Source organism: Genypterus blacodes, unplaced genomic scaffold (genome assembly GCF_046128005.1).
Source record: "Genypterus blacodes isolate CSIRO-AG114 ecotype Tasmania unplaced genomic scaffold, CSIRO-AGI_Gbla_v1 ptg000240l_1, whole genome shotgun sequence".
Taxonomy (NCBI): Eukaryota; Metazoa; Chordata; class Actinopteri; order Ophidiiformes; family Ophidiidae; genus Genypterus; species Genypterus blacodes.
In genome coordinates, this window is record NW_027467038.1 from 1,563,442 (window position 1) to 1,692,500 (window position 129,059).

Sequence of the window (129,059 nt, forward strand, 5' to 3'; positions counted from 1 at the left end):
TGAGACTTTTTTCAGGCGTTGTCATGTCGACTACCGTGGATGAGATATTTTTCAAAACCTAAGCAGAGTTTTGTATGTAGCCAAGTCTCAACCACATTGATCCCAGCCAGATAAATGACTCCAGATATTTACTCACACTATGCTTTCACAGACACACAAGCTCTCCACGCATGAGAATGTATATGTATGTGGATGACGCGGTTTGCATATCAAGGCAGCGCATCAGAAGCTGGCGAGGTCACCGCGGCTCCTCCTGCACGGCCTGTCGTAATTTACGTCATACAAGAAACCTTCTGATCACTCACGCAGTTTATGTATTGACAGGGAGGCGCACACACACACAAACCCACCCTCCTGCTGTCCCTGAACTCATTTTCACACATATTGTCATGCTTATCCTTGCAGGTTCACCCTCTCACCTGCTCTCTCACTTCCGCTCACACACATGCGTACATGCATACGTAGCAGCCTAAACCAATGGCTGAGGTGTGTATGCTTAGTGATGTATGATTCAGTGCGTGTGTGTGTGAGTATAACCTCTCTTCCTTTTCTCATCCAACTCACACTGCCAACCTAGAGCAGCTTTATGTGATGATACGCCTCCATACGCAAGCAAGCAGGCTCAAAATAACATCCTGCCACCCTGCATCTCCCTCCATGGGACCTATCTTCCCTTAAATCCCGCTCACAAGGGCTTGTGGGAGGTTGCAAAGCAGTGGTGGTAATGGTAATGGCCTGCTCCAAGAGAGGCTGAGCCAACAAAGCTGCCTTCCTCCCAGCTGGAGACAACTGTCGCTGTGGGTGACTCATCCAGACGCCTGAGGGAGAGAGAGAAGGTGTCAGGGCAGGTAGCCACCGTTGCCAAACACAAGGAAGCAAGGAAGGCATTGGTGTGTGTGTGTGTGTGTGTGTGTGTGTGTGTGTGTGTGTGTGTGTGTGTGTGTGTGTGTGTGTGTGTGTGTGTGTGTGTGTCTGTCTGTCTGTCTGTCTGTCTTTTGGCTTTACGCACATTGACTACATGCTCCACTGTTTGAGCACAGTCACGATTATGATGTAACATAATGTTGTGCATTACAACACCTGGAAAATGTTTTTGTTTGTTTGTTAGTCTGGAGATGAGACGTGCAGACTCATCTGACGTGTTTGGAGAGTGACACCATGACAGCATCAGGAAAACATTTAGTAATGAACAGAAGAAATTCTTCTGTGTCAGTTCTGTCACTATACAGAATCAATATTTGAGATATTTAAGATATTATTGTTGAATTACAATAATAGTAACAGTAATAATAATAATAATAATAATAATAATAATAATAATAATAATAATAATAATGATAATGTTTTCTACTTTTGATGCAAGTAACAAAGTTTTAAATATTTCTCAGTTAATGTGTCCCTGTGTCAAAACTGTGCTCTAGAGCACCTCTTGTGGTCATAAACTAAATTACTGATTCTTAGTTGGATGTAAACTGTAAATGGTTCATGTAAATAATGTGACTTACTTGTTGACATTTCAGTCACAAGACCGTCCTGAGAACAGTTTGAACAAACAGCTCTCACACCATGTCAAGCAAATATCATGTGACACAAAGGCAACGAACGGAATTCACCTGAGCACACACACACACACACACACACACACACACACACACACACACACACACACACACACACACACACACTGATGATCACCCCACCTGCACACAAGCAACCAAAGGGCGTGTCCACGTAAGAATCTCATGAACTTGACTCATGGGTCTGTGTGTATGGACACCCACGGCACATGTCCATCACGTGTTATTTGATGCTTGTGTACTTTGGTAAAGCTAATGTGTGTGTGTGTCAAATTAAATATAAAGTGTTGGAGCTGTTTGCTCAGGAATGTCTTGTGACTGAAATGTCAACAACAGAGTCTCATTCAAGGCCTCCTCAGGTGTCAAAGTCTCCTTGTAATATTTATAAGAATGTGAGTGTGTTTATGGGGCTAGAGAGTGGAATTGCTGAGGAAATATAAATTAATTAACAGCAAATAAATAATTGAAAATGATTCAACTTCAGATGTTTGCTGAACACGTTTCCCCCCCGAGCTGCCGAGCCCAGCATCACAAACTCACATTGGAAGAGCTGAAACTGAACACTGACACTTTGAATGGCTTGAGTGAAGTAGCTTCCTCCTCGTTTCCTCTCACAGGTGTGGTGGCGGCTGAGGTCGGGTGAAAAACACGGCCCCTCAAAGTCTGGCTCACGTGATGAAACGTTGTTGTGTCAGGTGCACAGGCTGGAGGTGCAGGTACTTCCCGCTGAGGTATCACTGTGGGACTCACTGCTGGTTTCTGGTTACGCCTGTCTGAATGTAACTCTTCATAAGTTCTAATGTATCATCTAAAGCTCAGTGCAGAGGATCTCATCACACCCACAGTAGAACCACATCCTCTGCTGTCAGCTGCTCAACACCACAACTGGAGAGGAACTTACTGCTTTCCTCTACAATTTTGACATACTTTTATATATTTATTTATTTTGTGCTGCTGTCGCTGTTTAATCAGTTACATTTCAAGGCCAATAGTGTTACATGACCTGTTTTCATAATAACACATAAATTGTGGTAGTTGTCAGGTAAAGAACTTTTATCTCAGCCATGTTTGACCTCAAACACAAAGACTCTCATGTAGAGGAGCAAGTAGTCAAAGAAAGAAGAAGATTTAGACATTTTTGGGGGGAATGACAGTGTAGCTCCAGTTATGTAGATCTAAATCATTTAATTAATGATTCAATGATTTACTCTGTGGGGAGTAATAATGTAAAACCTGTAAAAGTGGAGCTTCATCAGGGCCTCAGCCCAAAGCAAACCCTGATCAGCACTTTTCCCCAGATGGATCCACTTGCTGCTGTACACCAGCCTCCTCACCGTCATCCCACACACATGACACTACAGTCACCATCACTTCGCCTTCTCAGATCTTCGCCTGGCTGGGCGGCCAGGCTGTGGTCCAGTGGCTCTGTGTGACGCTCGGTGAGCTCTTGGCTCTGCACCACGGCCTGTTGGGAGGAAGCAGACGCAAGAGGAGCAGAGGAACAGATTGGGCAAGATTACTCAGTGTTGTCAGACTCTGAGGCAGAGTTGTTTCTGCAGGATGTTGCCGGGTAAACAAGGGGAAATGTCGATCCAGAGTCCTGGGCCACCCCCCCTCTCCCCTTCTGTTTCTTCCCCACAGGCCTTATGATGATGAGGAGCGTGCATGCATCAAGTGGAAAAGAAGAAATGGTGAATATCACAACTATAGTGACAACGTGTAAGCAGATCTGTGTTTAGTCTCCATGTGCTGTGGCATTTAGCACTACCTGTGTTATTCATTGTGACTCAGGTTCTGCTGTGGCAGATATGTTGGTGATACTTCCTCATGATTTAAAGTAGTTCAGCTCCTGCCAAGCTACTCTGTTACAAGCTCCTGAGAGGGAGTAGTTAACTATAATAAAGCTATTTGCTCTGATCACTGAATAACTGACTGACATAAACAGTTAGTGGTGGCTCCACAATGGAAGCATTTCTCTGTTTCAGGACAAACAAAGATCATTAGCACGCTTGTATGTGTGCATGTGATGCCTCATGTTTGCTTCAAACTGCGTGACTGATTCAGAACAATCACATAGCACCGTGTGACTTTCATTCACCGTTGCAATTTACATATTAAAATGATTTTAACTGATTTGACTAAGCACACAATAGGAAGTTACACATACTTCGCACGAAAGAGGATCCTGATGAAAGATCAACAATGAAGTGTTTGTCTTTCACCAAAACATCATTCGATTATGGGCACCAGTCATACAAAAGAGGACACACACACACACACACACACACACACACACACACACACACACACACACACACACACACACACACACACTCAGATGTGTGTGAGCAGTATGACAGGACGGGCTTTTGTTGCCTCAGTTTCGGTCTTGTTATGATCGATGCACTTCCCTCCGTTCACGCTGGCGGGCAAGAGCTTCTCACTCTGACTCACACACACTCTGTGGTGGGGGGATAGCGATGCATCACACCCTGACCACATCCACTCACACACATCCTCTGTGTCGTTTGGACTCTTTATCTCTTCACCTTACATGAAAGCACTTTGTCTATAGGATTCATTCACATTATTATTCTTTTTCTGATAATTTACTTTGCACACTATTGTGTGAAGGTATAAGGAGCATGTGGAGACACAGAGCTTTAAAGAAACTTCTAACACTGAGGTCACAGTTAGCTTATACTTTTTGCTCCATAAAAGAGCACCAAGTTCACATTCATTATAACACTTTCTCTTTTACACTACCTAATGTTCTATTCTCATATTTCCAAACTGTTTCTTACGAGCTGTTATCCGCACACAAATCTGTAAATATCTTTATTTTTCTGTCCTAAACTCAGGTGAACCTCTTGAATCCATTTTCTACATGTGCTCATCCTGTCCAGTTCACCAACCTGGCACCTGTTTGGACTCCAGGCAGAAGCTGGAGCACCAGGATGGTTTGGTCTTTTTGTGTGATCTGTTTGGGACTGACAGCTCATTTTAAGAACAGAAACGCTTTGATGACTTGTTTGGTTTGATCTTGTGACTGCATAATTATTCTTTAAACTATCAGTCACATGCGATACATTACAATGATTCACAATGGAGGCGTTAACGTGTCCGGCCTGTGTGTGTGTGTGTATGATCACGGCCCCTGTGTTTACTGCAGTGAAGTTTGTTTGTGCTGGGTGTCTCCCTGGTGAGAATCTTTGTAAACCAATGAAACGGCAGTAAAATCTCTTCCCTGGATTAAATAAAGGAGAACACAGTGAAGTCTTGCATATTTTAGTTTAGCAGTTGATTGTTTGTAAAGTTCAGCAGCCAGCCTCAAACCTCCAGACAAACATTGGCCAATTTCCTGTTGTACAGGAAATGCACGGGTGGTTTTCTTTCAGCGGGAACAGGAAGAGAATGCTGGCTAACAGGAAACTGCTCCTGTTGGCATGCTGATCATTGCCCCAAGCAATGTTTGGACGAACTTCCTTCATCCGTGCTGAATCCACAGTTTCTTGTCAAACATAAAGCAGTAACATAGCTCAATAAACACAGCAGAACGGCCTTCATCACCCAGCCGAACATGCGGTGCCCCAGCAATCAGCTGGAAGGCTATAAGAGGAAACAGGAAGTAGTCTCTTCTTCCATGACAATGAGAAACACTGCAACAATGTAATGTTAATAGATATATCAAAGGGTTTACCTGACTGTTATGAGGGGCTGCAGTGTGAGGCCAGCAACTCTGGGATCTGAAGAAAACTGCCACAAGGTAACTTCACCTGAAATGGCTGCTTTGAAAACTGTTTGACTGGAGTGTTTGTCTGCTAATCAGGCTAAACTAGCACCCTTACGATGTGTAATCTGCCTTGTTTGGTCCTTTCATTACCATACGTGTCCTTCTTACATGTTTGAGATGCTCTTGTGTGTCTTGCGGTGAGTTAAGGCACAGATTGTGCTCACAGATGGCAGCAGAAGTCTCAGCAGACTCAAATTTAATGGAGATGCGCAACTTAGCTTCGTCTCCTCAAAGAGGACAGAATCAATGTATGTGTTTTTGTTCACTAAATTACTGCTCTACAACCTCAAGCTCCTTTAATCAGCATGCTGGTCCGCACCACTCTGTTATATTTTGTGTTGTTGTAATGTCAGCATGTGAAAGTGACTGTAGAGTGTTTGTACAATGACATCACAGGGTTCACGTAACATCAGCGTTGAAGTCTTGTGGAACTTTTGAGCACATTCAACCCCCGTAGTTCCTCATAACTAATTTGATTTGAATCTTTAAATGTGTGACTTCCTGTCTACGACCGCAGCGACACAGACGGCTTCCAAGTGGCTCTGATCATTTTTCATCATCGTATTCTGAGATGTAAACTGCATCACTAAAAACTCCCAAAAAGGAAAGGTCACAACCTCGGCTGTGGCCCAACACCCTCTCACTCCGAGGGTCACGTCAAGGTCATTCACTCTGCTGTGGCTTGACGTTTCAGTTAGCGTAGCATGAGAGCTTTGTCTCCGGGGGGAATTAAGCTTCAAAGGAGGAACGAGTGGCTCATTTAGAGACGGAAACCATAGAGAGCTGAAGCACAGAAAGCAAACCAGGTGCTTTTCTGTTTTTAATGCATTCTAGCCGCACATTTACATATAAATAAGGACATTATTGAGTCGTGTGCTGAATGTGGAATGATCATAAACAGGTTTTCGTTTGCTTCTGTTGGCCTTGGATGCCATAACAATGAGCATTTTTCTTTTGAAACATAGAAAAGAAAAACAGTTATGATAATTAGTAATATGTCCTTGTACTCGTATACCCTTTGTCAGTTCTAGTGACATCATTGTGACCCTGCTAGCCTAGATGGCATCACTGTTGTTTGTTAGCTATCGTAACTGTAAGTTTGCAAGAAGACGTAATTCACCATTGAAGAGTATTTGAATTAAGAACATTATACATAAGGGGAATCCCTCCTCCCCAACCAAGGGAAACAACAAATGCAGCAAAACGCAGCATGTATGCAACAAACAAAAGAATGAAGAGAAAAAATAAGTTTTCTTGCCCCTGTCCCTGAAGTGTCCTGCAGGTTGTTTTTGATTTGTCCTTTCCTTCATGACATCACTATGTAACATATTTGAACATGTGTGCGTGTGGCATTTGGCCTTTCTCTTAGCTTCACAGTCTGTCGGTGTTGCCAGCTGAGGCCTGAGAGGCTTGTTGTGAAAAACCGTTAAAGCGACAGTACACACAATCCCCCTGTTTTCACTCACTGTGCCCAGTAGTGCCACAGCAAATAAGAGTTTTCGGCGTCTTAACAGTGTCATCACGTTCACACACGGACCTTCCCAGTGGGCACAGAAATCCCACTGCAAACAAGCAATCAGCTCAGTGGCATCTGGACGTGACCTCAGGCCGTCATCGCCGCTGACGGCACCAGCGTCATTAGCGCGCTGACGACGACAGCTGCTAATAAGAGTGTGAACGCAGGCGTGTGGCGGCGGCGGCATTGCTGTGACTCATCCATTGATGCTTGACCCCCACAATCAGACAAAACGGAAGAGGACTAAAGAAGAAGCCGGTTGTGCAGGGAGGGAGGCGCAGTGGGAGACGCTCAGCCAATTAACTCCAGCGCTTTTGATGTGAGGTAGAATTGGCAGACCGGAATGATAAGGAGCCCTCGGCAGGTGAAGCTGACTTTGGAGGAATGAGGAAGGATGAGAGGAGGAGGAGGAGGATGTCACATATGAAAGTGAAGGAAATTTGAGATGACATTTATCAGGTTCTCAGCATGAAAGAAAGTTAGGAGGATGAGTCAAGACAAAAGGTAATTGGCATCAAATGGGATAAAATAAGCTCCGGAGGCATCAGCTGTTCTTGAGCAGGAGTGTTAGAGAGGAGGTGTGTGTGTTTGTGGGGGGGCTCATCTGTGACTCACTCATTTGTTTTTAAAGACCTTTCAGTCATGCTCTTCCTGCTGCACGCCTCACTCTGCTCATGCTGTTAGAGGCCTCTGGTGTGTTTGAGGTGTTTATTCTGTTCATGTGTACGGCATGTACAGTATAACTGCCTTATAGAGCTGCATTCAGGCACTAAGTGGGAGGTGGGAAATACCAGATGGTAAAGTGGTATTTACCACTTCCAGTGTTCAGTGTGTTTGATTGTTTCTCTGAAAAAACAACAACAAAACATGTAAATATAAACATGGAAGTGCAGAAAATCCTAATGTTCTCTCTGTTGTTTCATCTCTGTCTTTTCTGTGCTAACACAAATACAGAGTTGTTTTTTTCAGCTTTAATGGCTCAGGTGCTATTTTCCTTCCAGTCCAAAAGGTTCAAAGGTCAACTTAAATGTCACAACTGGTAAACCGGTGTTGCATCTAGCATTCTGAGTTTACAACTTGTAAATACGTCTTGGGTGGCCGTTGGTTTGCAGTTTCCCACACAGCCTGAACGCAGCATTTCTGGCATGTTTTGCCTTCATGGCTGCAGGGACAAATGATGGGAGCAGTGAGTGCATGTACACACAGGGACTTTCAGGCCTGAGGAGCCTCACACACTGCTCACTGTGCTACACTGGGAAATGAGGGAAACAAACAAATAGATTCTTTGTCTGTTTTTGTCTTAATTTGCTTCAATATTCTTTGATTTTAAAGATGTGTTTGTGATCATTTGACTTTATTTAATGTATGAGAAGTTCCTGTGCAGGAGTTCACACACTGATTCATATCTATAGTCTACATGTTTATCTGATTGTTCAGTCATTTACTCCACAGATTATAAATGTGATAAAGTAACAATGCAGATATCGACTCTATGATGCATTTTGGTGCCGATCAGATTTAATCTCAGATCATGTCAGACTCTATTTTTGCAGCACTTCCTTCATGTTCAAAGCACTGTGGGATGCTGTCGACCCTTCGCTTGCTTCCTGTTCCTGCAGACCCTTTCTAGGAAACCCACTGCGGGGGAGGGGGGAGGGGGGGGGGGGGGGGATACCTCCCTAACATCCCGCCCCACCCGTCTCCTCTGGGCTGAGAGACGTCTGCCTGCCTCGTCCCCTTTCATCAGGGCCAGAGGTCCTTCGTGATAACAGGCTTTAGCTCTGCCGCTGATTGAATTCAGGTAGAAAGGCTCATTTCCAGAGCATTGATCGCTTCCTTAATGAACAGACACGACGGAGCCCTTTGGTATCAAGACCCAGTTTACATTTCTAGCAGTAAAAGTCAGACAATCGGAGATAACCTGGCTTAGAGTACATCTGCCTGCACTTCTATCAACCGAGGCATCACAGAAACATGCTCCATCAGAAGCAGAGGTAGATTAAATGGCCATTAGAGGACGTCGATTGCTTGACATTCAAGAGGCAGGAAATGGCCCTTTGATCTTTAGCGTTGCCCCTCTTACCAAACAACAACAAGGAAACAAACAGGATGATGGTTTGGTGGTAAATGGCAGAAAATCTAATTATCCAAGTTTCAGTCTGCCAGCCGTGCGTGGAGGCCGCCTGAGACGTCCTGATACATGACTCACCATGTTCCCTCGTGTGCCTTATTTACTTACTTTCTTACATTTGACATCATTCTAAAATGTGTCAGAGGGAGGAAAAGTCAGAGTAGAAGGAGAAAATTGGGGAAGTAGAAAGTTCATTCTCAGGACATGAATGAATGGAGATGTGAGGGCGGGAGGAAGTGATGTTCCCATGTGGTTGAAGGAAGGAATCACCCTCGGACGCTGTCAGACGTCATCAATCTGTCATCTCAAGGGTCTTCCGGAAGAGAATTGCCGCCTCTGTTTTCAGACACGCTTGTTTGTCTCACAGGGCCGGGCTAATTTCTTACCAATCAGAAGATCAATCAATGGGACCAAATCTAGAGACGCTGTTTTTATCCAACAGCTCATAAACTATTGATGGAGGTGGTTTCAGTAGGAGGAGGTCAGGGAGCCATCTGGGGTTGATGTTTCTATTTATAACACCAAGGAGACCAGATAGATCCATCATGCAATCTGTTGGTTTGCCAGCGGGGGAGGGGATGTGATCCCCCTCTCATCAATAACCTGTTTAACAGCCATAATTGGAGGACTTGTTGGGCTTTGCCTCATCCACTCCTGATCCCATCCTAGATTTCCCAGGGTTGCTTTCACGTGACAGGAGAGGAAGTGCAGGCGGAGAGAGAAACGACTTCCTCCTCCATCTTCAGAAACCTTGCATCCTTTCACTGAACAAACGCAGGGAAGCGGAGTGTGTGGGCTAACAATGAGCTCGTATCGAACAATGTCAAGCATGTAAACGTTCTAGCTTGCAGCAGCTGTATGTAGTGAAGTCATTGATCTTCAGGAACACAATGATCAGGCGCAGCATCCTCACTTAGCTCACCAGTCATCGCCTGTGCCACATGCAGCTATTCTCTCGTGGGCGTTGGCTGAGGTGAATCAGGTTCAGCTTTGACCACAGCAGCAAAGTGACAAATCTGAGGAGAGCTCAGACTCAAGGGGACGGCATTTTGTTTTGTCTTTTTTTGCTCCATTTGTTTTTGTTTTTTTATGTTAGTTGATTTCTCTACTTGATATTTGGAGAGTGAGTAGCAGACCTGGATAAAGTTTCCTTCCTGAGTCTTTGCTCTTGGACACCAGAACTGAAACATACACAACATCAGCATATCTGTTTCATAGCAGTGCCAGGGTGTGTTTGGGTGGACGTTCCAAGCCGTGTGTGTGTGGGTCGCTTATGGCAACAGAACTGACAGTCTGCTTCGATATGACTTTACAGCTGCCTGCCCACTGTCCATCTGTGTGTGTGTGTGTGTGTGTGTGTGTGTGTGTGTGTGTGTGTGTGTGTGTGTGTGTGTGTGTGTGTGTGTGTGTGTGTGTGTGTGTGTGTGTGTGTGTGTGTGTGTATATCATCCACAGCTCTGTATCAGGCTTTTATTGCTCATGGTTTCTTCAGGGAAATGGAAAAGAATGTCATTCTTCACTAGATTGAGTCATGGTGGTGTTTTGATGGCTTGGAGTTGAAAGAGATCCTTCTTGTCTCTCTGTCACTGTCTTCACTCTTTGTTTTTGTTTTTGGTTCAGTCTCTCAGCCTCCCACGCACATTCATCAAATCATCTCGTTAACCCAAAGACGTGTTTGAGTTTGGAGAATTTAGGCTCCATTCAGATTCATTCAGAACTGTCACTCACAATGAGCAGCGATGCAATAATACTTCATCACACTGCTCAAGTAGTTTTATACTGAGCCATTTACTGCTTCCTTTCCCTTTAATGTGGCCTCATCAGTTTCTTTTATAGCCACATGATTGCATTGTATTCTTATATTTTGCTGTAGGAACTCAACTTCTGAGCAAGATAGACAAAGTTACATTTCAGTGATTGGTCTGCTTCTCATCTCAACCTGAACATGCAGCGTGTTGGCTGAGAACACATTCTTTAGTGCAGCTTTGAAGTCGCTGGTTTCACATGTAACCACACAGCTGATCCATCCAGGAGGTGTTTCCACGACGATGGGGATAAGTGGCATTGATTCGTCAGTCAGCAGATCAGTTGATGAATTGACAAAATGACCGAAAGGACGATGATGAGTGGATGTGGACCGACTTGAGTCTATATTTAATGTATGGATTGTAATCTAACACACAAATGCTTTAACTTCACATGTTCCTTTTCTACCCCCCGCAAGATTCTTGAGGATTAAACACACACACACACACACACACACACACACACACACACACACACACACACACACATTTCTATACTCACTCAGCCCGCTTCTAAAGAACAATCCATGACTCACCAGCTGGCCTGAGTACATGAGCACAGATTGACTCTGCTAAGTCAGAAAGGGACAGAAAATAATACATTAACTCATCAATACGACCAGAATATCTGCTGGGATTGATCATCATGATGACTAATGTCCGTGACTCAACACTTCAATATGTTCAAAACTGTCTTTCCAAACTTTGCTCTTTTGGAATAAGCCCCCTCTTGTACACACACACACACACACACACACATTTGAGGACACTCCCAACTTGTGCTATTACTAAACCGAGTGTGTGTGTCATTGAGGAAAGCAGGTATGAACCTCTCACCATCCAACGCCCACAGCGCCTGTCAGGGCAGAATCGGGTCAGAATCAGACGGATCAGCACGCATCAGGTTAGGACTGGACCTTCCCCCGGTCCTAATGCAAACTCATCCAATCCTTGCATGTGTACGACTGACTTCTGTCTTAATTGCAGTATAGACATCAATCAGAGTATTAAATGCATGTATAGTATAGTGAACATTATTGGCAAGCACACACACACATTTAAATTTGAATCTGCGCCCATATCAGATGGCATAAATACGGCCTTTAATTAACACACACACACACACACACACACACACACACACACACACACACACACACACACACACACACACACACACACACATCCATCCCGGCTCTCCCCTCTGCCCACTGACTAGCAGCTCTATCAAGAATCAGCAGCTCCTCATAATCAAGGCAGTGGGTTAGCCGGATAAAATTAGCCTCTGACTGTGCCCGACAGCAGTGTGGAGAGGAAGGAAGGAAGGAAGGAAGGAAGGGGTGAGGGGGAGGAAGGAAGTATGAGCCGGGTCCAGGGGATAAACGCCTCTAGCAAAAGGAGATATGCATCCTTCGCTTCCTCTCAAACAAACCAGCTGTACTCCTTCTTCAAGCCGAGCTGGACGCCTGATGAAAAAAAGAAGACGAGGAAGAAGAACCCCCCCCCCCCCCCCACTCACACACACACCTCTCAGTCTTCCCCCCCGGTCTCCCACCCTTTGTTAATTGGAGGGCGAGAGATGGAGACGAGAGTGAGTGAGTCAGCGGCCCGGCCCCTGCCTCGGGGCCTTTAGAGGGATTGTTAAAGAAACGTCTAAACCCAGCTGTCTGTCTGCGTGATGAGCTGCATCACTCAAACACCGCCGCCGCCATCACTGAGAGAGAGAGAAATCACCTGGGCCAATACAAGTGTGTGCATAGATGCATTCCACCGTGATGACGGCACTGCACGGCGCTCACACACACCCACTGATGATCTGCCATTGTACCTTATGCAATATGGAACACTGATGGGAGATGAAGCTCGCTGCTGGGCTGTGATCGTCCGGTCTACTTGTTAAGATTGGTTGAGCTTTTCACCGCTCTGTTTGATTCTAAACAACTTTAAATCATCTGGATTCTATGACTCATGGTTGAAAGGTTAGAGGTCAAAGTGTATAAGAAGTGAATCGCCTGCCTGCCCGAACTCATGAAAATCAGCCTGTGTGTGTGTGTGTGTGTGTGTGTGTGTGTGTGTGTGTGTGTGTATGTGTATGTGTGTGTGTGTGTATGTGTATGTGTATGTGTATGTGTGTGTGTGTGTGTGTGTGTGTGTGTGTGTGTGTGTGTGTGTGGGCAACCCATTCCTACTTCCTGTGACGTAGGCGGTCCCAAACCACCTATCACTTACATCTTACCCTCCCCGCCTCTGTGTTTCCACAGAAGTGGGGAGTATCTGTGTCAGTGTGAGATTGTACATGTTTATGTGGGTGTGTGTGTGGGACTCTGTGTGTGTGTGTGTGTGTGTGTGTGTGTGTGTGTGTGTGTGTGTGTGTGTGTGTGTGTGTGTGTGTGTGTGTGTGTGTGTGTGTGAGATCAAAGAGCTGCAGTGTAATCTGTAAGGTCCTGGTGAGTTTAATTCCAGCTGAGTGGATTTGGCTTTGTGCCTCCCACACAGGTGATGAGAGGGGGAGGAAGCAGGCCGGACAACAGGGGATGAGAGAAGAGGGTGGAGGTGTAATACGGGGGGGAGAGGGAGAGAGGGAGAGAGAGAGAGAGAGAGAGAGAGAGAGAGAGAGAGACCGACAGGGAGACGGAAGGGGTTGTACTAGTGACTCCTAATTTCCGGTGTTTAATAAAAAATCCCTTATCTCAGTGTATGGGGGAGGATATCTGTCATGACTTCCCATGAAGGTCGCACTCTGTTTGTTTCCATGATGAGCTGCGGCCTTTTCACTGCCTCCATTGTGTTAAATTGTGTGCTTGGTTTACAGGGAAGTGGCGATTGTGAGGTAGAAACCCGAGCTGATTTCCCAGAGGAATAAAGTCTGTGTTTGTGAAAAATGAACACGCGCTCGTGAGTCCCGTCACATCTGCGTCTTCATCCATTTGATGATGAGCTGTCGTTATCTTCAGCCTGTTCTCTTTGTTGTATGATCGTTGCTAGATTCGGTTCATTCTTTTCTTCTTGATGCCATCTTCTCCCTGCAATGACTCAGAGTTCCCAGTGGGATAATTAAAGGTTTGTTTAATGTCATTGTGTGAAGTTTTTGTAGACTCATTTTTTATTAAACTATTCAGATGTTGAGTCATAGAACCGGTTTGAAAGGGGACCTACTGTATTACACTGATATCCACCCTCTTAGTTGGAATTATGACTCTATTTCAAACCTTTTCAATGCTTTAATGTGCAACAAAACCATATTGCCTGACCTTTGCTGCAGCATTGCTGTGCACATGGAGGGAAAGGTCTCAGAATGACTCTTCCATAGGAATCGATAGAAAGTAAGATGCAGTGGGGAACAGAATGTGTAACTTTCTGATGTGTTTGCTTCACACAGCTGCTGGCCGTGGGTGATGAGGTGTGAAAGTCAGTGGAAGGTTTTCCTTCCTCATTTCTCAAGGTTCTTCTCTTCTCTTCTCTTCTGCGTCTGTCCAGAACAAAGTGAAACTGAAACTGTGCTCCTATATCTCCATTTGTAATTGCGTGATGATAACAAAGACATGTAGAAGATGTGTGTCCTCTCCTAAAGTGAACGTGTCTGTGTGTGTACATGATTAACATTACACACACATTAAACCACACCCTGCTTGATCAAATGCTTGCTTGTTACATAGTGATGTCATCATTTGACTGAAGCAATGTTCCGATCAAACATGAGACTTTCATTGCAGTTCAGGATGTGTGGCTTTGTCTGAACTGGTCTGACTGGATTTGTTTTGCCGTTAATGTCAATAATGTAAAACAGGTACTCACTTTTATATTACATTATAAAAAAATCTAACAATAATAACACGTTTGCCTTTATATTCCCTGAGAAATAATTAATTAAATCTCTGGAATTTACTGTAAACTCCATCCAGCTGTCGGCAGTCTGTGCTGATTCAAAAGCTTATAGTATGTTGTTGTTTTGTTAGGCAGTAGCCTTTGCTGCTTGAACACTTTCACCTTTGAAAAACAGACACACACAGGTGCAAACACAAGCGTCCGATTGTTTGGAGGTATGTTTTGGAGCTTGCAGAGGAACGTACTTCCTGCAACAACAAAAGGCACGTGTGCCCCCAAACAGGAAACTCTCATGTGGAAGTTGAAGGCTGTTTGGCCTATATTTTATGACTGTGGCTATTTTTAAGTGACGACAGAAAGAGGAAAATAATACACACAAACAGCCTTTGAGTCTAACCTTATGGCTCGTTGGAAGCTTTCAGAATCACCATGATAAATGTTCTAATCCTCCCCTTCCAACGATGTCTTTGCTTTCCCCTTATCCTCTACAAGCAGACACCACAACAGCTTATCTCATCATTTCATGCATGAGTAAAGGCAAAGTCAGGTTTGCCACCCCTGTGAATGGGATGAGTTCTCCACAGAGACCACGTTCCCAATCACGCCCCTCCAGCCTCTTTGCATTCATGCAACTGGGATTCTTCTTGTTTTTGCCGATGATGCATGTGATGTTTTGGGGGGATTTATTCTGCAAGGCTCTGATGTTGATGAACCAAAGTCTGACTCACTGCCAAAAGGCTTAAAGTGATATTTATGACCTCCTCAGAGTGACACTAACACCCTGAGAGAGACACAAACGCATAACCACTCAGTTCTCTAATGTTTATTTCTATTCTGGCTTCCTTCTTCTTTTTCTTCTGCGAGCGACTCTACACAAAGGAAATGAAGATGGATAAACATTACACAGAGATCATATATACCCATGTTTGTCAGGGAGATTTGTTTTATTATATTGCTGTGGATATTGCAGAGCAGGCGGACGGCAGCGTGATTTGTACCAATAGCCGTCAGCTCGGCTCCTCCGGTTGATTAACGACCGAGGCCCTCCGACTCGGCTGCGGTGGCGTTTCTGCTCAGATGTTCTGTGTGAATTTCACCAACATCCTGCTGAAACAGGAAGAGGCCGTGTGAACTGAATTAGCACAGAAAATGATGACTTCTGTAGTGCCGTGATGTCTGCGTGATGTCTGCCAGAACACAGACATGAAATACACACAACACATCTTTGTTTGTTTGTTTGTTCAAATTTTAGAAAGGTGTGTGAGAGAAACATTTACTTCCTATTAACCTCTTGAATATTTAAGGTCACATTTATTTCCCTTCCTCTTCCACGCACTTCTTCAAATTTAGACCGACTCATGATTAAGTTGTTTGTTAGCTTGTGCCAGTTTAGAGCCTGCGTGCTAATGGCACTGAGTCCATGAAATGAAATGGCTCTTTGTCATTTCATGGACCAAATGCATCATGGTGTGACTGGGTTGAGTCATGTGTTACACTTCACCGCCCACATGTCACTGCCTGTTATCACTAGTCTGTCTTTCCAAATTCTCCTCTGGTTTTTTGGACAAACACATCTCATCTAGTGGCATTTTTTTTGTTAAAGCAACCAGCGTGAATGGTTGTGGTGATGTGCAGGCAGACAAAGCTGCTTACTGCTTTGTCTCAAGTCCCAAGTCAAGTTCCAAATGTAGACATAAGCAAGTTGCAAGACTAGATTGACTGTTCCAAGTGCTACACTCAGACTTTTAAGTCCTGAACAAATAGTAGTACAAAATTTGATTCAAAATTAAATGAGTAAATCACAAAACATGGATCCTTTTTCAAATTGATATTTGATGCTGTCCAGATTCATTAGGACATATCATTCTTAGGATCAGGGATAGTGGGAGAGTATCACGTCTTTCTGAGTCAAAAAATGTTAATTTGTGTGTTGAGTCTAAGCTTTATGACCCGAGTCCACACACCCAATGTCAGCAATCCCATGATGCCAATGAGCTGACACAGGTGGAAGTGTGGTCAGTGTTTCTGTATGTGTAGCCTAGAAATCCCCAAACAAAGAAGGCGACTCTTAAAGAATAGAAAGGCCTCTGGCTTCATACCAACGATGAATGCTAGAATCTCTGTCCTTTGAAATCTCTTCTCTTTCTCGATACATTTGGAGCAGAAATGAGGCATCGTTTGGCATTTAAAGAGCTTCTTAACCTTTGTAACCCTGGTCTGAAATGGAGCACAGTGTGACAACAGGGTGACCCGCACTGCAAGGCATGTCAGCTGCAAAGGGCCAAACAGCCTCATCCTGCAGCCACAACAGGAAATGGCTGCAATAGTTTACATGATGATGTAATCCCCCTCTCTCTCTGGTCTCTGCTGGAACTCTGAGGTCATTAACGAGTTTACTCATTTGTGGGTATGTTGTCGGCCTTGTAAATCAAGATGAATAGTGTCTCAACTGGAGAAATAAAGGTTAGAATGTGATAAAGGTGCACAGATTGTTAATGCAGGGCGTCTGAGTGACTCTGATGGGAAACCGCAGAAGAATTTGGTTACAATAAGCCGCTTCCAGATATGGATGTGTGGAGGTGTGAACGTGAAGCAGATGAGGTGTGAGGAGTCATACCATCCTGGATTATCAGCTGTCGCTCATGACACATTTCACAGTTCCACACGGTTGCTCCTGATATCAAAATAGATTTCTGTGGGCTTTTCTGCGTAAATCGCTCATATTCAACAACCAGAGACTTAGAGCTCTTGCCTGTTCTACCCTTCATGAGATGAAGATTTGGAGGTCCCCCATGGGTGCAAGGCCATGCGCAGGTGTCAGACCTCTGAGCTCAAGATCAAGCAGATAGCGTGGTAGTTGGACATCCTGTAGGAACCAAGATGTTGCCTGTTTGAGAAGCATCCAACGCTCTCTAAGGCTGAGTAGAGACGGAGAGCGTTTCTGTGCATTCTATTTTACGTCATATGGCTGAGGGACAATGCCAAAGCTCCAACAGAGGTCTGACCCCTGCGGAGAAAGAGGACAGACCAAATTTATCTCCGCTGAAATTGGAATTTCACCCAGAGACCCAGAGCGACTTTTCTGTTACATAACAACAGAGGGCAGTGGATAGGTCGACTCAACATCAGTGTTCATTACCCTGTGTGTGTGTAGCTTGTGTGTGTAGCTCGTGTGTGTGTGTGTGTGTGTGTGTGTGTGTGTGTGTGTGTGTGTGTGTGTGTGTGTGTGTGTGTGTGTGTGTGTGTGTGTGTGAGTGTGTGTTGGCCTGCCTGGAAGAGTTATGACATGATAAAACAAGAGTAAGCAGTATGTACAATCACGGATGAGTCAAAGAGCGCGTGTGTGTGTGTGTGTTCATGTTCATCATGTGTCATCTGGAGCATCATATCCTGACTTGAACACAGAAATACCAAGCATTCCTAATGCTTGTTGAACGTGTGGGCCACAGTTTGACAGGCGTCTCAAACGTGAGATGATTTGTTTGTTTGTTCTGCCGCAGCGCTGACGCTTCTTGTTGTTGTCATGACTCATAAACTGCACAAACCAGTACATCTGTGTGACATCGCACCATCTATGGCGACACTGACACTGATAGTGGTGTTGTGAAACCTCACATGGTCAACAGCGCTCACCTCCTACTGATCAGCGGCAAGATCAGATGGAAAGATATTTCCTACATTTCGGTGCTTTGGAGTCGATGTGTTTGTCTTTCTGTCCCACATGATGCACATGACGTCATTTACTGCTTTCTGACAACAGCAACAGGAACAGGGATGGAAAGTAACCAAGTACATTCACTGAAGCACTGCACAGTTTACCTGATGTTTGTAACTCTACAGCCAACAACATAGCATTAATATCTTTTTCCTTATTTTCTTTCCTCTCACCTTTATTCTGTGTCATTCTTATTGGTTCCTTTCTTCTTTCCTCCGCTTGTTTCCTCCTCCTCCTTCTGTCCGTCCTTTTCCACTCCTTCTTTCCTTTGTTGTTCATTTCCTGTCCCTTCCTTGCCTTTGATTTTCCTAGATGATTCCTGTCATGTTAAGAAAACTGAATGAGTCTTTTATGTTAGAATAAATAATACAACTCTGACAGGAGTGATTCGTCACAAAGAACACTTTGTACACCTCTAAAATAGGATGGACACAAAGATACTGTGGCCTCTCCTCTAGCGACCACTTATCACAGAGAATAGCTTTGTGTGTGTTCAGTTGTACCTGTGATTCTGTTCGCTTAGCCAGACAGAGTGATGTGGTGTGAAACATAAGTATTGTTGTTGGTGAATACACCCGGCACACTCATTTATAACAGGCATGAAATGATATCAAAGGTGTCCTGTTATACAACCATTAAAAGAGCCTGTCAGCCAATCAGAGCTGAGCGTTTCCTATGCAGTGAAACAGAACAAAGCCACAATCAGAGCTCATGTACTTGAGTTGATGTTACTCATGATTTGTCACGATTCTTTTTCGTTTCTGTCTCTGATGTCACTTCTAGTTACGACAACTACGACAAATACCACCGAAGAAGGAAACTGTGACAAATGTTCATAGGTGTTTTATGCAGAACTGAGAGTTAGCGTCTGCTTCTTTGGGGGATGAAGTGGGAAGCCAACCTGCTGCCCCCGGGGTCAGCTGAGGTGATGAGATGAGTAATGTGGGCCTTATTGGGAAACGGCGTCGTGCTGCAGGCATCTGGCTTGTGGTCGCTCCGTCAGTAAACCAGGAAGCACCTGTGTAGCCGGGGGGTGGGGGCGGTGGCGTCGGGGGGGTTGTGGGGGTGCACATCCCAGTGAAGGCGGCCTATTGTGTTTGGGTTCTTTTTTTAAGTCTCATGGGAAAAGGGACATTCTGGACAGGAAGTCACTTGACATACTTGCATACCGTACTGATGCGGTCTGGATCACACTTAGTGTCTGGTGTAAGAGTTTCATGCAGCATAAAAAGAAATCACTATTAACTCAAACATAAACTGTAAACAACCCGAGTTATGCTAATTAACTGCTCATTCTCTATTTTGTTGTGCAAACGTAATGTATCCATCTGCATTCATTTTGGAGCAACACACTCCAGGGAAGAAGCTGGAGGATCTTCTACTCTCGCAAGGTGACCCAAGTACGAGCATATGTGTAAGATTCCAAACTACCTTGTTCAGTCTCTACACCATACTCATTTCACAGGCAGAAGGAAAACTATTCAATCCAACCTGTTACACTTCTGACCCAGTTGCTGCGTCACAGTGGGTCGCACATCTGACGCGCTCTGTGGGAATGTTCGGCACAACAGATAATCATTATCTGACTAGCACTGGAAGGGGGAAGCCATACGTGAGGGGAGGGAAACAGAGACAAACAGAGAAAGAAGATGGAGGGGGAAGATAAGAGGAAGAGCCAGAGAGACAAGCCAACCCAATACACATCTTGTTTATCTGGCTTGTCTGGGTCCCACCGCTGTTATTTACGTCTGACGCTAACAAACCCCATAATGAAATGAAGACTCGGAAGTGGATAGTCGGGCCTCCCGGCTCATCAGCCGTGATGTCACAAGCCCAGATTAGACTGGACCATATGGCATTCAGCCTGCTGTCCCTTTAATCCTCCGCCACCATCCCAGGCATCACTCCACCCATCCTTCACCTACCCCATCAGCTATTTCAACCTACGCCCATACGTACGTCAAACCACATATCTGCCTCCATACAAAACCTGCCTCAGCCTTTCATCCTCCGTCTACCACTGTCAGCTGAATGGGACGTTTGTACACCTCCAGACGCTACACGATGTAATGCATGTCGGACGTGTTTATCCAAAGCAGCTTTTGAAACGCTCACACACGCCGTGTTCCTTTTAACTGTCGCTCCGGGAAGTGTTGGCGACCTGCTCTGTCCCATTTAAGTACTATAGGACAGCCGTACATGTCCGGTTAAAGAGGTCAGCGACCCCACTGCCACAGCGGCCGCTATAACCCAGGTCTTCTTCAATTCATGTGAGGACTTCAGAAATAGAGTTAGGAAATTAGCTGAGTGATTTTTTCTATTTATATACATTTGGATTGGTATTTATTGATGCGAGTTCATTTCGTTTGGTGCATTGCAGGCATTGTGTGTGTGTGTGTGTGTGTGTGTGTGTGATACTTAATTTGTGCTCATCCTTTTCTTTCTAATGTGCTTCTGTTTGGTTGAGGATGTATGAGATGCTGAGTTAGGGTCTTGTTGATTTGCTATCCAAACTATGACAGGCTCGGCTTGTCGTCAGAGGTCTCTGATTGGCCGATGTAACGCAGAAGCAGCCGAGTTAAGGTCTCACAGCAATCAGTACCTCTTTTTGTTTTCACACATTACAACACGTCACAGTCCACACATGCACTCCCTTTTCTGTTACTAATTCTGCCAGCAGCAGTGTGTGCCTGTTTCCTGTTTCCAACCCAAACATCACCCTGAGCCGCGGTAGGAGTGATGGTATTTCATGTTAGTGGACGCTGTGTGACGTTTAAACCTGTTTACCCATTTGGGGGATTACGCTTACATGCCAAAGGATCCCTGACAAGTTCACTGGGCCACATGAGAGACCAAACAGGAGTGAGTGTTTTGCTTTAGGTGGCTCCAGTACTCCAAAAGTTTCTCCAATATGTGAGACAAAGTACTTTATAGCATTTTCCAGCAGCTATTCTGTGTACATGTGTGTTCGTACATACACACACACACACGTGTATATACAGGTTATAATTGCTGTGTGTGTGCTCAGCAATAGTGAGTTATGTTGACCTAATCTAATGTCCTTTGACCTTTACTGCTTACTTACAACCACAATAACAATTGTCCATGAGAAAGTCATATCATAACATTATTTTTTATTTTGTCTGTTACCTCAGGATTAGACATGTAGGCTGTTAGAGTGTGTTTATAAATGATATAAGCATGCATCTGTTTACGTTTTAACCTCATACTTGTGATGACCTCAACCCAAAGACAAATGTCAGGCTTTTTACAGAAGAGCTGTTTTGAATTTGTAAATTGAAACTGGTGTTGTCAAATAGCTTTAGAAGAAGAAGAAGAAGCAGAACCTGAAAGGCTGAAACTGCAGACAGGTGTAGGTGCAAACACGAGCTCGGGGAGGAGGGGTGAGTAATTGTTGATTCAGTATGTGTATGTGTATGTAGCCCTGGCGTGGGCGGAGTCACGGCCCAGTCAGCGCTCCGTGGGCGTGTCTCGCCGCGATCACACCTCGTCGGTGTCCATATATGGTTCTTGACGTCACTCGCCGGAGGTTCCATTCACATAAAACTGCCGAGCCGGAATCCCCTTGCAGGAAATGTGGACGCGGACACACACAGGGAACTACGCTCTCACGGAGTAGAAACTCGATTCTTAACGCAATAAAAATAACTCCGAGCCGTCAAAATGAAAGTGTCCAGCATCGACGGACGGCGTCTGCGGAAAATCATCAGGAAGGAGTGCGGGAGCTGCCTTATTGTGGATTGTCGTCCCTTTTTCTCCTTCACAAACTCAAACATCAAAGGCTCCGTCAATGTCAACCTGAACTCGGTGGTGGTCCGGAGGTCCCGGGGAGGACCGGTGCCTCTGCAGTTTGTCATCCCGGACGAGAGCGCTCTGTTTCGGCTTCGGGAGGGGAGCATATCGGCGATCGTGGCTCTGGATGACCGGACGTCCCACTGGCAAAAACTGAAAAAGGACAGTGTAGCACAAATAGTAATAAACACCCTCTCACATCTGGCGAGCGGGGCCAACATCTGTTTCCTGAAAGGTGAGAGCTTTAGGAAAGTGGACAATGTGAAGTGTTTCAGTGCAACATGGCTTATGTTCGCTTGATTACATTCGCTCAAGCTTATTTTAAGATTTAACAAGAAAAATACGAGGATCTACATTTAATAGGCAGAAACATCGCATTCGTTATACCGTGGTTGAAATGACGTTTGAGTGTGTGAGTGTGTGTTAGAAGCGTTTTGGAATTAAATCGAAGTTACTTTAGGTCTGGATTTCTTTTTCTCCATTAAGTACCAGAAAGAACGACTTCTCATTATAGGAAGTATATGATATTAATGTAAATACGTTGTTACTTCTAATTTTAAATGTAACAAAAAACCTTTCATTCATTTCTGCGTCTGGCTTTTGTCAGAACATTCATCATCTTTGTGTTTCGCTAATGCCGGCCCGTTTTCTGAGCCTTTATTTTCCGCATTATAAATACATTTTTACTCTTAAATACTCTCGTCATCCTCGTCCATTTCCTTCTCACACTTCTAGCAGAGATAAATGTCCTGCGTGAGTCAAACGGAGCGGATGAGTCAGTGCGGCACAAACTGCTGGTGCGGTGACTTTCATTGATTGGAAGAAGGGGAAAATAAATTGAATTTCCCCTCTAACAATTTCTTTCATCCAAAATAAATCCCTCGAGGTTGTGTTAATGTGTCGAAAGACTTAATTTCCGTTCGCCACCTCCGTGTCCCCCGGATGTTGGCCTAAAAGGATTACCGGTCCTCCAACTGTGGGGCTTCTGTAATTAATTACGCGCTCACAATCAGGTTATGAAGTTTATAATCCAGTGCTTAATCTGTTTCATAAACTGTGGTATTTTTCAGGATGTGTGTGTGTGTGTGTGTGTGTGTGTTTGTGTGTGTTTCTGGGTGCTGGGAGGTAGATTTATTCTGAGTTTATTTCTGACATTTCTGTTTGTTTTCTCTTTTTCTGTCAGGAGGATATGAGAACTTCCACTCTCAATACCCTGAACTTTGCACTGAGGTGAAAACCAGCGACCAGAGCGGAACTGAAAGCGAGAAAAGAGCCAGCAGCCACAGCGAGAAACTCTGTCACCGCAAACCAGATTACGATCAGGTATGGAAACAGAAACACCCAGGCAGTCCCCTTCGTGTCTGCACCTCTTCTTCCTCACACCACCCACATACGCTTCCACTCATATCCAAAAACAAACAGCACATCCTCCCGGCCTAACGGACATTACTGTGGCAGCATCCCTCAACATACAGATGATATTCTCTGACCTTCCCTGCTCACCGGTCAGCTCATATAATAGCAGAGGGAGAGGCCACTCAAAGCCACCCAGCTGACATCGGTTACCCTGCAGAGAAACACACTCTTTCATCTTTGACCTTTCCTCTCTCCTCCGCTGCCCAACTTGAAAGCATATACTTCCTTCACTATTCTCTGTTCTTGGCTCCTTATTAGTTGAGTGGAAACCTGTGCCTTGTAGCTGCAGGCGTCCTTGCGTTCTGTGTGCACAGGAACATAATGTACTGTTACGTGGGGCCGACAGGTGTCTGGATGTTGTGGCTCGGGGTGCATTTTCTCAGGGATTATAGGTCAGGTGGCTGTAAAGGTTTAGGGGCCCATTGTTATGTCTTATGAGAAGGCTGTGAATGTGCTCTGTGTTAAATGTTGTATTCCTTATCTACTTGACTCACACCACTCTCTTCTCTCTTTCAGGGTAAACCTGTAGAGATCCTGCCTTTCCTCTACCTCGGTAGTGCCTACCATGCCTCTAGACAGGACTATCTCAGCGACCTTCACATCACGGCCTTGCTCAACGTGTCACGCAGGGACATGCGGCCGGCCAAGGGCCACTATGACTACAAGTGGATCCCAGTGGAAGACAGCCACATGGCCGACATCAGCTCCCACTTCCAGGAGGCCATTGAATTCATCGGTGAGTCTTTGACTTTGTCAGCTGATGGGAATGTGTCTGTTTATGGGGAACAACCGTTTGAATCAGAAGTATGTATCTGTAGCCAAATGATTGAGTTTTCCATTTCCTCGCAAAGAAGATGATTCGTGATTCAACCCTCTCCAGTTCACTCGCCCAAACTAACTTAGGAAAGAGATAAATATATCCCAACTAAGAAGGAGTCTTTTCTTGGAAAAGCGGAGCTGCATTAAGAAAGTGATGGCGACAGAGACACCTATACATAGACCTGTTTATTTTTGAAATGCCTCACCATCTTCAAATAGCAGCCTCTCCCCTTTTATTAATGCCTATCGCCCGCTGTCATTCACAAATAGAGAGGGCTAAAAGCAAGCCAACAGTAATCAGTTTAACTTGATTCCTGCCTTAAATCCCCCTCCGCTCACCCAGCCCGTCATTCAGCTTTTCCCTCTTCTCACTTCCTCCTTACCCTCCTGACCTTCCCACCTCCCACTTCATGGATTGGAAGAAAAAAAATCTCCCATGCCGTCATCGCCTTTAAGGCCTAATCTCGGCATCTTATTCTGCAGGGTGTGGCTAGTCAGTGTGACAAGTGGGTGAGCTGTCCCTGTTTAGTAATGGCTGGGTGGAGGAGGGTAGAGAGTGGATTGAGTGCTGTGCACACAAGAGCATGCGTGGTTGTGTAGGTTGTTTGGGTGGAGGATAAAAGCTTGCTGCGTGACACACAAAGAAAAGGCACAGTGGTTGGTTGTCTGGTTGCAAGTGGGATTCATTGATGGAGCTGAGGGCAGCGGGACAGTGACTCTGTTACGGAGGAGGAGAGTCAGTGGGAGAGGAGAGAGGTGCTGGATAATAGCAGCAGCAAAAATGTACACAGTGTGCTTGGTGGCTATTTATAGCCAGGTATAACCAAGCTCAAAGCTCCCCCACCAGCAGATTGGCTGACCTGTATTGAGTGGCTGCTATTGTTGGTAGTGCGCATTGTTTGGGGCTGCAGCCCACATTCAGGATGTCTTTGTGTTAGCCAGTGGATTGCATAAGGCAGATAAATTGGAGAAGGTTTACCCTCCATTCCTCACCGTGTGATTTGCATGCAAGTCAGATCCAGGCAAGCCGTGGTCCTCAGAAGAAAATCCATCTCCATTTATAAACCAGAAACAAATTGACCTTGTGTGTGATGTACTGTACATCTGAGGAACACACGTATTTATCAACCTCCCGGATGAAAACATCCTCTGAGGGCTGCTGTGCCATCTCCAGCCAATCAGGGAGCATCACTCCATGACTTTAGGATGGTCATTAAGACGCCCACAGATGCTGTCATTCCTCCTTGTCAAACCCCCCATCTCTCTCTCATTATTTCCTCCACTCCAGATGGGAAGTTCATGATTCATTCATGTGGCTTTTAGGATCCGAGCTGTCAGAATTCAAGTCGTTTCCTCTGCAGTGTTTTCCCGGGGCCGACTAGAAGTGGTCCTCAATGGTGAGAAAGATAGATATAGCTACCGTGTGTAGGTGGCCGTGGTAGTTTGACGATTTAAATATGGTCTTGCCTTCTGTCGTTCAAAGATGATTATACAGGTGGCAGAGACAGGATTTGTGTGTAGGCATTTGAACGTACAGACAAGTGTGTAGGAGCGCCGCAGCTCTAAATAGTAACACACGTCTAAGTGTCTGAGACGAGACGTGCAGCATCCAGTGCCCCCACAGCAGTGAAGGAGAAAGAAACTCTTGCGTAGAGCTGTGACTGCCAGGTGTGACACAAGCGAGGGCTCTGCTTGTGTGTCAAAGCGAGAGCGGCTGAGGAACTGGGAAGGATGTGAATGCTGTCGGTGTGTGCGCAGGCATTAATTAGTGTGCGGGGGTGTGCAGTAGGCAATGATTACACGCTTTAAATGTGATTTTCCATTTGTTGACGACCACCGTTTTAACTCCTGCCTAAGGATTCATTAACCTCGTCTCAACCACCCTTTGTTTAAAAACATCAATGTCTCACTCAGAATAAAAGCAACACAAAAGGCGGTGATATTAAAATAATTGCATAACAATGTGTTTTCAATGTCAAAAGGTCCAGTGTTTTAATTTATTTTATATGACTTAATTTATGCAATATTGGCCTCACTTTTGTTCCTGTCTTTTCACCACAGATGATTAACCTTGTCCTATTCTTCTTCTCCTTCCAGATCATGTGAAGCAATCAGGGGGAAAAGTCTTGGTCCATTGCGAGGCAGGCATCTCGCGCTCCCCCACCATCTGCATGGCCTACATCATGAGAACCCAGCAGCTGCAACTGGACGCCGCTTTTGACATCATCAAGCAACGCCGGGCAGTGGTATCGCCCAATTTCAGCTTCATGGGCCAGCTGCTGCAGTTCGAGTCAGAGGTCCTCACCACAGCCCCAGCTCACACCGCCACCCCCGAACCGGCCACACCTTGTGCCCCAGAATCTGCCTCCTTTTTTTCAAGCGACTTCACCTTCAACACCAAAAACTTTGAGCCATCTGTGTTCTCGCTCCCTACCTCTTGTCTCCAATCCCCAGTCCTCCACCAATTCAACCTGAGCCCAATAACTGCTCTGCCTTAATATGAACTGTGACTGCTCGGCACAGTGGAAAAACTGCAATATACATGCCTTAGGTTGATATTGTGATGTTTGTTTTGCCTCTTCAGAAGCCCAGTCAGGCATTTCAATCTAATTTATTTGAAAATTACTGTCTGTATGTCTTTTTCAATAAATGTGTATGTCAGTAAGTGTTTAATAAATGTTTTCACCACTCAAATGAAGTTGTTGTGTACCTGTAATCAATTATTGAAGTACGAATGAAGATGAAGAAATCATGGAATCAAGTGTAAATAGTGTAAATGGCAATGCTTGTGCCTATATAAAACAGGCAACACTGACACCTGCAGTGTCCTCGACGTCACGTTTAAAAGAGAACTAAAGGGTTAGGTAGCTAAGTGCTTAACCACACTGACAAGTACAGTTTAGGAAGTTACATTGAGTATGAAATGTGTGACCTTAAATCAATATTGAATCAGATTAGAACTATAATGACACTTTGTTGTGAAATACTGGATGAAGTGCCTCAAATATACGGTATATTTTAAATGGAACTTAATTGAACACGTCATGACCAAAACAATAATAATATACTGTATAAAACAAAACCTGGCTGCGTGAGAGAAGAAATTGCAAATATAAGGACAAAGTAAGAAATAAGAGAACATAGATTACTTAAAAAGCACGTAACCATCACACGAGAATCTATTTAGTTCAGGTTTCGGGACTGCCGTAAAGAGAGTCGCAAAACGACTCCCTGGGTCTTTGGCGCCTAGAAGACAGAATTCCGGACTGTACCAACTTTACTAATGTAAGAATAAATCACACGATAATGTCTGAAGAGTGACATTTGTCCATTGACGTGCTAAAAGATAATTCTGAATTTCACAATATATGTTTTTTGTTATTGTTGTGTAGCATATGTGATCCTAAACCACAACTTCACACTTTATTTCTATCACCCCCTTTTTTCCCATAATAGAACGCTCCATTTCATCCCGCCCCCGCCGCCATTTTCTGTATTATTTTGTTTTTCCACTCTATCAATTTGGAATGCTATAATATCTGTTTATTTGCAAATTTTGGATAACCATATTCCCATCTGCTCCGGTTTAGTGGAGGGGGGGATTTATCTCCATATTCAGCCGAGGAGACGCCCTGCTTAGGCAGTCATGTACATCAAGCAGGTAAGCTAATGCTAACGGCATCATGCGTGTTGCCGAGTGTAATGTTATCGCTGAGCTTATTCAGTACAATTGACAGATTCATCGAATTATTGTGGTCAGAATAACACAATTAGTTAACGCACGACAACTAATAGAAGTTTAATTGCAAAATTAGACAGTTTGCTTGAATTTAACTGCCCGTCCCCCTCCTGCAGGTTACGCTAACGTTACCGGGCTAACGTTGGCTACATCTCTTCACACAACTCGTTTTAGCCAAATAAAGCCGGTGGTTTCTACTATTCGGTGAACTTAACAGAGCTTCGTCTCCTTAAATAAACAAACATACTTTTGTGCGCCTTTTAAAGCAGCTCACTGACGGTGGCTGCTTTCAATAGTGGCCCGTCAATAGTGGCCCGTCTTCGATCGCTTCCATTCTGCGGTGTATCGTCTGTTACACCTTAGTAGAACCAAGCTACACACTTACTTTATTTATATCAAGTCTGTTTAATAGAATTAGTCAATAGTTTGCACCATCAACGACAATTGGAGCACTCTTGAATGTTATAAAGTCAGATTTCCAGGGGATGCTTAAATTGTACACATCGTGTCGCAGGTCATCATCCAGGGGTTCCGAAGTTACAGGGACCAAACAGTGGTGGATCCCTTCAGTCCAAAGCACAATGTCATCGGTGAGTTTGTGTTCGTCACATACTGCATTTGCTCCAAACACTGTGTGAGTTGTGGTCTCATGGAGGATTTTGTCTCTGTGTGACAGATTGACAGATCAGACTGTATGTTTGATTTCCAGCAAAAGTAAATAAACAATTTGAATATATGGTCTTTCAGCAATCTCTGTTTTATGTTTTTTGTCTGGTACAGTTGGACGAAATGGGTCAGGAAAAAGTAACTTTTTCTACGGTAAGTGAGTCAAAAAGTTAATTTTACAGGAAGCAAACATTTTTATCTCTGTATTTTGTTATGTTCATATAAATGACGTGTTCTTTCCATGTCCTTAGCCATCCAGTTTGTGCTCAGTGATGAGTTCAGCCACCTTCGACCTGAACAACGTCTGGCCTTGCTCCATGTAAATACAAACAAATGAAACAACACCAATACATTTCAGCTGTTATTTTGAATCTTTTATAATTAGATTAGTATGTATCTCCTTGTTAGTGGAGGGTTAAGCATGTCAACAGCAGCGGATACAGAATTTATTTTTTTGTATGTTTCACAACACTATGTCAATCATTATTTTATGTCAGTATATTAGTAATTGTAAATAGCTGATGTGTAGTTGTTGCGCTAACCGATGCATGTATTTCCTGCTGTTGTAGGAAGGAACTGGTCCTCGTGTCATCTCGGCTTTTGTGGAGATTATATTTGACAATTCTGACAACCGACTGCCGGTAAGAATGTCCCACCTCCATATTTACTGTATCTGCATCCTATCAATATAATTGCAGACAAATCGATCAGTTCGTTCTTAGCAATCATAAATCATTAAAGGTTTGTTTTGTTAGATATGAAGTTGCCTGTGTCAAAATATGGCCCACATGTGTAAGTGGTCAGAAAAGCTCTCCTGTACAATTTTTAGGCTTTTAACATTCAGCTTTTGTTATCACGTCCTGTCTTTTGTCATGTTTGGTTCTGATGTTAGTGTTGTGTTACATTGCATTAGGATGAGTGTATTTTGAATGTTGTTGAGTAAATATCCTTGGACATGCAGTAATTCTTTTAGCGAACAAAAGCTAGTGGAAGACATACAATACAATTACAATATTACCTTGATATTAAGTTTATTTTTTGAATCGTTTCCTTCATATGCAGTAGATGTCTGTAGCTCTGATGGTTTTGATGATTGCAATCGAGTGTCCTCTCAAACCACACAGTGCTTTATTCAACTGAAAAAAGGCAGGGTGTTCAGAGACTTATTACCTGGTTGCGAAACTGTAATTGCACATCCTGGTAATACTGTTGTGTAACCAGCCAACTCTGCTGCTTCTCTTGACCGGTGACGAATGTCTCCCCTTTTAGATTGACAAAGAGGAAGTCTCCCTGCGGCGTGTCATTGGCGCTAAGAAGGACCAGTACTTCTTAGATAAGAAGATGGTGACGTAAGTATGGCTGTGTAATACACTGCCTATGCTCCTGTAACCACAGGAAATATCTACTCTGTGTTTGTGTCCATGTCAGCACTGACTTGATGGTGTCTGTGATTGTTACAGCAAAAATGATGTCATGAACCTCCTGGAGAGTGCTGGCTTCTCTCGCAGTAACCCCTACTACATTGTCAAGCAGGGAAAGGTGAGAAAAGAGTCGGCACCATACCTCGCACTTGTGCAACACACAACACTGAAGTTAATTCTTTTTCAGTGCTATGAAATGCACTGCAGCACGCAGGACTGTAAACAGGAGCTCAGACTATCTTTGCCTCTGTGTGGTCTTCCTATCATGTTCATTCAAATCATAAACATTAGATGCTCGGCCGATTACAGGCTGAAATAATTTGTGAAATAGAAATGAAGACATCTGCTTAATCAAAAACTCTAAAATGTAGTTTGGGATTAATGAAAGTCTATCCATCTATCTATCTAACACAGATCAACCAAATGGCCACTGCACCAGACTCCCAGCGTCTGAAGCTCCTGAGAGAGGTGGCAGGGACCCGTGTGTATGATGAGCGCAAAGAGGAGAGTATTTCTCTCATGAAGGAGACGGGTAAGGGTTCTTTCACTGCTGTTTCTAGGGCTGTATTTAGCAATTTTGATTGATGAGTTGGCATTCGATTAGCTTTGATTAGATTTTTTTTTTTCTCATCTTGTTTACAATGTTAAGTTGACTACTGAAACACTGCTAAATACTGAACAGGGTGCACAATGGCAAAAACAAGTGATGTTTAATTTCAAAAATCAAGTTGTAGTGTTTAAGTATTGTCTTTATCCTCTTCACTACGTTTTCAAATGGTTTGATCATTTCAGAATGAAATGTGGTGTAGCAATATTCCTTCCATTATTATTTACCAAGGACCGTTCAATATGCGATGATAATTTAGAAATGTGGTGATATGACACATAAATGTACAGCTCCTGTTCTAATGTAGCATATTAGCTTTTAATTCATCACTGGCAAGTGTGCACAGCATTTAGCACTGCAATTTTCAAGCAGCTTCATGACTTTGTCTCCCAGAGGGGAAGCGAGAGAAGATCAACGAGCTTCTTAAGTACATTGAGGAGCGACTGCACACCCTGGAGGATGAGAAGGAGGAGCTGGCTCAGTACCAGAAATGGGACAAGATGAGGAGAGCCCTGGAGTACACCATCTACAACCAGGAGCTGAACGAAACTCGTGCCAAACTGGATGAGGTAACATGAGGAGAAAAGGAAATGAAAGTCATTTGTAACAAATGTGTCTTCATGATATTGAATAAATTGCATGTTTTTGCTTGTAATAAATAAGCAAGAGGTGACAATCATACACTAAATGAAAGTATGGCTACGGCTGCTGTCATGCTGATATCTTGGTTGTTCGTCTAATGGTTGATGCATTTTATTTAGAAGTGTTGCAGCCCCTCTGTTCTGTAGCCAGGCTCTTGTGCCATTGTGCACGGCCTTTATGTGAAGCTTCCTGTGTGTGGTTTTTCAGTTGTCTTCCAAGAGGGAGACCTGTGGAGACAAATCAAGACAGCTGCGTGATGCCCAGCAGGATGCCAGAGACAAAGTAGAGGTAAGATTCTCCACCACACAGACCAATACATCTAGGATTCATGTGGGGGACAAACAACACAAATTACACATCACCACATTGTTATTATATAAAGGTCTGGATATTTATTGGTGTTCAAAAATAAAATGTCAAGTTTGTGAATGTCAGATTGAAGCAAATCGTTTTGATTTGATCAATGATGTTGCACTGTGACACATGGTAGGGTAGAATTTACTTATTGAGACATTAACGATGGAGAATGTTGTCAGAGCTTTTATGGAGAGAGGATGAATGGTACCGCTGCATTATTACTCACTTTGTGTCAGCCATATCCAGAATAGAAGAGTTCATTATAATTTGTCTCATAAGGTCATTTTAAATCTGTGCTCACATTTAATAAAATTTCATTCAAATATCAGTATGTGATCTCTTACTGAACGCTTTGAAAGAAGCTTTGAGAGAACAATCATTGACGTTGCTGAGAGCCAAACGTAGTCTCCTGACTGACATTGTGCAGCTGTGTTAGGTAAATGGATAATGGAGGAACCACCGTGTTGTGCTTGCTCTCCTTTGCACATAATCCTCAATCCCGATTCCGCTCCCTGTTCTTCAGGAGACGGAGCGTGTCGTGCGTGAGCTGAAGTCCAAGATCTCCGCTATGAAGGAAGAGAGGGAGCAGCTTTCGGCCGAGCGGCAGGAGCAGATCAAGCAGAGGACCAAGCTGGAGCTGAAGGCCAAGGACCTGCAGGACGAGCTGGCAGGCAACAGTGAACAGAGGGTACGGAAGCCTCCCGTCTGCGTCACTCTGCACACGTGATCGTGCACAAGACCCCACTTCACTCACCGTCACTGAATTAAAGTCTTCTCTATCTTTTTACCCACTTATTGCTTTACTACAAATGCTTCGATTTAGTCTGTAAATATGAATTAGGAACCAAAGAGGTGCACAATTTACAATCAAATGAAATGGAACACCAGCATTGTCCAATAATGACCCTAATACTGAATTGATTGGCAATGTGGTCATAGATACATTTTCTGTCTTAACAAATATAAAACAAAGGATTTGGTTCAGAAGTATTTAAATCTCATTCCCTCTAGAAGAACACTTATTACACAAAGTGAACAGTTCAAAGTTCATATTTTTAGTACTGCGTCTGATGGTAAAGTCCAGTCAAGTCGTCAATTTCATTTGTATAGTCCAATATCCCATAGAATGTCTGTAGTAGTATTGCTTTCTGGGGAAAACACTCCTCTACATATGAGACTCATGCCATCGGTGTTATTCTGCATTATTCCTGGCAGGAGGTTCTTCTGTATGTGCAGCGCTGGCATTGATCATCTTCCATATGGCTGCGTGTTCCGTGTGTGTTTTGACTGATTTCAGTGAAGAAGCGAATCATACTTAACAGCTTTATTGGCTGAGTCTGTTGGTGAACCATGATGAGTCGCAGGCATGCTGGCTGCTGGTTGGATGAAACCCACCTGGCTCATGGTTGCGCAGCAATGGTCAGGATTTACAAAAGCAGGGGAAACAGAACTGCGTCACAAGCTTTTTTCCACTGCAGATGAACATGATGTGTCTGTTGTAGGTTGGTGCTGCCATTGGAGATGTGTCACAATTGTGTTCACAATGTTTTGTGAATGTGGAACGCATCTAAAGTAAATTTATCCCCATGTCTTGAGTTGTGGCAGTGGCTTGTAAGGACAAAATTGGAGGGTTGGTGTGTAGATTCCCTGCTAATTGATTAGCAGGTGGGCAGCTTGAATGGCAGCTCTACTGCCTCTTAGTTTGTGTCTCTATACAAGTACATGCCTTTTTGCCTCTTCTTCTGTTTCACAGTAGTTTTTTCTGCCCACTCTTTGCTCTACATTTCTTCTCTTCCACATCATGCCTCTTGTTCTTTACTTTTGGACTTGTTGTCAGACGGCATGTTGTTGCTCTTTCAGAAACGTTTGCTGAAGGAGCGTCAAAAGCTGCTGGAGAAAATTGAGGAGAAGCAAAAGGAGCTGCAGGAGACGGAGCCCAAATTTAACATGGTGAAGGAAAAAGAGGAGCGGGGCATTTCCAGGTAGGGATGACTCACAAAGGGCTCTTTCCCCTGGAGCACCAGGTCACCAGCCATAACTGGGATAATGTTTATGTTATGAGAGTTTATGTTTAGGTTCTGAAACAGTTTGTTTGCATGTGATCTTTATTTTTATCACCGGGAGTGTCACATAAATCAAATCAATCGATCAAACAAAACTAAATTCTCTCTCCTCTCTGTGGCTTTGATCCCATCCAGACTCGCCCAGGCCACACAGGAGAGGACAGACCTTTACGCTAAGCAGGGCCGTGGCAGCCAGTTCACTTCAAAGGAGGAGAGAGACAAGTGGATCAAGAAAGAGCTCAAGTCCTTGGACCAGGCCATCAATGACAAAAAGAGACAGATCGCAGCCATCCACAAAGACCTCGAGGACACAGAGACTAACAAGGAGAAGAACCTGGAGCAGTACAGTGTAAGAGGAGCAGTTGATACTCTTTGATAAGCTTACTGTGCTGGCAATGATAATTCATGTATATCTGCAGTAAAAGTTCTAACTGTTCCATTAAAAGTGGAGTGCATCTGACCCGCTTTTGATTTGGCTCTTTAGAAACTGGATCAGGATCTAAATGAGGTGAAGACTCGTGTTGAGGAGCTGGACAAGAAGTACTATGAAGTGAAGAACAGAAAGGATGAGCTGCAGAGTGAAAGAAAGTAAGACACATTCCTCTCTCCTGCCTTTGCCTCAATTGAATGCAAATGTTTCGTCGTCATGGTGTCCTTGTCTTACCACACACAGCACTCTAGCATCAGTTGGTTGAATGTGTCTAGATGACTCATGTACTCTTATTGTTCACTGTCCCTTTAAGCCAGTATGCTGGTTTGGCCCTGCAGCCTTTGTTGGTATTTTCTCCAGTGAATGTCACCAAGCCACCTAAATGATGAGCTTTATTTATATCACTTACTCTGCTGCCAGACACTTTTATTGCTATAATTTCTTATTGGGATCAATTATGAATAATTAAAGAGTATTCCAAAACCATTCAACCCCTATGCTTGGAAATGAGGATGAACAGAAGAGTTTAAACATCTAAAAATGCTTATAAAAGCTTCAATGCTGAGTGGCCTCAGTTGTGTTTTGGTGCTTCTGGTGGCATAAGTCTAACAGTGTGTGACTTGCTGTGTGTGTCCAGCTACCTGTGGCGTGAGGAGAACGCAGAGCAGCAGGCGCTGGCAGCCAAACGTGAGGACCTGGAGAAGAAACAACAGCTACTTCGAGCTGCCACTGGCAAGGTCTGTGTCTATAAGTGCCGGATTGTGTAAATACTGAATTGCATAACTGAGCTACATGACGTTCAAATGCATGTTTAAGAGACAGAAAGGCAGAGAGAAAAAGAGCAGACGAACTGGATGTCAACACAAATCTATCATGTCCTACCTGTCATTTCTCTGCACCTCGTCTACACACCTGATCAGTACATCAGTAAACATGTGCCACCAATCCATCAAACATTCACACACGCTATCATTTCTTCCAGTATCAAGAGAGGAGAAATGGAAAAACAGGCCCAGCTGAATACTGTAACTGACTCACTTTGAGACCCTGAGCCGTTTGTCAGGATTAGTAGATCAAACAGAATCATTCATGTGCTTTGTTACTGCCAGCTACATCTACATGTGACTCACACCTCTCGGCTCGGCCCCCAAACCGCCGCTTGTCTCTTCCGGGCGGATACATCAGTCAGATATCACTTCAGAATAATGTCTGCTGAGATCAAAGGGACAAATGGGTTTCATCATGATCCAAGCTCCATCATTCTGTCTTCGGCCTTGAGTTGACTCTAATATCCATTTTATTATTATTTTACTCCATTTTGTCAATTTATTAACACTAGAATATGGTCTTGACATTTGCACTTGATTTCCACATTAGTTATGTTTTGTCAAAAGATAGATTCCATTCACAGTACTTGTCAAAGGGCCCAGACGGTGCTTCACGCCTTCTTGTCACACAACTTTATTGTTGTCATCATGTGATATGTTGAAAATCCAAAGCCGTACATCGCCTTTTGAAATGGCGTTCAGATCCAGTTACAGTTTAGTTTTCATAGCTCCGTATTCTCCTCTCCATCCTGTGGTTCCTCAGGCTATTCTGAATGGCATTGACAGCATCAACAAAGTCCTTGAGCATTTCCGTCGGAAGGGCATCAACCAGCATGTCATCAACGGTTACCACGGCATTGTCATGAACAACTTTGAGTGTGAGCCCGCCTTTTACACCTGTGTGGAGGTGACTGCTGGTACCAGGTGGGGAAAACTACATCTATTACTAAATAATCTTAGCTCTGATTAAAGGAGTGCCTGTTGCATCTTGAATCCGACACAGGTCTTATTTTACTCACCACTGACGATGACCGCTTACTACGTGCTCACTTTTTTCTTCTTCTTCTTCATTGTACTTGTGTGCCTCCTCTCACTTCCCCCCAGATTGTTCTACCACATTGTGGAGACTGACGAAGTGAGCACCAAGATCCTGATGGAGTTCAACAAAATGAACCTCCCAGGGGAAGTCACCTTCCTGCCCCTCACCAAGCTGGATGTCAGAGATACTGCATACCCAGAGACCAATGTAAGCTCTTAGTTACACCTCAGCAGTTCAAATCATGAGAGAGTTTTCAAGCATTGTTTTAAAATGAGCGGAATTAAGCTGACAGCTAAAGGCTAAAAAGGGAAACCAGGCAGTGTCAGCAATGTGCAAAACATTTACCAATAATTGAGCCTTGGCCCGTAGTAATTTTGGACATAGACATTTAAGGCCTGTACTTACTACATATTAACATATATTGATAAACGCTGTTGTTACTCTGATGCATGTAAAGTCTTTGTTTGTGGCACTGCACTGTGATTGATGCTGACCTGTGTTTGCCCTCCTCCTCTCCCAAAGGACGCCATCCCTATGATCAGCAAGCTGCGATACAGCCAGACCTTCGACAAGGCCTTCAAGCATGTGTTCGGGAAGACCCTGATCTGTCGCAGCATGGAGGTTTCCACCCAGTTGGCCAGAGCTTTCACCATGGACTGTATTACACTAGAGGGTAAGCTGGCCTGCTGCACTGCCACAGTGCCACTGAGCAGATTTAAGGAGCGATGGCAGCTCTCCTTGTTAAAACCATGTGCCACCACAAAACATTATAAGATTGTTATGTTAACCTACTGGTGGTCTTACATGATGCATATGAACCTCTTAGGTGACCAGGTGAGCCACCGTGGAGCCCTGACGGGAGGCTACTACGATACCAGAAAGTCTCGTCTGGAGCTGCAGAAAGACATGAGGAAAGCTGAGGAAGAACTCGGTGAACTTGAGGCGAAGCTCAATGAGAACCTGCGCAGGAACATTGAACATATCCTTTCTACTTCAAATGTTCAGTAAAACAATGCAGCTAATGCTATTTCACTGCTGTCCGTGGAGAAATGTTCTTCCATAAGAACTTTTAGCAGAACAAAGTAAGAGCGCTTCTACATTTGCAACAGTTTTATTGGATGATGAACAAAAGTTACATCTGCGTCTAAGAAGTGTTTAAAGTTCTATCTTCTTTTGACATGATGACTGAGTTCGTATACAGGTGTCTGCTAAAGTGCAGTGTGCAGCAGCAGTGTCTTCTCTGTCCGGGATCACTAAGGAGAAGAATTCTAACCCTCTTAAGTGCTGCCCTCACTCAATTACAGGGTGATGTCACACGGCTGAGTCTGTGTTTCCAAGGCGGATTAAAGCTGGCCGGGTTGTGTTGCTGCTTCAAAGCCTACGGGAGGCTGACTGGGATGTTACGAGACGGTCTTAGCAGTTCAAGAAGGATTAGAGGATATAAGGGTCACATTGGCCAGAGCCATGACTCACCGGTGTGTTGGACAAACGGAGATGTCACCTGAGAGTTCTGTTTACCTGTAGGTGGTGTTTGTATGTATGCTCACTTCCGCTCAGGCCTACTTATCTGTGTATTTGCACTCCTGTGTCATTGTGTAGCTCCTCACACACACACACACACACACACACACACACACACACACACACACACAACTCTTCATGTGTACATGGGGTTAATGTGTGTACCTGAGTGAGTGGGCAGGAGCCATGGCTAACCGAGCTGATGACATGCGCTCCCCTGTGTCCTTTCCTCCTGCAGCGGTGAGTCAGAGAGCAGATCAATTATTTAAAAGCCCTCTGTTGTTCACCCTCCACCTCTGCCCTTCAGATAAGCATGGGATTATTCTGATGCATCCCTCCCTTCTATTTTAAGTTGTCATATTCATTCTGCCACTAGCTCAGTATTGGTTGCGTTGAGGTCGTGCCTGCGTTATGATCGCTCAGAGCTGCTGCAGCTGGATTGACTTGGTTATGTGGAATGCAGCTGTTATATTTCTAAAAGATTAGAAATGAGTAAAGATGTCAAAGGTGAAAGGTCGTCATCACAGATTCACTTTGTTTTTGTGTTAAATCAGCAGAATTAGTTTCCTGCTGTCAGCTGTTTCAATTCAAGGAAATCTTTAGATGGTCTATTTTCCCCAGGCAGCACAGGGGAGGGAAGTCCTGGCTGTGACTTTCAGCAGCCCTTTCTAAATCAATTAAACCACTGGCAGATTGATTGGTGTCGGCGCATATTGAGTCCTTTTAAATCTCAGTGTAGTGTTGCAGTCCCTCAAGTCCTGGAGGATCAATAGGAAGTTTGTTAGCTTAGTGTAATGATGCGTGCACGCACCCTCTCTTAATCTTCTGCCTTGATGTCAGTGATGACATGAACTTCCTTTGGGAACCCAATCACATTATCGGAGCACTTGCACCTCCATTAAAGGTTCTGTGCATCTTGTTAGTTTGCAGTAGGGAACAAGGGTTTGCTCCATTTCAGCATTCAGAAATGCAGCATGCTCTCATACACGAGCCAGTAGAAAGTCATAACCATGTTGCCTAGAGACATCCAACCAGTGGATTCCTCTCAGATGTTCTCTTGACCTGCTTAGCTGCTGGCTTTATGCTTCTTTAACGGCCACTTTTACGCATCAACAATGAGATCGACCAGCTGATGAACCAGATGCAGCAGATTGAAACGCAGCAGAGGAAGTTTAAGGCGTCCAGAGACAGCATTCTGTCAGAGATGAAGATGCTGAAAGAAAAGCGGCAACAGTCAGAGAAGACATTCATGCCCAAGGTAATGAGTCATCATCTGAAGTTTCACAATGACAACGTTAAACCCACTCAGTTCTTAGGAGTTTGGCAAATGTATTGACTGAGCTTTCGTCTTTTAACCTCATTAGCAACGCAGTCTTCAGAGTCTGGAGGCCAGCCTCCACGCCATGGAGTCCACCAGGGAATCACTGAAAGCCGAACTGGGCACTGATCTACTCTCTCAGCTCAGCCTGGAGGACCAGAGGCGCGTCGATGACCTCAACGATGAGATCCGCCAGCTCCAGCAGGTCAGAGATATTGACTTGTACTACAGGATTTGTAGCTGAGTCAGCTTAGAGCTCGTCATCTCCACTTGGAAATGAAGAAACACTTTTAATCAGGGTGTTTCCTACTAGGACTCCACCGGCTAGCCACCAGAGTTTTACTCCAAATCTACATGAATACATTATTGAGGATTTTATATGTCACACCAAGCAGATATTGCTTAATCAGCACTCTGCCTCTGTCTCTTACATCACTGATGGGATCAGAGACAGTGAGGCTTTACACCTCTTTCCTCCAACGTGCTCAGACATTTGTTACTGCAGTGGCCTACATCATCATAGGTAGATGATGAAGAGGCTTCTTGCCCACGTCTCTGCAGCATAGTTTGTGCAATTCAACAGCACCTTTTCTCTCCATTAAGTTAACTCTTCCCTTGCTCCCTCCTGCTCTGCCTCCTGCTCGGGTGAGGTGAGGTTAGCAAAGCAGCAGCTGTGTGTGGGCTGTTCTTGTGATCTGGAGTTGCTCCCTTTTGCCTCCTCACTGCCAGCTGCTCTCAGCTCTCTGCTCTTACCTCAATGAACCCTCAACCATTCCGGCGGCCATTGTGTGCCACTTGTAGCCTTTCATGTCTGGTTGGTCAAGGCAGTGACTGTTGAATTGTCTTGCTGGCACCAAATCAATTGGTTTTGCATTCATGAGTTATTGTTAATATGGTGTTTATCTGCATATGAATCAACCTGAACACACACACACATAGACACACACACACACACACACACACACACACACACGCAGAGGGGTTTCTGGCTTATCGGGGCGGTCCAGATGAGTTCTCCAAAGTCGAAACTTGATTCAAATTAGCCTAATTTGCCATAATTGTTTCTGCAACCACTGCTTTCCTCCCCACCATGTGACACAGAGAGGGAGATACTGTTAGTGCTGTAACGTTGTGTGTGAATCTAACGTGCTTTATGATTTTGTTCCTCTGCCTGCTTGTAGGACAACAGACAGCTGCTGAATGAGAGAATCAAGCTGGAGGGCATCATGACCCGAGTAGAGACCTACCTCAATGAGAACTTAAGGAAGCGTCTGGACCAAGTGGAGCAGGTACAGCCTGCTTTAAGTCCGCAGCATAGATAAGAGCTCATTCTCTTCATAGCCCAGCTGTTTGTATGAGAAGATAAGGAAATGTTATAGCAAGGCTTTGCCTCCATCATTCTTCTTTCTTCTTCCAGGATATGTACATCTTTTCATTGATTATGCAGACTTATTTATGTCAAAATGATGTATTGTTGTTAATGGAGGCTTTTGTCTATAGTGGATAAAGCATAGAGTTCCTATTAGGTTGGGTCTGAATGTACATATACATCCTTTTCCCTCATGTGGCCTGTATTGCATCGTCATAGGAGCTAAATGAGCTGCGAGAGACTGAGGGAGGCACAGTGCTCACAGCCACAACCTCTGAGCTGGATGGCATCAACAAACGTGTTAAAGACACCTTGTCCCGATCAGAAGGTAAGCAAAGGAGTAAAGAGACAACAGAGGATACCGCTAGTATCAAATTTAGCTTGTGACTTTTCAGATAAATGCTTTTGAATTCTAATTGGGCGGTGTCTTGTGGAGGATGGTCAATCAGTCCAATCACAGAGCAGCACAGTTGTGTGAATGTTCTGGCTGCGCTCTGACTCAGATCAGGTGGTGAGAAACAGTTTGAATAATTATTTAATCACACTTCAAAACTTACTTATTTATAGCTTGACCTTCTTCTTGAGCCGTTTTTGACCAACTTCATTTGTTGCAAAGGTCTCGGCCTGACAACTCTACAGTTTTCCTTTTGGCCCTCTCCTTCTTCCATTAAGATGAAAAGAGTCTTTCAGAGTGGTAGTGCACGCTGCTGATGGAGGCTGAATGAACCAAAGCAGTGCTCCTGTCTGCTCAGTGAAGATGAAAGTCCTGTATTTCTAAGGAGTTCATGCTGTTTTCTTTTTCTATCTGACCGCCCAGAACCTAATCTAGCTTTTGTAGTCTGCTTTTTAAAAGTTTATTTATATTATCATTTTCTATACGAGATCCTTTAGGTCCTGACAGTGTTACCACATGTAAGCAATGATCTCATCTATCTTCCCAGATCTGGACTCCTTTATTGACACGACAGAGGGTGAGATCAAGGACCACATAAAGAGTATGGAGCGCTGGAAGAACATTGAAAAAGAGCAGAACGACGCTATCAACCACGACACCAAGGAGCTGGAGAAGATGACCAACAGACAGGGCATGCTGCTGAAGAAGAAGGAGGAATGCATGAAGAAGATCAGAGAGTTGGGCTCGTTGCCTCAGGAGGCCTTTGAGAAGTACCAGACCCTCACACTCAAACAGGTATGGACAGAGAGGAAAGAGCCGCTGCTGCTGGAAGTGAAGCTCATTGTAACGAGAACAACAAATAAACTATAACAAATCGTACAAAAACTCAGGCTGAGCCACAACAACGTGTGGAGCTGACTGATGTCTAAATGCAGCTTGAAGTATCATGTGACACCACTCTCCACTGATCATTTGCAGTAGATAATTACAGGTGAAAGGAGTAAACCTCTTGGATTCTGAGTGATTCTTTTGCACAAGGAAATACAGAATTGCGACAGAGCCGGATTCACCACAGCAGCCTGTTCTCAAAGCACTTTATCCTATCGACACAATGAACAAAGTAGCAGTAAACACGAAATAGAGATAATTTCTTCCATGCATTCGGTCTTATTGCTTCAGTAATGCTTTTTGTGGAAATGCATTCACACACACACACACACACACACCTCACTCTCCTAAGGAATAAAGCCGGCGGCCATCACATCCCACCCACTCACCAGTGACTCAGACTGTTTTGTGCTCTCTCTCTATCTGGAGCTCAGTCTGTGTGTTGAGTGCAGGCGTGTGTCTTCGCCCCTTCTCCACAAGGCTAGCTAATCCTTCTCCTCCTGCTCAGGGGCAAAAATTGGTGCCATTGATTGCAGAAGTGGTTGAGGGGGCTGGATAACAATGGCATTAACCCACGCTTCCTTAGACAATACTAATGCAGGAGGAAGAATGTGGCGTTCAAGAGTTCCAAGAATGTAGGTCAGATATGAGCCAGTCCAGTCCTTAATCAGGTCGTACCATCTTCAGATATGAGTGGAGTATGTCAAAGTTCTCACTCAGGAATTCAGTGCACAACTTATACATGCATACATACGTAACACTTCTGATCCAATGAACGCTCCATTGTTGCAAAGAAATGGTCAAATCTATTTATACAAGAATGGAACACAAAACGAGGACTCATGAATACTTTTTCATTTCTTTCCTCCCCCGCTTTCCGTCTGGCAGTTGTTCCGTAAACTGGAGCAGTGCAACACGGAGCTGAAGAAGTACAGTCACGTCAACAAGAAAGCCCTGGACCAGTTTGTCAACTTCTCCGAGCAGAAGGAGAAGCTCATCAAGCGGCAAGACGAGCTGGACCGTGGCTACAAATCCATCATGGAGCTGATGAACGTCCTGGAGCTGCGCAAGTACGAGGCCATCCAGCTCACCTTCAAGCAGGTACAGTTCACCCCAGAGGAGCCACAGTCCTGCTGACACTATTCTATCCATCATTAAAGACAATATGGACACATGTGTAGTCAATAAGTGCTTTTTGTAATGATAATGTCAATGAGAATATCACTTCCCTTCTTCTCCCTTTCAGGTGTCAAAGAACTTCAGCGAGGTTTTCCAGAAACTGGTCCCAGGAGGCAAAGCCACACTGGTGATGAAGAAGGGCGACGCCGAAGGCAGCCAGTCGCAGGACGAAGGCGAGGGCGGCGAGGGCAGTGAGAGAGGGTCGGGCTCGCAGAGCAGCGTCCCCTCTGTAGACCAGTTCACCGGAGTCGGCATCAGAGTGAGTGTCCCGCCGTCTCAGGCTGACGACAAAACAATCGACTGAAAGGAAATATAGAAAGTGAGGCAAATATCACAGAAGTGTTGGTTGACAGATGAAGCTAATGAACAAACCGAGTGAAGCCACGGGAGGAGTAATGCTCATTTATTCACCAACGTATTAGTGGTTCAGAACCTCACTGAATCTTTCTGCCGTTGTTCGCTGGTCTGTCAGATTCTGTTAAACTCGTGTCTCCATCTGCGTCTCTCTAACACGCCTCCTGGCCGCGCCCTGTAGGTGTCCTTCACAGGGAAGCAGGGGGAGATGAGGGAGATGCAGCAGCTCTCTGGAGGTCAGAAGTCCCTGGTGGCTCTGGCTCTCATATTTGCCATCCAGAAATGCGACCCCGCTCCTTTCTACCTGTTTGATGAGATCGACCAGGCCCTCGACGCCCAACACAGGAAGGCCGTCTCAGGTAAGATGCCAGGACGCCGTTGGTCGTTTTGGATGTGATAAATTGGATATTGATGAAAGTGTCGGTAACGATTTGTCGTCTTTGTGCTGCGTTTCCCTCTCAGACATGATTGTGGAGCTGGCCGGCCACGCTCAGTTCATCACCACCACTTTCAGGCCCGAGCTTCTCGAGTCGGCCGACAAGTTCTACGGTGTCAAATTCAGAAACAAGGTGACTTTCCTTCCTTTTCATATTCCCACTCGCTGTCAGGGCCAGGATGTGGCGGCGACCCTGCAGGGATCATTAAAGATTCATGTTGTCCTCAGGTGGTTTCCTCACACAGCCATGCTCTGACCTTCACCAAACACCCAGAGCAGGATTCTTTTCTCAGTAGATGTAGATTCCATGTTGTTGAAGCAAAACAAACTGGTGAAAGGCAGAGAACACAAGGAGAAAAGGACAAGAGGAACGGTGTTAACTACCCTCACACCAATCTCTGCATAGCTCAAGAGAGACTTGCTCTCTTTCAAAGGACGGCCCTGTACAGATTGACTTTACTAATTTTCTTATTAGTCGTTATGCATTCAGTAATTCTTTAAATCCTAGGTCAGATCTATAATAAGAGAAGGTGTGCATGCTCAGATCAGACCTCACAGACGTGTTTGCCTGGAGGTGGAGCCTTCGTCCTCTGCGTTTACGTCTCTGCGAAGTAAATGCTGTAAATATGAATCGTTTCTTTTATAAATGCCACCGGACCATGAACAAAGCATCTCCCTGCACTCATTCCACCTCTGCTGGGTCACAAATGCATTTTGTCACTGAGTCATTTTCCCCTCAGCCCTCTTCTCCATGGGGGTCTGAAGGCATTGCATAACTGTCATCATCGCTTTGTTATCAAAGCATCTTGGCAGGACACACACACACACACACACACACACACACACACACACACACACACACACACACACTGACTGACTGGTGTTCAGTTCCCTTGTTGCTTTTTGTGATTCTGCTTTTCACTCCAACCTTCCACTGAAGTCTCTGCATTTTAGACCTTTCTCCTTTTGAGAAATGAAAAGAAAGAAGTCCTGGGTTTTAACAGTTTGTGTGTGTCTGTGTGTGTGTGTGTGTGTGTTTTCAGGTGAGTCACATCGATGTGATCACAGCAGAACAGGCCAAAGACTTTGTGGAGGATGACACCACCCATGGGTAACGGTCTTCTGGGCTCCATCCTCCCCCTCTTCCTCCTCGCCCCCCCACAGTGCACTGTGTCGCTGTAAGCCGTCTACACCCGGGCCCAAACACTGAAATCTCTCCAACTCTAGCAGCTCTTTATGTCACTCTGTAGTAGATAATAGTCCAGGAAGTCTAAGCCTCCGATACTTTCAGACACGTTGATGGTTTAGTTAAACTGTTTAGATGCACAGGGACAAACTCCGCCCACACTGGTTCACACTCTAACTGGGAGAGATGTCTTCAAGCAGGGGTTAGATCTTAAATCCATCCTCTGCTCGCATCTCTGTCCTGCTTCCTCCCAACTCTCTTTGTATCGTCAGCATTGGGTCTGAAATGGAAGTGTTGACCTTTCACACTGAAGCGCCTCTTTGCTCTGTCTGACGTCATCGTTTGTTCCTGAGACTTTCCAACTAAAACGTTGAGAGTTTGAGCGGTTTGAAATAGTTTGAGGGCATTTTCAGAAAGACACAAATCCTCTCTGCAGTTGAGAATTCTTTGAACGAGGTTTAGATTAAAGTAATAAACACAAAGCTGAGTGGGGACAAGAGAATTGTTTTTTATAAGCTTCTCCACTCTTGAAAAGATGCTAACTCCAGTTTGTACTCGTACTTTGCTAACTTGTGTTCATCATAATCACACACAGGTTTTGTTCTTTTTATGGTTGTTACTAGATTGTTTTAAGTTTTGTGAATAGATGAAAGGTTTGCTTTCAAAACCAAATATCCATGGAAATTTGCTCAGTACTCAAGTTTGATGAGTGCATATTCAAAAAAGAGAAAAGAGTCGAGAGATGGATTATTCTTTTATTTCCAGTCGATGGTGTTGAATTAAACTTTTCATCTGTTGTAGTCGCTGTAAAATCTTCACTGCCTTTGAATGTTTTTGTTCCTTTTTTATGTAATTAAAAATAAAAACAAATAAAAACAACACCAAATGTTTCTGAGTGTTAAATGCAGTTGTGTTAGTCCACTAGGTGGTGCTGTGACACTAGAGCCCAACGGCCAAAGGCAAGAAGTTACCTCTCCAATGCAAGTGTGTCCTGTTCCCAAACATAACGTGTACCATGGGAAAAAGAGTTGTTGATGTTCGGAAATGCATTTTTTTGATAGAAAGTTCTGATTTGTATTCCTACTTGACTGTAACCTTGTACTTAATGTCTATTTGTGTAACACACAGATCATTCAGAGTTATTCCTTGCCCTCTTCCTGTTCTCTTGTTAAACAAACATATATTACAATTAAAATGCTTAGCAACAAATGTAAACAAGTCCCAATTATTGTGTAATTGTATTTAATGAATATTCTCTTGCTTGTATTTTCTCCTAATTGCTTAACCCGTGAGGATGAAGTTTGTTCTTGTTTCTTCTCTCTGTAGAAAATAAATCCCTTAAAACGGTTTTAGGTTTGGTCCCAGGCGCACAGTGGACTTAACACAAGGTCAGCAGCTGTCCCACTGTGAGGTCAATCTGGCACACATCACACACACACGCACACAGCCCTCACACCTGTGTTGCATTTAGTTTTTCATATCCGTGATCCAGTTGAGCTATAGTCATCGGGGCGAGAGGCAGCGTGGCGGTCATTCCGGTGTAACGCCACCTTGTTCTGATGGGACATCTGAAATGTCCTGACCTCCCCAGATCAACGCAGACATCGCTGTTACAATGCAGGACTGCAGAGCATCTCCGCCCACGGGGTTTATGAGGTTCCTCATCAGAGGTTTGGATGTCCCTCAGCTGGATCGTCTTCATGTATGGGACTCCTCATGCTGACACCATTTCTGTTTTCAGACATGACTTAAAGCAGAGTCTCCCTCCCTACATGCAAACCATGTAGAGGGAGATAGATGGCAGACTCTGCTTTGAGAGAGTTTTAAGATGTTGACATGAAACTTAAGTTTTACATCAGATTTTACACAGTTGTAAGAAAAGGTTTGTCCACTCCATTTCTTTATTCATAATTCATAAAATGCCCGACCGCCTTCCAAAATACCAACATTGTGGTAGAACCTGGAGCAGACTTTACTATAAGGCAAACATCAGCCTGTGCCTGGGGCCCTGAGCTAACAGGGCCCAAAGTCACTAAATGGAATCAGCCCTGAATCAGCCCACGACTAAATATAATATAATAATGCAGTGTAAAAGTATAAAAGCTTTTATTGTGGCGGGCACAAGTTGTATCCTTGCACTATTGAAGAAAGAGCAGCCTATGGGCCCGTAGTGCTCCATTCAAAGGTCGCACAATCAGCAGCATACCGACCCTCACCAGGATGAGGTTCTGGTGTTGGCCTGCATAGGAGCTAGAGGCCCGTCTGCAGTCCGTCTCCTGCTTGTGACCCTTGACCTTGGTTTGTTGTTTACGCATGTCGGTATGCACTGTTAAACAGACGAGGCACAAACTCCCAGCCGATGCCTCTCTGGTTCTGTGGGTACATGTGAACTAAACTGACCTGGGCGCCGGGTGGAACAGGTGCCAAAGTGTCAGTGAGCCCGGCGTGACAGTGACGGCACACTTCATCCTCCCGCTCCCTGGACGGCCTCCAGGCTGGGGATCTGTGGCTCGGCCCGCCAGATATTAGCAACCCTGCGTGCTATCTGTCCTCAAGTCAGCTGACAGATGAGCGGGATCCAAGACCTCCTCTTCACATCGCTGCGTATCATCTCTCACATGTTTCAACTCTCTCTCTCACATCTCTATATCCAACCGCGCCTCAGGTCCAGCAGTCTGAAGCAGTCAAACCAGGAACAGAAGATATCTCACAGCAGGTAAATATTGGGAATCAAAGTTCTCTAAAGAATCCCAGCTAAGGAAGATGTGTCGAAAGGTGTCGTGAGACTTTAAAGATGCCGTATTGTCATTTCACAACACACAAGTTTTGCTGACAGAAATACTGTAGTTGCTTTTCCACTGCGTTAGCTTAGCAACATAGCTGCTACGTAAACAACAGCAGCAGAGGTGAAGTTTCTAGCTGGCTTCATTGTAGCAGCGTGTTTGGAGTTAAAGTTGAATTTCTAAAATGCGTCAAGGAATGTTGCCACTCGGTCTCTTCATTTAGAAGACCTGATGCATCCTCCTGTCTTTCTTTCTCTGTACTTTCATTTTGTCTGCATGCTCTTTCTTCCTCTCCCTAATCTGCCCCTCGTCCCCTCCTTGCCTCCTTGCCTCCTCTCCTGGCACCCCCCCTGTTCTCTTAACCCTCAGACAATTAACACCGTATCTATTCCACCGCCCAGCGGCCCTCTGCCGGCTAGAGTCGGCAAACAGGGCACGGCGATGAACAGATAATACCGCCTCCCATAATCAAGCTCCTTATCATAAAAAGTGAACATAAAGCTGTCTCCATTCTCCCAGGCCAGTTAATTTGTTGTCTAACAGGTGCTTGTTCAGAGGAGGAGGAGGAGGAGGAAGAGGAAGAACAGGCTGCTTCTGTCCTTGCACTTCATGGTGGCCCATCTGCCATCTTTGCCCTGACTGACTGTTTCTCAGAAGTCGTCTCCATATCAGTCTGTTTATCTGCCTGATGCTCGATCTGGCCAATCTGCTGGTCTGCGTTTCGTCTGCTCGTCTCTCTCGCTTTCCCCCTGTCGGCCGTTTGTGACTCTGGTGTGTGTTAGAGGTCTTACACAAACACATCGCTGCCTCAAGGCCTGAGATCCACACACACGCACGCACACACGCACGCACGCACACACACACACACACACACACACACACACACACACACACACACACACACACACACACACAGGCTCAGGGTGGTGCAGTGTGAGACTCTGAGCTGGGTCTGGGTCAACAACACAGTTTGTTGTGAGTTGTCATATTGTGGAGCTCTTACAGGTCCACAGGCCTTTCAAAGGACATCCAGCATGTAATGCAGATAGCTGGACTGGCTTAAGTGCTTCATCTACCCAGCAGGTGCACTCTGACCCCTCAGAGTCTCTGGAGTTAGAGGTCGCCACCAGCAAAACCACCTGAGTCGGGGTTTTCTCTTGGGCTCACGTTCTTTCACGGTGGCTTCTCTGGTGTTTTCTGTCGCCCATCACAGAGATCGATTCCCAGCTGTCTGGTCTCAGTAGGCGGCGCTCTTCTGAGTTTCTGTTTGGCCGAGGTGACGGATGGACGCCCCGACCCGTTACAGAGAAGGAGCCGGATGATGAGAATGTTGGCCCTCAAGTGACAATTTGTCTGCATATCAAAGCTCTATGTTGCTAATTCACAGTTAAATCTATTCAGTACAATTGCCAGGAGAGTTTGTGCAGATGTTAGTTTGCCGCTCTCCCTGTTTACAAGCCTCTCAGCGCTGTGTGAGTTATTTACTAGTCCACACTTGGGTCTATAAACCAGGAGCGTGTTAAACTCTCTCCCTCACCAGGCTGCTGAGAGCCTGGTGGGCGTGAGGTCCTGACACCAGCAGGCTCTCCTCCTCCTGCTCCTCCTGCTCAGGGACACACTACTTTCTTCAGTTGTCCACATTTGATCATAATTCAATGTTTTCTCTCCACTTTAGCTTTATCAGGAAGGCGGCGGCGCTCGTGTGAACGGCGGCGCGTCGCTGTGTTATTTTAGTTCCGACTTATAAAAATGCAACTGCTGCTCCGTTGTGAACAATGGAATTTACAGGCTGTTGTTGTGGGTGATCGCCGGTGCCCCATTCCTTTTTTAAGCTGCTTTTATGAGGTCATGTGTTCCCTGAGTCCTCGGCCAAATGCTAACGGCTGGTCACGACTTCAACAGGGACACCGACATCCACGCTGCAAATAGCCGCCCCAGTCTGCTCCTGCTGACTGCATGTTGACTTTAGGTTTAAAGCTTTGGCTGCATGTTTTCATCCACGCCTGCCTGAACGTCCTGAGAGCCAGCAGATCTGTCCGTCGGCCAAAATATCAGGATGAAAATAAAAATGGCCGACGTCCAGCAGCGCGGCTAAGAGCCTGTGACGTAGAAGCTAAGCTACGGTTTTCGTCAACGAGCTCCGGGGGTGTGAGTCTGTAAAAGCTGCAATGAAATCTTTATGAGCTGACAACCGACTTTGGCCTTTTCACAGCAGAAGATCAAAGGGAGTTTTCAGCGGCCGTAAGATTGTGTGATGTTTAAGAGGCTTTGACACTTCTAGCCCCGGACATTTAAAGGCCCCAAAAAATTGCTTGTAAAACGAATCGGTACGGGTTAAAGTGATTAAAGCAGCGATCTTTAGGGCCCAGAAGAAGACACCTGAGACACGGGAGGGGGCGGAGCTCTCCATCCATCCCCTGTGATTTAGGGATCATAGACAATACTGTGTGTGTGTGTGTGTGTGTGTGTGTGTGTGTGTGCATTCGTGGAAGCATTTAAACAACAACAGAGGCCTGTGGAAATGGATACCCTCTTCTCATGCAATGGCTATAACCACATCTGACCTTCAGTGTGTGCGTGTGTGTGCATGCGTGCGTGCGTGGATTTGTGATCTTTGGCTCATCACACGGCATTGTGGGTTCTCAGCACAGAGGTCTCGGCATAATGAGGCTAAAGGTAGAATATTAGAATGGTTTTAATCAACATGCTAAGCCTGCTTAATGGCTTCACACATGTCGGCTTAAATCCTCTGCAAAACAAACATTCCTCTCTCCATGGGAATGCTGGGCTCCATTGGGCAGCATTCTCAGCTGCAGCGGGAGCGTTTTCTGGAAAATTGATCGCCTGGAAAGGGGAGGTTCTCCTCACTTAACGCGGCCTTATGCTGGCATTTGGCATAGGGGCGACTCAGACTGGATTGTTATGGTTGTCTGCGTTGGGCTGAATTATTGTGTCACCAAACACGTCTGCCATGCCGACCCAAAGCCCGGCCTGTGCCCAGGAACAGCATCATCCATGTCTAACTTCACACTCACATTCCTTCATTCCCCAATATTTACTACATCACATAGACCGGCTTACACACACACACACACACACGACTTTAACCCTAATGTCATTAAAGACACCATGAAATGAGAAAAATGCAGTGTCTTCTTTGTCAGAATCCGTCAGTACAGAATGTTTCTATGGGTGTTTGTATATGAAACACCTGCTGGATGATGTCTGTAAGCGTCCCAAACAAACGTCCAGTGAGTTACAGTCTTACATTTCAGCGTAGCAACAGATGGAGATTTGAAAACGGTATCCTTCTCCTTGAGCTTCACGTTCTTCTTCTTTCCTCTTCTTGGTTCTCTTGACTCCATGAGAAGGTCCAGATACAAAGTAAAGAGGAGCCCAGCACCCCCCCTAGTGGTGTGTGTGTGTGTGTGTGTGTGTGTGTCTGTGTGTGTGTGTGTGTGTGTGTGTGTGTGTGTGTGTCCATAACGCTCAATCTAATCTCATCATTGACAACTCCCACTGTACAGTATGTTTACATGCACTCGATACGCAGAGTTTGTCCTTCCTGCGATGTTAAAGGTCGTATACTGTGAATGCACGCCACCAACAGTAAAGGGAAGCTTGAGTCTGGGCCTCTAATCGAACATTAAGATATTTTTCATCCCCGAATAAATGAATTTACACTCCTGAATCCAGTTTGTTACACACGTGAGCTTACTTTCATTTTGGCCATCTGAATTTTACAATGTTCAAAAAACCCAATTTATTGCTTCAATCATAGTAGTATCAAAGTTGTAGACTGTGTGTGAACGTACTGACTGTGTGTGTGTGTGCAGATGTAGTGGTTCAGCTTGCAGGATGATACTGACGGCTGAACAGATATAAAGGTTTCACACATTAACATTCGTATTCCTAATAAGACCTCGCCGCTTCCTGTTTAATGGCGACAGATCTAAAGACGATCTCAACCTCTGATCCCTGTTTGTTTTCTTTGTAAATGACAGAGAGGTGAGCACACGGATACGGAGCGTCTGTGGTGGCGAGCGTCGTGCCGTGAACTTTCCACTCGGGCGGTTTAAGAGCTCCACTGAACAAACAGTTTAATTGTAATTCATCTGTGTTACTGCCTTGCTTTAACACTGAGTCATGCAGGCACGCACCATTATAGAAACCACTTCATGCTACAGAGGGATCTGCTTTCTCACAGAGACCAAAATAAACGCGGGCAGGAGGGGGAGGGGGAGGGGGAGGATTGTTATGTGGCGTTGTCACACCTACGCATGCGCCTGTGCCAGAGTTTCTTTGTCTCTGTCGTACGCTTGTAGGAGTTCATCACTAAAACGATGTGGAGATGGAGGGAATGAGGGAGGACGTCAGGGTCGATCATTCATTTAGCGGGAGGACCGACGACGACGGGGCTTCATGCAGAGATGAAAGCAGACCCGGGCGCTGTCATCACGTATTTACTTTCTTCTGCCCCAGTTAGTGGAATGTTACTGAGCACACACACACGCACACGCTCACGCACACACACACACACACACACACACACACACACACACACACACACACACACACACACACACACACACACACACACACTTTACCAGTGAGCTACGCCTACTTGACCTCATGTTTGAATGTGCGCCTTCACGATGTCACACAGTCGGGAATGCACAACTGCTTTAAATTGAAGATATATGACCGCCCAAAAATATTCAGCATGTGTGAAAGTGTGACTGATTGGACTTTCCTCAACATTTCTTCCACTTTTTCATCTCAAAAACAAACACGGATTGCCAGCTTGTGTATGACAGCTGCTATTGATCCCAAATGCATATATCCAAGCTTGTGACCACCGTTTGAACATTTCTCACACACACACACACACACACACACACACACACACACACACACACACACACACACACACACACACACACACTGAACTCTGAAACACACCACTACTCTACCTGAACAAATCCCAGCATGCATCATCCTCCTCCTCCTCCTCTTCTTCACTGTATGCTGTGTGTGTTTGCATCTGTGGAGGAGGAATGACAAATCTGTACCAGGTCTGTCTTCAGTGTATCGATGGTAAACGTTTGAATCTGTTTCTATAGAATCTGAGCATCTTCAGCTTGGTCACATTAAAGTGTGGCCCCCTCTGCTGCAGCTCAGGCTCAGCTCAGGCTCAGCTCAGGCTCAGCTCAGGCTCAGCTCAGGCTCAGCTCAGGCTCAGCTCAGGCTCAGCTCCTGCTCCTCCCTCCTGGGGTCGTGTAAACTCTCAGAGACTTGCTGATGTGCTCTCACTCAGTACTGTTCTCCGCCCTGATGGTGATTTATGGCGGGACACGCCCTACCTTTTGGTTAACAGATGTGAAACCTCAGACAGCCGGGCCACCATAAAATGTGAATCATCTGACACTGTGTTCCAGCGAGCGGAGACCCGAGCCCTCCAATGATTCAGCAGCTAAATTGATCCCGACACCTACTGAGTGACTGATGGCATTCCCAGAGCCCCGGTGTATCCCGCTCATTGGCCAGACGGGGTGTGTGTCTTTGCCTGTGTTTGTGTGTGTGTGAGTGAGTGGAGGTGATAATCAGCAGTGGCCAGAGGGACTCTCTTGTCCCTGTTGTTGTGCTGTGTGGATCCGTCCCAGGCAGGGACTCCCAGTTGGTCTCTTTTATCTCACCCCCCCACGCTCGCCCTCTGCCCCTCCGCCCCTCCGCCCCGTCCCCTGAGCCCACCTCTTCAGTTGTTCCATCCAAACCTTCACTCAGTGCTGCTGTTCCCCCGGCTCTGCTCTGGATTCCCATCCGTTGACCCAGGAGAGAAGAAGGGAAGTCTTGGAAGTGTGTGTGTGTAGACTATTTCACGGTGCCAGAGAGCCGCAGAGCCGAGGCTAAAAGGGGCTTTGCTGCCTTTGCTGCTGTCGATCAGCGGCAGCAGGGAGGAAGAGCCCCCGCTGACGGGCTCTGAAGCCGGCAGCTCCCTTATCCACCCTGTCACCCGTCCATCGCCGAGAAAGGAGGGAGAGTGGGCGAGGGAAAGTTGCTTCATCAGGATTTGCTGTATTTGGATCGGGCTAGTTACTTTTGAGGGGTGTGTTTGGGGGAGGTTAGGGGTGTTAAGGCTCCAGGTGGTGCTGTAGAGAGTTCCCTCTGCCATGCAGCAGGCCTGGGATCGTTCCAGCGGCTTCGATAGCACCAAGAAGGGCCAAACCAAAATGTCGATGAAGGGACACGGTGGCGGATACGGCGCCGAGACGTCCGCGGAGCTCCTGCAGAGGTAAGACCACATTAACGTGCACACACACACACAGGAGACGGGAAGATTCACACAGCGCAGGCACATGTCTGCTGCCCTGTGGGTGGATGAGAAATCCATTAGTTCACGGGGGATTAGGGTGGCGTTCACAGATGTATGCGCTGTGTCTTTGCACGAGGAGTGTCTGTGGAGGATGAATCATCTCCGGGTGGAATGTCCGCCTGCGGTGCGTCGGCTCAGACTTTCGCGGAAGCTCATCTGCTTTTTCTCTCTATAACGCTATACTGACGATTTCCCATGAAGGTATTTCGCCAGAGTTTAAAAGTCAAATAAAAGAGGAACCAAACCTCAGCAGCTTCAAGTTTGAATGGTGTTAACTTATTTTAACTGCATGTACAATGGGTCCATAATTAACCCTTTAAAACCCAGAGATTACAGGGCTGAAATTAAAAACCTGTTCATGTAATATTTATCTAAATTAGTTTAATAATGACAAAAGAAAAAAATTACATAAAGTGTCAGAAAACGTAAGATAAAAAAAGAAAGACTGGAGTCGTTATTATTTCAGATTAAAAGTGAAAAAAAGATGGAGACAATAAATGATTCTGATTTAAAACATCAAAACATTTACTGCAGATATTAAACACACAAAATAACAATAGAGTTTATATTTAGTACATATAAACTAGCACCAATCAAAACACGTTGTTATTCTTTTTCTTTGTGTGGAATAGCAGCGTTGCAAAGAACGCATTTAGAAATTAAAAGTATCAAAGTCTTACAAAACATTTTCACATCTTATATGAACAATTGTTTAAAGAAAGGTAATTATGTAAATTAAATTAAATTTAGCCTCACAAACATGTTTAAATATTATAGATAAACAGTTTAAATGATGTTAACTGATGTAATGATTGGGAGGAAATGTTTTGTATCCTCAAAGCTTTTTTTCTTATCAATATTTTGATACGATTAAAATATTTTCCATAAAAGCAGCAGAACAAAATTCTTCTTTTCTAACTTCAAAGAGCTTCTAAATTATTCAAGTGAAACTAAAGCAAACTTAGCTCTGTAGTCTTAGATGATTAAAATGATTGTTGTGTTAAAATAAAGAGCTAAATATTGGAAAGTGTTCCCAGTGTGTGGACGTGATATAAAGCGTAGAGATGAGATGATCCATGCTGAAGGCCTGAAGTGTCCCTCTGGGTCTGACATCCGCTGAGTGACAGGCTTAGCTTCATTAGGCCTCGGACTTTAACTGCTATAATTATTATCTACCAATCATTCCACACCCATACATCTGTGTATGATACTTTCCTATATGTGATGACATCATTGTGTTTTATATGAGACCCGAGCGTTTCGTTCTCCTCTTGAATCAGACTTTATGGAGCAGCGAGTGTGTGAGCGTCAGTGTGTTGTGCGTGTGTGTTCTGCTGGTTTTACTGTAGGATTAGCGCTGACTTTACCAGTCAAACAGCTGCACAGGACGTGAACGGGACAATGAATGAAAGGCGGAAGGAGAATCTGTGAATGTGTGCGTTTGGCCGTGGCAATGAGCGAGAAAGTGAAATGTTAGAGGCGTCCATATAAGGCTCTGCTGGCTGCTGCTGCTATTTTAGATCCTCATTAAAATTTGCATTTATTTCAACACTTGATGTCAATTTTTGTGTTGGATCTCTGTTTTGTTTCAGAGTAATCGATGCGTGTTAAGAGATCCGACCAGAAGTGTGTGTAGTGTACATGAGGCACCACATTTATATCACCCTTATTAAAAATACTGCAGAATCTAGTTGTAGTTGTTGTGGTGCAACGGTTAAAATAATACTACAGTTGCTTTACAATTACTATAAGAAGCTCCGAGTATCAGTTTTACCTTGACTGTACTTATTGTACTCACACATCATGCAAATTCAGCCGGGCAAACAAAACAATTGAGCTGGTTACCATGGTAAACCAGTTGGTACAATTAAATGTCTTGCAATACAATAATTTAAATTTAAGACGTCGTCGTTGGCAACTTTGTGTGAACAAAAGGTCAAATGGTCCATGTGTGGAGCTCGGAGTTTGATTTCAAATAAACTGCTGTTCACTGCAGAGAGACGGGTTAGGATCAAATGAGAATATAAAAAAATACCAATTACAAAACATGAACTTATTGAACCTGTTGATTGATGAAAGAGTTCTTTTAGATGGAGGTTACTCTCATATTTTAGCTCCCTCAGATAGTTTGGTTGACTAAGACTTTTGATTTCTTTGTATTAGTTTATTTATGTGCTGTAACTTCAACTGTAACTGCTTCAATGTGTAGCACGTACAAGAACATAACAACACACTTTAATTCATTTATTTCTTTTACTGTCGCCTGTAAACTTTATTGTGTAGCTGTAAAATGTCTACGGGCCACAAACGTTTTATAACCAAATTTGAGGGATTCACGCCAAACAGGTTGTTTATGTGCTCAAATCTGTAATGGCTGACAAATGGTTAACAGCTTTGTTTCCTGAGCATGGAACTAGCTCTGATATCTCATAGGTATACTAACTATACAAAGGCAGCTCTGTCGTAGTGAAAGTGCGTCTTGGTTGTTGAAGGCGTTTGTTTCGTCAGAGGTCTGATGTAAGTGCGTTTGTCATGTCCGTGTCAGTGTGTTAGAGGGCGCGGCCCGAGCCTCCTCAGCCTGCTGTAAGATGCTGCTCTCTGCATCAGGAACCTTCAAACACCTAAACCAAGCACTTGTTTGGGTTCATGTTGACTCAGAGTCCAAGGACACGCTGACAGTAAAGGCCAAAGCCGGACGGAACAGTTTCCCTGTTTGAACGGATAAAGTATTTGTTGCATCAAGCTGGTCACTCTCTGCTCCTTGCTGAGGCTTTGGCTCACCTGCCTGACACCTAAACCAAAGATAAACCATGCAAATCATTCACAAAGCCTCAGTGCCTAATTCTGATGCTGCTAAACGGCTTAATGAACTTAAAAAAAAAGGTAAGTATTGGCGCAGATGAGGAAGAAACAATGGTTCAAGCTGGTGATCATGATTTTATGATATTTAATTGTGGAGAAGAAGGAGTAAAGCGCTCGCTGCAGTGTGTGTGTGTGTGTGTATGTGTGTGTGTGTGTGTGTGTGTGTGTGTGTGTGTGTGTGTGTGTGTGTGGGTGTGGGTGGGGCATGATTGCTGCCTTGTCATTAATATGTGGACAGATTGGAAGTGTATCAGATTTTATGACGCGTAGGTCAGAATAGCAAGGCATTTCCGAGCTGTGTGCAGATATCAGATACGTATCAGCCACTTGGAAGGAATGTGGCCCAAAACAGATATTGGAACGTCTGAGTCCATGCGCTTTTTTTACCGTTAACACCTTCATAATGCACATTGCACGGCTTCATGCAGCTGAAACACACTCCTAACACTCCAAAAATCATTTCAAAAGATCCAACAGTTTCCTTTCCCTCTCCCTGGTGATTGACTCCACTTGGCCTGTGTGTGTGTGTGTGTGTGTGTGTGTGTGTGTGTGTGTGTGTGTGTACCTGTGTAAAACAAAAAGCTCCGCTGGCCTCAGTGACTCTCAGTTTCTGGGCTTTATTTGGATGTGACGACTAAACCATGGGACAGAGACACACAGATGCACGCGTCTGAAGCTGCTGAGTGGCTTGTGATCGATGGAGACGGTTTGTGTCGGCAGGGATTAGCGAAGTTTGGTAAACGCGTTTGGCCCAGCCGCGTTTTCACCTTCGCCATCGCCCCCCTCTCTGTTTTTAGCTGGTTTTCCTCATCTTCTCCCCCTGTCCCAGCTGCTGCCCTTATATCACTCTGGCAGCTTGTCAGGGGAGGGGAAGTTGCCTCTGACCTCTTCCAAGGCTCCAACCAAACCAAGGCCTCACTTCTTACACACACACACACACACACACACACACACACACACACACACACACACACACACACACACACACACACACACGCACACACACACACACACACACACACACATATATACACACACACACACACGCTTCTTTTCAACTCTTCCCTGTGAAGCAGGAACGGCACTGAGATGTCACATATGACTTTTATATTATTTGTAATTATCTGTGATTCTGGCCCAAATGTAAAGTGTATAAATGCATGTGGAGTTAGTTTATACAGATTATTAACGTTTACATTCCTCTATTAATCCACTCACAGTCACATACATTAAGTGTTATGTAATTGAAATATTAACAACCCTGAAAGATTACAACCTCAGTGTGGAGGAGTTTGAGTAACAGAAGTTAAAAAGTCCATAAGTGCTTTAAAACTCTCTCTCTCTCTCTCTCTCTCTCTCTCTCTCTCTCTCTCTCTCTCTCTCTCCAGTTAATCTTTCCGGCTCTCCCACACCTCCATTGCCTCTGGCCTGTATGTTTGTCTGGACTTATCTTTGTCTATTGATGATGGAGCAGCTTTACAGCTCCTTTGATATCCCTGTCATTTGTTTGAATGAGGCTCAGTAAAGCAAACAGCTCCAGTGGGTCGTTGTGTTGTTTCAGAGGGAGCACAGGTGGGTTTTTAATCCAGCCTGCTTGCAGTTTGGGCACAGTGTTGTTGATGAAATGGCAGGCGGTCTAAAAACAATGCTCCATGCGCCTGTCGCCTCTTAAAAAATGTATTCTTAAATACCGTTAGGAAGATATTTGAACATTAACATAATGTGCTAACTGTCTCCTCCTCACCATTAGTGTGTGTGCACAGCGTCCGTCTCTACACTTTTTCTCTGTCTTTGCGTACAGAAGTTGTATATTTATTGTGTCACCTCCTGTTCTTTCTCTCCTGCGTCGCCGCCCCTCCACCGCTCTAAGCATGTGTTCATTGCTGTGTTGACACGTAGCAGCAACTGTGGCTAATCTGGATGTTAAATGGCTGACAGCTCCATGGCACCAGGCGAGGGGCCTGACGCTTCGAGGTGACCGTCCACTTTCCCGCTGACACAACTCCAGACATAAACTCAGCCCGCAGCTGAAATGATGGAACGGGCACACTGTTACCATGTGAAAACACAGACCCACCATAACGTCGGTTCCCCATTTCAGCGGCATGTAGTACTTGTTTTCGCTAAATCAGCAAGGTTTAGGAATATTGACGAAGGCTCATTTTGGCTTTGACCGATGCCACAAACAAGTTAGCACCAAGTAACCACCAACACTCAGACTACTTTGTCCTGTTGAAAGGGTTTTGCAGGTGCTGAGATGGTAGATTTAGCAGGCCTAAGAATCGGGGCTGAGCAGTGTTACAGAGGCTTAAAATGTCTTCATACGGCCCACTGGCGTAGTAATAAAGCAACGGGGGATGAGTGCGGTCAACTGTAAATATTTATCAGTGAGATTTGCACGTTAGTTGGACCTGTCCAGAGAGGGATACGCTGCTAATCCTGAGATCATCACAGTCTGAGGGAGACGAGTACAAATGAGGCTGGAGCAGGAAGCAAATGGTGCAACGCTCAATGGTCCTCAGATGGGATTTTAAAACAATGTCGCACAACTAGGTATTCAACACACACACACACACACACACACAATGGATAGACTAAAACCATTTATAGTCTGTGACTGTAGTGGGGAAAGGCACAGTGCTGTTACTTAGCACAAACATTCGCTCGCTAGCATTGTTACTTTGCTGCCGGTTAGCGTTTAGGCCTTTTGTCTTTGAGTCTTTCTGAGTCCAAAATATTACATTTGTTCCCTTGGCACAAACATTCAGGTCACTCATCTTGTTGTAAATGTGTGCGTTGGCTGCCCATGAGGGCTCAGTCATGCACTCTGTGGTTGTAGGTAGCGATAGTGCCGCAAATGCTAATAATATTGTAAGCCTCCATTTCGTTGTGCTTTGCTAACCTTCATCAATCACAGGTGGGTGGTTCACTGCTACAGCATTTAACTAAACTATCAGAGGAATTGGGATTGTGAGTACGCCCAGTAATCAAAAGTACTTCAGTTTATAGTTATTCTGTCCGTTGCAGCAAACACAAGGGCCAGAGTAACTTGGTCTGCTTCCTGGGTTTGGTATGAATATGGCCGTAGTTGTAAATTCAGGCTACTTAACCATAATCATAACCATAACCATAACCATTACCCTTACTGGGAATGCAGGCCACGAATATACTGAGAGATTCTCTAAATGTGGTCGCGGGAGGTTTTCAACACCATGTGACTCTTGGCCGCATGTGTAACCCCACTCAGGGATCCAAGAAGCACTTAACCTCCCAGAATATACGATTCCCTGGAGACAAATCTTCACAGGCACGGTGGATAACTCGTGTTGAACCAAGACAATCATATTTCAGCTCCAATAATCAATCAACTGCTTCCGGATCAACTCATCATCGCTGCTTTCCAGGTCCTTAATGCTCAAATATACGAGCTGGCGCAGTGTAAAGGTCTCGGTGTAAACACAATCTAAATTTAAAAGGCCCTTGGTAAGCTAATGAAGTGCAGCGTCCGTAGGGAATCACAGGCGCTGTATCTTTTGATAACAGAAATAGGTTGTAAATGTTCCAGGGCTTACTTATTTAGAAAGAGTGTGAGAGTGTGAATCAGTGTACATCCAGTCATTTACACTCATACACTCTAAAGGAGTAATATGGATTCCATAAGATAGTATCTTGTTCCCATAGACAGGAGTAAATTTTGACATTAAGCCTTTTCTCAGTCACACAAGTACAAACGTTGACGTCTATGTGTGATTTTTCCGCAGAATTCGAGAGAAATCCATCAAAATTCACCACAAAACAATCAAAACTGGAATGTGTTAGCTAGAACCAAGAATTTTTTCATTTTTGTTGTTGGGATTTGGGTCAAACCTGGCAGGCTGAATGGGTCTAGGGTCACGACCTTCACTAGTTTGGCTACTGTTGGTGGTATTTATTATTGAACCTATCAAAGCACGTTTACTTAAGTAAGTAAGTAAGTATGTGAATAAGTAAAGTAAAAATAACAACAATACCTTCGAATGAACCGTGGAAGAATCTATTAAAATCTATTGTCATTTTCTTCAGTAACTGTGACCTCAGAGGCTCAATGCCAAGGTGAAAAGTGTAAATAGATACTGTTCATACGTAGGAAAACGGATTGATACTTTGTTCCCAGTGTGTTATTAGTAGGTTTGATTGATGAAAAGATCCAGACTGTTGATGACAGAACTCCTCTTTTGATCCTCTTAAGCTTTGAGGTCTTCTGAGCTGTGGGCATGTCTATGTATAGATGCGTGCCGTCTCTCGCTGCTCCAGCTTCTGATCCTTGTAATGGAGTGGACGGTGAGCAGGGAACACCAGGCAGCTCCAGGAGCACAGAGGGGCGATAATCACCCCGTATAATAATTCATAATCACCAGATAAATTATATGTTAGTGAAATATGAGTCAGTGACACTGAAGTCCTTAGAAGTCGGTAGAGGGATGTGTGTGTGTGTGTGTTTGTGTGTGTGTGTGTGTGTGTGTGTGTGTGTGTGTGTGTTAATTATCGTCCCGGTCAGCTGGCCCAGGCTTTAGCTGTGTTAAATGGTTAATATCACATCAGGCCGGCTCATAACTGTGTGAAAGTGTTAAGATGTTGGACGCATTTCAGCGCCAGTTATGTACTTGGAGACAACGCAGTGACTAATCCTCCTACGCTGGATTATATATACACAGTATACACCGATCAGATCACGTAACAATACCACGGAGGACGTATATTTATACACACTGGTGGTCCCAGTGTAAAGCTGTGACCACTCTGTTTTATCTTAATACAAGTTCCCTGTGTTGGGAAATAGTTTACCCAATAGTTTAAGAACACAGCGACAACTAGCATTTCGGGAGATGACTTAGCCTTGGCCAACTGGTGTGGCCAAGGAACGAGACATATGGACCGATGAGCCATCACAAAGACAAGGCAGTGTAAATCTATTTGATGGCTTTCAGTGCAGGGGAAATGTGTGGCCCAAGTTTGGAGGTGACAAAGCGTTGGTATTTGACCCCAGACACAAAGACAGCAAAGTGTGCTCCGACCACAAGGTTAACAACTCTCCACTCCACAACATTTCGGCAACTGTTTCAACGTCTCCATTAGATGTTACTGCAAACTCATAAGGGTACGTTCAGCAAGCTACAGTGCATATGCCGTTTCTGTGGCGGCTGGTTGAGCTGTCAAGTGTTGGCCAAGAAATGGTGTTAAAATGAAGGATAGCTGCAGTAATCTTGTAGCTGCGGGGGGGCGTGCACACATGTTTCAGGCAACTACCAAGTAAAACCATTATGACTGGATCCTCCATTATGTACGGTGTGTGTGTGTGTGTGTGTGTGTGTGTGTGTATACACCCTGCATTTGTTAATATTTGATCCCGATGAGAATCTTACCATGTTTCACAAATGTATGTATAAGGATTATTTTATACTTTAATATACACAAAGACTTCAAGTACATTTACAAGAGAAAGAAAAAGAGAAAAAAGTGAGAGACATGGTTCCAGTCCTTGATGAATTCTTCAGTTTAAATCATTCACTTTGTTGTTGCTAGTCGTCTGTAGCAGTAGCAGTAAAACAGCATGTGTAGGTGCTTAAGGCAGCTTTGAAACGCATCATCTTGCTCGTCTCAGATTTATGGGTCTGGAGACATCAGAGCCTCATGTTGACGTTCCATTCCATCCAAGGACTAGAAGTTTATTGGTCCTAAGGCCTCTGTCATATCACCGAATAACACTCTGCATGTATGAGCGTCTCATTTGATGTAGAACAGCAATGTCTCTTTATGCGTTTGTGACTTGCTTTTATCTGTTTTTGGCCCCGTCTGAGGCAAAGGGAAGTCCAGGTTTCAGCCCGGCTTATTCAGAACATGTGCTATCCGGTACGCACCAGGTGGGAAGAGTGTAAATTATCAGACACGTCATCCCCCCCACCCCCTACGGTTTGTCTGCCAGCAGGATGTCTTGGCCAGGGGGTGATGTTAGGCTCAGGGGTTAAATTTAAACTTCATTTGTAATTTTAGACACAATCCTCACCTATGGAGGCTCAAATCATTTTTCCAATTTGACTTTTCCTTGACTTTGTTTTTAATAATGTCACTGACAAAGATTTCCTCGCAAACAAATGACAGCTAGGCTTCCAGTGTTTGCTACATTTTCAAAACAAAGTAAACTAATGCTTTCATGTTATTTGGTGTACTTTAAAATGCGTTTTAATTGCGTTACTTAACACTACTCTTAGCACTTGTCCAAGGTTTGAATAAGACACCACCCTCCTGAAGATCCAACAGCTGCACAGCCTACACAAGGGAGAGAGTTAACTCCTGCTTCTCCTGCGTATGTAAGCGTAAGACTATGCTGTAACATAAAAATCAGACGTGTGTGGCGATACTGGAGGGTTTGTAGGAGTTTGAGAGCCTTAGAGTTTTAGAGGCTTGAAAACGCACCGGTTGTTGCCTGGAGCATTTAGGATGGAGAACAAACGATGATGATCCCCTGAATGGTGGGGTCGTTTGTGCGATGATGCATGAATTTCTCTGTATTTCTTTGGTGTGTTTGGCTGTGTGAAGCAGCAGGGGTCATGCAGTCATATTGTCTGGGTGTAGCGATGACTCATGTGGATGTTTGTGGGCCTGGAGTGAGTCAGTGAAAGAGCCCATCAGAGCATGATTTATGTAACGCTAAAACTTTGTAAAGCCGGTGCATCGTGATTGTTGTTGATGTAACGGCGGCTTTAGAGCTCAGAGTCTATTTATTCTGTCAAACTACACCACAGTCAACAGGAAGGAAGTGGGCAAGATGACAGAATGTAGTGAGCCTTATTTTGAAGGGTCTGACTGCTTTGACAGTTCATCGGCTCTTTAGGTGAAAGACAAATGAATGGATCGTAATTAGTATTGGAGCAGACTATCAGTATTTTATGGTGATGCATCGTCTCGCCTCTCTCCTTCCCTTTCTTCCTCCGCTTACCTTCATCATTTTCCCTCCTCTCCCTCACTTTACCTTTTAATGTCACTTTCTCTCTGACTCATCTTTCTCACTTTTATTCCCACATGAATGCCCATTTTCGACACACACATGCACTCACACACATCACCCACACACTGTTAGATGACTGCTTTGAGGGTGTAAACACACCAACAATGTGTGGTCCAGTCCATTGTTGTTCGTACAGTTCGACGGAGCACCAAAATGACATTTAGAAGTGTGAGTGTCTCTTGTGCATCAGACACCAGATGTTATCCAGCAGCAGAGGCTCCACTGTGCTCAGGAAGCTACACAGATCCTTTCGGGTGCTTAAAAGACTTGAAGTGGTTTCCTCTCACTGTTCTGCTAAGCCTGCCCCTGTACATGAAAGGGTTCCGCCCTGGACTTTATGATAAAGACACGAATGCTTTGCTTGCCAGTTGTCATCAATACAAGCACGCCATCAAAAGCAAACTTTGTCCAGATGAACTTGTGTTCACTGGATGTGGTGCGCATGAGAGGAACACACACACACACACACACACACACACACACACACACACACAGAATATGACAGAGCAGCGCTGTCATGCCTGGCAGCTTGAGGAACAGATTTGAGATCAGGCATGCTAATGGGACCCCGAAAATACCCGACGTGATGAGGTGAGGGGGCCCGGAGGATATCTGTTTGTCAGCACGAGGTCGAAACCCACACCAGAGGACTTCCTGTCGATTAACCCTCCGGCTAATCAATTGGGCCCCGGGGAAGTGGGAGGAGGGCAAATGATGGCTCCTGATTGGACCGCAGGGATGCCGATTATTAAGTAATTGTCTGTATCTGTGGTCCTGTGTGTGTGTGTGTGTGTGTGTGTGTGTGTGTGTGTGTGTGTGTGTGTGTGTGTGTGTGTGTGTGTGTGAGAGAGAAATTTGACTCAGAAAAATAAATGGATAAATAGCTCTGTATTTTGTATAAAAGGCAAAAATTGCAGATGAAGTGGTAAACATGTCTGTAATTATTATTATTTTGTGTTTTGCTGAGTATACAGACTTGCTATCCTCTCATACGTGACAGCATAGATTAAACAGAAAAACAAAACTATCATGTCTAGCAGAAAGTCCAACACGGTGAATGATTCACCCTTGTAGTGGTGCACTTTAATGCAGTTATAGCAACATTCAACTATTGTGCGTTGTTGTTTATAATGTGATTTCCTGCGTTCATTGATATACATTAATGCTTAAAAATGTTTCCAAAATAAGAGTCAGTGCTTAAACCTGAAGTGGATTAAGACAGAGATTTGTGGGAGTGTGTAGTCATGTGTATAATAATTCTCTCCCAGTCGTTTCCTGAGTAAACGACCCAAATCCCACCGTTTCATTCTTTTTCAGATGTGACACGTTTGACCGCTTTGGTCTCGGCGCTCTCCGTGCTGTGCGGTGAGTTTGTCCATTTCAGTTACGCCATGCGCGTGTGAAACTTGAACTTGATCTCCACGTTGTATACTGTAGCCGTAAAATGAAGCGATAGAGTTACAGATTGTGTTGACTGTGTATGGTTGCCCTGTCCAGGCTCGACACAGCTCTCTCCCTGGATGGTCATTACTCTCGGCCATGGCCAACCCATTCTGTCCACCGGCTTTCAGGGGGATTTCTCACTTTACGCTCAACAACTTTCACTCTTTATTTTCGTTGTTCCCCTCCTGTGTGTCATTGTGGGGCTCTGCAGCAGAGCAGCTGTTGTAAAAAGCACACGGTTCACTTACTTGCATGGTTTGGGTTCGTTTGCTCTAATGGCTATTTGAGCAGCCTGTAATGCCACCGGCTCCCTAGAATGAGACATGTTGAGGCATATGGCCGCGCTGCCCTGGCTGCCATTGTCCTGACATGTGGCCACCACCTGTGTGCTTGCAACGTGTAATCAGTTGTTTCTCCCTCAATGTTCAGTCCATCAGCGTCCATCTGCCGTTTTCACTTTCACCCGGCCTCCTCCATCAATGTGACATTTCACCTGGAAGAGTCGGGAAGACCGGAAAGTGAAGAATAAACATGGAAAGTTTTGAAGTCTGAAATAACACCAGGGCCCTGAACAGATCAAATCTTGAACATCCATGAACAGTCAGGATTAACCCTTAGTGTCCTGGATGTTGGGTGAATATTGATGAGCTGCACCTCAGTAGAATCTAACCTCTTGATCTGCAACAAGAGAAACTCACAACGTTCATCAGGCGCTCACATGAATCTTTCATTGGTGACAGCTTAATGTTAATGTTTGATTAATGGGGTTCTCTCTCTCTCTCTCTCTCTCTCTCTCTCTCTCTCTCTCTCTCTCTCTCTCTCTCTCTCTCCTCCCCCCTGGCAGATATTCCCTTTACTTTTATTTAATCCTTTTTATTTGAGGTGAACAAAGACAATCGTGTCATCGGCCAAAACCCCAAACCAGTTTCTGACAAAGCTCTCAAAGGCAATGAAGTAATTTTAACAAATGACGGGAGGCAGGAAGCTAAGCCGGGCTGCCATTGGCCGAGACGGCGGATAGTGTGGATCAACGCAACGGGGTGCAATTGGTATTTGGGAGCATGACAGTGGTGACAGATGGGAAAATTCAGCGCTTACTTTGGACAGAGACGGAGAGGAGGGGGAGTGAGGGGAGGGGGGATGTGAAGAGAAGAAGGCAAGGAGACAGGGAGTGACGGAGGAGTGGTTGCTACGTCATGTTGTACACCAATATAGCGCCGATGTTGCTGTCCACAAGAGGAGAAGACTCCAGTTACTCTGCACGCCCTCTTCTAATGACTGAAGCTGATTTGTGGGAAGACGCCCCCTCCTGGTTAAAATGCAAAACTTTCAATTTTATAAAGAAGACTGAAAGAGTTTGAGTGTGTTAGCAGACAGCAGTGCAGTAGAGAAATAGACATTTACTCTGTGCACCCGGGCTGCAGCTATAAATATCTCTCCTTCCCCCGCCGCCTCATATTACTTCACCTCTGAACCTCCTGACGCCTCCTGTGCTTCAGTTTCACCGTCCACCTTTGCGCCGAGCCTCTGCTGCCCTCCTGAAACATTGTAACTTCCAGAACACGTCAGAATAAAAGCACGTCTTCTTGTCCAAACATCCTCCTGCCCCCCGTAGGTGTAAAGTGTCTGGAGTCCACCGCAGACTAATGGACTGGCGGCCGCAGCGATGTGCCTCTCTAGCTGCTGAAAGTTTAGACTTTCCCTCTCAGCCGGTGCGGTCACCATCCTTCTTTTCGCCAGCAGCGACGTTGACAAGCCAGAGGTATCTCTGATGTCACTCTGTCTAAGGTCCAAGCAATCTGTTTGGGAGACTGGGTCACCTGGCCCCCGAGCTCTCAGCACCCAGTTTAACACTCCGTGACAGCGTATCCCAGGTAACTGGGGGGCTTTTCTTAGCCCTTGTCAGCACGCTTGGCTTCAAATCGCACTGTACAACACCCGATAGGTCAGAGGAGAGGGGCAAGTGTTGATAAATTGTAAGAAAAGCTTTAGTGTTGGAATTTATGGTTTACATTTGGAGAGCTTTGCAGGTTTGCTTTAGAAATGTGATTAGGGAGAATGTTTGAGTCCACAGAAGAAAAGCTGTGTACACATTCTTTACTGACAAAGGTTGTTTGAGTCGACTTTTGGAAGTTTCTAGTAGCATTGGGGCTCTTGGGGAGTAAATGAGTTTTCAGAATACATTTGTAATAATTTGACTTGGAAAAGTACAAATGTTATGAGAATTGAGTGAGAATAGAGACCTGAGTGTCCTCATGCCCATCATTTATTCTCTAAAGCCACAGTGGCTCTGATTCTTGGAGAAAACATTTCTTTGTAAATGCACCAAACAGGTGTTGATCCCAAGGCGCTGAGGCTGCTGTGCGTCAGCAGACCTTGACGGCCTAATTGCACTATTTCCTGTTCTGAACGTATTTGTCGGAATGCTCTTAAAGTTCCACAGTTGGGAGGCAGCTGTCTAGTCACAAGGTTCCTCTTGACCTGCATGTTTCTCTGTGACCCCCAAATCCTGTGTTACACCATCTAATGGCTGAAACAAGATCACCTACATGTGCATATGAGAGAGCAGTGGTGAGAAATGTTTCCCCAGCGTGAGACGCTCAGGGTTTGGCAGCATGTCTGAGGGTCTAATGTGTGTTTGTGACAAGCCAGGACGAGGCCCTCACAGGTGTGAGACGTGATGTTTGCAGGTGCCACTCAACGCCACTGAACCGCTGCACAAATCTGAGCATTTCACAAGCGTCGCCAGAGAGGCACAGGGCGGCGCTGAAGCGGTCAGGGCTTAACGTCTCCGTGGTGAACATAACTCGCCCACTTCTAGGGGGCCGTAAATCAGGAATCCCCCCCCCTCCTGCAACTGTGCCAAATGTGGCCCGAGGCAAGCTGACCCAGCTTCCTCACTGGGCCTCGCCCCATGCGGCCCTCCCTCGTGGCATGACGGCGGTTATGTGTTGACTGTGCAGGGCAGAGCTATGTGTCCGATTTGATGAAAAGTTAAATTAAGGCTCAGGATATCAGTAACTGCTTCTGCCACGCTGCAGAGAGTCAAAGGTCACCTGGCACCTCTTCATTAATGTGTCTCAGTGCAAATTCAGGAGTGAATTTGTGCATACATTTGTGTTTACGCACATTATATACATAGATACATTTGTTGCATTCTGTCGGTTTTAAGTGATTAGGTGAGTATCTCCAGAAATGTTCGACGCAAGGGTGTAGAGCTCCGGTGTGTGTGGGACCTCAGTGCCCTCATATGGCAGATCCATACACTCCTCCTGCGGGGCTTACAGGAACTTATGGTGCCATCTAGTGGAGCAGAGGGGAAATACTGAGGACTGCAGTTTTCTTATTTAGTCATGCACAGAAACAGAAACACCCATATATATATATATATATATATATATAAGGCAAATATGAGCTTGCCGATATATTGGTCCGACTCTATTTAGTACAGCTTAGAATGCTAATGCTTAGAATAATTGTCATTATTACAGACTGTATTTTTATTTGGTAATGAATGGATTTGAAAAGTGTTAACAATTATTATTATTATTAGTAGTAGTAGTAGTAGTAGTTGTTGTCATAGTAAGCATAGGAGGAAATGACTGAGCATGAATATGGAACAATATGCAACTCATATCTTTTACTTTATTAATGATTTGATGAATTATTGTTTGTATTACAACTCTGATTCGTTGCCAGTTTGTTGATCATTTTCCAGTTCTTCACACAGTTCAGTTCAGTTATGTAATGTCATCACTTCATCTTCACCAACGATTACAACTACCAATGCAACTATCAATAAGATGTAAGGAGGATTTCACCAAGGAGACAAAGCTGTGGTTTCCTAATACTTACAAATACAAAATGGATAAATGAGGGGATATTCCCAAATCTACCGCTATCCTCTTCAGCTTTACTGCTTAGTTTCTTATTGAGCTAAAACATTATTGATTAAAGGATTCACTCACAAGTTATTATACATTTTAAAATATTTTTCTGGCGTAGACATGTGGTCTTAAAGAGCCGCGTTGTCTCACAGTGAACCCAGCAGATGGAGCAACTGTAAATCTGTCAGAGTGACACCCCGCTGTGAGCTGGTAGAGCAGCGTTCACATACAGCTGCTAAAATCCACACATGTGCAGCAAAACATGCAGACAGGAACAAGAAGCTGGGGGAGTTATGCTGGGGAAAGCAAATAGTTTTATTTTTAAGAACAGAATCTAATACATAGATGGATTTCTGTACGATGTTGTGTTCATGACTGGAACATTACACCACATGTTGGATAAGAGAATTAAAAGCTACAGAAAAGTATTCTTTGTTATAATAATAAACATAAAGGTTGTAAAATCATGTTTTTTGAAACTGAAAAAACAAAAAAATGTATTTGCCATGTATTTAGTTTTAATTCTGTTTCCATTGAACACATTTGTATTCAGCAGTAATTTTGTTTGTCACGCAGCATAAAGATCAATCAAAGATCAATATACAACACATATTCATATTCAATATTAAATACATTTTATTCAAATACATTCGATCACCTGAATGTGTCATGGTTCATTGATGTGCTTCTGCCTGAAGTCGTGGGCTGTGGTTTGTATTAGCAGGATAAATGATGAATGGTAATGATTGGTTATTTTTTTAACATGTCTTACTGTCTCCAGTCTTATTTTTGTCCTTCATCCGTGTTGGCTGATAGTCCGTGCTGATACTGGCTGCTCTGTGTCTCCTGTTGGCCTTGAGTCTTCAGTCATAGTCGTTGGGTAGTTTTCAGTCGTTTTGCAGGTTTAAGTTTTGAATGTGAGCTATCAAAGCTTAATGTGGTAAAAACCGTGGCTCCTGGGTTTAACAGCAGCACCTCGAGGGCCCCCTGTCCTTCCACACACACACACACACACACACACACACACACGTGACATTTCACTGCTTGTGCGTCCTCTGGCTGTGCGCTGGTGCAGGAGTCGGGGCTGCAGCTCAGAGTCAGACCTCAGGCTGTGATGCTGCTGCTGTGTTCTGGGCTCAGAGGGCAGAGACCAGCGTCGGCCTGAGCTGACGGCCAGACGTCACAACACACAGGAGGCGTGTGGACTTTAGCTCTGCTCCTCTTCACAGGTTGGTGCTTTTCTCCCAAAAAACCTCTTCAGGGTTAAAAGTGCAGTGTTTGAATGTGTGTGGGCTCCACCTTAAAGCCCTGAGCGGTGGGACATTAATGCGTTGCTACCTCTGATGAGACTCTGCAGACAGACTGGGCACATGTGGGTTGTTGTTTTGACTCTGGAGCTGATTTTGATCTTGGTGAAAGTGTGTGTGGCTTTATGTTTGTGAATACATTTCTCACACACTGTTATTGTTTGTGTCTGTACATCAGTGGAGCTCAAACTTTCTTGTCTCGTCCCTTTTTTATCTCCTCATGAGAGCTGAATCTTGACGCTTCTCTTAAAACTTAGCAGGACACATATAGCATTTAAATAATGTTCTTTACCGACTAGATCTTTGCTTGTGTTGCATGGAAACCTCTAATGTGCGTCTCTTTGGATAAAAGCATCTGCCAAATTTAAATGTAAATGTGTTCTATTTAAATCTATTTTTAAACTAAAACATCTGCAGGCGTACAAGTAAATCTACAGGAAACATCATTTGTCACTGTGCTGCTTTGACCTTGTATCTCTGAGTGACACTAACTGGATATTTGAGCCATTTTTCTGCGTTTTCTAGCTAGCTAGTCTGAGCTGCGTTAACGTGAGCGTGACTGTCAAGGACCAGCTGGTGGAAGCGCCGACGTTAGCTCTGTTTTGCTGCTTTTAATGACATTTTCATTTTGTAAAAAATTGTAATGTGCAATCTTCCTCTGGACATTTTCCCTGATAGCTGCTGGTGTAGCTCAGGAGTTTGAGTAAACTGCTGTAGAGTAAATACTTTGGTTTTGTAAAATATGTGTTTGCTTATTGTTCTGGCTCAAGCAGGAAATCAACACATTGTAAACACAATGTATTCATCTTTAGCAATTCAACGGCTTAATTATTTTTATCCTCATTTCGTCGTCTGTTCGTTCGTTTGTTAGCAGCTTTCCTTTGTTAGCAGCTTTACTCTTTAGTTCTGAACCGAGTCTATATGTATCCTGGTGGAAAGGTGGGACGAGTTCCAAGGAAGAACCAATTACATTTTGGTGTGGGATCAAGGAATTCTACAATGGAGTGGTTACAATCGTTTTTTATCTTTATTTGTATACATTTTTGTCAAGTTGTTCAAAAGCAAAGCACCAATCCAAGAGAGGGAAATCAAAAGACCATCAGTCGTGGGCAGTAGTAGTTGCACATCCATCACTTGTTGACTGTTATGCTGTGGTAAAAATATATGTGTGTGTCTGATGTCATAACCACAGAAGAAGGCGGTGGCATGTTATCACATTAGCATTCAGCGTCGCCTCCAATCATGAAGTTAACTTTGCCGCAGTAACTAGCCAGACTCTTTATCCAAGGACAGGTTGTCCAGTTATGTCTCACATTTGCCTTTTTCCTCATCAGACATTTTAGAGACTTAGTCCTGGACCATCAATGTCATCAAGCAGACAGCTGGAGCTAAGCTAGCACTAGACTAGCGTGAGCAAAATAGAACAAGACGTCACGTGATTCGACGTCACATGGAAAAGGCCTATTGGTGCAATTTGTATCTATATTTAGTGCACCAAAATATACGCAGGCATGGGGAGCATTGAGTTCTGTATAGTAACAAACAGGTTTAGAGCCATTAGCTGAGGTGATGCTAACATATGTGATTTATTTTTGATCGTATACAGATGGACACAAAAGTGTATGTACTGTATATAATGATGTTGTTAAAGTATAAATATAGTCTGGTAAGGTCCGTATGAGATACATGTAGAGGCTTGTTCAGCCCTGGTGGTGGTATGTGCTCTCTAGGTGCCTCTCTAGTTTGCCAGTGGAAGAGTTATAGGGTTAATGTTCATGTGTAATCGTTACCTTAGTTGAATTTTATTTCATTTCTTGTAAGTTAGGAATGAGTGTGCATGTTAATTAATCAGTGTGTGTGTGGGTGTGGGTGTGGGTGTGGGTGGGTGTGTGTTTTAGGATGGAGTAGAATGGCAGTGGACATGTTCAGTGTATTCGCACTCAAAAACAGCTGTAGCTTAGCTTCAAGAAAAATAGTTGTTCAATGTTCATAGTTTTGATTGGAACGGCGTGAATTAAGCATGGATATTACTAAACACATCTATCTATCTATCTATCTATCTATCTATCTATCTATCTATCTATCTATCTATCTATCTATCTATCTATCATCCATCTTCATTAACGTTTCGATGGCGTCATGTGTGGCCTTCCATATTTACTGCGTGTTAACCTTTTGCACAGACCCCTTCCACACCTGACTGCACTTTGATATATTCCATAGCTCCGTCACAATGTCCCTGTGAAGCTCCGGCTGCCCGAGAGGCCATTTGAGTCTATTAAGGGAAGCACATATCAGGATGGCAGGGGGCAGCTCCAGTATTTATAGACTTGAGTCATAAGCTGGAATGGTGTAAGTGTATATCTCTCCATCAGCATGCATGTTCACTTAAGTGTGTACAATCAGAAAGGAAACTGGATTCAAGTGTCCAGACTGAAGTAAATCCTATAATTACAAGTAAAGCCCACTTCAAGTGAGGGCTGGGAATGTGCAAGTGCACGAGCAGAGATGCTGTCATTGGTTTCACCATAACTGAATGTGAAAATAGAAATAGCTAAAAAAACATGTTGTGGCCCTAATGCTGCACTGTAACAGCATATTTTAGCTAACAGGATGAGAAATAGGACAAATAATTATTTATTCTTAAAAGTTCTTGTTTTTCTGTGAAAAAGAAATTCTACAAAGCAAGAAACTAATTTATTTTGAGATCTATTCGAGTGTGAGGACATTACAATTGACTTGTTTTGTTTTCTATATTTTTAATAAACTTTTTTTTTTTAAATAACAAAAACTTCTTTAAATGTTTGAAATTTCTCGATTTCTAGGAATTTTCCTATGGAATTATCAAACGTGTCCGATCATCACACACACTGCTAAACACAGATGCTGGCTTTTGGCTTTGTACTTGAGTGAGTAAGTGTCTAACCAGGTGTGTAACTTCAGACGCTACATGTTGATGTCAGCATGTTACAGAAGTTGGGGGTTAAGTTTTGACACAATTTTTAGCAGAAACTCTATTGTCACTATATTTCACTATAAAATCATAATGAAATAAAAAACTCTTTAATAGTTTAGCCCAACACTGCTTTGTAAATTGCTCAGCTTTGTTCTTTCTTGTTTACTTGTGGTAAGTTTTAGTCATGCAATGTTTGTGCTTTATTATAGTTTTTGAATTTCTTTGATAATTACTTGTGTTTCAGTGATGCAAATCATGTAAACGTACAGATCTGCTTTCAGGGCTTCTTTAAAGAATAATTTTATACCTCAGCGTGTGATCAGGGCTACATGTTTACAGCAGGCTTGTTTATAGCTCAGTAACCGGAATATGAGTGATGGTAATGATATGATGACTTTATGAAGTGGCAATGTCATGCTGAGACTGTATCACAACTCTAGAGGCTGGTAAAAACACGGACATGGAGGTGATAATCCTACACAACATGCATTAAGTCATAAAGGAAGATACGGACCATGAGTGTTGTAATTTATACCCACATGCACAGTACAAGCAGTGCAAGGTGTCTTAAGTCTGTTTTACTTTTTGGTGATTTTTAGCCACACTGTAAAAACTTTTTTTCACTGGAGGAGAAATGTTTACTAGTCAAAATCTTGACATTCCTAATAATGCAAATGTTCTCATCTTATGTGTCATTATGATTGATTGTAGTGTGTACGGTTTTAAAAACCCTCTTTTTTATTCTAAACAAGGTCAACACGTTAAGCTTTTGGCAACAAAATTGGTTTTTAAACCGTTCTTTGTTATTTTGTTGAATCAAGACAATTCTTGAAAAATCTGACAAAGGAATTCCAGAAACTATTACAAAAAAAAAGGAAACAATTGCAGAAAATAACATTTGATCCCCACTTCATAGAAAATTTATCCAAATCTGATGGATTCCTCCACTTGCTCGGTCAACAACAAGCAAAGGCTTTAAAAACATCCAAACGCTGCTCTTGGTGCGACACAAATGTCTAAAATAACATCAGCTTTAAGGGGGTGACTTAGCACGTTTGTAACCACATCGCAGCATTTCAGTCAGAAACATCAGCACTGACATTTCGGTGTCAAACTGTTTGGGGTGTCAGATGCTTAACATAGATGATGTGAGGAATAGTTGAGTAGACTATTTTTAACCAGCATGTGAGCACATTCATCAGAAACTGAAAGCACAGAGCAGACAGCCTGAGCTCCAGCAGGCGGCGTTGTTCTAAGTGGATGCTTCTGTCCCTCATGTACAGTACTGTCACTGAACCTTTCCCATTCCTGCCTGTATGTTGACTGTGTTCAGTACCCGGGTGTTCATCTTCCTCGCTTTGGTGTTGACTTCAGCCTCCAGTGGAATGAGTACAATGTTTGAACAGGTGTTTAGAAAGGATGGATAACCATCTTAGTCGGGTCAAGTCACTCTTATTGCTCAGTGAAGTTTGGGGATATTTTTGTATCTTTTAATTAATCTAATCGTTTTTTATTTGAGAAAAGAAAATGTTTCTTAACTGCTCATTCCATGATAGAGAAGCTACTACTAAGCTACCAGAACTAATTGTAACTAATGATTAATGGTAAGCTACTGTAAAACCTGTGGGTGGGCTGGATCAACACCATTGAGTTTAGAACTTCCGTAGCAATTGTTGGACTGAGGAAGGTAACCAGTGCTCTCTTGTTGGCACTGGTTACTTCCTCTGGGATGGCTGCACCCAACTGCTGGCCAGCTGTTGGTCAGCGGTCGACTCACTTGGCTGGGACTGAGTTGTGCAGCTGTGCGAAGAGGGGGAGCCGAGACCTTCAATGGAGGGCTTTGACTGATAACATGAAGTTTATGACCAGTAATGTAATCAAGTCTCTTTATGGAGTTCCATCAAACACACTCGAAAGTGATTGCAGAGCTGCCAATTCAGAATGTCTGAATAAGACTTCAGACATTCTGAATTGGCAGCTCTGCTGGTCTGGACCCTTCAGTCATGGGGCTTTGTGGGGCTTTAAAATCATGGAAAACAAGGATAATGAGGGAATTGGTCATCACCACCTTGGCTAAAACTGCCTGGTCTGAACCATGTTTAGGGTTTGCCTGAACATGTCAATATCATGATCTCTGTGGTATTGGGACTGCTGTTTCTGGATCAGGTCTCGGGTCTTGTTTCTGTTTACATGCATTGACTCGCCCAATGTACTGTATTTATTCATTCACAGTATATATGCCCCCCCCCCCCCCCCCCCCCCCCACACACACACACACACACACGCACACATTCATATTGACAAATGGGCTGTATCTTTTGCTGTATTATACAATTTCTTATTGGTATTTATTCTCTCCATTCTCCACTTCCTGTTGCACAACTGGCCATTTGTGGAGAATTGCGTTTCCCAAGGTTTGCTCCTTTTTTCTTAAACATTCTTTGGCAGTGTTTCCTCGTCTTCTTAAAGAGCTTTGTACTGGGTTTGGAGCCATTTATTGTGTGGGCCTATAAAGCCCTTTGAGACATGGCATGTGATATTGGGCCATGCAACTTTACTTGTTCTGACCTATCGTGCAGTAGACATCCCCATCATGCTTTGCGGGTGCTAACGGTGTAATTGTATTTCCTTTATAGCATCAATGCTCTGCCAGTGGAGGGCGGCGATAAGACGGGCCTCCAGCTTGGTGCCGGGCTACCAGGCAACATTCAAGCTGGACAGCAACAACAGAACCAGCAGCTCCTTCTGACTCCGGCCAGCCTTCAGCTTGCTCAGCTCCAGGCCCAGCTTACCCTCCATCGCCTCAAATTGGCTCAGGGGGGAAACGCCACCACTGCAGCCTCTGTCCTCAATCAGGTTCTCGCCAATGTGGCCATGTCCCAGCCCCTGTTGAACCAACTACGGACTTCGAGTATGGTTGGGAATCCGCAGGGCGCCTTCCCTGCTGGAGTGTTAGGTTTCCCTTCTCCGAATTCAGCCTTGGGTACCTTAGTGGGTGGGGGCTTCAACCAGAATCCTGGGAATGTGAGACTGAACCATTACGGTGGGGCAGGTGCAGGAGGGCAACAGGGCGGAGATTATGGCAAAAAATCAAGTTTTTCCTCTGATGCTGACAGGCGTCTACAGTACAACGTTACCGGAGCGACGTCTGCGTCATCGAGCAGTACAGGGGATGGACAGTACACTGAGATCAATACTCAGGCAAATAATACCAGCAATGTTGGCTTTCAGAGAGATTTCTATGGCCAGGATCTTCAGGCTGGATTCGGTGTTAATGAGCACAACATGAATGTTTATACCCCCACTGGACATAAGGAGCAATGGAAAAGCCCTGCTAACTTGAGCCACACTGGGAAGATGGATATGGCTCCCAACACTCCCACTGCATGGACAGCAGCAGGGCAGCCAATTCGCTCCAGAACAGAATTGTACAACCCGGAGGAACCCACACCTGACCCCAAGTTCCATCCCAGCGGTGGGGTCTCCTCGTTTGGTTCTGGCGGCACGCAGGGCTTTGTTGGCTACCAGCCGCTGCAGGGAAACGAGGACATCTTGCCCACAGGTACCAGGACCCTTCAGCCATACCAGCTCAATGATTACCACGCTGTCACTCCCTCCCACCTGCCACACCAGTGCAGCATCTGCGACAAGAAGGTCTACAACCTCAAGGTGAATGGATTAAAAGAAGATTCATTCAAAATTTCTCCTGCTATGAGTAGAATGTTTCATTACTAAAACAGTTGAATTTACAGCTAAAACTAAACACAATTCCAGATCGCTAATCAATCCTCAACCTCATTGGCACTCAAAATGGCCTTTTTGTGAACTTCTATGTTAAGCAGTAGCCACATCATAATGTTGTTGTCTCTTTAATTGCTCTCAGGCTGAGGTCTTATATCAGCAGTATGTCAGGGAGATTGAGGGAGGGTCTTTCAGATTGCCCCAGTGTGTCCAAGCTGTCTGCGTCTATGTTTGGACCGTGTGCTTATGCCTATGTGTGTTTTCAGGACTGGGACCAGCATGTGAAGGGAAAGCTACATCTGCAAAATCGGACGTTGTACGCAAACGAGGGGTGAGTTATGAGCGGCTATAAAAATAACTAGGCTGGTCTGATCACACCCTGTGACAGATGAAGACAGATGATATGTGGCTTCACACAGTTTAGTTCTACATTGATTTTCAAGCAGTTTTAAAAGTAAAGATGTGTCATTTTGATCGTTCTTAACCTGTGGACATTTCCTCAATCTCTTTCCAGCTGTGAGTGAATGTTCACTTGTTTGTTTTGGCAACGTGCAGGCCTTAATTTCTTTACATTCAAAGGAAATACCCCTCTTACATGTTGGGGTCATTTCATTTTACTTATTCCATATAAAGGTGTCTTAACGTCCCTATGAATATGAGCTCTGTCACAAGATACGAGCTAGCACAGCGGGTGAGAGGCAGCTAAAACTGGCCTCTTGTGGTTGTTGCAGAGCCGCGGTGGTGTCGTCCGGATCAGTTCACTACGCTGTCAGCAGGCCTGCCGATGGAGGGTTGAGCGCAGCGGGGACCAACTCCATGGTCTACTCTGCCGCAAGTCAAGGTGGGTCTAGCCATCCGTCACCTCCGCTGTCACCTCTGTCAGCCGAGGATGTTCCAGTGTTTCTGAGCGAGAGCAGAACTTGTGAAACCTTTGAGTCTAACAGAGTGATACATGGTTATTTTTAGAGTTGTTAGAGGTTAAGCGGGAACACGTTGGTATAGCTTGACACAGCGTATTCATGATGTGATGAATACGACCACCTATGAGCCTTTATTGTCACATATTTTGGGGATTAATGTTACATAGCTTTAACAAATGATTGTTTGGACTGATCTATCTTTAATTGATATGTTGTATGGTGGAATTTTGATACATTATAAATGAGTCAGATTTTGAGTAACACACTTTTGTGATAAGACTGATGTTAAGACTTTACAAGGTTATTAGAAATTTGCATACGTTGTTGCAAGCCTAAGATGAGTAGCAGACCTAACACACTACTTACCAGTCTTACCAACAGAGTAAGACATTCCTCCCCTCTACGCCACACTATGTGCGGTGGTATGTGTGGTGAAACAGGAGCTCAAGCACGGTATCCATGTTAACATAGTGACTGTATGGGATAAACTCTAAACCCCCAAATCTTCATTGTTTTCACAGATGTTTCGTCGGGAGCCAACGCATCATACTTACCCGCAGCAGCCATGAAGACTTATCCTACATCAGACGCTGGATTTACTTCTCACCAGCCCGGGTCAAAGGTCAGACAAATGTTTGTCTTTTCCTGGGGAGGATTACCTTTTCCCCTCCTGGTATAAGTCACACAGAATGCTACTGATATATGAACATGGCCCCAGAGCGTGATACGTTTGTTACGGCTCTCTTGTTTCATGGTCATTCATGGAGCACAGTATGCACACAAGCATTTAATTAAGGTTACACTGCATGTTTAGTGTCCGATGTCAGCACAATGTCATGAATGGACTCACCGGGCTCTGTGTGTGCTTGATACTCTTCAGCCTGTCACATGAGGTCATCACCGGAGAACATGTGCTGAGAATTCATCAATATGTTTATTCTTATAAATGCTTAATGATTATTTAATCTCTAGATATACAGGTGGGTAGATTAACAACTACGGATTTCAGAATTGATACGGAATTTTGGAATTTAAGATTTTTGCCTTTTTGCCTAAAAACAAGAGCACATCTGTCACATCTTATTTATTTAACAAAGGTTTTGCTTTACAACATGATGTTGTAAAGTACCAAATGAAATTTAAACTTACCTAAATGAAATCTTTATAGACAAATTATGCGACACAAAATAATAAAGGGCTGCTACATATTTAAACTATTAACGGCTGTGAAGGTGGTAAACAAACCTCAAACCCCAGGTAAAACTGGATCTCTTGATGTCAGATTCTATAAGATTGTTGCACATACAATCTGTAAAGTAAAGTTGTGACACAAACGTCTTCTGGAAGCTGAGCTGTACCTGTAATGAAGGTGACTGTTTGTGCTCCACTTTGTGTTTGGCAATTAATTGGGAGGATCCCTCAGGACGGATCTGTGGCTGCTCTGCGCCTGGCAGTCCGTCTGGCTGCTGCTCAATGGCTGAGCAGCAGCAGCTGTTGATGTGCGGCCGTGGTGACGGCAGCTTCCTGCTCACACAGGCCACAGGATGATGAGCGAGCTGAGTCCCGGCACACGGAAGGCAAATCCACACTGGGGCCGAGCAAGACACTTTCCACACACTCAGACATTAACTGTGCATGACTATAATAGAAATCCGCTCGTTCAAGCCTGTAGGAAAATGCTTTTATTCCTACAGGCTGATTTGTGTTTTTATTTTATTTTATTTTATTTTGTGTTATTACTATTGCATATTTCGGAACGGAGCAAATTAAGGCAAAATAACCAAAACAAAAACAGAAGATAAAAACCTCGCTATTTGTTTTGGTTGTGTGTACCTATTTGAATTGATTATACTTTATTTATTGACTTATATTACTTTTTATCTGTACCACAACTTTAAACAAGCGTACTTTGTCGGTAGGATACAGAAAGTAAGCAAAATAGACAAAAGCTCAAATATCTTTACTTTAATTACTACCACATGTTTCATGACATTTTATTTGTGAACTTGTTTTGTTTTAATTACTTATTTGATCACTTTTGTGCGTGCGTGCGAGGCTTCTCATTGTCCCACTGGGAAATAGTGATTTGCTAAGTGAGCTAATGTTAGCAGCTATAAACACACACCTGTCTGAGCACAGCAGGTGGGATTTTATAGTTTGTGAAGCCCCCTGCTGATGAAAGACATGCACACGCACAAACACACACGCATAGAAGTATACAAATTGAAAAAATGTGTAAAAGAGGATAAACTTGTGGATTATGTAGAAACATGCAAGCATGCCGTATACACACACACACATACACACTTCATGCATGCTGTGCTAGAAGTGACCCAGCAGCTTCTTGGGAAAACAAAGCTCACACAAATAAACAGAGGTCACAGCTAAGAGCTGCAGGGACAGAGACCTGAGAGACCCTCTCTCTGTCAGCTGGGGGTGTAATGTTACAGATGGTAAAGTGATCCCAGGGATGGGCGTGTGAGCGGAGAAACGGTGAAAGCAGACCGACCGTCTCCCAGGATCCTCCATCAAAGATCCTGCTTTAATACAAACAAACAGACGAGGCTCCAGCTGGTGTCTGTCAGCGAGCTGTCAGGGTTCACGCCCCTCGCACCTTCTGGTTCTGTTGGTGGATCAAAGTGAACTCAGAGTGGACCAGAGTGTGAAGTGATGGAGATGTGCTTCAGGTGTTTTTGATGTTTGATGAGGTGAATCATATTTACTGAACTTTCAATGATAAATGCGCAGCATTTTGTATCTTTAACATCATAAATATGAACAGAACTCACAGCTGAAACCAGCAGAGCAGCTAGAAGTTTTCGTGATTTACACTTGAACTTATCTAACATGATTTTAATAATCATTTATAATGTATGAAAGCTTTGACGTTTCTATCAAGTTTGCCAACAACAAACCCAATGAAATGCCAATCACAGCAGAGTGTGAGGCGTTCAGTGACAAGAGGAAGATTTCTCTCTAAGGTTCATTTATATTTCATAGATTCTCAGAGTGAAATATAACATCTTTAGATTTCTTTTTCTCTTGAAATTTCCCCAGACATTCTTTTATTTTCTAGATTTTCCTTGAATCCAGAAATGAAGAATATTGTGTAAAGTTGTGTGTAGTTTTTAAAATATTTATTTAAAGAATTTGTCCTGCATGGATTTTTGAAACGTTTCATTTTTCAAACACAAAGTTAGCTGATTGGTAAACAATTCTAGATCACACAAGCTAAATTGTGTCTTGAGTAGGATTTTTTAATGTGTCACTTTAGGTGTTGTTGATTTTATTTTCAGGGGGAATTCTTCTGAAATGCTCTTAAACTGTGAAAGCTGGTTTCTAATATCTGCTGTGCTGTATTTGGACGTTGGCGCAGGCTAACGAGGCTCTGACACTGTACCCGTGTCAACACAGTCCGGGTGCTGTCGTGTAACTCCGTGCCGCTCTTTGCGGTTAACACAAATGGCTCCTGTTGGCAGTCTGAGCCAAAGCTGAGGACGAGTTGGACGCTGCGCTCAAAGGGCCTTAGCTTTTTATCACACAGCACATTTTACAGGTCAAGCAGCAACAAACGCAGGCAGCAAAGGCAGAGACTCTTCGTCATATTCCAGGGACATAAATGGCCTATTCCCGGACCTGTTTATTGGGCTCAGCCTACATTTAACCTTTACGTATTCTGGTGGCCACGATGCTGCTGTGGAGCTGTTAATAGAATTATCACTCCTCCGTCTTAAGCTGTCAAAGTTACTCTGCAGGCCAAAAACCATTAAGTTGTGCCACAAACAATCCAGTAATCTAGCAACTAGGAGATAAGGCTTTGGTCTGACCACAACAAATGTGTAGATCAGGGGTGTCAGTACAGGGGCTGGAGCAGTAAAATCATGGCATAATAAGCTATTATTGGATGTAAATGGACAACTCCAAGTTTTCTCTTTGTTTTAAGATACTTTATTACTCGTCATTTTAGAAGAAAAAATACATGTTGAAAATGTTTACATTTAATGAACTATGTTACTAACTAACCTGAAATGTCTTATTGTCTTTAGAAAAACAAGTGCAATAATAAACAATAATAACAATACAGTTTATTTATCTAGAAATGATCTTTGTCTTGTTCATATGGATTTGCGATGTCACTGCAGTTTCTCCAGCAGCCCCCCCCCCCCCCCTCCTCCTTTCTTGGCTCACACACATGATAGACAGTTCCATGTGTGGGACAGACTGGGATCCTAATTCCTGTTGACCGACAGTCAGAGTCTCTGTTTTGACAGGGCATTTGTTCAGGGAAAACCAAACACTAACACACACTTCACAGTGGCTCCAGTATCCTCCAACTGCCAGAGGAGGAAGAAAGCAGGACGATGTTTTAAAGCTGAAGTCAGGGGGGAAATAAGGTTCAGTATCAGGGGCAAACATCATTTTACATTGTTTACAACTTAATGCAGTTGCAATCACCATGAATGTTGTATACTTACTCTACTTAGAGCAGCTTTCACCAAGGCTGATCAGGTTTTCCACTCAGCATGTGGTCTCTTCACTTATATGCTTCCAGTCTTTGTGCTAAACTGGAGCTGAGCTTCCATCTGACTGTGGGGTTAACACTCGTCTGTCTGTCGTCGCTGTAACACCATCACGTCGGCCCAGTTGTCACGTTGTCTCACTCCCTGAAATGGTTCACCTCATTATGTTTATGAATCGCTCCATGGGCGCAGCGCAGCACCGATAATGAAGGTTTCCTCCTTTGGGGTTAGAGTTGTTGGCTGACAGGTGGCAGACGTCTCGGTGTCTTTCCCTCTTTCTCCAAACTTTCCTCCTCCACCCTGCCACCTGCTTGTAGTCCTACACTGTAAATTTAAAGCTCTGTGTGGTGATTTAACCCTTGTCATGATCGCTTGCAGGCGTTCCCACCCAGGAAGTCCACCGTTGGGCGCGTCATCCACATCTGCAACCTCCCTGATGGCAGCTGCACAGAGAACGATGTCATCAACCTGGGACTGCCCTTTGGCAAAGTCACCAACTACATCCTCATGCGCTCCACCCATCAGGTACAACAACACCAGTGAGACGCAGGATTCTGATTGGCTGCTGCAGTATTAAAGCATGTGTGAGAGCTAAGTGTGTATTTTAGTAAAGCTTAGATTAAATGGTTCAATCTGCAGTCATTTTTGTAATTTTACTTTTTAACTCTTTTATGTCTTTGGCTTCCATCTAATTCTACTAAGATGCTGCGCTGCGAATATCTTTATTTGATTGTGTGATTTTGATTTTCTGTCAAACATGTAAACAACAAAGCTAGAAAGTAAACAAAAACAAACATGCTGCCACTTTGGAGGCGTTGTTTGTTTGTAGAGCGAGTGAGAGGGAAGCCATACTTTTTAAAGGAGCCGTTGTGTTTTGAGCCTCTGAATATTTTGGTTTGCAACAAAGTCCCCCTGCAGTTTAACGAGCATTTTTACAACAAGCAGCATATGTCTTTAACAGTGAGGCCACAGTGTACATGTTGTCATAACTGACCAACTGTTTTACTGCAGAACACGGCATGGTTTCATTTATAAGACTTCTATCTCGTTAAAAACATGGATGGTAAATTCGTGGCATTGCTTACAGGAACTAAAAAGGACATCAGTGATGATTTATTATGCCGATGAGAGGTGATGAGGATAGTAAAACCTTTCCCTGGGTGCAGTCTGACATGTGATATGTGCAGTTGTCCTCCAATAAAAATCAAGTAACCGCTTCATTTTCTGTTCTCCCATCAGGCGTTTCTGGAGATGGCGTATGTTGAGGCAGCTCAGGCCATGGTTCAGTACTACCAGCTCACTCCAGCCACCATCAACAACCAGAAGCTTCTCATCCGGATGTCTAAGAGGTACAAGGAGCTGCAGCTGAAGGTAAGACTGAAGATCAAAGCAAACCGCAGGTGATAGTGGATTTACTGTGCATTCCTGTGTTCTGTTGTCAGGAAAGTAGTGAATTTTTATTTCTTTTCAATGAAGAAACCAGGTAAAGATCTCCAGTCCATCATCCAGGATATCACAACGCAGAGGGAGAGGGACGAGATGCAAGAGACTGATCAGTAAAGCAACTTCTTCTATTATATCGTCTTTTATTTGTTTTTCTTTTATTAGTGTCATTGTTTTTTCATCATGTGATGATCTGTCCATCATGTTCCTCCAGCTACGTGCCAGAGAGAGCTCGCTCCCGCAGTCCTATCAGCCGCTCTCTCAGTCCTCGATCGCACAGCCCCAGTTTTACATCGTGCAGTTCAGCCCACAGCCCCCAGGGGGCAGCGTGCAGGGGCCCCGAGAGAGGCAGCAATGGCTTGGGCCCCCGCCGAGGCTCGTGGGATTGGTCATCGCACCTTAGAAGGGGTGAGGATGACAGGGAGAGGGATGACCCGTGGAGGAATGGGGGCAACGCTGATGACGATCGGCCCAACGGACGGATGGCTGACCGCCGGAAGCTGTACCAGAAACCTATGGATCATGTGAGCCCGAGATCTGCAGATGAGCGAGGAGGAGGAGGAGGCGGAGGAGGAGGTGGAGGAGGAGGAGGAGGAGGTGGAGGAGGAGGAGGAGGGGGAGGGGGAGGGGGAGGAGTAGGAGGAGGAGAAGGAATGAGGAGCAACAGAGACTGGCACCCACGTGGCAGCCCTCAGGGAATGACCTTCAACTCCTACAGGAACATGGAGGATGACTTCTACGTAAAGGAGCAAATGTACAAGTCGGAAAAGAACCCCAGACCTTCATACCAAAGACACGACGGCAAGTACAAGAGGAGGGACGGCGGCGACTACCACGGCAGGTCGAGAAATTCTGAGTTTGAGATGACAGAGGAGTCGCTTTCCAGAGCGCCTGAGGACAAGAGACAGAGCTCACCGAGCAGAGGGAGGAGCAAGAAGACCAGCAGGAGGCACAACACCATGGAGAAACAGGAGAGGGACAATGCTGCTGAAAACACAGTGAGTATATCAACTCTGTATTGATATGAGTTGATCAATCATCCACACACTGCCAAACACTGTGGCAAACACGTCCTTTGCTTTGGCAGGAACATCAATCCAAGGAGAAACCAGTCTCACCTCAGCAGAGCAGCAAGACAACAGAACCTGCTGAGGGCAAGAAGGACAAAGACACTGTAAGTGAACCTTTAGGAGCCCCATCACACATTCAAAGTTAAAAAGTGCTATTTTGGGGTCTTTTCTAATGAATGTTTTCTCTTGTATCAGGTGCAGGTGCAGGCGTTGGAGAGCGGAGAAGACACCGATGGAGAGTGCTGGTATCCCAACAACATGGAGGAACTGGTCACTGTAGATGAAGTGGGAGGAGAAGATGATTCCATAATTGAGCCAGACCTCCCTGAGCTGGAAGAGTTCACCCCCTGCACCAAAGAGATTGTGAAGGAAGAAGTGATGGAGGAGCACGTAGCACCGCCCACCTCCTGCTTCTCTGAGGTACAGGAGACCTCCAATGACAAGTCCAACCAAGAAAAGTCCAAAGGGAATGCTGGAGTCCAAGCAGAAGCACCTGAGGCTGAGAGAGGAGGAGATGTTGTAACTGGAAGAAGTGCTGAAGATCAGACGACATGTCCGGTGGCTCCAGAGCTACGGATCGCTGACCTCAGTGACTTCCCCACTGAGGAGTTTAAGGCTGCTCTGGAGGAGACATGTGTGGACAATGAAGAACCGAACAGCGGGTCATCACAGGAGCCAATAGAAAATCACATCAGTGTGTCTGAGGGCAGCAAGAGCCTGGAGGTCACACAGGTCGCTGCAACAATCCAGAATGGGGCGAGACAGAAGGATGGGACACCGAAGAAAGGTAACTTCCTGTTTGCATTGAAACTATGATGGAGAAGCAGTGAAGTTCAGATCTTAAAATGAAACTCAGCTGCACGTACTCTGTTCTCTGATATCTCTATATATTATACTGTATATGTTATTGCAAGTCTGAGTTACTTCCATAATGGATGTATGTTATTTGATGTGGTGAATGACTCTCATGATGTGTGCTCCTTCATAGAGACTGAGGCCCTCTCTCCATGGCGTGAGCAAGACAAGGCAGTCACAGAGAACAGCATCCCTTTAGGTAAGCCTGGTATGAAGCCCTGAGCCTCGTCCTCGTCCTCATCCTCACCATGAAGCCTCAGCACGTACGCTCTTGATAAGCGCTCTGACAACCTGCTGTATTAGTGCTCTAATTGACTGGAATGGGCTTGTTGTGGGTGTGGGGGGGTCAGAGTTGGTATCAGTTGCTTGAGCAGTCGTCTGCCTATTTCTGTGCCCAGGTTGTGAAATGCTCCCCTGAGAGATGTGTATTTACGTTATCATTAGAGCTGGAATGACGACACTGAACACACAGCCACCGCTCGTACTTACATAAGCTTGACTGGCTATCAATCATGAGCTGGAGCTGTGTATGAGCAGTGTGTCTATTTCTGCTGTGTGATGCTCTGAGCGTGTGTTTGTTTGTCTGTGTGTGTGTGTGTGTGTGCCAGTGGCTGTGAGACAATACAGTGGAATTGATACTTTGACATTCTGCAGTGAATCTCTACTGTGTTTGTGCTGATACCTGTGGCCGTCTGTGTTTTCTGATTGGTGTGTGCCGTCCAATAGGAGTGGAGTTCATTGTGCCGAGGACCGGCTTCTACTGTAAACTGTGCTGCCTGTTCTACACCAGCGAGGAGACAGCGAAGGCAACCCACTGCCGCAGCACCACACACTACAGAAACCTGCAGGTACACACACAGACGCCATCGGCTCTCCTGGTGTATTTCCTACTTGAACATCACGAGTATCCAATCATTCCGAGCACTTCTTCTAAAATCAACTTGACACATCCCAAAGTCTAAAACCATACTTGTTATACTTGCAAACGTTATAGTTCAAAACACAAGCCTAAACACACACGCTCACTGTACTGAGGGTTCTACTGGTGTGGTCTACAGTCAGTGTGGTCTGATCCAGGCCTGATGCCGATCTATCATGAGATTACACCACCTGTTGCCGAGTCGGTGAATAATTACTCTGCCTGGTACGTTGACAGTCGGCGCTTATGTCTCGCGTGTATTTTCGAGACTTATTCTACTACTTACTTACGAGGAATGTAAAAAACTTGAATTCCTTTTAATATATGATGTAAGGGGTAAATCAGCTCAAACCTCAGTGGTGACGATACTGTAAGACACTTTTACACAAACTAATTGCATCAATACAAAATGCTGAATGTGTCTCAAGGGAAGAATGATTGTTTTTCCCGTAATGGAATGAACTCCTAAATTCAATATGACTCCCAAACGCCTGCTTGTCCATATTAAAGATGGACACGCACACAATCACACAGTGAAAGCATGACACTTGCAGCTGTATTACGTTTCTGATTATTGGCCATTCAGCACCAGGCCAGCCTGCGTTTTCGTCCTGGACAGCACAGCTGAGGCGAGCTGAGGGACGGCGGCTCTGATGGATTACATTCCACCGGGAAAAAACGTTTGAAACAGTTGTCCTGTCAGTCAAAGTCTGTGTGCGTCTGTTTCCGGGTTTTAATTGTTTGGGGGTTGTATTGCTTTATTTTGACCATAGATTTAAATGATTTCATTCAAAGCCATTTTACAGTTTTATTTCTTTATTTTAATGACTGTAAAATGTACTGTAGAGGTTTACATCACATTAAGGACATTTTATACTGTATGTTAATAAAGCTGAAATTATACAGAAATTATAACAGCATAATTTTATTAATCTTATACAAAATTTACTTTGAATTTTATTTTATTGAGATTTTGTTTTGTTGAATGGGACACATTTTACTTTCAATAGAAACATATTCATCCTTGTTGAGATGTAATGGTTTGTCTAAAAATAGAGTGCCTGTACAGCTGATGATGCTGCTGCTGTACAGAAAGACCTTTGAGGCCAAACAATACCACTGTTTACCACAGTGGGGCTCACTAGCTTAACTGTCCATCAAATTGTCTTTGCTGTTCCACCCAGTCTGCATTTTCACAGAGTGCTGCTCTAAATCACAAGCTTATATACAGGAGTGATGGGATAGTTTGTTGTCTAAATTTTCCTTATTCCTCATGATTCTTCCTCCAGTCTGGTTACAAATTTGAATCTAAAGGGAACTACTTGTTTAGATGAACAGAAAGCTCACACTCACAGGAGTTAGTAGAGGAGATGTGTCAGCTACTGTCGGCTGAGATATATTTCAGGTAATCATTTATGATTCCCACCCTTCTTCCCATCTTCCACAGAAATACCTGTCCCACCTGGCACATGAGAGTCTACTGGGCACGCTCGCTGAACCCTCATCATTACAGTGACTGCAGCTTGACCTCTGACCTCCTGTGTGCTGTTTCTGCCTGCCGATGGACATCACCATGGATCATATGATGCACTGATGCTATTATACTATTTGGAAAATGGCACTGGTTATAGTATTGGGGGGAGGGATATGTGGCGTTATCTCTATCCCAGCCATAGATATCTCAGTTTTGTACATACGAGAGGTGTAATTTATAATGACGCTTCAGTATTTAATTGCAAATTGTATTTTTTTTTCATGTTCTTTAGCAATTTTGACAATAACTTATTTTATTGGCTGTGACCGTGTGGCATCTGAGTTTTTCATTAAATATTTGTGTGTGTGTGTGTGTGTGTGTGTGCGTGTGTGTGTTATTGCTATGCACTGGAAATATGTTTGTCATGATGTCCTCATTGTTCCACAGCGTGACTTCAGTGTCTCTGTGACATTAGGTACATTTTCTGCTGAAAACTGACTTGAAATGATGTGCCAAAATTTTACTCAGTTAAAGAACTGGGGCAGATTCTCAGGTTTGTTGCATTTGTTTCGGTGAGATTTCGGTGTAAAATTCAGTACATTATTATTATTATTATTATTTATATCTGAGGGCGTTGGAGTCCTTTGCATTTTTGTCTTCCTTTCTTCTACACTGGAAACAGGTCAAAATGTGGATTATTGGATTAATTCTCCAAATACTCCTCTTTCTTTCAGTTTTCTTTATTGGTTTCAATTCACAAAACAATCCCAACTATCATCATATGTATTATAATGCCTTAAGAAACATTAAACTGGACCATTATTTAATACATCAGGGTTAAATAAGAAATACGTTGTTTAACAGGAAATGTTACAGCAGCTTTATTAAATCAGACTCTGTTTTGTACACTGTGAATGCTGATCCTCCAACACCAAAGATTGTGTTTGTTTTTAGTTAACTTTTCATATGATTTTTCTGATGCTAAAAAACTTGAATAAACATTAAAAATAATTGATCTCCCTTTTATTTAAACGATGTCATGCCGTGAGTTTGGAGCTGATAGAGATTCACCAAATTAAATAATACATAATTTTGTAATAGAAAATAAAAATCAGATATTGTCAGGAGAAAATGTTCTTACTGCATGATTTTCAATAGTGAAATATCTCACCTTTACAGTGAAACAGCTTTTTTCTTTTTAGAATAACTTCAAAATAAGTCAATTATTTTAGACAGAGGAGGGGTATACACTCGATTTCTACACGTTTCGAATGTGATTAATTATGTTGTATTTATGCAGACAAACAATTCCACGAAGCTCCATTAGATATAATACCAATTTACTCTTCAAAACAATTTATACCATTTATACGTCCATCCATTTTCCGCACCCAGCCTGTCCTCAGTGTCTGTTGGGAAAGAGCGCCCCCAAGTGCTGAAGCTAAATACCTTCACCTGGCTAACTATCCTACAGTAAAATGTCTTAATGACTAAACTCGCCTCAGATTTACTTTTTTGTCACAAGTGCCACAAGACCAAACTATCGCGTAATAATAATACTAATAATTATAATAATAATGATAATTTAAGAGTCATATCAGTCAACCGATACAAGTTCGCCTCATTGTGGGGTCAGAGAACGTGATGTGCTGAGTGATTGCTCTTCAGATCGGTTTGTCTATTTCGATATAACGACTAACGGAGAGCGAATCCTCATCGCCGTGACCGTTGTAACGAACACACTCCCATAACTGTGTGTAATAAAAAAGGAATAACAACTGAAACGTTACGTAATTGAAATGACAGTTCCACAACACAACAGCTAGGGGGCAGCACTACATAACCTAGATAGGATACATGGAACATGCCAGAAGAAAACCCCGTGCTGCATTTTGATTGGTCCGTCACTTTAAAATCCGATGACCACCAGCCAATCAGATAAAGAAAACACTGGCCCGTGGACCAGAGTTGCTGGGTAGATAAAACAAAAACAACAGCGTCTGGAAGAGAATAGTGAAGCTGGGACAGCGCAGAGAGAGAGAGACGGTCAGTGATTCTGTCTGCGTACTTTCTTTAATGGAGACGGCAAATGAGATGGAAACTGCCCATTTAACAAGAAGCTTGCGCCAATTATAGAAAATAACAATGTGGTATCACCGCGTTAGCCGTGTTTTGCTGGTGTTTTGAAATGGCGAGTCAGCGGAGTGAGACAATGACTGAGCTCGGGTCGCATCGATGCGTATGCGTCTGGGTGTTTGCATATTAATCTGTCAGTGCGCTGTTAGCTGCTAACTCGAGCTAGCTCGCCTGTTTGACGCAGCTCTTTTCTGTGACAGCTAACACTTTTAAGCTAACCACAGCCATTGTTTACCAACAGTGTGTCACTATGAATGGAGGGGGCGGGGGGGGGGGGGGGGCTGATGCTCTGAGCTCTGCCCCTCTGCCGCTCGTCTTGACAGTGACGCTGCATGTTGTCTGCGTGGTGCATCATTTATGCTCTGTTGTCCCTTGCTCTTGCAGGTACCATCTTGGATCCTTCGTTTTGCCTTCGTTTCCCCGCTGCGAGATCCATTCGCTGTTGTAAACATGGCCACTGACTGCGCAGCCTGGCTCAGCGCGAACCCCGTGGGTGAGTGGAGACGCTGCTGTTGCTGCGATCAGCTGTGTGGGATCTGGGCCACTGGGACTCTTTGGGTTATTACTGAATCATTGCTCTGTCTGCAGATCCAGGGCCGAGCAGCGCAGAGAGAAACGCTTAATGATAGATTTCTGAAGCGAAAGAGTGGAAAAGAAAAAGATAGATATGATTAACCCTTGCCCGATAAAGGGTTAAAGTCTACTATTATGAAGTCCAACACTCTCTTCCTCTAAATCTGTGTGTGTTTGTGCCGGTGCCAGGTAATGTACTGTGCACAGTGAACATAATGTCCTCTGACACAGGCAGTTGTGAGAGCAAACACTGTGGAGTGGTGGTGACAGATCTGTGTGTGATAACAACACAACTGTAGTCACACCAGTTGTGAATGTACACATATTTAGTTATTCACTTTTTATATGTAATTATATGCAGATAATTGTGATTGGTTAGAATGTCATTAGATTTCATTAAATCTTGTTTAAAGTTCTCTTTTAAGTCGAAATCTTCTAAATTAACCCTTTGAAGTCACTGATGAACACTCCAAACTTTTTAGTTTTGTCTCATGAAGTATTTTTCCACTGCAGCTCTTTACAGGGTTAATGTAATGTGTCAGACTTCAGAGCGCGACAATGTAACTGAACTGTAAGTGTGTGTGTGCCCGGCTGTGCTGCTTAGGTCTGATAGAAACGATGCAGTCTGATCTGATGTCTGTCCTCTGTGATCCAACAGAGCCCGAGGACCTGAGCGACTCCTTTGTGTCTGGTGATGAAGACAACAGAAAAGTGGTGACCTCCAACAAGAACATCAACAATGAGATCAATGGCAACTGGGTGTCGTCGTCCAGTAACAGCATCCACGAGGCTCGACTGAAGGCCAAGGCCAAGCGGAGGCTGCGAAAGAACTCCTCCAGGGACTCTGGCAGGGGCGACTCTCTCAGCGATAACGGGGAGTCGGTCAGGGGGAACTCGGCGGCGCCCACCAGCCCCAAGAGCAAACTGATGGACAGGAAGTCCCGGCTAGGGAAGGGCAGAGGCCTCCCCAAGAAAGGTACCAGTGATAAACATTAATATCTAGAGATACAGTATAAAGATGTGTAGGTACAGTTTATAGATATGTGCGGTCATTCTCAATCACTAAGCAGTTCAATTTTCAAAGCTCAGTCTGTTTGGCTTGTAGATGTGAGTCAAAACAAACACTGGAGTCATGGGACTGAGTTTGTCACCACGTGAGCGTCTGTTGTCACGGCATGGTGGCTTTTCATCCAGTAGCTATAAACCAATTAGCATGTAAACAAATGTCAAGGTGATCCCGAGGAGCTCACACACCCTTTGAAATACTCTCTGCTCTCTTCTTACCATCTGCTCACACAGGCAGGCTTCAGTGGGAAATTCCATTAGATGCCACACACTTCTGTCATCGCACGTTGGCTCCAGAAGTTTGTTTTAAGTGAGACGGCATCATCGGGTCTAAATAGTCCACCTGTTTAAAAACACTGAGGGCCAACAGACGACTGGCTTTGGTTTGTAGAGCTAAGTGTGTTTCTGTGAGTTGTTCTTAGTGTTTATGGGACATTTTCCCATGTTTGAGGTGAATTTATCTGTTAGTTATTCTCGCTTAAGTTATCTGATCTTGTCTCTGCTGCTCTGTGGAACCTGAACCACATAATGGAGACAGACACACTGCCTCACGTCTGAGTGTGATCAAGGTCACAGAGAGCCATGAACCCTCCACCCATCTTATCTTCCATCTGACGTCTGCCTGTGTTTAATAAAAGACGCTGACGCATCAGAACACTGTGAGGGGAAGTTGAGGTCGCCGGGTGTCAGCATTTCCTGCTGCCCTGGCCGTGGCTCCCTGCAGCTCCTGCTTTTAGTGATGTAAGCGTGCGGTGCCCATATGTACCAGGCTGCAGCAACGCCACCGTCAGTACAGTGCACTCACTTTCCTATTTCAGTGGGCAGAGGAACTTGGCACGGCGGCGGCCTGTTTTTCTGGTTACATAACAGAATTGCCACGCCAACAGAGTCCTGCAATTTGAGCTTCGCCCTCCCAAGTCAAAAGTTCACGCGCCGCAGGTTTGGATGGCAGAGGCAGCGGACGTGTGGAATTTGTGAGAAGTGCAAACTACAGTACAGAGTGGTTTCATGCTGAAGCAGGACAGGCCCTCATGTTGGTGCAGCTAAAGATAGCAAGACAGAATATGTCACACACTGGGCGGGACCTAGGAAGGCTTTATGACCTGTCAATCAAGCTTCTTCGGTATTGACTTCTTAAATTGTCTGCAATCTGTCTGTGCTAACCTCAGAGCCAGCAGGTGTGTGTTTGTGTGAGCCATGTGATCGTAACCTATCCTGTGTGTATGAGGACAGCTGGAGATCGCCGTCCTCTTTGTGTTCCTGCGGCTCAGCATGTCGATGATGTTATGCTGTGTGTGTTCCTCAGTGCACCACCTCCTGAATCTGCAGGGAAAAAGGCTTTGGAAGCTTTTTCTCTCAGGCGTTGTGTCCTAAAAGCTTCTCATTCAACACAAACCAGGAGTGGGGTGCTTTAAAAGGAGCGTCCCAGCTGTTTCAGATAACTGGAATATGTTGGTCACTACATCCTTAGAAAGTAAAACCACTGTTTTGTATTGTGGCGTTAGCGTGAGCACTGCTGATGTAGACGATGTCAGGCGTTACATTGTCCCTGATCTTTGGCTGCAGGCGGAGCCGGGGGCAAAGGTGTGTGGGGACGATCCGGTGAGGTGTACGAACCGGAGGAGGTCGACGAGAAAGACCCCAACTATGACGACGCTCAGGTACTGAAGGGATCACACCGGCTCATTATGCACAACAACACACACTCGCCTACCAGATCTCAGGAAATGAATGCCAGCGCCCTAAATCTGTAATTCCGGAGTAGATCGTGTGTGTAACTATGGTCTCTGAGTGTTTATATTGTACAGTGAAGAGCTCTAAAGGGTAGAGTCAGAGTTTGAGAGTAGGAAGACGTCACTGAGGCGTCACTCAGGTGCCAAACATGAACCTGAACCTGATTGTGTCCCGACAGAAAAACTGTGTGTATGAGACGGTGGTCCCCCCGCTGGATGAGAGGGACTTTGAGAAGACCGTTGCCCCCATAGTACAAGAGTACTTTGAGCACGGGGACACAAATGAAGTAGCGGTAAGTGAACACATCCCAACCTCGGGCTGATGTAGACAAAACAACAGCTCAGTCACTCTCAGAGTAACAACACAAGCATGGAGATTAAGGACAAATGTCAAATCTGTATTGTTGCTCAGGAGCTGTTAGCAGAGCTGAACCTGGGGCCCATGAAGAGCCAGGTGCCCACGCTGGCCGTGTCTTTGGCGCTGGAGGCCAAAGCCAGCCAGCGGGAGCTGACCTCCAGGCTGCTGGCTGACCTGTGTGGGCCGGTCCTCACCTGCGGCGACGTGGAGAACTCCTTCGACAAGCTGCTCCGAGAGCTCCCCGAGCTGATGCTGGACACACCCGGAGCCCCACAGGTGTGTGTGTGTGTGTGTGTGTGTGTGTGTGTGTGTGTGTGTGTGTGTGTGTGTGTGTGTGTGTGTGTGTGTGTGTGTGTGTGTGTGTGTGTGTGTGTGTGTGTGTGTGTGTGTGTGTGTGTGTGTGTGTGTGTGTGTGTGTGTGTGTGTGTGTGTGTGTGTGTGTGTGTGTGTGTGTGTGTGTGTGTGTGTGTGTGTGTGTGTGGTTATAAAGGCTTTAAAATGTTTGAGATCGGAAGCAGAATTGCGATCCCTTGTACATTTGGATCTGAGTGAGATGACCTCTGTCCTGGATTGTTCAAGGTTAAACCAGTTCCAAGTTAAACATGCACAATATTGACATAAGGAAGGACACCTGTCGGAGGTGCAGAGGCGCTGGTTGTGGAGTTTGCAGATTTTAAGTGCGGCGTCTCCCTCGCCATGACGACAAACGCAGAGGAATCCACAGTTTAACGAATGCTTTCTGTGTGAGGTTTAGTGTCTGTGAGAGCGTCACACAGTCTGCGGCAGAGCATGCAGAGAAGGACACTGTGGTCTGTGTGTGTGTGTGTGTGTGTGTGTGTTAAACAGTGTGTATATTTCAGCTGTTTCCTTTCAGCCTGCACAGACATCAGATCTCTGGCCATTGTCTGTGTGTGCTGGTGAAATGCTGGCTCAGCACTGGAGGCTCAGAGAGTTGTTCAACCCCCCTCATACACACACACACACACACACACACACAGTCTCACTTGGTCATTTCTGTCCCCCTCTCTGTGGTCTCTGTTGTGTTAAAGGGTATTATGTCGCTGCCCCACCCCCACCTCCTTCTGTCTCCTCTCTGTCTTTCTTTCTTTCTCACACAGACACACACTTGTACCACGCAGACACACACACTTCTTCTGCTTGTGTGCTTTCCAGTTTGGGTCAGTTGAGATGGAGCTGCCTCTGGTCTGCATAGGAAAACAACGGGCCTCCATGAGTGCAGGCTTTGTGTGGGGCAGAACAGCACAACCAGGCGTTTTCATTTCCCTCAATCGTGTGTTCACAACACTGTAAACACATCACACACACACACACACACACACACACATACATCACCACGAGGCAACTGGCAGGACTCTGTCTTGGCAGTGTTTGGGCCGTGCCTGTGATTGTTAAAAAGAGAAAGGCTTTATGAGTGATACCAGTACTTTGCAACATTTTCATTTGATACTTTGTTAGATTTTCAGTTTGTGTAGAAGGAGAAGATCAATGAAACGTCACCGCCCACGAGAAAGTGTTTGGGTTTCCTGCTGCAAGAGGAAACGTTCTTCACACTGAGCGGCAAACAGGCGCTCTTGTGGCGACTGTGTTTCGGTTATAAAAAATGTAGAAAAGGGTTCAGCTGCTGAGGAGAAAACAAAGGAAGTGCAGAAGGTTTCTGTATAATTCTCTCTCAGATTGGTATCATGTTTATCAGATCATTACATTTACCAACTTGTTTTAACATCAGTAAACATCTGTCACTGAATGCTTGTAAAGACACACACACACACACACACACACACACACACACACACACACACACACACACACACACAGGTGTTCTGGCTGTCATGTAGCAGCTTGAGGGATGAATGCTGAGACACTTTGTCCACATTTCCCCCTCTCTTCCTGTTTGTCCTCCAGCTGGTGGGTCAGTTCATTGCGAGGGCCGTCAGCGACCAAATCCTGTCCAGGAGCTACATCGAGAGCTACAAGGGCAGAGTGGACTGTGAACACACACGGTAGGTTGTTGTTGGCTGAGCTCCTCCGCCCTGCACTGTAATCTTCAAAGGATTTCCGAGTAGATTGTCAGCGAGTGAGATCACATACTCGCTCTCTTACATAAGAAACTTTAATATCCTGAAATACAATCTGGGGATCATAGAGCGGAGATTATGCAAGCATGAAGAATCTGAACTTCTTCTTCTTCTTGTGTTGTGATTGTTATGTAGTCAAAAATGGAAGAGAGATATCTGATATTATGCAACTACTTTATATTATATTGGGAAAGAAATGACATTACATTTATATTATTAAAGCATTGTATTCAACAAACACAGGTCATAATATTTACACAGTAGGTGGGATGAAAGTGAATGTAGGGGTGAAACCTTATGTGTCTTCATTCTCCAGGTCGGCTCTGGACCGAGCAGCAGTGCTGCTGAAGATGAGTATGGGTGGGCTTCGCATAGACAGCCAGTGGGGGACAGGCGGGGGGCAGAGACCTGTCACTCAGCTTATTAAAGAGGTAAGGACACGGGAAACAGACTTCAGAGGACACGGGCCTTACAACACATCACAGAGCCGTCACAGCTTCCTTAAACCGCTTCTGTAGGTAAAGAAGTTACAAAGGTTTGAATTGTTGCCATTTGTCTTTGCTCTGCCAGATGAACCTGCTGCTGAAGGAGTTTGTCCTCTCAGGAGACAGCAATGAGGCGGAGAGATGCCTGAGGGAGCTGGAAGTTCCTCATTTCCACCACGAATTTGTCTATGAGGTGAAGACTCCTCAGACCTGCACAAACTGAATACAACACCAAACACACAAAGGAGGCAGCCAGAAAAGAGGAAGCGCCTCCTCAGAATGAGACGGATGTTAAGATGTTAAGATCTCGCGGAAACATTGTGTTAATATTTTCTTTCTCCTTTCAGGCAATAGTTATGGTGTTGGAGGCCAAAGGAGATAAAACATTAAGAATGATCCTGCAGCTACTGAAGGCTCTGTCCGTGTCCTCCATCATCACTGTGGACCAAATGAGAAGGGTACGCTGCCACCTGCTGTTTCAGCTGCGTACTGCACACATGGCGGTCTGAACAACTGGTGTGATTATTATTATTTTGTTCTTTCCACAGGGCTATGAAAGAGTTTACATGGACATTGCTGAAATCAACATTGACGCCCCTCGAGCTTACTTCATTTTGGAGCAATTTGTCGACAAGAGCTTCAGTTTGGGGATCGTTGATGAAAAGCTTAGGGATGTTTGTCCCTCCCGGTAAGTGACCAGCACCGTTACAGCTCGGCCTCCCTGCCTTCCTGCCTCCCTGATCACATCCTCAAATATGTGTGTCTTCTGTTGTCAGGGGCCGGAAGAGATTTGTCAGTGAAGGAGACGGCGGTCGTGTCAAACTTGAAAACTACTGAGAGCCTTTATATGTGCCAGATCTCCTGAAAAGAAGACAAAGCTACTTTTATACCTACATATTTTCATAATCGTTGGATACCGTTTTCCCCTCTAACAGTCACAAGAATGTACCTTTCTGAAGGTGAGGTGCGGTTTAAGACAAAAAAAAAAAAAAAAGCACTTTCGATTGAAACTGAAGTTGATGGCTTTTTTCCAAGTTGTTTCAATATCTCCATATACATAAGCTAACCTTTAAAGTGCCACGCCTCCCAGTGTCAGTCATTCCGTGTTGTTTTGTACAGTATTTTAATGATTTCACTGCCACTCCTTTTGTGTTTTCTAGAAGCAGTGTTTGTACAGAGGTGACTGGTTTGTGTCAAGAGCTTTATAATGGGGTCAAATAAGAAAACATAACGTAAGTGAAAAGCAATGCTGGCTCCATAATTAGCTGCTGTTTCTATGCTGTGCTTGACTTTTTGTTTTTGCCCACACAAAGATGTTGTTGTTGTTGTTGTTGAAGGCAACAAGTCATTAGTACAAAGCTTAATTAGGAAACCAGTCAGGATAACTTCACGAAAGGCTCTTCAAAGTGTTTATTTTTATATCTGAGGAATACTGGTGTGTGTGGAATGTACCATGTATTGCTTCTTGTTTGTTCAATAAATCACAAATAATGTACAAACAATGATGATAAACGCGTGTCATGGCTTACAACATGAAAACCACTTCTAAAGTTGTGTTCTTTGTGACTAAATGCAGTTGCGGTTGTACAAATCAAGATGCTGAAGCTCAAAGGTCACAGCCATCTAATCACAAACCTAACTATGCTGGGAAAACCTCTTAACAGGTAGACTTAAGAAAGACCCGACATGCTTTGCATCATTCATTGGTGACCAGTCAAGCAAACAGTGGTCAAAGAGTTGATGAGCCTCATTGAGGAACATCAGGACTTCAACAATATTGCACTTTACTGTCGAAACGACAGCTGCTGCTTCTACTGTATTTGCTCCTTGGATGCCAGTTCCTGCTGCTTCACAGCCTCCTGAGCCTCCATCTGCATCTTCTCCAATTTCTCTAGGGTGACTGATTTGAGTGGGAGCAGTTTGGGTTTACAAAGAACCATGGTGGGAACATCCTCCATGGAAAGCTGCCCTGCACAGGTAGAGAGCAGTCAATGCCACGCAAAATCTTAACACATTTTAATATTTACATACAGTTTTTAGCAGTTTCTTCAGCACAAGTGATTATGTTGGAACATCAGGTCAACTCGCAGCTCTGGAGCTTGGCTACTGACCATCCTATTCACATAAACAACTATTAGTCTGCACCATCCAGTTATGTCACATAACTCAGCTTTGTTTACTTTGGTGTTGGGCTGCAGAGACACTCTGACAAAGGACCTGAACACTCTGCATAAATGCTGTTGTACCAACCTTGTTTGGGCAGAACTTCTCTAAATATTGACTTGACTTCGGGCATAGTGTCTCTCTGCTGGAAGAAAGAGAAAAACAAAACACATTTTATTTACTTCTGTATTCTTCATGTGCATTTGGGGCTGCATTGCAATAAATTCATATTTATTTCAAGATAGCTGAAAATGAATGCCCCTATTAAGCGTCAGTAACGACGGTGTTACTTTGACTTAGTGTTACCTTGGCTCAAACGTTAGCTAAAATTAAACAGCTAGCAGCTACTCGCTAAATGAGGAAACCTACCGAGCGCGCCGTTGATTTGAAGTCGCTGGCGTATAAGTCGTTAAACTGTTTATGACCGTGTGCCGTGATGTTTAGTTATCGCGTTCGATTAAACGCCGTCTTTATGCTTGAATATGTTAGATCACCTTTAGCACGAAATAAGGATTACAGCGGTTGTCAAGCCAACGCTTCCGTGTGAATCAGGTGACCTTCTTCTGCGCTTCAAATTACGGAGACAATGCTTTTCTGCCACCTACAGGCACTTCTGGGAACAGCTACCAGAAACAATTAAAATCAATGGACAGTATGCATTGCTTTTAATTCTGCGCAGTAGTTTGTAACGTAAACATTTTATATAATACGGGATAAACCCCTACATGCCCCACAAACATGAACTACCATCATATTTGAAGGCACGATCAGTGATCCACTGAACTGTCAACAAGAGAGAACCACTACGACCAATATTAACGGAATTTAATTCAATTAATCCATTCCATCAATGGATTTTTTCTTCCCTGATGGCACAGGCATATTCCAAGATGACAATGCCAGGATTCATCGGGCTCACATTGTGAAAGAGTGGTTCAGGGAGCATGAGAAATAATTTTCACACATGGATTGGCCACCACAGAGTCCAGACCTTAACCCCATTGAGCATCTTTGGGATGTGCTGGAGAAGGCTTTGCGCAGTGGTCCGACTCTCCCGTCATCATTACAAGATCTTGGTGAAAAATTAATGCAACACTGGACGGAAATAAATCTTGTGACATTGCAGAAGCTTATCGAAACAATGCCACATCGAATGAGTGCCATAATCAAAGCTAAAGGCGGTCCAACAAAATATTAGAGTGTGACCTTTTTTTTAAGGTGGCGACTTTTTTTTTTGGCCAGGCAGTGTATAAATGGGGGAACTAATAATTAAAAACTAATTTCTCTGTCAGCAGATGTCATGTAAAGAATAGAGACTTTTAAGGTTGGTGTTGGTCGGTAATTCATCTTTGAATTGGATGTATGTTTTATGTAACATTCTCAAATGAAAAAGCATTTTAAATTACGTTTTGAATTACATGCATTGTATGGAAAAGTGTGCAGAAATACCATTATTATAATTATATTTTTGTTGTTGTTGCTGCTGTACCATGTCGCTTGTGTTTATCCGGGATTAATTGATGTATCCTCAAGTCTCGCGAGAACCTGGGTGAGGCGGACAGTGACGCAGTTTGGTGTGAGGGAGGGAGGGAGCGGAGGAGCAGCAGTGGAGGAAAAGAGGAGGAAGCAGTAAGGATGGCGGAGTCACACCTCTGAAGGTAAAACACTTATATTATTACATTAACACTCATTGTTTTCTCCCCATAACGCGTCATGGCGGCCTCTCAGATTTAATACACCCGTCAGCGTTTTAACGAGGCGTGTATGAGACCGCAGTGTCATTTTGCGGTTGCAAGTACGAACGCACTCTTTTGTTCAGCTTCGGAATGGCCGCTGTTTTTTCACTGTGTTTTCTTTTTTCCTCCGCCAATATTCACTACGGTTCCTTGTCGGAGTCCCGCACCTTTGCCGGGGCTGGGTCCGCTCCACAAACCAGGGCATGTTGGGGGTCTCCGGTCGGTCCTGTCTCCACCGGGTGTCGGTTTGCGCTCAGCTGGACGCAGCGGAGGTTTCCCCCCCTCGGTCGAACTCACGGCGGACGGTTCGGTTGTAGCTCCGCGTCCGACAGCCGCTCTGCTCGGGCCTACACAGCCACTTAGCTCCGCTTGTGGTGCAGCTAGCAGCCGAATTTGATTGACTCATAATATGTTGGCACCGTTTCAACATCACGTCCGACATGTACAACCCTGGTGGAGCGGCGTCGTCTCCCCGCCGTTACTGCCGCCCGGCCCGCGAGACAAAAACGGGGTCGTTCGGTTACCTAGCGGGCTAATTTGCTTACTAGCTGACTTTAGCCACCTAGCCTGTTAGCATCCTGTCGTTTCGCTGCTTGTATTTCCTGGCTTGTTGTCAGTTCTTTCAACGGGCTCGGCTAGCGTCAGCAACGACACGGTCATCGCTGCAAGTGCGTTACATTCAGTCTTGCACAGGCGCTTATCCTCAAACAGCACCCATACTGTCTGGAAGGCGGCGGATCTTTAGCTAACAGCAGATGGCTAACGCAAATTAGCCAGCTAATCCTAGGCGAACAGTTACAACTCGTAGCATTACACTGGCACCAAGGTGTTGTTGTCTATGAGATGACCGTTCAGTTCAGTGCCTCCATGGTCCCGTTTGCTGCAAATCGAGTCATCTTAGAAGACGCGCTGACTTCCCCGAACTGGCACCGTTTTGTCTTCAATCTCCCTCCACGGATTGGCCGTCGGTGCCCAACTCCGGAGCTAGCTGCACCCCGCGGAGTGTTGTGCCTCAGCAGGAGCTGCTAGTTTGCCACCTCATCTCGGATTGTTCTTCCTTCAATATTCCACGATCAGACATTGCGTGCGTTTGAATCTGTAGGCCTCGGGTCGTTCCAGATTTGTTGTCACGTTTGTTGTGGCAGCGGTACAAACCTGGGTCACTTAGTTCCATCGGTGGTTTTGTTTACATTCAAAGTCAGCATACTGGAGAAACAATCGCCTTCGGCCTAAATGCATTTACATGATTAGATCCAACAAGCGTGATGATCAAATGCTCAAAGAAAGAATGCAACTGAATCTAAGCCTGTCACAGCTCTGCGGTGTCATTGTTGTGTTAATGTTGACAGACACACAAAGATTGTCTGAAAAGGTGTATGTCATGTTTACATAGTGTGTGTGTTGTGTAGAGATGTAGTCTGAATTTAGAGGAACTATAATGGGCCGCAGCTTGTCAGGTGTTTGTTGGGCCACTATCTGTCACCATTCTCACTACAACATTTTGCAATGTGTATATCTGAAATTGACCTTCACGTAAATAGCGGTCATACACAGGACAGCATTGTTGTTGAAACATGTCATTGTTTAGTCACCACCCTCTTTTGTGGAGAGTTATAGTTCCATTGCGCTCCGTGTGTTTCCTTACGCTCAGGAAGCTGCTTCATCCATGTACAAGTGCACACTGGAAAAACCTTCTGCTTTGCTCATCGACTGTGGCATGGCTGTCTATCTGACAATCACTGCTGAGTAGTGAATCCTGAAACATAAGCTCAATGTTTGATGGCCATTTAGAGGAAAGAACTCTCAAGAACTTCAGAATAAAATGACGTGGTCGTTGGTCTATCAAATTGTTACAGGTTTCACAGTAGTTAACAGTTACATCTACCTGCACAGACACACAGCAACATCAGCATTCCAGTAAAGTTGTTCTGTCTACCAGTCAACTGCTTATCCAATATTATTGTACCTTTAACTTTACTTTTGGTCTCCGTCTTCTCTTGAGTAGCAATGTTTGTGTCTTTAGCTTACCAGCTACTTGGTACCTTTGTCAGTAATTCAGTTTGTGCCCGATAGATGCAGTGCATTAGGCTCATCAGCACTTGTTTTCTGGAAATGGCTGTACTGTTATAATTGTGTGTATTTGGTGAAAGTCATTGTAAGACAGTCGTACTGTGTGCACAGTTATTAGATTTATGGTTGTAGAGTCACCCTAGTTTGGCCTGTATAAATCTTGTATATATGACGGGGAGCTCCAGTAACGGGAAGCCGTGGCATCTACTACTTGAGAATAAGGGATGAGAAACGCACGACGTTCACAGGGAACTCATGAAACCTGAGGATTAATGCTGGGTTTTCACAGAACATCCCACAATTAAAGCTACATTCTCACAGGAACAAAGACAAAATGATACGTTTATAAATACACAAAGTCTTCTTTCAGTGGGTGCAAATCTGTTTGGAAACCATGTCCAAATTCTGCCTGTGAGAAATGCTCTCCTGGCATGAAGTGTAAAAGAAAAAGAATTAGCCCTGGCTCAAGAATAATCACTCAGATTTGTGTCACATGTGATCAAATTGTGTTAGACGATGACGACACCTTTCTCCTTATCGATTTTCATAGTGAATGGTGCAACTTTGCCCCATTGTGGCGAGTCCTCAAGCCTGTTGCATATTTAAAAGCAACAACTGGAGCATTATTCCTCCTGACCCCTGACTCGGTGCTTTGCTGAGTGCACAGCAGTTCTCTTTCTTATTGTGCTTCTTCTGAAACGTGAGCTTCTACAGTCACCTGAATATGAAGCTGCTGTATTTCTAACATCTGTGTGTAAGTTAGTAAGATGAAGGCTTGCTGGGGTTTGTTTGATCACAAAGGTTGAAGTAGTAAACATTAAATGTAGTCCATAAGTGAGATAAATGATCACAGATCCGTTTCAATACATTTGTCATGGGCAGAGTGATGGACCAGGGCAGGGATGGAGAACAAAATAATACAGGAAGTTGCTTGTACCCTTGTTTCTGGTAGTTACGGGAACAAGGCTGGTGTGGCTATTGTCATAGTAATTTAATAGATTCTTACTGTACGTAACAGTGTGTGTTCCAGCCCGTGTTGCCTGAATGAATCACAGAAGCAGGACATGTCTTTTGAATTTACAGAACACACTGTCAAGTACGTCATCATTTAAGCACTACTGTTATTGACCTTACTCTTCTTTTACCCCAAAGGTCAAACGACCAGTGTGGGGACTGGATGCTTTGAAGGCGGCTTCTAAAGCGTCCTCTCAGCAGACTAACCTTTTCACTTTACTCTGATCTTGACCCAAACCTGCCTGGTTTGGCTGTTTGCTACAGTTGAACTTGTACGAGCACCAGAAAGCTTTGCACAGACACAGAGGTACAACAGCAACAGAGACAAACCAGACGCCGGCAGAGAAATGCTGGCCTCAGTTTGTCATGTAAAGATACAATAGTTTCATTAGTTGAGTTTTAGACGCTAAAAATAAGTAAATGAATTCATGACATGTATCACACAAATCTATAAAACCTATTTAGTTTGAATAATATATATTCTTTTATGTTTTGGCATCTCAAACTCCCAAAATGTCAGGTGGCGCAATTTTGATTAAAAGAAAAAATTCTTCTTTCAACTCTTGGCCGTAACACTTTCCTTATCAGGGGGTACAACCAATATTTAGAAGACTTTTTAAAAAGACTTTTTCAGAAGCTTTGTGTGTCATTGACCCAGATGCATGTGTGGGTGGGACTGTAGGCTGCCAGTAGTGGCAACACCCACTGGGTTGTTTGTTTTGTAGGAGTAAGTTGCTGTTAAGTCATGCTTAGTACATTCAACAGATTTGTCTCAACTGGCACCTTCAAGCAAATCAGCTTCCAAACGTTTGGCTCTGCTGTGAACCAACCAAACCTGTTGAACTTTTTATTTCTCGTCGCCTGTGTTGTTGCAGCACGAAGCCCGTGGGTTTCCATTTCTTGTCATTTCCTGGTTGTAATGTGTTTGATTAAAATGATGTTTTCCCACTACTCAAGTTGGGTAGGAAGGCCAGTGTTTGACTGAACGTGGAGACAAAATGTAAATGTCAAACCGTACATGACAAATATGTCTCTAGGATGTGCATGGAAGTGACAGTTGTGCTAAAACTGAACCGAGGAGTCCACTTGGCTGGAGAAGTGATGTGCATATTCAAAATGTCGAAGTGTGAACAAGAAATTACAAGTCTGAGTAACATTTCTTTTTTTCTTTTCAGCAAATCAACAAAACCTTGGTGGCCTTTGCTTCTTGATTGAACTTCTACCCGAAGGTCCTAGGATTTGTGTAGTTCAAACATTTAAGCATGTCGATCCTGGATGTCACAGTCCAACTACTTCAAAGGATTTTTTCTCCTATGGCATTTTAACAAAGGGACAAAGCAGAACAACCATTGGATTACTGGGCCTTTCTCTCAAGGATAATCATCACTGAGTAGGCCTGCACTGGGATGTATCTACATTTTCTGTAAAAGCCTCCGTGGCTGTCTGTGTCCCTACTTTCCTGAATAAATCACCTGACAAAAGAGACTCCCATGAGCAACTCTGCAGGAGGCCCGACAACGTCGACATGAGTAGTACTTTAGGAAAAGAAAAAGATTTGAAAGAAAAGGACCCAAAAGGCGGTCCAGTGGGGAAAGAAAGGGAAAAGGAGGCCAAAGCTCTGGCCGGCTTCGTCAAGGATGGTGGCAAGGAGTCTAAGACCAAAGGGAAAGATGCCAAAGAAGGAAAGAAGGACACTAGCAGTGCGCCACCTGCAGTCGCCTTCTCTGTTGACAATACGATAAAGCGGCCAAACCCAGCGCCAGGTACGCGCAAAAAGTCCAGCAATGCCGAGGTGATCAAAGAGCTTAACAAGTGCCGAGAAGAGAACTCAATGAGACTGGACCTATCCAAACGGTCCATTCACATGCTGCCCACCTCCATTAAGGAGTTGACGCAGCTGGCTGAACTCTACTTATACAGTAACAAGTTGCAGAGCTTGCCCGCTGAGGTGGGCTGCCTATCAGGTCTGGTCACCTTGGCGCTGAATGAGAACTCCTTGACCAGCCTTCCTGACTCGCTGGACTCACTTAAGAAACTGAAGATGCTCGATCTTCGGCACAACAAGCTGAGAGAGATACCGGCTGTTGTCTACCGACTGACGTCGCTAACCACGCTGTACCTCCGCTTCAACCGCATCACAACGGTGGAGAAGGACATCCGAAACCTGACGAAGCTCACTATGCTCAGCATCCGCGAGAACAAGATTAAGCAGCTGCCCGCAGATATAGGCAAGTAAAACTGACAAGATTGCATGACTCCTTTTGGAAGGCAGGCAGCCAATAGCCGTAGGGCCGCTGAATTCCTCAGCGACTTAACATACAAGAGTGTTTTACAGTGATCAATGTAGATTGCTAAACTCGAGTGAATGTGCTGCATATCTTGCTGCTCGGTGCACATTATGATGTCTGTACAAATATCAAATGTAAGATCTTTTGCACCCAATAGGCAATGTGTATGGGAGTTGGCAGTGGGTCAAATGAAGACACTTTCCCGCACAGTTTATCTACATACAAATCAATTTTATTCTGATTTCAGGCTTTCTTTGTTAGGGCAGATGGTGAGCGCACTGTTGGACTGGTGCAATGATCTGAAGTGGTGTCATCTCCTTTGGTTCTTATTGCAGGGGAGCTATGTAACCTCATCACTCTGGACGTGGCCCATAACCAGCTGGAGCATCTACCGAAGGAGATTGGGAATTGCACGCAGATAACAAACCTTGACCTGCAGCACAACGAGCTCCTGGACCTTCCAGAGACTATAGGTAATCTATAGATCCACTATGCTTTGGTCTCTGCACTTAAAAGAAAGGGCTTCAAACTTTGTCTTTGTTACAATATGTGTTTTTTGTTTTAAGTCACAATAAGTCTCAAACTGAAGCTTTTAGAAAATTATAAACAGTCTGGAATGTTTTGAAGATTTTCTATTCAAATATTTGAGTCGGTAAAATAGGTTTGTCTTTTGTTGTTGCAGGCAATCTGGCGAGCATAAATCGCTTGGGTCTGAGGTACAACAGATTATCAGCCATCCCCAGATCATTAGCCAGATGCAGAGAGCTGGAGGAGCTGAACCTCGAGAACAACAACATTTCAGTGTTGCCTGAGGTGAGTTGTGTTTCAGACACAATTCCATCTGAAATGTAAAGGACATCTCCATTTAGCAGTGCTGTTGCAGTGACCCGTGTATTGGTCCCATTCTGATCATGTGGTTTCTGCCACGCTTCCTGTTTGTGTTCAGGGCCTACTTTCAAGTTTGGTGAACTTGACCAGTCTGACACTGGCGAGGAACTGCTTCCAGTCGTACCCAGTGGGTGGACCCTCCCAGTTCTCCACCATCTATTCCCTCAACATGGAGCACAACCGTATCAACAAGATCCCCTTTGGTATCTTCTCCAGGGCCAGAGTGCTAAGCAAGCTCAACATGAAGGTGGGGTTTATTTTCATAGCCGCTCACTCTACACATTTCTATTTGACTGAGTTGGTTTTTAACCCTTAAGTGGCTTCCTTTCTCCCATGTGCGATGTGTGAACTGCGGTGCTTCGTCACAGGAACTGAATTTGAAAAGTTTAATATCTGAGCCCAATGTTTACCCTAGGACATGATGTCTGAATCTACGCAGCTGTGGTTGTCAGTCTCAGCACTGTCATCCCTTCATCCCCCTCAGTTCTCGTTCCTTTGCTAATAAAGCCATGCTGTCATCTCCCTCAGGACAACCAGTTAACGTCTCTGCCATTGGACTTCGGCACATGGACCAGCATGGTGGAGCTTAACTTGGCCACCAATCAGCTGACCAAGATCCCAGAGGATGTCTGTGGCCTTGTTTCTCTTGAGGTGAGTCAAGTACACACACATGTCATGCATCCACTCAGTGCACAAGCAGGGGAAGCCTCTATAAAGATATTCTGTGTTACAAAGCAGTTAGAATTGGAAGGGTTCAAAGTAATTAAACGTAATTACCATTAATCTTGACCAAAGACTAACTCGTCTTTAAACCATAATATAAGCTGTAAATCAGGAGTGGGGACGGGCGAAACAGGAAACCCACAACAAACGGGCGACTTTTTGATGTGGTAGGAGTGGATGGATGCTGTAGATTCTGGTTGTTCTAACGTCTCTCTGCGTTGGTGTGAAGCTCCGGGTGAAGACACTAAACTGCTGCACAGACCTGTGTGAAGCCGCCGTGCTTTATCTTCAGTACTGTAAACACTGACCGTCTCTAGATGCCTGATGAAGCCCAGTGCCTGCTGGGAAGACGGGACAAAGTTTTTGTCCTTTTTAGGCAGAGAGACGCAGTATTGATTTACTAAACGCTGACTGAATGTGGCTCAGGAGAGAAATTTACACATACGCAATTCAAACAGCTTTGTTTAGATGACTACATTTGGATTGATGGTGGAGCGAGACTGATGTTTGCTGGGTGTTGTGTTTCTGGTGATCAGTATTGATTGGGCGGCACAGTGGCTTAATGTTTTACCGCACAGCAATCAGGTCTTTGGTTGAAATAGTGAACCCTGTCCTTTCTATACAGTCTCCTGTTGTGTGCGTGGATTCCTCCTGGATGTTCTCTCAGGTTCTCTCACAGTCCAAAGCCAGCAACCAAGAAGAAAATCAATTTTAATCCCGGTGTCATTAAAAGGAGATACCAGGATTCTGTATTAGAGCAGATTGCGTAAAAGATATCGATCACAAAGGCTCACACACACACACACACACACACACACACACACACACACACACACACACACACACACACACACACACACACACACACACACACACACACACACACACCCACCTCTGTGCTTCATCTGCTGTCTAACATGAAGAATGTCCTTGTCTTCACAGGTGTTAATATTGTCCAATAATCTTCTCAAGAAGTTACCACATGGTATTGGGAATTTGAGAAAGCTACGGGAGCTCGACCTGGAGGAGAACAAGCTGGAATCTCTACCCAATGAAATAGCTTACCTTAAAGATTTACAGGTAGGACTCTCTGACCCACTCTTCTCTCTGCTGTCCCACTTCAGCTGGAATATAGATGATACGTTTATTAAACAACAAGCAGTTATCGGTCATTCTCTGTCTTTAATGTTGGCTCCTGTGATGTTTTATCTTTAACTTAGCTGCAGAGAATATTGTTGACGTGTTTACATCTCTGAGTTATTGAAGTCTTTCTTTGCCCCGTCATTAGAAATTGGTGTTGACAAATAATCAGCTGACTACGTTACCCAGAGGAATCGGCCATCTCACCAACCTGACTCATCTGGGTTTGGGGGAGAACCTGCTGCAACAACTTCCTGAGGAGATTGGTGAGTAGTTTGATCATTCCCTCAACTACGTCTACTGCCTTTGAACCAACATCATCGGTATCATAGAGGATCCATTCCACCGTGGTTCTCCTGGCCTACATGAGAGCACCAACTCTGGAACCCAAGCCTGTACTATTTAGAAGGGAAGGAAGTACCGACCAGGAAGTAACAGTGGAGGCTGGTTCCTGCTGTCCAAATGAGTGTCGAGTTCCGCAAAATGTTCTGAAGTTCCTCGAAATTCATGTCGTTAAAACAATGTGATTGCTGACCGGCACAGGTGAAGCGTTTCATCACCCCTGCAGCTAATTCATCCTAGAGCCTGAAGGCGATGTGGGCTCGGCACACACTGCTCTGAACTCCAAACAAGTGACATCGTTTACTCTATGATCTTTATGGTAACGTTGGATTCAAAAAGGAAAAGTAGCAGGAAACAAGAACATAAAAAACAAAGTGTGAATAATCAAAAATCAATCAGAGCAAGGTGAGGCGGTGTTGTTACGGAGTTATGATACGTAGATTGTGTAACTATGGAAACCTCTCGCATAGCACTGGTGTTTCTGTGAAAGGGTCACATTTACATTCTAGGGAACAAAGTGTGTAAGAGGAAGCTGAGTCGCGTGTCTGCTCTCTGCCCTCAGGTACACTGGAGAACCTGGAGGAGCTGTACCTCAACGACAACCCCAACCTGCACAGCCTCCCGTTCGAGCTGGCCCTCTGCAGCAAGCTGTCCATCATGAGCATCGAGAACTGTCCCCTCAGCCACCTGCCGCCACAGATCGTAGCGGGGGGGCCCTCCTTCATCATCCAGTTCCTCAAGATGCAGGGACCGTACCGTGCCATGGTCTGAGCCCAGAGCAGCTCGACCCCCAGCCCTACTGACCCCCCCCCTCCTCCCTCCCCAAGTCCCCACATTGCTCTGCGCCCTCTTGCCTGCCCGCCCCCGTTACGTGTATCATATACTGTAAAGAGAAAAAAAAACTTGCCACAATCAGCGTTGAGGGGGGCAAACAAAAAGGAGGAGGAAGAGAAAAACGTTTGATTCTTTCACCGTCCTCGGGGCAGAAAGGAGGTGAATCTTTGGAAACTTGAGCTCCGCACGACTCCAGAGTTTATCCCGGTCATTTTAGGACCCCAGACAGCCCGGCTCATCTTTCATTCCAAATCATAGAAGAAGAAAAATATTTCCATCTCTTTGCCAAAATTGAAGATATATATATATATAGTTATATATATTGAGTAACTGTGAGCTAAGTGGCAAGTCTTTTAACCATATACACCACGCTCTCATTGCCAATGTATTTACAGTAATTACAAGCATCTATTATGTGAGCAAGGATACAATTGTATGCAAAAACAAAAAAGTCTTTGGAACTTCACATTTCCTGCTGCTGCCCTTCTTTTAACTTTGTCATCTTCTTTTCTTTTGATATTCCTTTTTGGTTTCACACCTTCACTTAAAACATAACTTATGTTCATTGCTTCTTGACCACAGAGAACAAAAGGTCTAACGACGACGACGGCGGCGTGTTTATACATTTTTTTTAAGTGTTTTTAAAGAAAACTGTGCCTACGTTTGGAGTGATCCAGTGGTTCACCTCTAAACACAAATGTCCATGAAAATACAAAGATATAAATTATTTCAATAATTCTTTTTTTATTACTGCTGTTCTTACTTTTGTTTCTCCGTTTTTAGCCTTGATTTTGCGTTCATCTGTAAACGCGGTGATATCAGTGTAAAATAGGGTGATTGGAGGTTTGTTTTAGTTTTTTTCCTTTTTTTTTTAATTAATAGCAGCAGTAGTCGTTCAACATTAAGCTAGAAATGTAAACGAGAAATGCAAATGCTAGAGGAAAAAGAAGCAAGTTGGACTCAAAATTCTCCAAAATGGGCGGTCGACGTTGCTTTGTGTGACAAAAAAGGTATTGGAAATAAGTACAAGGTGCACAGGTGAGGGGATAAAGGACGGGCGGTGTTTTATATATGTACACAGATCCTGGTTGTTGCCTTGAGTGCAATTTTTTTAGTTCTGTTTACTTGTTTGATATTCTCTTCAGTGTTGGGCTGCATTGCTGTCACGCAATTGATCCTCGACCAACGTATCAAAACGTTTTCTGGCGTTCTCTCGGTCGAGACCATCAGACCTGATTATTAAAACATCCACAGGTAACTTTTCTTTAATAAATCCTTTCTTTGATCCTCATTCCTTCAGTTCTCTTTGGCAGGGTCTCTTCAAATGTTTCAATTACATGATATGAAAATTTTCCCAGATTTTGGTTTTTAATTTAATTTTTAAAAGAATACTTTAATATCTTTTGTCCCACACTGTCCCAGCAATGCTGCTGCTCTTATGCACTTTTTTTATGGACATTGGCATCCTCTATGATATTAAGAAAAGACAAACACACAAGAGCCTCTCATTGGTTATTCTGGATGGGGGCATTTTGTTTGGTAAATGAATAAGTATTTTATCTGTTAAATGAATCATTTATCATGTAAATTTGTATCAATTAAATATAAATGTTGAGTTTTCACAGGCTCAGAATATACGAGTAATTTTTTTGGGGAAGTTTCATCCTGTCAATCTTAAATGGAACTCGCTCTCTCTGGATTTCTGTTCTGGCTCTGATGTCTCAGACGTCTCAGATGTCTCCAGGTTCCCATATCCTGCTTCTCCGTTGCAAGCAAAATGGCTTAAAGTCGACTTGTTGCAGTTCAGATCAGCTTTGTTTATTTTAAATCATTTTCTGTTTTTCTTCTTTTCTATGATGATGAAATGTGTATTGGATTAGTATTATTTCAAGTGACTGTACATTAAAAGTCCCAACAAAGGTTATCAAACCCTTAACTTTTTATTTCACATTTTTGGTAAATCTGTTGCGTCCCAACTCTATATTCAATCACTTTTTCTCTTTTGTATTGAAATGTGTGGGTCGAGTTTTCTGCAGCAGCTTGGTCTCCGTCTGGGAGGGGCGGGGCCTGGCAAGGGGGGCGGGGCGACGCACCGCTGCTTCTAATTTACCAGCAGAACCTGTTGCTGCTGTCATGGACTCCAACATATGCTGTACATGACCGGGTGGGGTGGGGCGGGGGCGCTTGGAGGGCAGAATGGCGGGATGCGATCCATCACCGATACAGACTCCAGGGGACGAACCCACTGACCTTTTGACTTTTTCCAGATCAAATCATTTGGACTCAGCAATGAGACGACACAAGGTGCATATTTGAGTTCAACGCAGATACGAGACTGTCGGAAAAAAAAGACAAACAAATTGTAAAAAGGGCTTTCTGTGTTCACGCTCATCGACACACCGGAGGCATTGCATTCCTGGGTTTTATATAAAAGCTTCAGAAGTTTTTTTTTTTTTTTGTGTATTTACTTTTAGCTGTAAACAGTTGTGTGAAAATGCCTTCAATGAGTACTCAAAAGTGAGATGTGCATTAGGTTTGCAGCAAGAGTGCTGTGAGCCGTTTCTACATGTTTTTACTTCTTTGTGCCATTTTGCAAGGCTGAGAATGCCAGTGTATGAAGATGCAGAGGGAGCGGGTGGGGGATGCAAAGATTGGCACGCGTCAATGGACCGGAGAGCATTTATCAGAACTGGGAACGTAGTTTTAATTGAGCTGACCGGACCGGCCAAAACAGAAACCATGTACTGCAACACTGTTGTGGTGCAGCCAAAGCCCCTTGCACACCTGCACACCAGAACCAAGCAAGACCAGCTGGTGCAGGAATGTTCCTTGGCCTTGGCCTGAGACAGTTGCCTCAAAAAGCCAGTAGATGGCAGCAAGGCACGCAAAAGCTACTTTACCCAAGTAGAAGGAGAACAAGGCAGGACGTGACCCAGGCAGAACGCGGTTCAGCTTTGCTAATTTGGTTGTGAACCATAGAATCCCTGACCTTTCCTTTGATCTCATGAAATATTTCCTCCTCTGGTCGGATGGACAGAATTGTCTTTTGAATAAAGTGTAGTTTCTTCTTGTCTCAAGCGAGTTGCAGGACAAATACACTGACTTTTCCTGCATTCTCCTTGTGTAAGCGCTCCCTCCTCCAGCTTTAGTAGGAGCTTTTCCTGACAGGGGTGCAGGTGTGAAAGGGACTCAAAAGTAGTGGGGAGTGTAAAGGTGTTGTGTTTATTTCTCTCTTGTTTCATGCTCTAAACGCAGAATGTCATGTTGCTCCTTTTGTTCTTCTTTCTGGATCTTCATCCTGTGTTTTTCTTGCCTGGTTGTTTTGTACAGGAAACACGCATGTGTAAACATATTGGAGCTGACTTGTCTGGGTCAGATTTGGGGGCGTTTTGCATAGAGGACTTGGATTTAGTGGCTGTATGATGTATCTGCAAATGCTCCCTTTTTTGTATATTGCAAAGGGTATTAAAGCATTGTGTGGCAATGCTGATCCTACTTAATCTACATTGACAAAGCAGCCTTAATGGTCCTTTTGTACGTGTTTGGCGATTCCTCGTGTCTATGGCCACTGACTGTACTCCATGACGAGCAACTGGTCGTTACGATGTAAATTTGGGTCGACTTTCTTTGTCTTATTTTTCCTTTTGCTCTGTACAGTAATCTGACGTTACAGTATACTCAGTATTGTGACAAGAGTTTTACATAAAGACAAAGAGTGCGATGATGGAAGTGAATGTGCATTAGCGTCTTACCTTTGTTTTTGCCGTTTAGGGCCCTGCCAAGAATAGAAGAAGAATTGAAGTTGTTCTGCAAAACCCCAATCTCGCACCCACACAGCCTTGAGAAAATGAGTGAGAACACCTGTGTGGGTGTGCAAGGACACATGGGGACTTCCACAAAGCCTGGCTTGGATTGTTCTCGAGTAATGGACGCTTGTTATAAACATACCCAATCTAATTAGGTAGGTAAGGACATTTTTACTTCGATTTTTTCCGTTGCTCGGTCTTTAGTTGGATTAATGATCGACCAGGTCAGTTTTGGTGGATTGGTCAAGCAGCCAACTCCCCCCCTGAAGCCCTGAACGCCCTCCCCCCTATAGTACGTCTACTCGACTGCCTTACACACACCAAGCAGAACCTTTATGACCGTTTGATTTAATCAGTAGAGATCGATAATCAGCTTTTCTTTCTTCTTGCTTTCGTTAATTGCGGTAAAGAGATCTGGGTCCATGGATTTGCCTAATTCAGAGAGCAGAGTTTGTCGGTCCGTTCTTTGTCGACTGGATGAGCAGATGCAGACATGACCTACCTCTACGCGAGTCTCCAGTGCTAACCACAGCGACCGAGATCCAGTCTGAGGCGTTTATACCCGTGTACATACGAAGCCGAGCGCTGGCAGCAGGAACCTGGGATTTGGACCAGCAGCTCTGCTCAGCATCCTCCTGCTCTCTCTTTTGGATATCTGCCTTTACAAAGTATTATTTGGCAAATGGAAATGGAGGAGACGTACACTGATTTGTTTGCTTGGTTGTAAATGAAAAACTTAATGCCGCCCCATTGTAAGACAGTTTGTCCGGACACCAACTAGTTGCAGAGTGTTACTTTGCAAATGGGTGGAAATGACCATGTTTGGTGTTCTGTATGTACATACATCTTTTTAACTGTAATAAACTGATAAATATTTACAAATTTATCATGTGTCGAATCTGTGTGTTGGTCCTTTACACTGAATTCTCTCTTAAGTCTCGTTTTTGGTCACAGCTTTACTTAATTTTCTTCAACCTTTATTCTCATTTTCACATTCTGGTTCTTGCTTGAGCACTCTTTTTTTCTACACCTTCTACACTTTTTTTCATTCTGTTGTAATTTTTTCTCCACCACTTGTTTCTGCATTGTATCATTCTTTTTCTTCACCTCATTTCTCGTTTTTCTATTCTCTTGTTTTTTTCCTTCACCTCCATTTTCTTGTGTTTCTATTCTCTCGTTCTTTTTCCTCACCTCTTTTTTCTCACTTTTCTATTCTCTCGTTCTTTTTCTTCACCTTTTTCTGGTTTCTCTATTCCCTCGTTCTTTTTCCTTCACCTCCATTTTCTTGTTTTTCTATTCTCTCGTTCTTTTTCTTCACTCTTTTTCCTCATTCCAATTCTCGTTCTTTTTCTTCACCTCCATTTTCTCCATTTTCCTATTTTTATTCTCGTTCTTTTCGTCACCTCTTTTTTCTTACTTTTCTATTCTCTTGTTCTTTTTCTTCACCTCCTTTTTCTCGTTTTTCTATTCTCGTTCTTTTTCTTCACCTCCTTTTTCCTATTCTCTCATTCTTTTTCCTTCACCTCCACTTTCTCGTTTTTTATTCTCTCGATCTTTTTCTCACCTTTTTTTATTTTCTATTCTCTCGTTCTTTTCCTTCACCTCCATTTTCTCGTTTTTCTATTCTGTCGTTCCATTTCTTCACCTCCTTGTTCTCTTTCCCTATTCTCTAGTTCTTTTTCTCCACCTTTTTTTCCTCACTTTTCTAATCTCTAGTTCTTTTTCTGCACCTCTTTTTCCTCGTTTTTCTATTCTGAAGGTGAAGAAAAGAACGAGAGAATAAAAAATGAGAAAAAAGAGGTGAAGAAAAAGAACGAGAGCATAGAAAGATGAAAAAAATAGAAAAAGGAGGTGAAGGAAAAGAACTAGAGAATAGAAAAGTGAGGAGAAAAAAAGGTGAGAGAATAGGAAAACAAACAAAACACATCCATCCATCATCTTCTAGCAGACATCAGTCCACTTTCCTCCTCCCTGGGCAGTCTCTCTCTCTCTCCCTCACTCTCCCTCTCTCCCCCTGTCCATCTCTCTCCCTCACTCTCCCTCTCTCTTCCTCTGTCCATCTCTCTCCCTCACTCTCCCTCTCTCTTCCTCTGTCCATCTCTCTCTCTCCCTCTCCCTCTCTCCATCTCTCTATCTCCCTCTCTCCCTATCTCACCTCACCTTCCTCTCTCCCTCTCTCTCTCTCCCTCTCCGTCTCTCTCCCTCTCTCTCTCCCTCTCTCTCCCTCTCTCTGGGACGCTCCAGCAGGGGACGACAGGTGTCACTGTATCCTTGTGCTTTGTCTGCGCCCTCAAGCATGCAGCGCCATGACAAAGCGCTGTTTACCCCAAAACAGTCAGCACACAGGCTGTTACGTTAGCAGCCTGGACGGACTGGCTTTGCAGGCTGCTGCCCAGTGTGTGTGTGTGTGTGTGTGTGTTTGTCTGTGTGTGCGCGCAGAGCTCTGATACTCAATAGTGGTTTGGTTAAAAGCTTTTTCCAGTGTTCAGAGTCAGACCTGAGAATGGTAAATAAATAAGTGGGTCAAACAGGTGACCTCAGCTAACACCTAACTAGACCTAAGTGACACTGTGTGTGTGTGTGTATGTGTGTGTGTGTGTGTGTGTGTGTGTGTGTGTGTGTGTGTGTGTGTGTGTGATTGATCACCTTGCCTGATGTCTTGCTCTTTATAGGACAGCAGACACTTGTTATTACATAAAAACAATACGGGATACGATATAAAACAATACGGGACGGCTGAGCGGTCTGACATGGGGGAGATACGACACAAAACTTGTTCTTGTCTTATTCTGCACTGTACTGTAAGTGTTGCACAGTAATTTCCCTCGGGATAATAAACTTTTATCTTATCTTATCTTAACAATACGGGACGGCTGATTGGTGTAACGGGATGGGGGGGAGGGGGAGGGGGCGCCTCATTCATTTACCTGAGGCAGTACTTATTCATATAGCTCCTCTTCTGGTCCCGCCCCCCCGGAGTAGCTCTGCGTCCCTTCTAGGGGTCGCGCCCACCACTTTTGGGAACCACTGATCTAAGATAAAAGGTCTTGGTTTGCTGCTTGAAAATTCTATAAAAGTCTATAAAATTCAAGTCTTAGACAGGACTTCAAGAATCTTCAAAAGAAAAACTACAGAAACATTTGTAGGTAAAACATTTCTCAAAAATCCTTCTGTGCTCTGTTGTAATAAAAATGATTCTCAGACAATCACACATTCACTTCCCTACACAACAAACCAGCCTCAGCACAGCCAGTGAAGATGTGTGGCTGTAATACCCAACAATAAACTTTCCACATGTTTCATTTTAATGACATTTGGGCAAAGTTATCCTGATGCTCCCTAGAACTCCAGTCTATAGCTTTCTTTCATCATGTTTGACTAATGTACACAATGAAGCAGCTTTAGCCTGGATCCATCTCTGCCTGCACCTGCATCACCTGCTTCTGTCTGAGTGGATGCTGCTGCTGGAGAGGTTGAGGAGCTCCCACGCCTGAAGTCCATGAAGCATGAAGGTGATAAACAAGCTGAGACGGTCAAACGCGACGTGATCGCCACCAAATGATGATGGTCCATGTGGTGTGACTCTGGGGGCTGCTAGGCAACGGAGTCAAGCAGCTGCACTGCAAAAAGTGGCTGTTCACAACAAGCCTCAAATATACAGTGTGAATTTATTTAACTGAGCATTACAGGATGTAAAGATACAACACCGTGATAACAGGTGTACTCTGATCAAATGATTCATTGCCAAACTTGTTCTCTGACTATTTATCCTTCTTATTTTATGACTCAGACCACAACCACCTATTTTCAAGGTTTACTTTTTTGTTTGTTTTTATAGAATTATTCTGGAAATATATTCCTGTATTCTATTACATTTGATCATTTTTACATAAAAATGTCTGAGTCAATCAATTATTTGTGTGTTCATTTTATTACTTGGTTTGGACTTTTTCTATTTATTCAAAGAATAAATCAAAAATAAATTCGTGATTTTTTTATTTTTTCTTACACTTTTTTTTCCTTCTGGGATTTCCAGAATATTCCCCCCTAAATTTCAATAATCAATCTTGTCTCCATATTTACATAGTTTATCAATCATTAAAACAAAACAAAACAAAACAAAACAAAAACATGATTCTTTGTTCATTTGTAAACTCTAACCTCACTGTATTAGATTGTAGTAGATTTTTTGTTTTAGTTTTAGTTCTGAAACACATTTCCAGAATATACATATTTTACAGTGAAGCACTTCTGTCGGATGAAAACCAAATTCAATAAACTTCCAGAGACTTAAAGTTCGTAACAGGAGCTCCACCTCTGAACCTCTGACCCTCTGAACCTCTAAACCAGCTGTTTCCTCTCCAGACTCTCAGGTGAGTTCGGTGTTGACGCCTTCTCACCTTGTCGCGCACACGTGGCCGCGCTGAGCTGCTCGGCGGCGCGCAGGACACTTTTTACAGTGTGCACGTTATAAAGAGAGGGAGTGGCGCACCGAGTAACACTGAGGAGAGAGACTCCACACGCAGACAGCAGCACAGCAGCGCCCGGGTAACATGATTAGCGCTCTATTAGGTCCGCTAGTGAGCTCCAACTAGATGCAGCACGGGGATAATAGTGTGAGGAGAGAGAGGAGGAACACGGGAGGCTCTTCAGGCTTCACACAACACATGGACTCGCTGGATTCTCTTTGCTTTTTATTGATCTGCTTAAAGAAGTTACACACTGGCAGCCACTTTAATGCCACACAGGAGGTCACTGCCTCAGGTAAGATTATTCACACTTTGTCTGCTTGTTATTCAGAGGATGCAGCTGATATGATCAATAATGATAACACAATAACAAATATAATTGATTCATATTCAGGATCATAAAAGTGTTGTGTTGTTTTATCCCCGAGAGGCCCCACAGGGAAACACACCACAGTCATAGATAGATAGATAGATAGATAGATAGATGTAGAATCGAATGGATAAAATGTGTGTATGACAGAGTGAATGAGTCGATGAATGAGAGCTCATTGATTAAATCAAAAGACAAACAGACAACATGTAGAGCAACTGTGTACTGGTTTCCGGGGGCCACATTATGGAGTCAGCAGAAGGTGGGCTGAGGTGAGGCTTGGTCACATTTGGTGCTGACGGGAATGAAAGATGTGATTTTCCCTCTTTGTGCCCCTCCTGTTTTCAGATGAACTGACGCTGGTATTCAGCTGATCCTCCAGGAGCCAACACACACGATGAAAAGGAAAAATACAGGGATGCCACAGAGGAAAGCTCTGCTGTGAGCCTTTAGCTCCATCCCTCTCAGCGGGTGATATCTGTTAACCTCAGGTGAACCCGGGCAGGAAGTGGATCAATCCGGTCTAATGGGGTTTGACAACGAGACCAACCAGACTCTTCCAGAAAGGGCCCCGTACAGCATCCAGACCTCCCTGCCGCTCTCAATCCTGGTGGGGATCCTGATCCTGCTCACAGTGTTCGGCAACGTCCTGGTGGTCATCGCTGTGTTTACGAGCCGGGCCCTCAGGGCTCCTCAGAACCTGTTCTTGGTGTCTCTGGCGTCAGCGGACATTTTGGTGGCTACGCTTGTGATGCCCTTCTCCTTGGCAAATGAACTCATGGGATACTGGTACTTTGGGAAGGTGTGGTGTGAGATCTACCTGGCGCTTGATGTACTTTTCTGCACCGCATCCATTGCCCACTTGTGCGCCATCAGTTTAGACCGCTATTGGTCCATCACACAAGCCATTGAGTACAACCTGAAGAGGACTCCACGGCGTATAAAGTGCATCATCTTCATCGTGTGGGTCATTGCGGCGGTCATCTCCTTTCCGCCCCTGATCACCATGGAGAAAAAGAGTGACGAGGAGAAGGGCCCCATGTGCAAAATTAACGAGGACAAGTGGTACATCATCTCCTCCTGCATCGGCTCCTTCTTCCTCCCCTGTGTCATTATGGTCCTTGTCTACGTGAGGATTTATCAGATCGCCAAGAAGAGGACGCGGGCGCCCCCGGGAGACAGGAGGAGGAAAGACATACCGCTGACGGCAACCGCTGCGGTCACCAATCGAAAGGAGAACGGCCTGGTGGGGGTGAGGGCCGAGGACCGCCTCTGCCACGAGAAGCTGAACGGCGATCAAGACATAGAACTTAAGGAAGGAGTGGGAGGAGAGAGAGAAGTCGACGAGGAGAAGGGCGACGCCAACGGGGTGGACATCGAGGAGTCCTCGTCCTCCGACCACAATGTGAACAATCCCTGCTCAATCAAGAAGAAAGCGTTCAAAGGGAAAACCAAACTGAGCCAAATCAAACCTGGGGACAACGAGGAGCCCAAGCAGGCGCAGAGCACCAAGGTGAGCCGCTGGAAGGGCCGGCAGAACCGCGAGAAACGCTTCACCTTCGTCCTGGCCGTGGTCATCGGCGTTTTCGTCATCTGCTGGTTTCCGTTTTTCTTCACGTACACGCTGATGGCCTTGTGCCAGACCTGCGAGGTCCACAGCACGCTGTTCAAGTTCTTCTTCTGGTTCGGCTACTGCAACAGCGCCCTGAACCCCATCATCTACACCATCTTCAACAATGACTTTAGGAGGTCCTTCAAGAAGATTCTGTGCAGAGTGGACAGACGATACGTATGATGGACCGCTGCTCCGTGTACATACTTTGTTTTTCTACCATATTGTACATAAATTGTAAAGTTTATCGGTTAACTTGCATGGGTCATTAATTGGCGATCACTCTTGTTGTAACTGGCTTTTCCTGGGATGAGATTCACAGGCAGCAGAAGCAAGAAGTCATGAATTTCTCACAGTCAGCACTCACATGGGAACAGGTCTAAACACTCCATTGTGAAACCACGTTTTTCCTCACAGCTTGATTTTGTTTTGATAAGACGAAACAAAAGCCAAACAATACATGAAACCTCCATGAAATGTGTTGTACTTTATGACGGTATGTTGTATTGTATCTGAATATTTGTCTCTATTTTCATTATTATGGTTGCAGCAGGAAGCATTTTGAGTGATGATGATGATGATGATGATGATGATGATGACCATATGTGAGAAAGGTCCTGGCTCTGTAAAGAATAAAGCCCATTTCCTCAATTTGTCTTTTGGCTCTGCTGCAAGTGAATCAGAATCTACACACACACACAGACACACACACACGTACACACACGTAGCAGCAGTAAAAGCACGGTCTGTTCAGAGAATGTGGCGTGTTTGTGAGAGAGGAATCCCCAAATCAGAGTGTGTTTGACCTGCGATGTGTGTGAAAGCTTGGAGGGCAAACCCATGTGTCCTCATGGTAACTTCATTAGAGAGCAGCTCTGGCCCTCCAAATGTACTCACCGAGAAAAGTGCAAATGTGCCGCTCTGTGGAGTCTGACCTTTGCAGGAGATTAGCATGGAGCTTAGCTCTTAATGAGCCTGGATGCAATATGTGCAAATGTTCTTCGCTCTCTGCTCCTCAGATTAATCATGTTTGTGTTCGGATTGAGGCTCGTTTGTGAGGTGAGGCGTCAAGTTCCAAGATTAAACTGCAGTTTTTAAGTGTTTTTCTTCTCCGTTTGTTGAGAACCTGCGTACCTTCAGTCAGTTTAGGAATTAAAGCTGGAAGTGGCAAAGTAACGCTTCATTTAGAGTTTTGTGTCGCCACCGTATGGATCATTAAGACCGTCACAGCAGAACCTGATTGACTGGTCTCTCTCTCTCTCTCTTGCTCTCTCTCTCTCTCTCTCTCTCTCTCTCTCTCTCTGTCTCTCTGTCTCTCTCTCTCTCTCTCTCTCTCTCTCTCTCCCCTTCTCGCTCTCTCTCCATATCTCTCTCTCTCTCTGTAGCACGGAGGGATGGATGAATGAAACAAAACTGTTCCTATTCTGTGTGTGTTGAATACACAATAACACTTCTCCCTTTGACAGGCAGGTAGGCGCTTGAATGACACTAAATGGCTCTTTTGGGAGTTTATCCGACAGGAGACAGGAGTGCAGCGTCCCAGGAGTGTGTATGTGGCTGCTGGTGCGCGGCCCAGCACGTTTGCATAATGTGTAAGTAAGAGGTTTGCGTGTGAGAGTGTGAGAATGTGTACACAGTGCACATGTAAACACATGGGGTGAATTCCCACTGAACAGCAAAGTTTCCAGACATGTTTGCTGGATGCAGAGTTGAAAATTTGTGCAAGACTACAGGAAGTTCAGTGTCAAAAATTTCCAAGTGAGAGGGCGTCACCAAAAATAGAACTCAAGCTTTCTCCTCAGAGAAACCTCAGAGAAGCTTGAGCAGGTAAGGTGAGTGTTCCACTGGTGCTTGATCACTAAACATCCCAGAGGAAGACATTTCAGACAGGAAGCTCCAATTTACTAGGTAGAGAGACAAACAGACAGATTCATAGATAGACAGAGAGATAGACAGACAGACAGAAGTGGCTTCATCTCTGTCCTGCCTATTCAGGAGCCACAGCTGAGAACAGAACCCTGCCTCCATGTTGGTAACCCGTATTTACCCTCGTATGTCATTCCTAGTGAATAGCGACATCCTGCCGCACACATCGGCAACGTCTGGATGCAAGAATTTCCAAACACAGAGATCTCATTCCCTCAAACTGCATTTGCTTTCCCATGTTAACCTCTGAGCAGGTGCGGCCTCCACGCTTGAGGGTTTGGTGATGATTTGATGAGGTGTCATGTGTTCAGTTCCTTTGGTGGAGTAAACCATCTGTAACCAACAGCAATGACTACTCATCAATATATAATGATAATATATTATTTGATTTATTCTGTCCCTTCCTGTATAGAAGGAGCAGCAAGCTTTTGATGAAAGTGAAAATGGCAAATGTTTGTCTGCCCAGACTACACACACTTCCTGTGCCTTTGTCTGGTCAAAGACACAATGAGGCTGTAGACACGACACCGAACAACGGCTGCCTCAAATGTTAAGAAGATAGCAGAAAGTTTGAGAATTCTCCAGGGTTTGTCCTTGGCTGCCTCTAGGCAGATCTCCAAAACAGACATGCAGAGACTCCAAATCCACTGCTTGTGACTTCATGTTGTTTGGAGTCACACCAAGTGGACGTTTTTTTTTCCAGATTTTGTCGCTAAATACAATTTCCTGTTGTCTATTTTTCAAACAAACACCACAGAAAATAATGTGACAACTCTAAAAACACGCTGAGACCCCTGATCACCTGAAGGGGGGCATTCATAGTCAGTGGACACTCATTGTGTGTGTGTGCATGTGTGTGTGCGTGTGTGTGTGTGTGTGTGTGTGTGTGTGTGTGTGTGTGTGTGTGTGTGTGTGTGTGTGTTCTCTCTCCTCCCTCTCTGTGCGTCTGTCTGCCTGTTTGTGCCTCACACATCACCAAGCAGCAGTGATATCATTAGGCAGATGTGCATGCTGACAGCCTATTGGAAGAAGCCAGCTGTTGGAGCCAGCAGACCTCCCCAACCCCTGCAACCCCTGCACCCCCCCCCTACACACACACACACACACACACACACACAAACACATATACACACACAGACACAGCCTCTGGGAATGGGAGAATGGATCATCAGGTTAGAGTGCACATCCGTCTCAGAGAGGCTAAGCTTGGAGGCGGAGCACAGCTACCACTCAAAGAGACGGGGACAAAATGTCAGCAGGCACAAAACGCGTTCAGGACAAACAATCATCAGCGTGTTACGGACGCGGGCGCCAGAGTCTCAAGTCGCGTTTGAATCAACCGCTTCACTTCAAATGACAATCTGTGTGTTATTGTGTGGGTGTTGACATACAGGCAGGTGGGAAGATGGGCGTGTCTGTCTTGCTGCACGTGCAGGTGGGTGGGGTTAGAAGGTTGCCGCAGTGATGAGCGTCGACTGAAACGCCCACGTACAGTACTTTTTGTTTACCAGCGTGTCATCCGCCTGTTGGAGGTGGCAGTAATGTGCGTGATTATTCACAGCGGTAGTGATGACTCATTGTTTTCCCTCACTTCTGTGCGCCTACCTTCACTGCAGAAGCTTCACCAGGGTCAATATCTGTTATCTGGGCCATATTTCACGCCAACCAGCAATAAATCATTAGGGTTAGTACTTTCTAATAGTCTCATATAGCTGATGTTTTGTTATCAGACAAACAGTAAAAGTGTTTCAGAGGTATCATTTAAAATGGAGTCGCAGTCTCATTAAAAGCTGGTTGATTAGCTTCCAGGCCTCTGGGTCTGATTGGAGACAAAACAACGCTGGGCAGCAGATATTTCCCTGGAAAATAATTTGTGGAGACAAATGTATTTTCTTTGGAGCTCATTATGATGAGAGTAATCAGCTCCTATCGGCCCGGAGACCGCGCCACATTATGCGCCGTGATTATAAGACCTGCGAGGGAATTCGCTCTGGCTTTAGAAGAAGGAAGTGTACGGTTTGTTGGTGCAGGCCGAAGCAAGAAAGAAGTATTTGGGACCTGCAGCAGGTGGAGCAATGAGCTCAATATCTTTTTTGTCCTCCCCTTAAAATCAGCCTGGGGACGACGGCAATCTGGATCAGAAAACAGGACATCGTCTTCATTGAACCATGAAACAGCTTTACTGCCTGTTGCACCACAGGAACATTACTAGGGTCCCTCTTGTTGTGCATCATGGAATCAGACAGACAATGTTCACTCAAGTTGTATGTGCATTTGGGTTAGGGTTAGGGTTTGGGCCATAGACAACATATCTGACAACAGGTGAGAGAGTCCATCCATAAAAAGTGGAGTGCTTTCTTTTTGGCAATGCTGGAATAGTTTGATTAAAGGTCCTACTCCGGAGTTCTGTGTAAAGCCATTCCTCATAGCCGAGGTCCAAAAGTACCTAATCTGTAACCAGTAACTACAGCCATGAACATTAATGTTGTGGTGTGCAACACTTCAATCTGAGGAAAAATACAAATATCAAACAAATACATCACTTGAGTAAAGAAGTATTACAATCCACATGAAAGCCTGTGGTTGGTGAGTTGCAGCAAAAAGCATCAGCAACCTCGCTGGACACACTTGCACCGGGTTGATGGGTGTGAGTAGCGTTTTGACACACCGATGGAAGATGAGAACAATGGAAGTGCCTTTAACAAAGCTGGAGGATAAAAAAACAATAGAGCCGCCATGTCCATCCTGTAATTATCCTCCATAAAAGCAACAAAGAGTGAAGCTCTCCACCATTATTCAGAGGCTTTGTGCCTGCAGCTCTCCGTGGTGACGGACAGCAGAAAGAATATGTGTTCGGTGACACCAGAGCAGCAGTGTGAAAATGAGGCAGAGCGGGGAGCTGGAGTGGGCCGCTCTAGTGTCTGTAATGAGCGCGTAGTGTGTGCTGATGGACAGGCCGGTGGGCGTTTGAAGGAGATTATACCTGAGCACTCTGCTGTTTCATCGTCATCACTCTTAATGATGGTGACTTAATGAAAGCAGCTGGTTTGTGAATAGAAGCGCGTTGTTTTTCCGCATGATTTAACCAGGTGTGTGTGTGTGTAGTGTGTGTTTGGATATTTCACGCAGAACTGTTTGGACTGCTCCGTTTGTGTAAATAAACACACAATGGCAACAGAAATGTCCCATTTGATGAGTAATTAAGGCAGAAATCACAATAATTAACCAACCAATGTCACACTTTCATTGTTTTAATTGTTTAACCATTCAGGGTCCAGGCCGGTAAAAATATGACATTTGTGTTTCAGTAAGGGATGTCATGTTATCAACAGTGATCATGCAGCTTGTTATGGAAATACTTACAAAGAAATACACAATTTCCCATTTTTGTGTTGGAGCTTCATTCCCCTGCTCTTCCTCGGCATCTCTGGGTCACAGCTCTCTTTTACATCATGCTGCTTCTCTTTGGTCTTATGTTCTGGGCATTGTCTTGGCTATTAAAAAAGAAAGTAAGTAAAGTAAGAAGTTGCTTTTATTTGTGCGCTCTGAAGCAGAACGCTCATGCATCAACCAACTTCCATTAAGCTTTAGATGACAGACTGCCGTCCCACCCTTCTCCTGTAAAATGTCTTGGTCTGTAATTCATTGTTCCCTGGGTGACTGTAAAGTGTCCGGCCGCCGAGGCAGCAACGCAGCAACAAACCATCTCAGGCACAAACCTTGTATCTTTTTTATTTGTTTTCACAGGATGACACAACGCGTTTTAGACGTTAGGTGGCGACCTCCAGGGTTTCATAGGAGGCCAGAGAATTGACGTGTCAGAGAAATGTGTAAACCTGAAGCTGACCTGGAGTCACGACAAGTTCTTTGGTGAAAAACATTGAAAATAACTAAAAAATAAACAAACAACTACACCCAGCAGAACAAGTGAATATGAACTTTATGAACGATTTGCTTTCACCTCCACTGTCTCACCAAATTTTGTAATTTTAAAGTTTTGGTAATATGATTATACACAGTATTTTGTAACTATTTTCTAGACTCTGGAGTTACAAGTTACAATGGAGTTACAACGTAGTTCATACTGTCGTGTAAAAAAAGATTTATAGTTTGAGTTTTCCTAATTATTGATGCATTAACATGTAGGAAAACATTTAATAGCTCATACAGTTTGAATACGGAGCTCCTTTCCATCCCGGCTTCACTTTTACCTCATGTGTTGGTGTGTGACAGTCCTTCATTTGACACACACACATGAAATTTAAAACAGCACAAGGCAATTTCATTTGTTTGTGGTTTTAAAAGGGCAGATAGCTGAAGAGCTGAACTTTCTGAGCTGTCAGTAAACTGCACACATCATCCTGGCATTTACCAACCTGGCTGCTCCCTCATTTTTTTCTAATAGCAGACAGATGCTGCATGCAAAGTGTGTGTCCGTCATTCAAATGGAATCCACTCAGCGCTGTCTGCAAATCAGTTTTGGTGATGTTGCGCTTCAATTTTAATTTGTTCTCTTTCTGTTAGGTGACACATTTCCATAGTGGCTGCGACCAGAATTCAGTGATTTTGCCTGAAAATTCAGGTGAGTGTGTACAGAAGAGTGTGTACCAGGTGGAGCTCTAAAGAGGGAAGGAGAGGCTGACAGAGGGGGGCTGCTTTTGAGATCTGTGTACGATTAAGACAAGAGTTTCCATGGCAACTGTGGTGGATGAGGTGGTCCATCTCCAACTTTAGAGAGTTTGTAATCAAATAATCCCCAGAATTGGAGAAAGGAGGCGTGTCACCACAGAGAGGAAGAGAAAAAGGGGAAACATCTTCATTCTTTAACTGGTTAGTAATTCTGAGGATTTTTATAGTGTGATGATGTAGAGAGGAGTTTGTTTTGAACAAGACAGACACTGCAGCACACTCTGGACATTTTCCAGGTAAATACGTTTGTACTCCATCAATGACATTGTTTCTTTGTATTTTTGCAGAGTTTTGAATGGACCTTTATTAGCTTTTACAGGCTTTACCATGGCTCCATGGATGAGGTTCTGTGGTTCCACATTCTACAGACTCTGGTACCTAGTTCCAATGTAATTTCCCTGACAAATCACTACATTTTGTAAAATGGCTGTCCGTGTCGCTACAAGACAGTTTGACCGCAGTGGGAGGAGTCATCAACTATCATTTACCCGTCCATCTCTCCATCCATGCATTAACATTCAATCCAGTTCTCGGCGGTCGTTGCGTCATCTCCTGTGCGTGAATGAATGAGTCAGGTTGTGTTTGGTGTGCAGGTTAAACCTTTCAGTGTAACTAAAAAGCAGGATGGAAGCTGCACATCACAGAAAAGAAATACATTATCCACATTACCAGTACCCAAGCAAATTGGAAGAGGTGTGCCTGTGAGCACGAATCCAAATGGCATAGATTATCTTCCAATTTGTTGCTGTTATGGTGATTATAGATCCCAATGGAGGTGGATTGGTGGACACACTAGAGGAGCTATTCTTATAAAAAGGAGGAGGAGGAGGAGACAGAAAAGAAGTAGGAAGGGAATAAAGAGTTAACTCCCAGGATGATGTGATATTGTGAAAACAAACAGCTGATTCAAACTGGATCCAAAGGGTTCAGGTCCTCGAGGAGCAGGTGTGTGTCTGAGAGAGGGAGAGAGAGAGAGAGAGAGAGGGGGGGGGGGGGGGGGGGGGGGAGAGAAAGAGGGAGAGAGAGAGGGGGAGAGAGGGGGGGGAGAGAAAGAGAAAGAGAGTGTGGGATAAAGAAGGGGAGAGAGAGGGAGAGAGGGAGGGAGGGAGGGAGAGAGAAAGAGGGAGAGAGAGAGGGGGAGAGAAGGGGGAGAGAGAGGGAGGTTGGGAGAGAGAAAGAGGGAGAGAGACAGAGAGAGAGAGGGGGGAGAGACAAAGAGAGAGGGAGAGCGAGAAAGAGGGGGAGAGACAGAGAGAGGGAGAGAGAGGCAGAGACAGAGATACAGGGAGAGGGAGAGACAGAGAGAGGGAGAGAGGGTGCAAGATAGAGATGGGGAGAGAGGGAGCGAGAGGGAGCGAGAGAGAAGGAGTGGGTGAAAGAGAGGGCGTGAGAGATGCAAGAGGGGGGAGAGTGAAGTGAAAGCAAAAGCCACTTGGTGAGGAACACAAAGTCCCTCTCATCTATATGCTAAAGCTTCTGTTCTATTTGCATGACAAGATCTTGAAGCCCCTCGCCTCCAGCCTGTAGCTTTTCCATCACCGTGCCCTTCCCGTATATATATTACACTCTGCCAAAGCTTCATTCTGACTGCCATCTGCTCGCGTGGCGCCCTTTTCTGTCATAGCTGATGTGATTCTCCCGGTTCCCATCGATGAGAATAATCCTATTTCTCTGAGAAAAAGGGCTCATTTTTCATATCAATGCCATTCGGAAATTAGTCTGGGGCCCAGGCATGGAAAATGGACATGATGGCCCACATTTATGGGTGAATTGGGTTATGTGGCTGGCGAGGAAAACCACCGGTGTCCTCTGTGGATAGTTCCCAGAGCGAGACAGCAGTGTGTACATTAAGCAGCAGAGCAGCTCCGTGCACCCGGGAGCATTTGGGTTTGGAACCCCTGGGACGCTGCAGAGACGCTGTGCATAACTGACAAAGTCATTACCAAAGCAGCTGCGTGTCGTAATGTGTGGAAACACAGGCGCTAGAATATCTGCGCCTCCTTATTCAGAGCCAGTTTAGTCAGAAGAGTGTCGCAAGTGATATTTTCACAGCAAAACAAAAAGAGAAGGTTGAACCTCTTCCCCTGGCTCACGCTGTA

The 129,059-nt window shown here is 44.4% G+C and overlaps 6 protein-coding genes and 1 long non-coding RNA gene across 8 annotated transcripts; 6 read left to right on the plus strand and 1 right to left on the minus strand.

The window, feature by feature from the left end:
• The first annotated feature begins 21,938 nt into the window (after positions 1-21,938).
• Positions 21,939-27,108, plus strand: dusp5 (dual specificity phosphatase 5). Its single transcript, XM_076171197.1, has 4 exons — positions 21,939-22,410; positions 23,359-23,498; positions 24,108-24,327; positions 26,508-27,108. The coding sequence occupies exons 1-4, from the start codon at positions 22,047-22,049 to the stop codon at positions 26,906-26,908; spliced, it is 1,125 nt and encodes a 374-aa protein (XP_076027312.1). The 5' UTR covers positions 21,939-22,046; the 3' UTR covers positions 26,909-27,108.
• A 777-nt stretch (positions 27,109-27,885) lies between these two features.
• smc3 (structural maintenance of chromosomes 3) lies at positions 27,886-45,112 on the plus strand. Its single transcript, XM_076171126.1, has 29 exons — positions 27,886-28,071; positions 28,664-28,739; positions 28,930-28,968; positions 29,067-29,134; positions 29,385-29,456; positions 30,085-30,164; positions 30,276-30,354; positions 30,651-30,768; positions 31,237-31,412; positions 31,693-31,773; positions 32,366-32,530; positions 33,703-33,824; positions 34,041-34,254; positions 34,390-34,493; positions 34,973-35,072; positions 35,926-36,086; positions 36,267-36,408; positions 36,724-36,874; positions 37,028-37,178; positions 38,827-38,980; positions 39,087-39,245; positions 40,222-40,329; positions 40,629-40,737; positions 41,351-41,598; positions 42,580-42,792; positions 42,938-43,129; positions 43,406-43,583; positions 43,687-43,793; positions 44,704-45,112. Exons 1-29 carry the CDS (start codon positions 28,057-28,059, stop codon positions 44,773-44,775), a joined length of 3,654 nt encoding a protein of 1,217 aa, XP_076027241.1. The 5' UTR covers positions 27,886-28,056; the 3' UTR covers positions 44,776-45,112.
• Positions 45,113-53,799: 8,687 nt separating this feature from the next.
• Positions 53,800-88,603, plus strand: rbm20 (RNA binding motif protein 20). Its single transcript, XM_076171189.1, has 15 exons — positions 53,800-53,921; positions 76,139-77,171; positions 77,510-77,574; positions 77,975-78,084; positions 78,685-78,785; positions 83,062-83,208; positions 83,923-84,054; positions 84,160-84,239; positions 84,341-84,690; positions 84,772-85,124; positions 85,214-85,300; positions 85,398-85,983; positions 86,185-86,250; positions 86,778-86,899; positions 88,418-88,603. The coding sequence occupies exons 1-15, from the start codon at positions 53,800-53,802 to the stop codon at positions 88,484-88,486; spliced, it is 3,423 nt and encodes a 1,140-aa protein (XP_076027304.1). The 3' UTR covers positions 88,487-88,603.
• A 1,758-nt stretch (positions 88,604-90,361) lies between these two features.
• pdcd4b (programmed cell death 4b) lies at positions 90,362-98,429 on the plus strand. Its single transcript, XM_076171112.1, has 12 exons — positions 90,362-90,490; positions 90,965-91,073; positions 91,812-92,129; positions 93,785-93,879; positions 94,131-94,244; positions 94,364-94,585; positions 96,233-96,330; positions 96,722-96,836; positions 96,976-97,083; positions 97,238-97,348; positions 97,439-97,578; positions 97,667-98,429. The coding sequence occupies exons 2-12, from the start codon at positions 91,031-91,033 to the stop codon at positions 97,725-97,727; spliced, it is 1,425 nt and encodes a 474-aa protein (XP_076027227.1). The 5' UTR covers positions 90,362-90,490; positions 90,965-91,030; the 3' UTR covers positions 97,728-98,429.
• Positions 98,430-98,761: 332 nt separating this feature from the next.
• LOC143016672 (uncharacterized) lies at positions 98,762-99,615 on the minus strand. 2 transcript variants are annotated; one of them, XR_012965546.1, is made up of 3 exons: positions 99,423-99,615; positions 99,141-99,195; positions 98,762-98,854 (listed from the first exon to the last, which is right to left on the minus strand). It is a non-coding gene; the product is annotated as an uncharacterized LOC143016672 (long non-coding RNA). The 2 variants fall into 2 exon arrangements; XR_012965545.1 differs by having other exon boundaries at positions 99,141-99,198.
• A 1,025-nt stretch (positions 99,616-100,640) lies between these two features.
• Positions 100,641-112,017, plus strand: shoc2 (SHOC2 leucine rich repeat scaffold protein). Its single transcript, XM_076171114.1, has 9 exons — positions 100,641-100,711; positions 105,049-106,101; positions 106,497-106,634; positions 106,844-106,974; positions 107,108-107,296; positions 107,578-107,700; positions 108,715-108,852; positions 109,061-109,178; positions 109,817-112,017. The coding sequence occupies exons 2-9, from the start codon at positions 105,399-105,401 to the stop codon at positions 110,023-110,025; spliced, it is 1,749 nt and encodes a 582-aa protein (XP_076027229.1). The 5' UTR covers positions 100,641-100,711; positions 105,049-105,398; the 3' UTR covers positions 110,026-112,017.
• Positions 112,018-118,385: 6,368 nt separating this feature from the next.
• On the plus strand, positions 118,386-121,000 carry adra2a (adrenoceptor alpha 2A). The gene is made up of 2 exons (XM_076171202.1): positions 118,386-118,658; positions 119,082-121,000. The coding sequence occupies exon 2, from the start codon at positions 119,260-119,262 to the stop codon at positions 120,526-120,528; it is 1,269 nt and encodes a 422-aa protein (XP_076027317.1). The 5' UTR covers positions 118,386-118,658; positions 119,082-119,259; the 3' UTR covers positions 120,529-121,000.
• The last annotated feature ends 8,059 nt before the right edge of the window (positions 121,001-129,059 follow it).

Bases quoted from the DNA above. Each gene is read 5' to 3' on its own strand.
- shoc2 (XM_076171114.1), top strand. From the start codon at position 105,399: ATGAGTAGTACTTTAGGAAAAGAAAAAGATTTGAAAGAAAAGGACCCA. The intron at 106,102-106,496 runs GCAAGTAAAACT...TTCTTATTGCAG, and splicing joins GCAGCTGCCCGCAGATATAG to GGGAGCTATGTAACCTCATC. The intron at 106,635-106,843 runs GTAATCTATAGA...TTGTTGTTGCAG, and splicing joins GGACCTTCCAGAGACTATAG to GCAATCTGGCGAGCATAAAT.
- adra2a (XM_076171202.1), top strand. From the start codon at position 119,260: ATGGGGTTTGACAACGAGACCAACCAGACTCTTCCAGAAAGGGCCCCG.
- dusp5 (XM_076171197.1), top strand. From the start codon at position 22,047: ATGAAAGTGTCCAGCATCGACGGACGGCGTCTGCGGAAAATCATCAGG. The intron at 22,411-23,358 runs GTGAGAGCTTTA...TTTTTCTGTCAG, and splicing joins CAACATCTGTTTCCTGAAAG to GAGGATATGAGAACTTCCAC. The intron at 23,499-24,107 runs GTATGGAAACAG...TCTCTCTTTCAG, and splicing joins GCAAACCAGATTACGATCAG to GGTAAACCTGTAGAGATCCT.
- rbm20 (XM_076171189.1), top strand. From the start codon at position 53,800: ATGCAGCAGGCCTGGGATCGTTCCAGCGGCTTCGATAGCACCAAGAAG. The intron at 84,240-84,340 runs GTAAAGCAACTT...ATGTTCCTCCAG, and splicing joins GAGATGCAAGAGACTGATCA to CTACGTGCCAGAGAGAGCTC. The intron at 86,900-88,417 runs GTACACACACAG...CATCTTCCACAG, and splicing joins CACACTACAGAAACCTGCAG to AAATACCTGTCCCACCTGGC.
- smc3 (XM_076171126.1), top strand. The intron at 29,135-29,384 runs GTAAATACAAAC...CTGCTGTTGTAG, and splicing joins AACGTCTGGCCTTGCTCCAT to GAAGGAACTGGTCCTCGTGT. The intron at 40,738-41,350 runs GTAAGCAAAGGA...CTATCTTCCCAG, and splicing joins CACCTTGTCCCGATCAGAAG to ATCTGGACTCCTTTATTGAC.
- pdcd4b (XM_076171112.1), top strand. From the start codon at position 91,031: ATGGCCACTGACTGCGCAGCCTGGCTCAGCGCGAACCCCGTGG. The intron at 91,074-91,811 runs GTGAGTGGAGAC...GTGATCCAACAG, and splicing joins GCTCAGCGCGAACCCCGTGG to AGCCCGAGGACCTGAGCGAC. The intron at 96,837-96,975 runs GTAAGGACACGG...TTGCTCTGCCAG, and splicing joins TCACTCAGCTTATTAAAGAG to ATGAACCTGCTGCTGAAGGA.